This window comes from Nothobranchius furzeri, chromosome 3, assembly GCF_043380555.1.
Source record: "Nothobranchius furzeri strain GRZ-AD chromosome 3, NfurGRZ-RIMD1, whole genome shotgun sequence".
Lineage (NCBI taxonomy): Eukaryota > Metazoa > Chordata > Actinopteri > Cyprinodontiformes > Nothobranchiidae > Nothobranchius > Nothobranchius furzeri.
In genome coordinates this window covers 45554617-45697027 of record NC_091743.1, presented here as the reverse complement: position 1 = coordinate 45697027, position 142411 = coordinate 45554617, and the positions used below count along the sequence as shown (strand labels likewise).

At 43.3% G+C, this 142411-nt stretch overlaps 1 protein-coding gene across 1 annotated transcript; it reads left to right on the top strand.

Annotated features, from left to right (window-relative positions):
• The first annotated feature begins 34348 nt into the window (after nucleotides 1-34348).
• On the top strand, nucleotides 34349-116161 carry LOC107385789 (caM kinase-like vesicle-associated protein). Its single transcript, XM_054748879.2, has 11 exons — nucleotides 34349-34544; nucleotides 95711-95818; nucleotides 95900-96031; nucleotides 100655-100729; nucleotides 101385-101523; nucleotides 103705-103825; nucleotides 103904-103979; nucleotides 104100-104236; nucleotides 104386-104464; nucleotides 104977-105064; nucleotides 107910-116161. The coding sequence occupies exons 2-11, from the start codon at nucleotides 95724-95726 to the stop codon at nucleotides 108216-108218; spliced, it is 1251 nt and encodes a 416-aa protein (XP_054604854.1). The 5' UTR covers nucleotides 34349-34544; nucleotides 95711-95723; the 3' UTR covers nucleotides 108219-116161.
• The last annotated feature ends 26250 nt before the right edge of the window (nucleotides 116162-142411 follow it).

The following is a 142411-nucleotide window of genomic DNA, read 5'->3' as shown; positions in this document are numbered from 1 at the left end:
GAAGGCTGCGGGGCTGGGGGAGCCTGATGCTGGGTGTGATGGTGTTGAGTGAGGGTGGGAGAAGGCTTCGGGGATGGTGGAGCCTGATCCTGGGTGTGGTGGTGTTGAGTGTGGGTGGGAGAAGGCTGCGGGCATGGGGATGCCTGATGAGCCTGGATGTGATGCTGGTGAGAGAGGGGACAGGGCAGAGGCCGGCTGGACGTGCAGCGGGCAGGGGGAAGCTTGAGCCTGGGTGGGTGGAGGTGCATCCAGGGCGGGCAGGGAGAGGTGAGACGTGGGCCTGGGCTGGTCGTCAGCGGTTCACCACAGGCAGCTGGTGGCGGTGTGGAGGAGCAGAAGCCTCCAGCAGGTGATGGCGGGGTGGGGGAGCAGCAGCCAGCTTCAAGCAGCCAGCCTCCAGCTGCTGATGGTGGGGTGGAGGAACAGAAGCCTCCAGCTGGTGATGTCAGGGTGGAGGAGCAGCAGCCAGCCTCCAACGGCTGATGGTGGGGTGGAGGAGCTGCAGCCAGCCTCCAGCAGCTGATAGCGGGGTGGAGGAGCAGCAGGCAGCCTCAAGCTGGTGATGGCGGGGTGAATGACCTGCAGCCAGCCTCCAGCAGGTCATGGTGGGGTGGAGGAGCTGCAGCCAGCCTCCAGCAGCTGATGGCGGGGTGGAGGAGCAGCAGCAGCCAGCCTCCAGCAGCCAGCCAGCCTCCAGCAGCTGATGGCAGTGTGTGGGAGCAGCAGCCAGCCTCCAGCGGCCAGCCAGCCTCCAGCAGCTGATGGCGGGGTGCAGGAGCAGCAGGCAGCCTCCAGCAGCTGATGGCGGGGTGCAGGAGCTGAAACCAGCCTCCAGCTGGTGATGGCGGGGTGGAGGAGCTGCAGCCACTCTCCAGCAGCCAGCCTCCAGCTGGTGATGGCGGGGTGGAGGAGCAGGCAGCCTCCATCAGCTGATGGCGGGGTGTAGGAGCAGCAGCCAGCCTCCAGCTGGTGATGGCGGGGTGGAGGAGCAGAAGCCAGCCTCCAGCAGCTGATGGCGGGGTGCAGGAGCTGCAGGCAGCCTCCAGCAGCTGATGGCGGGGTGGAGGAGCAGCAGCCAGCCTCCAGCAGCCAGCCTCCAGCAGCTGATGGCGGGGTGCAGGAGCAGCAGCCTCCAGCAGCTGATGGCGGGGTGCAGGAGCAGCAGCCTCCAGCAGCTGATGGCGGGGTGCAGGAGCAGCAGCCTCCAGCAGCTGATGGCGGGGTGCAGGAGCAGCCTCCAGCCTCCAGCAGCCAGCCCCCAGCAGCTGGTGGCGGGGTGGAGGAGCAGCAGCCAGCCTCCAGCAGCCAGCCCCCAGCAGCTGAGGGAGGGGTGGAGGAGCAGAAGCCTCCAGCTGCTGATGGCGGGGTGGAGGAGCAGCAGCAGCCAGCCTCCAGGAGCCAGCCAGCCTCCAGCAGCTGGTGGCGGGGTGGAGGAGCAGCAGGCAGCCTACAGCTGGTGATGGTGGGGTGGAGGAGCTGCAGCCAGCCTCCAGCAGCTGATAGCGGGGTGGAGGAGCAGCAGGCAGCCTCCAGCTGGTGATGGCGGGGTGAATGACCTGCAGCCAGCCTCCAGCAGGTCATGGTGGGGTGGAGGAGCAGCAGCCAGCCTCCAGCAGCTGATGGTGGGGTGCAGGAGCAGCAGCCAGCCTCCAGCAGCTGATGGCGGGGTGCAGGAGCTGCAGGCAGCCTTCAGCAGCTGATGGCGGGGTGCAGGAGCTGCAGCCAGCCTCCAGCTGGTGATGGCGGGGTGGAGGAGCAGCAGCCAGCCTCCAGCAGCCAGCCTCCAGCTGCTGATGGCAGGGTGCAGGAGCAGCAGCCAGCCTCCAGCTGGTGATGGCGGGGTGTAGGAGCAGCAGCCAGCCTCCAGCAGCTGATGGCGGGGTGCAGGAGCAGCAGCCAGCCTCCAGTTAGTGATGGCGGTGTGTCTTTAATCCCCTGCGGGGTGCAGGAGCAGAAACCTGGGTCGGACCTGGTCTGCAGCAGGCCTCAGCAGCCTCCAGAAGCTGATGGCAGTGTGTCTTTAAGTCCCTGCGGGGTGGGATAGCTGAAACGTGGGTCGGACCTGGCCTGCAGCAGGGCTCAGCAGCCTCCAGAAGCTGGTGGCAGTGTGTGTTTGATCCCCTGCGGGGTGGGAGAGCTGAAACCTGGGTCGGACCTGGTCTGCAGCAGGGCCCATTACCACTCAGAAGCTGGTGGCAGTGTGTGTTTGAGTCCCTGCCTGGTGGGAGAGCTGAAACCTGGGTCGGACCTGGTCTGCAGCAGGGCCCATCACCATCCAGAAGCTGATGGCAGCGTGCCTCTAAGTCCCTGCGGGGTGCAGGAGCAGAAACCTGGGTCGGACCTGGTCTGCAGCAGGGCTCAGCAGCCAGAAGCTGATGGCAGTGTGTCTTTAATCCACTGCGGGGTGCAGGAGCAGGAACCTGGGTCGGACCTGGTCTATAGCGGAGCTCAGCAGCCTCCAGCAGCTGATGGCAGTGTGTGTGTTAAAGACCCTGCGGGGTGGGAGAGCTGAAACCTGGGTCGGACCTGGTCTGCAGCAGGGCTCAGCAGCCCCCAGAAGCTGATGGCTGTGTGTGTTTAAGTCCCTGCGGGGTGGGAGAGCTGAAACCTGGGTCGGACCTGGCCCGCAGCAGGGCCCATCACCCTCCAGAAGCTGATGGCAGTGTGTGTTTAGTTCCCTGCGGGGTGGAGGAGCAGAAACCTGGGTCGGACCTGGTCTAAAGCAGGGCCCATCACCACCCAGATGCTGATGGCAGTGTGTCTTTAATCCCCTGCGGGGTGGAGGAGCAGAAACCTGGGTCGGACCTGGTCTAAAGCAGGGCCCATCACCCTCCAGAAGCTGATGGCAGTGTGGGTTTAAGTCCCTGCGGGGTGGAGGAGCTGAAACCTGGGTCGGACCTGGTCCGCAGCACGGCCCATCACCCTCCAGAAGCTGATGGCAGTGTGTGTTTAGTTCCCTGCGGGGTGGAGGAGCTGAAAGCTGGGTCGGACCTGGCCTGCAGCAGGTCTCAGCAGCCTCCAGAAGCTGGTGGCAGTGTGTGTTTAAGTCCCAGCCTGGTGGGAGAGCTGAAACCTGGGTCGGACCTGGTCTATAGCAGAGCTCAGCAGCCTCAAGATGCTGATGGCGGTGTGTGTTTAAGTCCCTGCTGGGTGGGAGAGCTGTAACCTGGGTCGGACCTGGCCTGCAGCGGAGCTCAGCAGCCTCCAGAAGCTGATGGCAGTGTGTCTTTAATTCCCTGCGGGGTGGGAGAGCTGTAACCTGGGTCGGACCTGGTCTATAGCAGAGCTCAGCAGCCTCCAGAAGCTGATGGCAGTGTGTGTTTAAGTCCCTGCGGGGTGGAGGAGCAGAAATCTGGGTCGGACCTGGTCTAAAGCAGGGCCCATCACCACCCAGATGCTGATGGCAGTGTGTCTTTAATCCCCTGCGGGGTGGAGGAGCTGAAAGCTGGGTCGGACCTGCCCTGCAGCAGGTCTCAGCAGCCTCCAGAAGCTGGTGGCAGTGTGTGTTTAAGTCCCAGCCTGGTGGGAGAGCTGAAACCTGGGTCGGACCTGGTCTATAGCAGAGCTCAGCAGCCTCAAGATGCTGATGGCGGTGTGCATTTAAGTCCCTGCGGGGTGCAGGAGCTGAACCCTGGGTCGGACCTGGTCTGCAGCAGGGCTCAGCAGCCTCCAGAAGCTGATGGCAGTGTGTGTTTAAGTCTTTGCCTGGTGGGGGAGCTGAAACCTGGGTCGGACCTGGTCTGCAGCAGGGCCCATCACCCTCCAGAAGCTGATGGCAGTGTGAGTTTAAGGCCCTGCGGGGTGCAGGAGCCATAACCTGGGTCGGACCTGGTCTATAGCAGAGCTCAGCAGCCTCCAGAAGCTGATGGCAGTGTGTGTTCAAGTCCCTGCGGGGTGGGAGAGCCATAACCCGGGTCGGACCTTGTCCACAGCAGAGCTCAGCAGCCTCCAGAACCTGATGGCAGTGTGTGTTTAAGTCCCTGCCTGGTGGGAGAGCTGAAACTTGGGTCGGACCTGGTCTGCAGCAGGGCCCATCACCATCCAGAAGCTGATGGCAGCGTGCCTCTAAGTCCCTGCGGGGTGCAGGAGCAGAAACCTGGGTCGGACCTGGTCTGCAGCAGGGCTCAGCAGCCTCCAGAAGCTGATGGCAGTGTGTCTTTAATCCACTGCGGGGTGCAGGAGCAGGAACCTGGGTCGGACCTGGTCTATAGCGGAGCTCAGCAGCCTCCAGCAGCTGATGGCAGTGTGTGTTTAAGTCCCTGCGGGGTGGGAGAGCTGAAACCTGGGTCGGACCTGGTCTGCAGCAGGGCTCAGCAGCCCCCAGAAGCTGATGGCTGTGTGTGTTTAAGTCCCTGCGGGGTGGGAGAGCTGAAACCTGGGTCGGACCTGGCCCGCAGCAGGGCCCATCACCCTCCAGAAGCTGATGGCAGTGTGTGTTTATTTCCCTGCGGGGTGGAGGAGCAGAAACCTGGGTCGGACCTGGTCTATAGCAGAGCTCAGCAGCCTCCAGAAGCTGATGGCAGTGTGTGTTCAAGTCCCTGCCTGGTGGGAGAGCTGAAACCTGGGTCGGACCTGGTCTGCAGCAGGGCTCAGCAGCCTCCAGAAGCTGATGGCTGTGTGTGTTTAAGTCCCTGCGGGGTGGGAGAGCTGAAACCTGGGTCGGACCTGGTCTATAGAAGAGCTCAGCAGCCTCCAGCAGCTGATGGCAGTGTGTCTTTAATTCCCTGCGGGGTGGGAGAGCTATATCCCGGGTCGGACCTGGTCTAAAGCAGGGCCCATCACCATCCAGAAGCTGATGGCAGTGTGTGTTTAAGTCCCTGCGGGGTGGGAGAGCTGAAACCTGGGTCGGGCCTGTTCTGCAGCACCGCTCAGCAGCCTGCAGAAGCTGATGGCAGTGTGTCTTTAATCCTCTGCGGGGTGCAGGAGCAGGAACCTGGGTCGGACCTGGCCCGCAGCAGGGCCCATCACCATCCAGAAGCTGATGGCAGTGTGTGTGTTAAAGACCCTGCGGGGTGGGAGAGCTGAAACCTGGGTCGGACCTGGTCTGCAGCAGGGCTCAGCAGCCCCCAGAAGCTGATGGCTGTGTGTGTTTAAGTCCCTGCGGGGTGGGAGAGCTGAAACCTGGGTCGGACCTGGCCCGCAGCAGGGCCCATCACCCTCCAGAAGCTGATGGCGGTGTGGGTTTAGTTCCCTGCGGGGTGGGAGAGCTGATACCCGGGTCGGACCTGGTCCACAGCAGGGCCCATCACCCTCCAGAAGCTGGTGGCAGTGTGTGTGTTTAAAAAACAGCCAAAGACCCTTTTATTTAAAGCTGCTTTTAACCAAACTTTTTATTTTCTTAATTTTAACTCAAATTTTTAATATTTCATCCATTTATGAACATTTATAAATGTATGACTTTATTTTTTCTGACCTTAATCTGATTCTGTTTTGAGAGCATTTTGATTTTATGATGTTAATCTATTTATGATTTTATGACTTTCTTTTATTTTGTTTTGATCTATGTAAACAGGGTTGGTCCTAGACCATTTTGCACCCTAGGCAAGTTTTACTGCCCCCCCAACCACCCACCCTAAAAAAAAAAAAAAATGCCGCCACCACCACAGCATAGTGCTCTGTCCTCTGACTCAGAAAGACACTATAAAAGTGCAGGTCAATTACTTATCAAACCACATTAACAAAATACACACACCTCACATCTTTCATGTCCATAAAGCTGTACATTTATTTAAGTAATAAATCAACAAAATGTGAAAATTTCTTCAAAGCTAATTTAAAAGGCACTTATATTAAACAACAAGAGGAAGCTAAAATTACAAAAAATAACTGGAGGGGCAAGGAAATAATATAACAGAGGAAAAAAGCATGAAGATTATAGGAATTGAAAGTCTAGGAGAAAAAAAAGATAAACTAAGAAACGAAGAAAACTGAACACCAAGAACAAAATATATTTTTTCTCATTTTTTAACGGTAAAGAAGTGCAACATCTTCATTACAAACACAACAGTCGCCAGGATAAAAGTATACACTCAAGAATCTCAAAATATAATAAACAACTATCAGAAAGCTACAATATGTTGTGCAAATTATTATCACAAAGAATATTATCACTTGTAAAAAAAAAAAAAAAAGGAACAACAAAGAGAATAATGAACAAATTAAAAAGATGCAATTTGTAAATTAACCGGAATGAAAGATTTCTACTTTGTTTTACTTTGCAAAGTCACAGTCCTATTTTACAGTGAAAACCTTCTGGACTTTCTTGCTGCAAAGTCATCAATGACATCATCATGTGAAATCTGACCACCAACCTCATGGTTAATACTGATTATTGCCAGACCACTGAGGCGTTCTTGAGCCATTGTTGATCGAAGATATGTTTTCAGGAGTTTTAATTTAGAAAAACTCCTCTCAGCTGAAACTACGGTCACCGGTAGCGTTGAGCTTATACGCAGAGCAATACACAGGTTTGGATATCATCATCTACAGTTGGATCATGAGTAACGATTGTAGGAGATTCCTTTAAAGGAGCACAGGATGTGCTGAAGAGGTGTGAATGCAGCACAAATTGTAGCCTGATATATTTTTTAGAATACATCAGTCCATGAATAAAATAGGACAGGATATTTATGAAAAATATTTTATATGATCTTCACAATAATCAGAAAAAGACAACAGTGGAATAAATGTTGCTGTCAATATGAGCAGAATGCACTCACCTGAACAACCAGGTGCAGTAGTTAGTGGCAGGGAGGGTAGGGGGCTGGCAGGAGCAGCAGCATGTTCTTGTAATGTCTCCTCTGGTGGCTCTAGATTCATAAACATATTGAGAACAAAAGAGAAAAGAAATTTACTGGATACTTCATGACATAACACGATGTCATTCTCACACAAGTAAAACTATTTTAATCATTACAAGTATTTACTGACACAATAGACTCGCCTGAGGAAAGCAGAGAAGCTGAGGTGCTTTGCTGATGCTGGACAGACGATTCAGCTCCAGGTTCTCCCAGATACTTTAAAAGTGAACCTAAAATTATTTAACAAACAAGCACATTTTCAGCATTGTTTAAATTAAACTGATTTCTCAAATGTAATTATTATTACATTACAAAGAGTTTTGACACTCACTTTAAATGAAATGTAACCAACATTCTCTAGCCCATTTTAACAGGCTAGAATCACCTAATAACAAAAAAAAATCTTATTGTTTATCTGCAACAAAGAATAGAGTGGACTGTAGCCATCAACGGCATATCTAGTATAATTACATGCACAAAGCTTAAAGTGTACAAAGCTGTTATAGCTACTAAAATCCCTCTTTCTCCTTGTTTTTATTTAACAATAAAGACAGACACTTATGACTGGCTCTGTAAATGAACTTTTCACATTTGACCTGGTTTGCACTAAATTTTTAATTTCCTAGAATACAAGAAGAATAAATGATATGATGCAAAGTGCTGAATATAGCGTTAGCATGTAAGCTTTAGTAGAAGAAACCTCTCCACAGTCTCTTGCAGGCTAGTCTCATCATTTTATCTTCAAAAGAACGTCTATTATCCTGGCACAATGGAGAAATACACTTAAAACTGTTTCTGTGCACCCCTCACCACCCTGTGGAGACTCCTGGACTACCTTCCAAGCCTCTTTACCCGGAAACTTCCCGGACAGTCCTCGAAGTGGACGCTTCCGATTCGGGTGTGGGTGCCGTTCTCTCCCAAATCTCCCTCTCTGATAACCAACTCCATCCCTGTGCCTTTTTTTCTAGGAAACTGACCCTGGCAGAGCAAAACTATGATGTGGGGGACCGGGAACTGCTAGCGGTGAAGTTGGCCCTTGAGGAGTGGCGCCATTGGCTGGAGGGAGCTGAGCACCCCATAGTGATCTGGACTGACCATAAGAACCTTGCCTATCTCAAGGAGGCTAAAAGACTAAACCCAAGGCAATCCCGCTGGTCTCTGTTCTTCACCCGGTTCAATTTTGTCATCTCTTTTCGTCCAGGCACAAAGAACGTCAAACCCGACGCCCTGTCCCGAAAATATGCATCCGACAAGGATCAAGAACCTGCAACCATCCTTCCCTCATCCTGTGTGCTCGGGGCAGTCACCTGGGAGATCACACAGAAGGTCCTGGATGCCCAAGGAACGGACCCTGGCCCAGGTAAGGGACCGCCCCACAAGCTATATGTGCCCCAGCAGGTCCGAGGTGCTGTAATCCACTGGGCCCACACAGCTCGATTCTGTCCACCCGGGAGTGGCCCGCACCCTCGTCCTGATCCGCCGGTCCTTCTGGTGGCCATCCATGTTCTGGGACATCAAGGAGTACGTCAAGGCGTGTCAGGTCTGTGCCCGCAATAAATCAGAGAACCAGCCTCCCACCGGACTACTACATCCCCTTTCCATTCCCTCTCGTCCCTGGTCTCACATCGCCCTCGATTTTGTCACCGGTCTACCCCCCTCTAAAGGATTCTCAGTCATACTTACCATTATTGACAGATTCTCTAAGGCTTGTCATGTCATCCCACTAAAGTCTCTGCCTTCCTCCTCAGTAACCGCTGAACTTCTGGTCAAGCACGTCTTCCGACTTCACGGCATCCCGGACGAGATCTTGTCTGACCGTGGCCCCCAGTTCCTCTCGAGAGTCTGGAAGGAGTTTGCTGATTCCCTGGGAGCCACGGTTTCTCTGAGCTCCGGCTACCACCCCCAAACTAATGGCCAATGTGAGTGGCTCAACCAGGAGCTCGAAACCTGCTCCGTTGTGTGTGCTCCTCCAGTCCTTCCAGCTGGAGCATCCAACTCCCCTGGATAGACTACGCCCACAACACCCACATTTCCTCAGCTACAGGTCAGTCACCTTTCGAATCATCTCTGGGCTATCAACTAGGGATGGGTACCTTTGACGTTTGAATCGATCCGGTACTAATTCCCGGTACCTACGAATCGATACCGGTACTTGACGGTGCCAATTTTCGATACTTTTGAGTGTTTAATATTTTAATTCCCTTTTATAATTAGATATATATTTTTCTCAATTTATAACCATATTTGATAAATATCACGATAAATAACACAACTGTTTGTATTTTAACATCGTCCTTGTAGTTTTATAAGCTGATAATTAAACTGAAGCAAACATCTTTACTGTGAACTAAATTTACTGTGTATCTTCATTCCTTTTGCCGTCCTTTTTCATTTGATTTTTCCTACTGGGAAGTTAGAATTTCTGAGGAGAAAGTGAACGCACCATTAGCTGATAACAACGGTGGCAATGGCAGCTAACATATCAAGCTAACATTATCTTAAACAGTTTATTTAACTGCTGGAGCAGATTAAAACGATGATGCCTCACACTTAGATTGTTGTCGCTGGTTTCATCTTCACCCAATCACCCGTCGCATTTAGTAAAGTGAAGCCAAACTTTAGTGCGCGTTCATGTTCTTCTAGTCGGAATTTCGGAGTTCCGAGGAGAAAGCGAACGCACCATTAGTGAAACGGAAGCTAACATATCAAGCTAACGTTATCTTACATTTTATTTACCTACCGGAGCAGATTAAGATGAGGATGTCTCACTTAGATCTTTGTCGCTGGTTTCATCATCACCCAGTTACCCATCACATTTAGTGAAGTGGACCCAAGCTTTAGCGTGCGTTCTTTCTACCATGCTGCTCTGTTTACAACTGGCTCGCAGCAACCGATGACATAACGCTCTTGCGCATGCGCAGATGTCTAGGCAAGTTCTCGTTGTGAAGGACGGGTACCGAAACGAGGCACCGTTTCAAATGAAGTGAATCGATGCTCGGTCGGTACTGTGGAATTTGGTCGGTACCTTAAAAAGTACCGAATTCGGTACCCATCCCTACTATCAACCCCCACTTTTCCCTTCAGATCTTCCTCCCACCGTCACAGTATCCCAGTTTATTCGCAGAGCAAAAAGGACGTGGACCCAGACCCGTGCGGCCCTCCAGCGAACGGCTGATCGCAACCGACGGTTGGCAGACCGCCACCGTCGCCCCGCTCCTCCTTACACCTGTGGGCAACAGGTCTGGCTGTCCACCAGGGACATTAAGTTGAAGGACACTAGCTAGAAGCTCCCTCCCCAGTTTATTGGTCCCTACTCCATCAGCAAAGTCATCAACCCTTGGTCGGTCAGTCTCTCGCTGCCCTCCTCCCTGAAGGTCCACCCTGTTTTTCACGTCTCCCTCCTTAAGCCCGTCTCATCGAGTCCATTGTGTCCTTCTCCAGCCCCTGCTCCTCCTCCTGTTCGTCTGTCCGACGGCGATCTAGGTTATCGTGTCCAGCGCCTCCTTGAGGCCAGGCCCCGCGGTCGGGGCCGCCAGTTCTTGGTCGATTGGGTGGGCTACGGTCCGGAACATCGGCAATGGATCCCAGCGTCTTGGATCGACGACCCGTCCCTCATCCGGGACTTTGATGCAGCGCGGGCTTCCTCCTCCTCCTCCTCCTCTGCTTGGCCGCAGGGTGGCGGCCTTTGAGGGTGGGGGTACTGTCACATTGGGTGGAGCTAACCTCTCCATGAGTTTTCCTGTTTGCAGGTGGCTGCGCCCGGAGAGCAGCTGCTGCGAATTCTCTCATCAGCTCGCAGGGGATTTAAGGAGCGGTGTGACAACTCACCAGTGCTGGATGATTACTCACATTGGGTAGTATACACCAGCTCTAGACCTGCTTCTAGTTTTTTTTCTGCATCCTGTTCTGCCTGTTAAAACCTTGTCATCACCTGTCCCGTTCCTCCGTTCTCCCGCCCAGGTACTCTCATCATCTGCCTGTTACCATCTCGTCAACCTGCACTCTCACCTGCTACTACAAGGAGCCTCTGGATCTCCTGTCCACCCGCCATGCCGCTTCTCCCTTGGGCCGTCTGCTCTCCTGCGCTCACCTGCCTGCTCAGCTCCTGGAACTGGTGCTCAGCTCCCAGCCTCCTGTCAGAGCTCCACTACCTTACTGGAATCCGTAAGCCTCCATTCTAATCACACCTTCCCCGTCTGCTTTACAGTACTCATTCTTGTTCTGTCTCAGAACGCTGCCAGAACCGCCCTCCTCCAACATCTCCCCAGCCTCGTCATACTTAATAAATAATATATTATTTTCACTCACTTTTGTCTCTTCGTGATTCTGCAAGTCGTGGGTCAAAAGGCTTGATCCCAACATGACAATTACATTATTGAATCCACGTCCCTCTTCTGAGTTAGCACTATTTTTCCTTGTCTTAATGAGCTTTTAATGAATCATTAGGCTCACTTTGTTGCAACCTGCAGCAATTTGATGCCTTTTTGATTTTTTTATTTGTGTCATTTCGACTGCTTTCATCATAAATATTTGCTTAATTACTTTGGATAGTGCTTTTACTTGTTCTCTTTGACTGTTAGTTTTAGTATGCATTTTATGCTTGGTAAATGTATGCTAAGCCTTTTATGCTGTCTAGCTATTTTAGCAGTTTTCCGCTATGTTTCTGTTTGTATCTATTTTGTACAGCACTATTTTTTAGCTGTCATGCTATCTTTAAAACTGTGCTTTATAAATAAATTGGTATGGTATAGTTGTGGAGTCCCTCGGCTGCACGGGGATCCAAGCACCTCCCACTCACCACACACTTCATGTTGTCACAGGATGGTCTTCTAGCCTTTACATTTAACATAGTTGTTGGTAATAGTCTCTCTACTCTCCTTACTGAGCTTTCCATGGTTCAGTGCAGCACACACCCTGATAACAAACAACACTGTGACGACCTCTGACCCTCTCAACAGGAAGACTGACTGAAGACATTATATTTCAACATTAAATGACTATGGTCTGCTTACTTTTAGTCTTTTTTAGGAGTACCATCATCTTAGACCAGACCGATTTAATAGAATATTTGCTTTTTAAATATTTCTGTTGAATCATGCTTTAAAAGCATGTTTCCTTTTTTAATAGATTTATTAGCATATTTTTTATCATATCTTTTTCAGTTTCAACTTATTTTAGTCACTGCTGTGGGGTGCTAGTTGGTTTATCCACTTCTTTTATATGTTGTTTCTGGTATATTTTGATGTATAGGCAGCTCCTCATGTGATGCAGTGATTTGAAACCACATCTGAAATGGAGTTTATATATGAATGCCAAAGGCTGATTCTGCTGCAGGCCTCCTGTCTATAAAGATAATTCATACAGCTGGCACATGGTCTGATGTCAGCTGAACTGTCAGCTTTTGTTTGCATATATTTTTGCATGTTCACACTGCAATCATGTCAAAAGAAATATATTTATTCACCTTTGGGAGCAAGGCTAACTGCTTACATCATTGGTATGGTACATTATTGATTAGTTATATGGTGATCATGGCTTGGCGTGTTTCATCACTTTCACACATTTTCTTTGTTTTAGTACACAGATCCCTGGAGCTTCAGCACCGCTCTGACTACAGGTTCATTCATGGAATCTAAACTAAACCCTCAAAGCCTCTGACAAAAATGAGCTTACTGCAGTATTTCTGGGAAGCCCAAAATAGCTGAAATCCTTGGCAAGTATTGATATACAGCACCTGCATAATAAAAATAAAATTGCAGACAAGGAGCAGTTTGAGTGAAGAACAGCTCCTTGTCTTGGCTGCTGTCCTAGTGAGCTCTGGAACATAAACACTGACCTGCTGGAGCTTTATCAGCTTTAGAACAAATAAATGGTGATCAGTTTGTATCATGATCTACTTTGTATTGTTGCACAAAGAAGATTCATAATTTTGTCTCCATTTACTACAAAATCTATTTGCATTCATTTGGTGTGACTTGAGATTCTTTGTTGCTGTCGTCTACAGAAAAAGAGCCGGCTCTCTAGCATTTGTTGAGCATTCAGAAAAACTTGTGTGTGATTTAGCTGGTTTCTCTTTTTAACATTTAACAGGAAAAGCAGAAGACCCCCATCTGGCTTCTAAATCAAGTACAATAATATTTCATGGGATAGTGCAGTGTAGCCTCCGGAAATGGTCTGTTTTTCAATCTACAGGTCACCTCTTCAGTATCGGTCATTTGGAGACATAAGTCTCCAACTGGAGCTTTAATCTACAGAAGAGACTGTGGTTCAAGGTCCTTCTGGGCTCACTCTTATCTAAGACTGTTTTTTGTTCACAGCACAAGACAGAAGTGTCACGTTGAGGGGATGGTTAGGACCCAAAATGCAGATTACCCAGACGACAAGAGGCAGGAGTTGATGTAAAGTAAAAATCCTTTTATTGCAGGATGAACAAAAGTAAATCCAAAAGGCAGCGAGCCAAAAATCCAAAAGTCCTGAGATCCAGGACACCCAAAGCTCACATGGAGCACAAAAGCTGAAAACTAGAACTAAAGCTCACTTAGAGCACAAAAACCTGGGACAAGACACAAAGCTCACACAGAGCACCAAAAACACCGCAGACAAACAACAATGGACCGACAAGACACTTCTTCTTCTTCTTGTTTAATGACGGGTGGCATCTAACTTCTAGGTGCATTTTCGCCACCTACTGTGCTGGAGTGTGAGTCAGAGTAAGAGCGTATCCAAAAAAAAATAATTAAAAAAATACTCTATTCAACAAACCGCTGTGTCTTAGATACTCAATAACCAACCTATATTTCCTTTCTTCACCATTTAACAAATTCTTTACACTTATCACTCCACCTTCTATGTTTTTTGAATTTCTTCCTGAGTTGTCCTCTACTTTCCTCATATTTTATGCAGTTACATAAAACATGTTCCACCGTTTCTCCCCCCACCCCACAACCACACAAACCTGTGGGATGTTTCCCCATCAGATGCATTGTATTATTAAGCCCAGTATGTCCCATTCTTAATCTTGACGTTATTCTTTGATCTCTACTATTCATCCGTATATTTTTCCATTTTCCTACTTTCCCTTGTATCTGAAATAAATGTCTTCCTTTCTCTTCCCTTTCCTACATTCTTTGCCACTCTTCCATTATATGTGCTTTAATGATAGATTTAATTTCAGCGGCACTATACGCAATATTTATTATTTCTCTCTCTCTTATTTCCTTTTTTGCAAAATAATCGGCCATTTCATTTCCTTCTACTCCTCTATGTGCCGGTACCCATGAAAAGTTAACTTCTGTACCCAATTTCCTTAATCTAAATATGGTCTCATATATTTCATATAAAATATCTATTCGACTTTTGGTAGACATTAATTTAACTGACAGACGATGAATCAGTACATATAAGTCCTTTTTTAATTCCATTTTGTTCCATCCATTGAAGACTAAATAATATAGCTATCATCTCCTCTGTGTACACAGATAAATGATGTGGAGTTATTTTCCTAACTACTACCGACAAGACACTGAGACAAGACAGGGCTTAAATACACTGGGGCATAATGGGAGGCAGATGAGCTGCAGGTGTGTGGGGAGAGGACCAGGTGAAAGCAATACTTAATCAGGGAGGGAACTCACATGACCTAAGTGTAAAACCTAAAAACAAGAAAAGCAACCACATAACTAATATTCTAAAGGGAAGGAACACTACAAAGACCGGTGGGACAAAACATACTGAAGAGACTAATACAATGAAAAGCTGAAACTATAAACACTGCAGAGGGGTGACTGGAGAAGACTAAAGGAACCCAGGACCTGATATATATATCTGGAGGGCTGAAGACCAGAGGACACATGAGGAACACAAAGAGACACAGACACAGACCATGACAAGAAGAACTTTTACAACTCATAAGTTAAATAATCATGAAATAATAATTCGGATGATGATGAAATGTTATATGGATATTAAATGACATGTTTTGATTAATCTGTGAAATGAATATATTAATACATTGAAAGATTTATAAATAATGATCAGGAACGATGGATTTAACAAGTGAATCATTATCTAGACTGCATATCTCTTCATGACGCAAGGTTAATGTAATTGCAGACACATAGATATTTTCTTACCCACAAATCAGAGCATCCCGTATCTGAGAAGGTGTGATGTCTGAGGTTACAGCGGGGCAAAGGAGTATTTAGTCAGCCACCGATTGTGCAAGTTCTCCCACTTAAAATGATGACAGAGGTCAGTAATTTTCATCATAGGTACACTTCAACTATGAGAGACAGAATGTGAAAAAAAAATCCATGAATTCACATGGCAGATTTTTAAAGAATTTATTTGTAAATCAGGGTGGAAAATAAGTATTTGGTCACTTCAAACAAGGAAAATCTCTGGCTCTCACAGACCTGTAACGTCTTCTTTAAGAAGCTTTTCTGTCCTCCACTCGTTACCTGTATTAATGGCACCTGTTTGAACACATTATCTGTATAAAAGACACCTGTCTACAGCCTCAAACAGTCAGACTCCAAACTCCACTATGGCCAAGAGCAAAGAGCTTTCGAAGGATACCAGGAAAATAATTGTAGACCTGCACCAGACTGGGAAGAGTGAATCTACAATAGGCAAGCAGCTTGGTGTGAAAAAATCAACTGTGGGAGCAATTATCAGAAAATGGAAGACATACAAGACCACTGATAATCTCCCTCGATCTGGGGCTCCACGCAAGATCTCATCCCGTGTAGTCAAAATGATCATGAGAACGGTGAGCAAGAATCCCAGAACCACACGGGGGGACCTGGTGAATGACCTGCAGAGAGCTGGGACCACAGTAACAAAGGTCACCATCAGTAACACACTACAATGGCAGGGAATCAAATCCTGCAGTGCCAGACGTGTTCCGCTGCTGAAGCCAGTGCATGCCCAGGCCCATCTGAAGTTTGCCAGAGAGCACAAGGATGATACAGCAGAGGATTGGGAGATTGTCATGTGGTCAGATGAAAGCAAAGTAGAACTTTTTGGTATAAACTCAACTCGTCGTGTTTGGAGGAAGAAGAATACTGAGTTGCATCCCAAGAACACCATACCTATTGTGAAGCATGGGGGTGGGAACATCATGCTTTGGGGCTGTTTTTCTGCTAAGGGGACAGGACGACTGATTCGTGTTAAGGACAGAATGAATGGGGCCATGTATCGTGAGATTCTGAGCCAAAACCTCCTTCCGTCAGTGAGAGCTTTGAAGATGAAATGTGGCTGGGTCTTCCAACACGACAATGATCCCAAACACACCGCCCGGGCAACAAAGGAGTGGCTCCGTGAGAAGCATTTGAAAGTCCTGGAGTGGCCTAGCCGGTCTCCAGACCTCAACCCCATAGAAAATCTGTGGAGGGAGTTGAAAGTCCGTGTTGCTCAGCGACAGCCCCAAAACATCACTGCTCTCGAGAAGATCTGCATGGAGGAATGGGACACTGTCACTGTGTCAAAGGGCAGCTGTTAAGGGCAGAAAATAGCATATTCATAATGCAGTGGCGGGCGGTGCATTCCACCCCTGGGCCTTCAGTGATTTCCTATTCAGCCCAATCTAAATTAACACACCTTAAAATACCATCAATAGGACATCACAGCTGGAGAAACCTCTCTCTCTCACACACACACACACACACACACACACACACACACACACACACACACACACACACACACACACACACACACACACACACACACACACCAGTGGCTGGGCAAGACGTCATTTCCGGAGCCTTTAAAATCAAACTCGCATTCCCAGTTGAGAGTAGGAAACTAAGACCACGGATACTGTCAAATCTCAAAAATGAAAGACGGGTTTAAGAGATGAGACAATAAAATAAATAAGTAAAGCAAACACATTATTTGCATTTTTTTTGGAGAAAATTGCACCGCGAAACAATTGAACATGTTGGCGCAGCTGCACACACCACGTTATACACAATATAAATTGCATAGAAACAGAACACACAGAATAATTTCATTTAGACATTTTATTTCGTTACCATTTATCATTAACAAAATGAAATGACAAAACATTAAAAAATACTTTCTACTCACCAACATAAATGTCCAGCATGGATCTCCTCCTCTCCTGCTCATTTGAAAATAAAATCCATCCTTCTTTCTTTCCTCAGGAAAACCTCAATGGCTCTGTACAGTTTATCTGTGCGCTTCAGGTCCATGAGTGGATCCTTTTCTATGGACATGGAGGCTAATGCTGAAAGACGTGTCTGCCCGGTCGTGTTTCTGGCGTACGTTTTAACGCGCTTTAATGCTACCAAATCCATCTGATGCGAGCAACAGGCATTCCCAGCAGAATAACCTGCAGCGGTTCTCTGAAGCTGTTAGCCATGGGTACCGTTCATAGATGCTTGCCTGAAAATGATGAACAAATCCATTCCCCTGCTGGGACAAGCCAGCTAGCATTGGAGTCGGACGACCTGTTCTCACAATATCCATTTTTTCTTGAAAGGTCCGTCTTGAAAATGGTGTGGCAAGTAAATCTGCAACCAAGTCTGTCCCTTCTCCTCTTTCAGCCATCATGTGTTCAAAAATACACCGATAGCTGCCTATAGGTACAAATCTCTGTGTTTAGTTTTGATATTTTTCTTCATGCCGCTAGAAAAGTTCTAACTACTGCTTATCCAATCACAGGATGCGTTCATGTCAACTTTTGCGTGAGGCCAGCTAGCTGGCCTGCGTGAGCTGATTGGCTATCGCAACTGGCTCGTCTCTGTTCACTTACAGCGGACAGTGGGCTTCTCGATTGATTCTGAAGGCCTAGAGCAGACTTAATCCGCCTGAAAACACAAGCTAGCTTAAATCTGATTGGAAAACACCCAGCCTTGGTATTTTAACACTGGAAGCAGCGCAGCCCAGTGGGTATAATAGGATATAAAGAAAATAGACCAGTGAACATTTTTTTTTATTTAAAAATATTTACCAAAGGAAAAAAAAATACATTTACGTTTTTGAGTATGTTTAGGCCAGCAGAGAAGGCTTTGCTGGCCCTGACTGCCCACCACTGTCATAATGCTACATTACTGATGGTGACCTTTGTTACTGTGGTCCCAGCTCTCTGCAGGTCATTCACCAGGTCCCCCCGTGTGGTTCTGGGATTCTTGCTCACCGTTCTCATGATCATTTTGACCCCACGGGATGAGATCTTGCGTGGAGCCCCAGATTGAGGGAGATTATCAGTGGTCTTGTATGTCTTCCATTTTCTGATAATTGCTCCTATGGTTGATTTTTTCACACCAAGCTGCTTGCCTATTGTAGATTCACTCTTCCCAGTCTGGTGCAGGTCTACAATTCTTTTCCTGGTGTCCTTCGAAAGCTCTTTGGTCTTGGCCATAGTGGAGTTTGGAGTCTGACTGTTTGAGGCTGTGGACAGGTGTCTTTTATACAGATAATGTGTTCAAACAGGTGCCATTAATACAGGTAACGAGTGGAGGACAAACAACTTCTTAAAGAAGACGTTACAGGTCTGTGAGAGCCAGAGATTTTCCTTGTTTGAAGTGACCAAATACTTATTTTCCACCCTGATTTACAAATAAATTCTTTAAAAATCCTGCCATGTGAATTCATGGATTTTTTTTTCACATTCTGTCTGTCACAGTTGAAGTGTACCCATGATGAAAATTACTGACCTCTGTCATCATTTTAAGTGGGAGAACTTGCACAATCGGTGGCTGACTAAATACTTCTTTGCCCCACTGTAGTTTATTTTAATTAAAAATTTCACCGCTGCACTAGCCTGGTCTGCCAGACTAGTCCCGTCGATTCTACACAGAAGACGAGTCTGGATACTCAGAGGCAGTGAGCACTGTGAGGGGCAAGACTCGCCAGCTCAAAAACAACCAATCAGGAAAAAGGCGGCGTCGGTACAGGATCTGCTAGGGGGCAGGATCGGCTCGGGGTCCTTCGACTGCCGATGACGTCACATTACTGCAACTCTACTCGGCTTTCACACATACGTTTTGGAAAGACATCAGCAGTGGGGGGGGGGGGGGGGCATGATTTGATGATGCGACCACCACTCCTTCTCCTCCTCCTGAGGCGGGGCTTAGAATTCCAGCTTTTTTCGCACTGTCAGAATGTCTTTCCAGCAGCGGCTGGTACGAAAAAGTGAAGTGATACGATCCCCCACTTCATCTTTTTTCTCGCACCAGGCCTCAAAAGGTACGACCTGTAAAAGGCAGTAAATACCGCATTCAGCATGCACATTTTCCAGCACCAAAAAGAGCTCCAATCCTCTCTCATGGACCGAGGTCTTGAACATCCACTGCCCATCTGCATCCTCCAGCCCCTACCATGACGTGCTGAAAGCTATCACGGCATTCTGGATTTCATCCAGCGATGGAAGAGCTTGCGGCCTGTTGCGTTTTACAGCTGGACGAGGTCTCTCACAATCATCTTTGTACACCCTGCGTGGAACTGCAAGGTTAAACACTGCCCAGTCGTTATAGGAGAGAACCGCTGAATGTGATAAATATGGCTTGAGAGGTTCGTCCTCAGCCACATCATGGATTAGACACAGCTTCTTAGCTGAACCGGTACCCAAAACTACCGGCATAGCTGTAAGGTTCCAGCGGCCATATTTGCTCCAAGGACTCTTTACCACCAAAATGAGGAAGCTGCACTCCACACATGTAGAATGTAGATTTGCGGCGAGCACCACCCCCTGCAGGCAGCTGATGGATCGCTATGGATTTTTCACAGAGCAAGGTCTGTGATAGCGGCAATGGCGTGTCCATGCTCTCCTCTTTCACCTCCTTCTCCTCTTGGGTAGAAGTTGAAGCATCATTTGTAGACACTTCATCCATCTCCTCTTGGCTCTCCTCTTTCACCACCTTCACCTCTTGGGTAGAAGTTGCAGCATCGGCTGTAGACACTTGCTTCACCATTTTCTTAGAGGTATTTCTTCGGCCTTTCACCATTCTGATACGATCTAAGTCTGTCTGCTGAAATGGATCAGAGCTTTTAAAAAGGCAAGCAGGGTTGGAGGGAACGATGTGGGGTTTCACGTTTGAAAGGGAGGGGCTGTGGGAACTGTGGGGTTAACACAAAACAGTTATCAACCATAACTAAAATGGTTCAGATCAAAACAGATCATCTTGACAAAAGGGGACTTCATGCGTCATTACACAAAAGTCATCAGTTCATTTCTTGACATATAGGGTCATTAAAGATCATATCACAAAAGGGGACTACTAAGTTTGACGAAAGGTGGGCTGGGGGAAAGGGCATAAAGGTCAATGAGCAATACACCTGTCACGTTTGATTTATGGTGGTTGGGGGGGGGGGGGTCAAAAGGTTAAAGAACAATAGACCTGTCAAATACCTTGACGAAAGGTGGTTCCTTATACTCTCCTGTTAATCATCTTCTGATTGAAATCTGGTGTGTTGAAGCAGGGTTAAAATCAAAATGTGCTGGATACTGGCCCTTGAGGCCTGAAATTGAATATCCCTGGCCTACAACACCATCTTGATGTAGATGGAGTCACTGTGCATCGTTCAACTATTTGGCGCGCTTTACACAAAGAGAAGTTGTATGTAAGAGTGATGCAGAGGAAGCTGTTGGATAAATTATGGATACATTATTTATTATTTTATTAATTATTTTACTATTTTAAACGAAAGCTTCATCCAGCCCATTTTACCCTGGCAACAGACAGTTGTTTGACCTTGCCTCTTTCCAGTCCTGGCTTATCAGTAAGAACGCCCTGTGCCAGCACCTGTTTGTCTCCCTTTCGAGAGTCTAAAGCAATGTGTGTGAATGTGTGTGCGTTTTATCATTTTTGTGTGTCCTTAATAAATACTCTTGGAGGGCTTTGTCTGATGAGAGTGAACTGACAACCCTTGCGTGGTGTGCATTTATTTTTGCTCTCCCTTTGCAAAGTCAAAATTGTTTGGTTATTGGTAAAGATTGGTATGGGTTAATCGATCGGCTTAATACTGTCATGTTCTGCGTCTGTGTCTTCCCCATGTGTGTCCTTATGTCCTCCATCCCTCTTTAGATTCCCCTTTTGTGTCTCATAGCACCTTCACGTGTCCTTTGTCTGCATCTTTCCCCATGTGTCTCCTAATGTTTCTCCATCCCTCTCTGGATTCCCTTTTGTGTTCTCTTAGCGCCCTCATGTGTCCTTTGTCTGCATCTCTGTTGTGTGTCTTAAGTTGTAGCCACAGCCTCTTGTTCCCCAGTTCATTGTATGTGTGTATGAGTTTGTGTGTGTCACTATGTGTATGTGTTTGTGTGAGTTCTTCCCTTAGTCTTTAGGTTTAGTTTTGTGTTTTACATAGTGTTAGGTTTATCTGCCCTCCACTGGTTCTCTTCCCCATCTAGATAATTGTTGTCACCTGCCTTTCCTCCAGCCTCACTCCACACACCTGCTTCCTGTTTCCCTAATTGCTCCTCCCTGTCTATATAAGCCCTCCTTGTCTCATTGTTCTTGTCGGTCCATTGTTGTTTGTCAGCGTTATTTGTTCTGTTCAGGCTGCTCGTTCCTCTGGTGTTTTTTGACTCTGGATTTTTGGATTTTTTGGCTCCCTGCCATTTGGATTTATTTTTGTTCTTCCTCAAAATAAAGGATTTTTACTTTACATATCCACTCCTGCCTTGTGTCATCCTGGGTTCTGCATCTTGGGTCCTAACCTCCTGCTCCTAAACGTGACAAATACAACCCCTGCGTGTTGAGCTTTCCCTCAGGTAACCCTGGATGGGAAAATGAAAATACCTAACAGAAGCCTTTTCTCCACCCACGACAAAAACAGAGCCACTTGAGTTATGCTAAAGCACATTCGGACAAGCCAGCTTTGGAATAAGGTGCTGTGGACTGATTAAACTATAATCGGGTTATCTGGGCATAACAAGGGGCGTTATGCATGGAGGAACAAGAACACAGCATTCCAAAAAAAAAAACTGCTACCTACAGTAAAACATGGTGGTGGTTCCATTATGCTGTGGGCTGTGTGGCCAGTGTAGGGACTGGGAATCTTGTTAAAGTTGAGGGGCGCATGGATTCCACCCAATATCAGCAGATTCTGGAGAACAATGTCTGGGAATGATTGACAAAGTTGAAGCTGCACCGGGGCTGGGTCTTTTCAACAAGACAACGATTCTAAACACTGCTCAGAATCTGCTAAGGCGTTCATGCAGAGGAACAACGTTCTGGACAGTCCCCAGACCTGAATATTATTATATATCTGTGATGTGAGTTAAAGACATTTGTCCATGCTCAGAAGCCATCAAACCTGAGTGACCTAGAGATGTTTTGGTCCAAAATACCTTCAACCACAATCCAGTCTAGGGTTGTCACAGTGTGAAACTTTAACCTCGCAGTTATGTGACCAAAATTATCACGGTTTTCGGCATTGTTGTGGTGTATTTTTCAAACGTGTTACATTTTCAGACAACTAAGTAAGCCCTCTATATCAGGAGAATACTGTCCTCGGTTTGTGTCTAAAATTGGCCTAAAATTTGTAATTTTGTAATTATGTTGTTTATTTGTTTACAGTTTTCCCTTTTAGTCTTTAAAATACCTCGTTCTTGAGTAATTTCTTAGACAGCTACTTTTACTTGAGTTAAAGGTGTTGAAGTCATGCTGCTCTTACTCAGGTACAGTTGTTGGCTACTCTACCCAGCCCCGCCTATAGATCAGGGGTGCCCAAACTGTTTCCCCCAGTGGGACAAAATAAAAGTCTATATCTCCCACTCCAGTTTAATATTTCATGATAACTATGTGTTGTTGGTCGTCTCGAGGGTATTACACGTACTAATTATAGCACCAGAAACATGTTGTATTTACGGACAACTGAGTAAACCCTCTATATTAGGACAGTTGTCCTCAGTTTGTGTCCTTCCAGGGAGCTTTGCAGATTTGGAAAATTTCATTAGGCAGTAATTATTGTTAAATTCATAATAGTGCAGCGAGAGTCAATCTATTGCATTGGCGACTAGCTCTTATTGTATCTGCCCCCTGGGAGCCCTTTAATGCATAGTGTAATTTCAATATGGGGGTATCCACGGCGGTTTATATGCTGGTAGTATGCGCTGTGGCTGTACTATAGGGTGACTCGTTGCATTCTCCCTGAACCCAAAGTCCTCACATCATGCATTTCAGCTAACACATTAACTTACCTTGTATTGACTGTAGAGTTGTGGGTGATGGTCATGCAGATGTCATGAGATTCAAAGTGTGGTTGCCTTTCACAGACACTTTTTTCTGCACATGCTGCAAACAGGATAGCCGTCTTCTATCAGCTGTCCCTCGGCATTCTTCAAATATCCCAAATATTCCCATACTGCTGAATTTGTCTTCTCTGAGGGCTGATGAATGTCCGGAGTGCTACCGTCAACTTCTTCGGCCATTATTTCAGCTTCAGTTTCAGGAAAGTTTTGGTTGTAAACTGCAAAGTGTGCATGTGCGGCAACTTCGGCTAGTAAGGGTCACCACACCTATACTGAGGCCACGGTGATCCACCGAGATAACATTTTTTTTTAAAAACAAGACTGTAACGTTTTTACCAGGGTTTACTGCTACACCAGTAACCATGACATTCTTAATACAGACTCTCATTGGAAGCTATAGGAAGATTTTAGAGCAAGGCTATTCCCTTCCCGGCCTCAAGGGCCGGTATCTAGCACATTTTAGTGGTTTCTCTGGTCTAACACAATTCATTTAGTGGTTAAATCACCTGTGCAGCAGCTCATTGGGCTCTGCAGAAGCCTGTTAATCACCTACTAATTGAAATCAGGTGTGTTGACGCAGGGTTAAAACCAAAATATGCTGGATACCGGTGTTCCGACTATCCGTGCTACTCGTCGATTTGTGCAACTTGGGTAAATGCCGTGCGCAGACCAACTACTACATCACAGGCTGTTTACCTGAAGAGACGCGCTACCTCTGGAAGTTGTTGTATTACTGCTTGTTGAATGTTTACCTGATATTCAGCTTGTAAATGGCTTGTAGAACATCGTTATTAAACTGTAAACAAGAAATTTCTCCAATCGTTTACTGTTATTCACGGAATCATGACAAACATGGTCTTTTTCAAAAATTAATCACGACAAACACTGTATATTTTTGCTAATGATTATAATACAGTTCTGTATTTTTGAATAATACGATCTATTTAAAACAAACCATGCTTAAAAACCGTGTTACTATACTATAAACAAGAGCAAAACTGTCATAACACACTGCAGTAGGAATATTTGACGAGGAAGCACGGATGGTCCGAACGCTCGTGGCTGGGAATTGAATAGCCCTGGTTTAGAGGCTGTTATTTCTGCAAAAGGAGGATCTACTAAATATTGAGTTAATTTATTGTTTGTGGTGTCCAAATGTTTGCACCTTTTGTCAATTTTGTTTAAACAATTATTGCATACTTTCTTTAAATCCTATAAACTTCCTTTCACTTCTCAAATATCACTGTGTGGGTCTCCTATATGATACATTTAACTGATTTTTTTTTTATTGTCGCAACCAACGATTTATACAGGAGAATCATGAAGATTAATAAGGCTGCCCAAACTTTTGCATCCCTCGGTATAGCTAATTAAACAAACATGCAAAAAAAACCTTTAGTATTTGTGTGAAGCCACAAAAAAAGACCTATTCTCAAAAAACTTAGAATATGGGGTGGGTGGCCATTTAGTCCCTGCGCCAAAGGAATGTGAGTCTGGTCTGAATTAGCATAAGTAATTCTGACCTGTTCCTGGTGAGGTTTGGACTCGGTCAAGGCTGCCCTTTCATTGTAACCAGCCCTGTTCACAACAGACAGAATTTCTTGCTGTCAATCTTTAAAGTATCAGTTATATAGAAAAAGTTACTTTACTGAAATTGTTCCATTTTATGTTTTGTTTTCTTCCTTTTAACATGACACAGTGGCTCTGTATACCTTTGCTGTGGTTTAATTTAAAACAACTGAGTTCTACTAAAAAGCAGAACATTTATTAAATGCATTTTAAATTTTCTTTATTTAAAGATTTGCCCTGCTCCTTGCAGCATGGTCTGATGCATCACTTTTGATGTCTGCAGGTTTGACCTTTAAAAGTGAGAGTATCTTCCCTTGCTCTCGAGGTGGCAATAAATCCCACTGTGCCCTCCGTGGATTCACAGCTGCTCTTGAAAAGTGTGCTTTAGTCAAATCTGTGCTGCAGCATGCATCACTGCCAAAGAAACCATTCATTCATGGACATCTACCAAAATTGCACAGATATATTACGGGGATTACATCAGTGTCCTGGCATGTGTGCATGTTTAGTAAACGACAACTAATATTGCCTAACAAAGGCAAAAAGTAGCACAGTTGTGGCTGTATCTAGCTGATTATAAAACCCTCTTTTCCCCCATCATCTCCTCAATATGTTCACAAACACTGAAAAATAACCCCTCTGATCTCCCGTTGTCATAGCAACTCCAGCTTGAGCACTGTGATGCTACAAGGCCATGCATGCTGTTGTGATATGAGGCATTTGAAGTGAAACAGCACAGTCTGTCTGAGACAAAAGTACGCTATGGAAAAGAGCTTCAGAAGGATGGAGGGGAGCAGCAAAACCATACGAGAAACAACTTTTAAAGGTAAAAAGAAAGCAGCAAAATCTATTAATTATCTCCCCGCTGTACTCACAAGGCATTGAAGATCATCCCAGAATAACACATCACTGAGTCTGTGTTTGATCTTCTGGTTTCTGCTTTGAAATAAAAGCACACAGAGTCAAGCCTTGTGTTTTGATCCAACTCTGTTAGTGTTTTCTGTAAATAACACATTTCAATGTAGATAATGATGCGATGTGAAATATATGATGTAAAATGTTGTAGAATACATTGGCATGAACTGCTGTGAAAGTTTTGAGATGAGACTTGATTTAGGACAAAACTAACTCAGATTCATTCATCATATTTAATATCTATTTCACTGAAAGCAACACTAATATACGTTTTCTCACTTCTTCCCTCTAGTGGTTGAAAGTGTAATTACAACTGTTGTAAACAGCCCTGCCACAGCCTGGGGAAGCTAGTGTTAACAACAAGCTAAAGCTAACACTAGACAACTGATACTAAAATAAGCCACAAAGTAAATATTTTACTTTCAAGTCCAACAAAAACAGTAGTGGCATATGGGCAAAGTTGAGTTTTATTGTGTTTTCCCCTCCCAGTGAGGTGTAGTTTTAGTATGTATTATTTTAATTTATTTTTTATAGCATGTGTGCTTTTATTCTGAAAAACCCGGGAAGCTGGGAGGTGTAGTGTTATTCTGAAGAAATATACAATTTGCTGTTAAAAGAACTGTTTATTATCTGATCTTCATGCTAGCAACACGTCAGCCTTTTTTCTCTCTCTCCCGTCCCTTACAGTCTCTTCAAAATAAAAGCATTACTCATCTTTGGTATGTTCAATTAAATTCAGTTCAAAGATACTTTATTAATCCCAGAGGGAAATTAGAGTTTCAGTACACACAATTCTGAGATCAGACATACATGACAAGAATTGGTGATTGTGGTCATTCGCAACCCGAGTCGCGCTACCTCAATGGAGATCAGAGGGTTTACATATGAGGATTGAGTCAGGTGGAGGAAAAAAAGGCACTTCAGAGTTACCCTCCACTGGGAGGGCAGTTTTGCTATGCAAAAAACACCTCAGACAGAAATGCAACAGACTTCAGACATTACACAACATAACTGTTCACTAGGTGGGGAGGTAGGGTTGGGGACTCTCGACACATCAGTGCATGCAGCTGCGATAAGCAGCGCTCGTCACCTCTGTTTGGACAGGGGAGGGAGGTAGTTGGGATTAGAAAGCACAGTGACTCCTGGGAATGATTCAACGGCCTTCACCGGTCGCAGTCCCACCCAGGCTGGGATAGGGGAGACAGAGTTGCCATGGTGACAGCAGCATTCACATTTCTTCTGAGGGGGAGTAATCACTTCAGCCTCACAGGCTCAAGGGCACCAGGTTCAGATCATAACTTGTTTTGGGGCCAGACAAAACTGCATTTTTGGTTCTTTTTTAAAACACAGAAAAGGTGAAGGGAGAGCGCGCAGCAGAGGGCAACAACGTCCTCTGCTGCCCACGGATAAACGGAGAAGGAAGTGATGCCACCATCAGCGTCAGCTCTGAGGAAGTTTACAGCTGGTAAACGAAACTGTCAGCAAGGTAAATAAGAAACATTTTCTGTGTTTCAAAAAAGAACCAAAAATGCAGTTAAAAAGCATTACTGAAATAAATGATACTATGACATTACATCACCCTTTCTTTGAGTCTTGTAGAACACACTATATCAGTTAAAGCTTATGTCAACATGCACATACTATATAACTTGAAACTCTAAATCACCCAAGTGATACTTATGGCATAACTACTTAACCGTGTTTTAAACACTCAACATAAACTTTCCTTCTCGCAATCTATCATAATCATCAAATCTCCTGGGTAATTTAACAACTCTGCCTCTAGATGTCGTACGAGTCGGGGTCACCGACTGTCTCGGGTTAATCAAGTTCGGCGGACCGCCAACCAGTTCCTCTGATGGGGAAGAACATGGCTGGCTCTCTCTCTGAACTGGTGCCATGCCGTCCATTGATGAAGGAGTCAGAGTACCGGGGATAGGCCTCAGGTGACGGCGGTTTCCCCCTAAGCACTCCTGCTTCGGTCTGAACAAGGTATGACCGTGGTGTGTCACTCCTTTGTAGAATTGTAGATTGTTCTGTCCAGTCCTTTTGGCTGTCCAGTTTCACATCAGCCTCTTGTCCTGGTTGGAGTTCTGGTAGCATTTTAGTATGGTACCTGTTGTTACAGTTGCGTACATTGTTCTCCTTCATCCTTGCATCCTTGGATCTGACGAGTTCAAAATCCGGCCATGCAGGTTGCAGCTTTGATTCCAGTGTTGGTATCGAGGTTCTTATCTGCCGTCCGAGCATAAGCTGTGCTGGGCTGATGCCAGTCGCCTGCATGGCTGTTGGCCTGTATGTCATGAGATATAGGAATGGATCAGTCTGTCTCAAGATCCTTTTAGCTGTCTGTACAGCCCTTTCAGCTTTGCCATTTGCCTGTGGATAGTGGGGACTGGTTGTAATGTGTCTGATGTAATCCTTCACAAACTGTTGAAAAAGTCTCCCTAAGAACTGCGGACCATTATTCATAACCAGTTCATTTGGGCATCCCCACCTTGCACAAATATTTTTCAGGCTCGCAACAGTGGTTTCACTTGACATATCTTTGAGATGAATCAGCTCTGTATAGCGAGAGGAGTAGTCTATTACCACCAAGTAGTTCTGCTTCTTTAGCTCACAAATATCTGCGGCTATTCTGTCCCATTGTCGACCAGGCAGGGTAGTAGCAATCAACGGTTCCCTCCATTGAGTAGGTTTTGACTCTTGGCAGTGTTTATAAGTGGAGAGCATCTGTCTTATCTCACTGCTTAATCCTGGCCACCATACACTACCTTTAGCTCTCTCTCTGCATTTGATTATGCCCTGATGTCCATCTTGAATGTGTATTAGAATCTCTGACCTCATCTTATGTGGTACAATGATCCTGTCATTGTGCAGTACTAGGTCGTGAGATACTGAAAGCGAATGTCTAAGAGTGGTATGGCCTCACCTTGTCTGGCACCTTAGTTACTCGCTTTGGCCATTGTCTTCAGCATCTGGAGTTCATCATCCTGTTTCGTCTGTAGTTTAATCAGGTCCAACTTGTTTGGGGAAATAGGCCATGAGTGTTGTACTACATCCTAATATGCATCTATTTCCTCCAGTAATTCAGCAATCTCTTGGGTTGTACCCGTCTGAGGGTGGTGTGAAAGGGCATCTGGGACCACGAGTTCCTTCCCAGGCACATAGACAGCTGACTTTGTTTTGTTTTCTTGATTTTATTTGAATAATTTCCTGCTCTTTCTCTCTCTAACCTTCCTGCATGCTGCATGTTTTCTCCGTCTTCCAGAAAAACAGTTTCCTAGATTTCCTACTTTCTAACTAATCAGCCAAAGGGATCTACCGAACACAAAAAATAAAAAATAAAAAAGCTTTGCGCTGCGCTCCAGCAGCAATGAGTTGAAATCACTGGTGCACAGATTATGAACTCAGCTGAAAAGATACGTGAAATACCAGAGAATATGGGCTGATATAAACGATCGCAAACAAATTACTTTGTTTTGGTGGAGCGATTTTGTGAAAATAACAGCGGCCACGCGCAGGACGCAGTTGGAGGATTTGAACCATCGCCGCTGTGTCCTCTCTGCTCATAGAATGCCCGCAAAGCTGAGTCCATAAATGACGTCATATATGTAGATACTGGATCTTTTTTAGGCTTCCCGCAACTTGAATTGTTAGGAAACCCACATCTTGATTCTGGGTTTAAAAATGCATTGTAATTACTGCGTTACTGACAATTGTACCGAGTAAATATTACCATTTTCTTTCCCTGCAATGCCTTACATTACCACATTACAGCAAAAAGCAATGCATTACAGTAATTAATTACTTTTGAACCGCGTTACTCCCAACACTGGTTGTATCTGTAACATCACCAAATGGACTGATTTTGAGATCCCACGGTTCATATGCACGGCCAGAGCAAATAGCCCTGGCTACACACGTATTTTACCCTGACAGGAGATGGAATGTCTGCACGCAGGCTCTTTAATCAGATGACTTCATCAGCTGAACTGAAGCTTCATCAGATAATAAAGATGAACAGTAGCATTCCTTTCCCCAAGGTTCCTCACAAGAGAACTCCTAAAATAAACTTTTATTCCCAGAAGAAAAGAATATTTCATAATATAAGTAATCATTTTAAATTTCAGAATAATCCTTGAAGAAAAGAAGATCTTACAATTAATAATCACTAAATATTGCCATGTATAATTATAAATGATGAAATGTTTCACAAATCTGTTCAATGATGCTAAGTATGTTTACTGGATTAGATCGCTCACATCAGACAAGAAGTAAGGCTACATTAAGAAGCATTACACATAAACTAACCTTGTTTCACAGACTCAGCAGCTCTGCATCACAGAGTGTGCGTTCTGAGAATTCTTGATAACTCTGATAATAAACAGGGGGCTATACAAACCAGCCGCTCTGCTTCTCCTCTGTTCAGTCCGAACATCTGACAGAACGAGAGTTCGGAGAGCAAGTGGAGGCCGGCCACCTCTCAGCAGATCTCTAACTCAAAGGAAGGAGTTTGACACGCTGTCAAAACCCTTAAACCTTTGCACCTGCAAAGCCAAGAACAACGAGAGATTTTTCCTGCAGAACAAAGCTGATTTTGCAACACTCTTTCAGAGTTGTTTTGAGACACTTGGTTTCACCCAGTCCACCTGTGTTACCTGGAGCGATCCTGGACCGACCTGGTCGTACCAGGAGTTAGTCTACGGACTTCTGTACCCGGGGTCTCCAACCCTCTGACATTTCGGATCCGCAAGGGCGTCCACCTGGGTTTGTAGAACACAGTGAGATTGTATCTGTATGCAGTTTGATAAGAACAGCTTACAGCTCAGATGCAAACAAAATTCTTTCATTATCCAGAACTCACCTCTCTCTGAGATGCGGAGATTTTGACTCTGAAATACAATATTCACACCTAGTTCCAGACACCCATCTCTTAGTTCGCATCCACTCACAGTAAATAATAGTCAAACCATTTGTCAAGGCTTAAAATTGTTTATAAAATAAATTATTTGTTTGCAAACACTGACTGGTTCTTGGATCAAAGCAAAGTGTGACGATCCCTTAATAATTAAAAGAATCCTAGAACCTTCTAATTAATCATCCTAAGACCAAGCAAGGTGATATTCTATAATAATAATTACAGCTATTGGTCACAAAGTAATGAGAATAGAAATAAATAGCAAGTCACCCCCTACAAGAAACTTACTTCACTCCCTCTTCCTGTTTGAAAAATGCAACAAATGCTGTTGCCTAGCAGAACAAGAGGGCGGAGCCGCTAACAAATACACACACAGGCTCACAACGGCATTGTGACATCATAATGTACCAGTTTACATCATTGCATACCTCTTAGCCAATAGCGGTGGCAGATTTAAATTTCAATGCAGTGCAAAGTTTTTACCTGACGACGGTGCAACACTGATAGTTTTAGGCAGAATATTTGAATTTTAACTAAAATGCACTGAAGTACCAAATTATTGACCACACATGTCTGCAGCACAATTAGACACACATTTATATAGTTTATCAGCAAAAATAAGTTGATTTGGGGGTGACTCGCTCTTTAAGAATTTTTTTAAAATCCAATTTACCCTCTATTGACTTCATTACATATCACCCCGTTGTTTACCATTCGATCCAACTCTTCTTTTACTTTGGGCACCATAGGTACTGAAGCCCTCCTTGCAGTCGTCACACTGTAGCGGACTGCTCCTTCTCTGAGAACGATCTTAATGGGTTTAATCTTCAACTTCTCTATGTCATTAGGGCAAGAGTCACTGACTTGTGTTGATGCCCTTATTTCTTCCATGCATTTTAGCAAACCCACAGCAACTGCAACATTTCGACTCAAGAGGTGGCTTCAAAGGGGGCCTTTAATTACATTGACCTTGAATCTGAATCTTTTCCCATTCCTCACTGTAGCAGCTATAAAATAACCAGAACAGTCTAGTTTTCCCCCCCCGGGCTGTCTAATTTGCCTGTTGGTTTCCTCAAACTTGGTTTATAGGCAAGCTTGTCAAATGTTTCTACTGGAATAACACTAGTATTGGCTCCTGAGTCAAACTTAGAAACTATTTGGTAACCACAGATAGGCAGTTTCACAGTCTATGCCTTTGTAGTATCTTCTACATCTATGATTCCTCCTAAATAGTTGGACACGTCCTCGTCTCCCCTGCGTTCTGGTGCAGTAACTTCGTCGACCACACACCATACAACTGCAAAATGTCCCATTTTCTTTTACAATTCCTGCACTCTGCATTTCTGGCTGGACATTTATCATACTTTGAGTAAACTCGACCACATCTTGTGCATTTATGACATTTACTTGCATTATAGTGCAGCTTCCCTTTTACTCCTGCAGTCCGTGTTTTATTTACCCCTCCCACTGTCTTTATGGGCGACCTCACGAGGAAAGTTGACCATTGAGCAGGATTGATGGTTTATCCCTTGAGGTCCACGTGGCAGGAGTGAGGTGGTGCTCACTCCTCACCCCTGCCACATGGACCCAAGGGATAAACCAGCAACCCTGCTCAATGGTCAACTTTCCTTGTGGGGTCACACCCATTAGGACAGTGGGAGGGGTAAATGGCTCTCATTGTATCTCCTTTTATCTCTGTTTGGCTGTTGCTTGCAAGCCATTTCACCCAGGTTAACAGAAGCATTAGCTCATTGCTCGTTCATGTGCTGTTTTACTTGCTCTGACTGTCTCACTAGCTCCACTGCTTTATTGAGGGTGAAGTCAGGCATCATTTGCAGCTTCTCTGACATTTCCTCGTCACGTATCCCTATGACCAATCTGTCACGGATATTCTCTTCCTTAACAGAGCCAAAATCACACGTGTCTGCTGGCTCGTGGAGTGTTAGGATGTATTCCTCAGCTGTTTCACCCACCTGTTGAATTCGCTGATGGAAACATGCTCTTTCATGAATAGTGTTCACTTTGGGGACAAAATAGTTGTCCAGTTTCTCTAAAAGAGTCTCATAATCATCTTCATCCTCCCCCTCAGTAAACGTGAACATCTTAAACACTTGCTCTGCTTCTTTCACAAGCGAATACAACAATGTACAGACCTGAATCTCTCCGTCCTCCGTGCTCAGCTTCGTGGCTCTGCGATAACGCTGAAACCTCTGGCGCCACTCCGGCCATTGCTCCGGCCGCGAGAAGTCAAAAGCGTCGGGAGAAGCAGTCTGGAACGAAGTGTGACCTGTGGTATGTGATTGTGCAGTGACTGCCGTCTAAACCCACTGACAGGCGGGGCCCGCGACTGAGGAGGACGACAGCACGGCGCAGTGGTGCGGCCGAGTGAGCGATTGACCTGCACGAGGCAAGCGATCAAGGAGAATGACGGCGCGGCGTGGCAGACCACCGACCTAAAGGAGGCAGTGTGATCAAGGAGGACGGTTCTGCGGAAGTGGAGGGTTCCCTACAGTGCCCAGATCAGGCTGCAGAATCTCTCTGGCCCTAGCTCCGGCAACTATTTTATTTTGACTGGCTTAAAGCTAGTGACATTTTTAGTTAGTTATTTTTTGAATAAACTCCGGTGCTGTGGTTAAACATCCCCTTAACCCTCATTTAACCGATGCAGCACCAAACCAGCTCATTTAACCGCACCTAAACCTTAACGTTTCACTATTTATAACCTTCCCCCTCCCTCATCCTAACCTTAACCCTCTTGCTACCTAAAACGTTACTCTCACTGTGATCAAGCGTCTGTTTCCCATGCATTCTGACTGTGAATTTTCGTATTTGCCGCCCAAGGGGAAAGTTAGGGGGAGGTTACACATACCCTCTACTTTTAACCTCCACCGTGATAGTTGAAACCTCCCCCTCGCGTTGGCTCGGTCCAAACTCGACCAATGACGAGGCGGCTCCCACCGTTCACTTCATACAGCCGGCTTTTAGAGCGATCGACACATCACTAACGTGTTCGCTAACAAGATGGTTAAGGTTAGGATAGGGGTGAGGGGAAGGTTAAATAAGTGGATAAGGTTAAGGTGAGGTACAATGAGCTTGTTTGGTGCCCTGGCTACGGACATCCCATCGCGTCAGTGTAACGCTGCATTGGAATCTGCAGTCAAATAAGGGGAAAACCCCTTTTCGCACATAAGTAACGAAAAAGGGCACTTTTGGCGTCAGTGGTCTGACGTGGAGGGTGGCTGACCAAGCGTTTGTTTTTGACGCGCTGGGAGTAAGAATGTGTTGGTTTGTGACACAAGGAAAACAGATTTTTTTTCCTGGCAGAAAAGGACATTTGCTGTTGTTAAATGTATCAACATTTTTATTTGTCCCAAAGTCAATTATATAAACTTAAAGCCCACTGACGTAAACCGTGACACAACGTTTCTCCAGATTTACAGCTCATTTAGACTTTTAGTGCATACATGTGCATTGGCTTATTGTGAATTTGATGCCAATTGTGCAAAATGAGATTTAATTTATGTCTGAGTAGTCTTCCTCTCGTGCCAATCCTCTGAGTAAAAAGGTCTATTTAATGTTCAAATGTGTTCCTTGTGAATCGAGTTTTAAAGGTATTTGCATTCAATTGAAGATGTAAAAACTACAATTCAAAAGAAGAGAAATGAGAGCTTGTATATTTAATATTTTCAACATTTTGCCTTAATATGATGAGCAGATTAGTCCATTTTCCATTACCTGCACGTTTTACTGTTTGGACCTGCTGAAGTTTCTTTGCTTAACAGAACAACAATTAAAAACCATTATTATGGGCTGCTTATGTTTATTACATGTAGTTGTTTTATTTCTGAGCCATTTACATATGCGCTCTGGACCCCTCACAGCCTCCCCTCCCCCTCCCTGCTCTCCTCACGCGGCGCGCAGAGCTCGACGCGCACTGGCACAACAGATGGTACAGTACTACAAGCTGCAGGAGCGGAAGAATTTGGCGTTCAACTACTTTCATTCCTCCAAACTTCCCAGGAACGTTTAGTCTGAGAGGAGTCGGGGGGATTCTTCGAGGGCAAACTCGACTTTTTGACACTGACTGGATTTACAGGCGGACTTTGCTGCGAAGGTAAGTTGTTTTATCTTTTGTGAACGACGGTAAACAGGTTCCGTCGGTGTGTGCAGAGACAGCGTCGGGTGACGGGGTGTTTCTCCTTTCTGGTGCATCAAAATCTAACATTTATCCTGATTTTAATTAGGAAAAAAGTGATGATTGCCGAAACAGCTCCGTTCAGCACCGTTATTAGATAAAATGCTAAAATGTCCATAGTCTAATAAATAAAAGCAAGTTATCTAACCAAATGGAACAAAAATCTTAAATTGCATTCACACCCACCGGTACATCATTTAAAAAACCAACCACTTGATAAAGTTTTTATCGGAAGGATTAAGAGTCAGGATGAAGGAAGTCAGTAGCGTTCCCGTTTGTTTCTAAAGCTGCAAGTTCTCAGGCTGTTTTTCTCTGGAGTTTATTGCAGCACTGTAGCCCCCCCAATGGCTCGTCAGGCACACACATCCGTGTGTGGTGCTGATGCTGCGCAACATCCAATCAGATAAGGGTTCATTTTAGTGGTCTGTTTGGAAACCAACGTTTGTATCTGTAAAAAAAAAAACGCGACAAAAATGTTGCTTATGTTCTTTGTTGGGATTGTTTTATTATTTTCAAGAGGCTGCAGAGGTTACATCCACGCACAAACACACCGGCCACTTTATTAGGTACAGCTGTTCCATCAGGTTTTAACACAAGTATCTGATTGGCCAGTTACATGGCTGCAACTTAATACGTTATTCATCTAGACACGGTGAAGACACTTCGCTGAAGTTCAAGCTGAGCATGAAACAGAGAAGAAAGGCCATTTGGGAGTCTTTGAAAAGGGCATGGTTGCTGCTACCAGAACCTTCTGATCTGCTGGGATTTTCGCCTACCTCTGTAACGTTTACAGAGAACGATCTAAAGAAAAGTCGGATAAACTACCTGACTTTTGTTGCTGACCATTTCCATCCCACATGAACCCATCTTCTGATGGCTACTTCCAGTGCCAACACCAGCCAACCAGCACTCACACTCAGGGGCTATACACAGTTAGATCTCTAGGGAAAATGGCCAATCCTCGCTTTCATTTTTCATTTTTCACAACACAGTCCTGAAAAAAGAGGACTGTTTATAAAAGTAGAAATCATTAAAGAATCTGGTGATTTAATCTGGGGAATATTTTAATTAATGCAAACAAATATCTTGGAGGTGAGCGGAGTCTGTTGTACAAACAGCTGCAGGATCAGCTTGTGCCGAGCTGCTCGTTCAGGTGTTTCACTGCATCCATTCAATGATGCTTTCGCTCTTCATCAGTTTTCTGCTCTTCTCCTGAAGAACATACAGAACTCTCAGTAATGTGTTTTATTTGAGCTCATGAGAATTTTCATCGGACTGCAGAGAGCATCATGAAGAACCAACTTTACCTTGTGTTCTCCTAAATAACCTGTGTGTGTGTGTGTGTGTGTGTGTGTGTGTGTGTGTGTGTGTGTGTGTGTGTGTACACTACACACTGAGCAACAATATTAGGGCATAAATTTTCACTCACTGCAGTGGAGAAATCTCACAGAGGGCCAGAGAGATTATCCAATATATAATATCTTCTCCCGGCTTCATTTATCAAAGTGTTTTTTTTTCTAACACAAGGTTCCCAACTGCTGGGGCAAGGACCAGTACTGGTGCATGGATTGGTGCTGGGCCAAACAGAATTAAAAATTCAAATCAAGTCTATATTTTAATGATTTTAATAAACATTGGTCTTCAGTATATTATGTTTTAATTTACAACTCTTGCATGATAATGTGGGGAAAACAGAAATATTTTGCACAGTCATGTTGTTTATATTATGTATTTTATGCCATGCACTTCATGCTCACAATCACCAACACCCCCACTTTGTTTGCACATTAGACATCACAAATACATCGCAGGGATCTACAAGTAGATGCACGCACGCAGTGATACATTTTCATGAAGTTGATTATTTATTAAATAGGGCATTTGCACACTTTTTAAAAAATGAAGTGAAAAAATACATCTTTTTTTCTCTTTGTTAAAACAATATCAACACTGGAAATGTAGGAAACAGCAACTCTTAACTTTGTGTTTCTATCAATTTCAGCCATCAGGGTTAGAAAATAAACAGAGTGGGCTCTGGAGTGATGTGAGGGATCCGTGCTACACAAGAGGATGTCGTTTAATGGCTTCAGGCAGAGGAAAGCATCCACCATGTGTGGAAAGGTTACATCTAGTAATAAGCCTTGGTTCTTTTTATGGGGGATTGCACATGCAAGTCTCTCACTTTGAAGAGCGGAATCAAAAGATATTCATGCGCTGCAGAGGTCGATGTTTATTTTTACTTCACATAACCTGCATGTAAACCTCATCTGATAATTAGATTATTAAATCTGCACACTTCCTTTTCATTTTTGTATCACACTTTTGAATATTTGCTCATTAGACGATTTTAAACAGCCTGCAGATGTATTCTGTTTTATGAATGTGATGCTCAAGCTTTAATATCTGAACAATTATGCTGCTTTCCTCTTGCTAACATCACATCTAATTCACTCAGCAGTGTTTCAGCCAACAGGCTCTGCTGAGATGCTTTTTCAGTTTGATGCAGCTGCCGAGGTCCACCCGTTAAATTGAGCAGAAACGAGTCAAAATAACCACACAGCAATGCACGTGACTCGTTTAAAATAATCCACATCCTACTGTGAGATGCGAGTAAAAATAAAATGAAGGCATAGGAGGATCGTACGGTGGAAAAGCCTGCAGTGACACCTGTGGCAGCCGTTAAACAACATCTGACTCTAAGCTGCTAATCTCAACATGAAAAGGAGGTTGCTGACAGATGTGGTGAAAATGAAGGAAAATGCTTTGAAAAGGAACTCGCATAACATACAACATCAGCATCCTTATAGAAGCTTCTGGAACCAAAACTGATGTCCCAGTTTCATCATGTAGAATCCACATCACCTTTCTCTCTCTTTACAAGAAATGTAAAAACCGAAAGAGAAGAATCTCAACGCCATCGGGGAGCTGACCACATTGATTTGAGGTGTGCGAGAAATGAGATGAAGGGCTGGACATAGAAGGGTGGATGCTGACCACGACTTTCCCTCTTAACGTTATAGACCCGGTTTCACTGCGACCTCAGCGGAGCGGCCCGTCCTACTGGGAGCGTCTCAGACACGCGGTGTGTTTCACGCAGCTGGTGCTGCGAGATCACAAGAGAGTTCATAACTAGTAATGGGCAAAATAAATGGCAAATGTAGAAATTTTATAAATGTATTCAAGGATAGAGATTTTGTATCTAGCGGCCTACTGCGATTGTGCATGCCCAATGTCAAGCTGCACGACTGCAGCAGCTGATGCTGCAAGCTTGGTGCAGGTGAAGGAGGAAGTGGTTCGGGGCAACACTGGTTACATGGATCTGGTTTAGGTGAAGGAGTTGGATGTTAAGCAAAAAAAAAAAACTTCCTTTGCAAAATATATTGTGCGACTGTAAAGTGAGTGTATTTGCATTTTTAGAGTATTAATGAAACTTTCCCTTAATATTGTTTAGTGCACAATTAAAGCACTGTGATCCAGGGTTTGTGGGCTTTGCCTGTGATGTGGTTTCAATGATCGTATTACTGCTGTCCACAAAACATGCAGCAGAGCATCATTTTACATGCAGTTATTCACTACTGAACCAACACTTCATAAACTTCACAACATAAAAAATGAGGCAATAATTATAAAAGCAGATAAAAAATACTTTACGTATTTTCTTAATACGTTTTTTCTCATTGACTGTTCATTTATGGCACATACCAGATGTATTGCAGCAGAAAAAAAAAGGAAATGGCAATATTAAGACGAATATCAGTACAGTACTGTACATGATTAGAATTAGAACACATCCTAGATTTAAGGCCATATCAGCCACCCTGGTGATAACAAATGAGGAGAAAGATGGCATCACTGTATCCAAATGGGCTGTGGTTTTTTTACACTGTTCTTCTTACCTCGAACATGGACTTGTCACAGATAATGGCAGTTTTGTCTTAGTTAAGCAGTAAGATATCTGCAGGTGCTTTTCATTTAGAAAGTTGCCATATGCTATACACTGCTTTATGATTTGAATTGCTGAGCTTGAAGAGTTCTGGTAGCGTAGCACATAAAAATAGGCCCACAGTGTAAATGTAAATTAATCTGGGACATGTCCAACATGCATTACCGTAGCCTAAAAATCTAGACAAATGGTAGCGAAACATTGCTCTGCAGGCTGGTCTAGCCACGCTTGTAGCCTCAGCAGGTCCAACACTGGCTCAGATTAGTGTAGGTTGGGTCAATAAGGGGGCGACGGTGGCACAGGAGTCAAGTGCTCGCCCCATAATTGGAAGGTTGCAGGCCCGAGCCTCGCTCAGTCACTGTCGTTGTGTCCTTGGGCAAGACACTTAACCCCCCTTGCCTGCTGGTGGTGGTCGGAGGGACCGGTGGCGCCAGTGCTCGGCAGCCTCGCCCCTGTCAGTGCGCCCCAGGGCAGCTGTGGCTACATTGTAGCTCATCCCCACCAGTGTGTGAATGTGTGTATGAATGGTTGAATGACTGATTGTGTTGTAAAGCGTCTTGGGGGGTTCCAGACTCTAGAAGGCGCTATATCAAATACAGGCCATTTACCAATAACAGCAAGCTTTGTTTGTAGAGGGGTGCCGGGCTGGCTTTTCACAATTATGACAAAGCTTTTTCTTTTTTATGATTATGGCAGCAGAGCAAACCTGCAACGATGCTGGCTGCTTAGGAACGGCGCTCGTTGGAAACAGCTCTGGCATAAACTTTTGATGAGGGAGCCCGACTCGGGTTGCGAATGACCACAGTCACCAATTCTTAGAATTGTGTGCACTGAAACTCTAATTTCCCTCTGGGATTAATAAAGTGTCTTTGAATTGAATTGAACGATTTAGATTTGAGCTTTTCTTTGAGACATGGGCAGATAGAGGCACTCAGGTCCGTTATTTTGAAAGATTAATGTTTATGTTTATGTTTATTTATTTGGCAGATGCTTTTATCCAAAGCATTTCATCCATGTTGTGATCTGTGGGGGAAACCGGAGTACCCGGAGGAAACCCACGCATGCATGGGGAGAACACGCAACTCCACGCAGAAAGGCCGCAGCCGAGTTCCGAACCTGCAACCTTCGTGCTGCGAGGCAACAGTGCTAACCACTGCGCCACCATTCAGCCCAATGATTAACCTATGCTATACATAAATAACGAACAGACAGTTACTATTAAAGCAGACTAGAGCTGCAGCAGGAGCCCACGTATTCAAGTAGGGAGTCACCGTGTTTCTGTGGGAGCAGTGCTGGGAAATCAGTCATGAGAACAATTGTTGGACACTGTGCCATGGAGTATCTGTCCATTGGTGTGGAGGTCATCACTAAAAATAATGAAGGTGCCATACACCAGCAGTGTGTTTTGCCCTTAGGAAAAGGAGTTTTTCCCTCATTACTTTCCCATAATGTGTGATCTGGTTCTTGATAAAGGTAAACTTTTGTTTCATGACAAATATTGGTCTGAATGGCATGTTTACTCTACTGATAATAATAGGAAAAAAGCTAACAATGTTTGTAAATGGCACCTTTATCAATTCAATTGAAAATAGGGAGTATGAAGGTAGCTCTATGCAGTGCTCACAGGGCTGTTCTACGAAGTAAGCTAATCTCAAAAGCCAGGCTCAGTTGGAAAACCCCGCCTTTAATTTCTCCAATTTCGGCTCCACGGGGGCGCGTGGCGCAACGACCATTTTGCCATTGTAAGCTTTTCGTGAGAGGGGTTGATTCATCAGCGTGAGATATTGGAGGTGTGGCCTGAGAGTGTGTGAAGAGGGTCAAATGCGTGTCTCACACTCAGTGAGATTTGGCAGCTCCATAAGTGATTTTGTCCATGGTGTGTAATAAGAATGCTAAATGTATATTTGTGACCAGTGGGTTACAGCAATAGACTTTGGGGTCACGTGTCTTTCACAAACTTACCAGTCACACAGGAAATCACACACGGTATCTGTGTAAAACATCCGGTAAGTTTCAACATAAAAGACTACTGTTGAATTACAATTAATTAACTCATTCACTGCCAGACATTTCCTGATCGGTAAAGTCCTTCGCTGCCAGTGTTTCTCACCGTTTTTACAGTTTTTTTAAGAGTCACAGAACATTGCGCGCTAGGATGATGTCCACGCCAAAATAACCAAAACAAAGCTGAGACTCACCTCTTACATCAGGAAGAATCAGCGCATTTCGAGCGTTATCCGTTCTTTCATAATCCGTTGTTGAATTGTGATCGGCAGAAGCTTTTCCAGTTCGCACCTCACTTTTTATACAGCAGCGGCCCAAAAAGATCTCCTAACACATGGATTTTCTGCTTCCTGATCACGTGACATGTGACGTACGTGGATGAAGATCGGCTTCAGAGCTGAGATGTTTGTTCTCACGGTGCGGGGGCTCGTTCCGACATCCACACATCGGCATTGAACGGTTGGATTTAAAATGATGACTTTTGTCGTCAATGACGGCGAATGAGTTAAAGATTCCATGCCATGACATTTTAAACCTCTGAGAGTAAAGGTAAGCACATTTTATGATAGAATATTATCTATTGAGATGCAATTTATGTTATTTACAAGTTATTTTTGTCAGCCTACATTTCTACTCAGAAATGAAACGGTCTGTTTCAGCTAAGCTCCGCCCACGTACACTCCAACAAAACGCACCTACAGTAGTGTCTCAGGCAAGCCTGCTGCTGTATTGGTTTGACTTCTGGTGTCAGCAGTAAGTCGTTTAGCCAGCTGAAGCTGATTTTGTTTATTTATATTTTAGTTTTCTTGATTTATTCTCTGCAAAATATTTTGTGTCTCTAAAGATCTTTGAATTTAGTCATTTCCCAGCAGCATTTTAGTACTCTGCTCATCTCACATGGACTCACACTGGATAAATAAACCAAGAAAGTCAAATAACTAATTAGTCCTTATGTTTAAACAGCTTACCAACAAAGGTTGAAAACATAATACAGGCAAGTGGAGCTGAAAAATAAGAAACACTTATTTACTGCTGCGACCGAGAGGCAAACCAGCGCAAAACTACAAGTCAGTGTGGCACTTGAACCACTGGACTACCAAGTCTGTTACAAAGCAACAATCACCTAACACACATATTCTGTGCAGGCCTTTACGTACATCTTTGTAGACAGCATGTATGGTTTTTACATCTAATGCCTGATTTATACTTCTCCCTGAGCTCTGCAATGGAGAGATGTACACGGAATGTCGGAAAGGTTTTCACATTCGAACTTCTGTTCAGGCAGCGCAGGGTTGCGAAGCAATTCCCCGCCAGGACAACAGAGGGCGTAGCGCTGTTCTGTGGTATCCTGCCACCATAACACTCATGTATCTGGTCCCCCAATAGTGTGTAGAAAATCATCAACGTTGGTAGTGGCTGGTGAGTTTAAAATACTTACATTTAAAAATGTAGTTATTTTAAAGCATTTAATGTCAATTCTCCCATGATTTTGTGATTTTGCAAGTCTAACTACATGTTTAATGTCACTGCCGATCTCTGTCGAATATGTTCGTGGTGTGAATTGATGCACTGCGGAGATCACAATTAAACCGCGCTGCTGCCAAAGCGCGCTGCAGGCACACTCGATGTGTATTGGGGTGAGCCTGACTTCAACTAGTTATGAAAGTCGTTCTTTCCTGCACCCTAGCAAAGTCCTATTATCCTAATTTGAGACCGAGGATAGATCAGGACATCTCTAATAAAAACCACCCTGTTAAGGTAAAGGTAAAAAATGCTGTAACATCAGCAAACATCTTATCCCTCAGGTGTTTTTCAGTCACTACAAACTGCAGTATGGTAGAGGAAAGTTTACTTCTGTTCACATTTTCCCTTCAGCAGACTGCACAGCTCCTCGTATAGACCTCTGTTCATTCTCTCCTTTAATTTTTAAAGTTGTTTTGTGTTTTTGTTGGTGAGGCAGGCATGAATCCACCATTTGCTCCGCTGATCAATCTCTCACCTTAGCTGCTCGTCTTGCACTGCGCGGTTTGGTGACAAAAGTTTCCCTGAATCAGAGTCTGTTGTGGTTTAAGGGGGAGAATAGAACAGCAGTTATGTATTAATGACACGTAACACTCCAGCTCCGTTTCTGAAGAGGAAGCTATTAGTGTTGGGTTAAAGCTGAGTAAATGGAGGTCTACTTGGTCCACCACCACTGAGAACTACATCTCCCAGAATGCACCATCAAAAAGGTCACTGATTGCTGATAAAAAACACCTATGCAGGATGGTGGCTCTCAGTCCTCAGTCAAACAGGAACAGCACAGCAAGCTCTACTTACTCTAAAGACGCCATTGGTTGGTAAATATTATGGTTTATGTTAGTGAAGTGCTTAAGTTGTACCTGGAGAGAATTCTGTTTAAGTGTCAAGAGTAAGTTGAAGCACTGCATTATCATAGTGATTGGATTGAAGTGAGTGATTGTTGGATAGTTAATTTATGTGTTTGGCAAGGTAAACAGTTAAAAGCATACATTAACAAGCTTGAAGGCAGTTGATTTATTTAGTTACTTGATGAAATACTCAGTTAAGGTATTCCCTTTACTGATTGATTCCTTGATTTAACTGAATTCATTAAGGGAGTTTTATTAATTCATTTGAAGCACTTCACAGTTCTTTCATTTAATCTAAAATGGTTAATTCATTTGTTCATTCATTTGTATTTAAAAAAGATTTATTTACAAAATATTGTTGCTAAACTTTGTTTCTGTGCTTTGAAGGTTATCAACCTGATGAAATCATGCATTGATCAACTTGAAACCAACAAATCTCAGAGTTGAAAAATAAAAGTTGATGAAATGCAAAATCAAGAGTTGCCCCTGAGTGTCCCTTTGGAGTAGAACTAGTGTGGAGCTTAACAATTAGAGCCGTTTACAACAGGGAAGGGGCGGGGCTTGAATTCATGGCCACGGTGAAGTGGGGCTGTAGATATCCAACAGAAGGCCTCGTCTTTCTAGGTAAGGGTTACTCTGCATCAAAGAACCACCCAGCCCAGCATCCTCGAATATAAAATGTGAAGGGGAATTTTAAATGGAAATAGATTAATATTTTACCTCAGCATTATTCATGCTGCCACTATAGACATTTTCATCTCCGAGCAAGTTGCTCATGCACAAGCATGCCGTGGCGTTAGCCCAGTCTTGCGTTCATACTCTTTTTCCACCAGATATCAGAACTAATGGGTTTCCGGTGTGGAGAACTGCTGTTATCTGAACTTAATTTGTCAGCCAGCTGCCTGTTGTGACATTTTTTTAATAACATTAGTAGAAGAGACAAGGGTTGATAACATTTTTATGGGTTTATTATTGATCTATGAAGTTTGCTGGCTGCTGCCCGAAGAAATGACGACTAAATTACGGCTGACGAAGAGTCATCCTTGACATTTCAGACAAAACACATTTATAAAATATGAATGTAAAAATAAAGAGAAAAAAAATCATGTTGGGACATTTACTTTGTTTTGCTGTTAGTTGTGCTTTTTCAGTCAGTCTGTTAAAGGCCACAGATCTGCTTAAGGATGGTGTTTTTAGTCCTTTAGACTGGATTAACTTGCAATTTAAAGATGAACTGATTAAAGCAGCATGACGTTTATCTTGAATTTAGGTCTATGATGATTTTAAGGTTTGTATTAATTACGAATATTTCATTTTATGTCTATAGTTCTGCCTCCACAGGTAGTTGTTAACGGCCAGTGTGACAGGTGATGTGTTGCAGCTGGTACTGTGTGAGTTCAGGCAGCAGTAGCTCAACAGGTTGAGCGGGTTGCCCAGTAATCGGAAGGTTGCAGGTTCGATCCAGACAGAGAATTCTGCTGTTGTGTCCTTGGGCAAGACACTCAACCCACCTGGTCAGAGGGACCGGTGGCGCCTGTGCTCGGCAGCCTCGCCTCTGTCAGTGCGCCCCAGGGCAGCATTCATACCATCAGTGTGTGAATGGATGAATGATACACTGTAGTGTGAAGCGCTTTGGAGTCCTTACTCTGAGAGGCGCTATACAAGTGTGGGTCATTTATCATTTATGGAAGTTTTCACACTGGAAACCAGCTGCCTGTTGGAGACCATAACTGTGTGTCCAGGAGAAGGCAAATAATGAGCTGACAATGTTATATAAACCTCTGATAAATCAACGTGGGCTGCTGATGTTTCCTAGGTTTACAGACCTGTAGATCTAAATGGCACCTTGTTCAAAGGAGCTTTTGCATCATGCAGATGGCTCTCAAGTGTTTTTTTTTTTCACGTATTTAGCTCTTCAATCATTAGATATGTCTGACATGTCTAGCCAAGAGAAATTGAGAGAAGACTCCTACATTAATATGTGTAGAACAGACCGGTTCTTCGAACCAGATCAGATGATGTTCTTCTTTCTGGAAATATGAGTGTGCCACATAAATGAGCAAAATGCTGCTTTAGTTAGATGCAAAAATGTCAAATCAGAAAAAAGCTGCAGCTTGTAGAGTAAGGCTGAGCTCAGAGTGCAGGTGGTAGACATGAATGAGCAGTTTTAATAATAAATAAAAATGATTCAGAATAACTGTTTCTGCTCAAATTGCTGAAAAGACACACTGGCTCCTATTTGTATGATAATGTGACTCAGAATAGTGACAACCCCTTCCCATATCCCAAAGATCAAAACCAGAACACTGTTCTTCACGATCTAGCCATATGCAGAAAACAATGTGAACCCTCCACTACAATTGTTGCATTGAGCAGAAACCATACTATACTGACACACTGGCCTTGTAACCTAGGCAACTAACAACAGGAGTTAAAGTGAATGGTCAGATTAGCTGGTGAAGTGTGAAGAGGAAGCACATTATCCATAAAGACAAGCAGCTAGACTGTTTTACATAGAGTCTGTCACAAACTTAAAATAAGCGTTTCCCCTCTGTACGGACCCAGGCTCTGTTGCTGTTTTAACAGATCCCAGCCGTCTTTTCCTTACATCCAGAGAGGTTCTACAAATTCCTGGTCTGAGCTGATGTGCTTTAAGTTTTTGGTTCCACACCCGTTAGTAAATAATTCCACGGGGAAACCACCCACAGGGCCGAGCGATTTTAGGAGAAATTTGAATTGTGATATTTCTAGGAAAAAATTTTCAATTCACGATTTTCTTTCTTTCTCAAACCATGATTCAACATATTAATCACAATATACATAATACGATATTATATATTATTTGCCAGGATCTGCTCCGGCAGCCTCTTGTGCCTCATAAGTATTGATTGGACTCACCTGTGTCCCTGATTATCCTCATGTATTTAAACTCTCTGTGCTTGTCTGTGTCAGATTTCGTCTTGTCATCCTACCCAACCATTATTCAGATAAATCAGTTCTTTTGTCCTGCCAGTCTGCATCCTGTCTGATCTCTTTGGGTCCCATCCAAACAACACCACTCCATGACACAATCATACAATAAAAACATTAAAGCTATTCACTTTTTTCTTCTAAAAATATATTTTTTAATATGCTTGTGAAGCGACTTGTGATTCTAGAGAGGTGCTTTAAAAATATTTTCTCGTTTAAAATTGCAATTTCAGTCCAAAAGCTATAGATTGGTCAGCCCTAACACACACACACACACACACACACACACACACACACACACACACACGTGCACACATGTGTTCAGAAACACACACTTAAGTGGACTGTTACTGCCACTTACAATATTATAATATTATTTAAGAGCATCATTATACCGTAAATCCTCTAATATTAGCCTGTATTCAATTAACGGCCGGGTATCATATTTTGGCCGGTGTCGGTGTCGGCGGAGGTGAATAATGGCCGTTTTTTTATTGTGGCCGGGTGGAATGTGGTAACAAGCAAGTACGGGGGGCGGTTGTGTCATCCGTCTCACTTTTGATTTGCCAGTGATAGACCGCGAGGGTAACTTTAACCGTGGCAGGTGCAGAGACGAAGAGGAGGTGAAAATTTTATATCAAGTTCAAAGAGAACGTGCTGATTATGCTGCAGAACACTGGGGAGCAGTAGGGGTTGTATGAACTAGTCGACTTCACTATAGTGACTTTTTATGCCTGTCATCGACTAGTTGCTGTCACATTATAATGACCGGCAAGATGCAGCCCTCGGAAAAGACAGCAGCCTGCTGTCAGCAGGTGACAAGCTCCTGTGCGTCGGGAGGCAACACGCTGTGCCAGAGCATCGGTACTGATACCCGCCGTAAAACGGACATTTAACTAAATTGTGACGTTTACCCTCTTGCAATTTAACCTTCCCCTCACCCCCATCCTAACCTTAACCAGCTTGTGCATGCAAAGCTCTGATTGTTGACGCGCTCCAGACATCTGCGTCCTGAGCACGGCCACAGTAACGTTATCAAATCAGGTGTCGCCACCTCAAAAACTAATTTAACACGCGATCGTTCATGTCGGCTCATTTCCTTTTATGTTTTCTGTCTTTTATTCTTTTATTTGTGCCTGATGCGTTTCGCTGCTGTGGAGCGGGGCACATCACCTTGTCATCCGGTGACGCACCTAACTGATGTGGCCGGCAAGCAGCGAGCACTCCGCTGTTTTTGCGGTCGGTAAATCTTTTAGAACTGCAGTTCAAAGGTAACTCATGAGGTGAATATATGTGAACCCAGGTAGCAGTTTCTCTTTAGGATTGAGAGGAGATGCAGGAAGATAATAAACAGGCAGGACAGAAAAATAGTCAAATAAAAACAAGTTAGTTTTTGTACCTGGTGGTTGCAACAAACAGACACCATTGAAGGTAATCAGAAGTGAGGAACAGGAAATGAAATAATTATTTTAATGTTTAGAGCAGCAGGAACTCTGAGAGGCTGCAGGCGCATCAGTGAGTTTGCGGCCGTTGCCCAGGGGGAGGGGGGAGAGGGCTGAAGCAGAAAATACCGTTGTTAAAAGAAATGTGTTTAACTTTGAAAATGTGGGCGCAATTTTAATTGTCAAAAACTCCAGCGAACCATTAGTTCATTTTGCTCAAATAGAAATTGAGGCCTGCCTCTAATTCTGGCCCTCTTTCCAATAAAGGCCTGGAGCTTGATGCGCTTGAGTCAAATACAGGCCCGGGCCTGTATTAGAGGATTTACGGTAACTAAACATGCATATGTTGGCCGATGCTTTGGTATGAGTTCTTTAATTTCTCCCTCATCTTTTCTTTGTTTCTTACCTGGAGCCCCATGATCCATGTCAGTTGTAATGAAATTCAATAAAACTCTTAAAAAAATTTTTATAAGACCGTTTTTAGTTAAGCATCAACATCGGTGGGGCTGTTTATAACTAGAATACTCAGCTGACTTTAGATGGGAATCAACTTATAGAAACTCAGGGTTTGTTGGAACAGCAGATGTGAAAATCTTACTAATAAATGTAGCCAAAATACAAATAAAAAATAAACATTCGAATGCTACTCATATAGGCTGAGATGACTTTGTTGTTATGGCATGCCTCAAGATGAGCGTTCAGTGGTGATAGATCCCTCCATCCTTGAAAAGGATCACACCAACTCCCACCAGTCACCTGTTGTGAGTCATCTGGCCCCTCGCCACTCCTCTCTGCTTGTCTCATCATCTCACATCATGAATAAACACAAGTCTGATTAACTGTATCAGTGTGTAGATGAGGCGAAGCAAGAATCTGAAGTATATTTAGACACAGACTGCTACTATTGACTTGAGGAAGGCCTCAGAGAAACTCATTTGTGTGGGAGGAAAAAAGTATGAGTCCAGCTTTGTGTTGGATGTTAGTTCTGTAGTCAGTCTGCCTTTCTAGCTGCATTAACTTATACAGGAAAGGTTAAGCATGCAGTGGGAAGCACTACAGGCTGGGGCTTAATTGAATTCTAATTTAATGCAGAATCACAACAGGAGAATATGTTTGCTACCATTCAGTCTGTTTTGGTTTTGCATGGTGCATGGCCATTTCTTCTCAGATGAGTGCTTTGAACATGCAGCTGCTGGTGTCAAATTATGTAGCATTGTACACTTGAGGGAGTATTTTGTTAGAAACTTTGATGTGACCATTGAGACCTCTTTAAATTTGATCAATAGGTCATTTTATTTGTCCACAAAACCTTTTTTGGGTTATGACTCCTTGCCAAGGTAAAACGTATTCCATGCTTTTATCACAGTATATGATATTTTTGTCATTTAACAGCATGCTAGAAATGTGAGAATAAAGTGTCACTCAAGTTAACCTAAAATAAATATCCATCCATTCATTTTCAGCTTCTTATTTGGGGTTGGGTCGTGGGGGCAGCAGCCTAAGCAGGGAGGCCTAGGCTTCCCTGTCCCCAGCCAGTTGGGCCAGCTCATCTGGGGGAATCCTAAGTCCTGGTCAGCTGTGAGACATAGCCCCTCCAGCGTGTCCTGGGTCTTCCTTTAAGCCTTTTACCTATGAGACGTGCCTGGAAAACCTCACAAAGGAAGCAACCTTCCTCCCAACCATACCTTTCGAGGCCTCATTGTCATTGCCTACTTGAGCGTTAAAGTCCCCTAACAGAACAAGGGAGTCACCGGAAGGAACGCTCTCCAGCACCCCCTCCAAGGACTCCAAAAAGGTTGGGTAGTCTGAACTGTAGTTTGGTGCATAAGCACAGACAACAGTCAGGACCCGTCCCCCCCACACACAAGCGGAAGGAGACTATCCTCTCGTTCACCGGGATAAACCCCAACATACAGGCACCCTGATGGGAGTACCTAGAATGCCCACCTCTGCATGGCTCATCTTAGTAGGGGCAACTCCGGAGTGGTAGTGTCCACCCCCTCTTACTAATCCTTTAATTCTGTCATCCTCATTTATTTTCCTCTCTATTCATTTTAGTCTCCTGTGTCATGTTCTGTGCTCTTGGTTTTTATTTATTTATTAGTTCAGACTATTAACTTCTACTTCTGTTTTCTGTTCAGTCATTTCCAGTGTTTTATTTTCTGTCGACAAAAGTTATGTTCATTTTAGTTCGCTGTTTTATTTCTCCCTCTGTGCCCCACCAATTTATCCCACCTGTAACTAATCATTATTTGTCACACCTGTTCCCTATTCCATCACCTGCTAGTCTATATATGCAAGTATGTATATGTTCAGCTCATTCCTTCACTCATTGTTGGATCCTTGTGCTGTCTCTCTGTCTTTGCTCCAGTCCCTGCGTTTTTATGACTTTTGGGCACCATGCCCGGCTGCCTCCTGGATCTAGTACTTGCATACTATTTAATTTTCCTCATTTCAGTCCACAAAACAACCAATACAATCAATTTTGTTGATTTTTTGTTCAAGATAACAATTTATCTTCTTTCATTGCTTATATTCTTCGTCTTCGTCGTCGTCTTCGTCTTCCTCCGCTTATCCGGGTCCGGGTCACGGGGGCAGCATCCCAATTAGGGAGCTCCAGGCCGTCCTCTCCACAGCCACCTCCACCAGCTCCTCCGGCAGGACCCCAAGGCGTTCCCGGACCAGATTGGAGATGTAACCTCTCCAACGTGTCCTGGGTCGACCCGGGGGCCTTCTGCCGGCAGGACATGCCCGAAACACCTCCCCGGGGAGGCGTCCAGGAGGCATCCTGACCAGATGCCCAAACCACCTCAACTGGCTCCTTTCGATCCGGAGGAGCAGCGGTTCTACTCCGAGTCCCTCCTGAATGTCCGAGCTCCTCACCCTATCTCTAAGGCTGAGCCCAGCCACCCTACGGAGGAAACTCATTTCGGCCGCTTGTATCCGCGATCTCGTTCTTTCGGTCATTACCCAAAGCTCATGACCATAGGTGAGGATTGGGACGTAGATCGACCGGTAAATCGAGAGCCTGGCTTTCTGGCTCAGCTCCCTCTTCCCCACGACAGATCGGCTCAGCGTCCGCATCACTGCAGACGCCGAACCAATCCGCCTGTCGATCTCCCGATCCCTCCTACCCTCACTCGTGAACAAGACCCAGAGATACTTAAACTCCTCCACTTGAGGTAGGACCTCTCCCCCGACCCGGAGGTGGCAAGCCACCCTTTTCCGGTCGAGAACCATGGTCTCAGATTTGGAGGTGCTGATCCTCATCCCAGCCGCTTTACATTCGGCTGCGAACCTACCCAGCAAGAGCTGAAGGTCAGAGCTGGATTAAGCTAGGAGGACCACATCATCCGCAAAAAGCAGAGACGAGATTCTCCTGCCACCAAACTCGACACACTCCACACCACGGCTGCGTCTAGAAATTCTGTCCATAAAAGTGATGAACAGAACCGGTGACAAAGGGCAGCCCTGGCGGAGTCCAACCCTCACTGGGAACAGGTCCGACTTACTACCGGCTATGCGGACCAAACTCACGCTCCTCTGGTAAAGGGACTGAATGGCCCTTAACAGAAAGCCACCCACCCCATACTCCTGGAGCGTCCCCCACAGGGTGCCCCTGGGGACACGGTCATAAGCCTTCTCCAAATCCACAAAGCACATGTGGATTGGTTGGGCAAACTCCCATGCCCCCTCCATCACCCTTGCAAGGGTATAGAGCTGGTCCACAGTTCCACGGCCAGGACGAAAACCACATTGCTCCTCCTCTATCTGAGATTCAACTATCGATCGGACCCTCCTCTCCAGTACCTTGGCGTAGACCTTTCCAGGGAGGCTGAGGAGTGTGATCCCCCTATAGTTGGAACACACCCTCAGGTCACCCTTCTTAAAGATGGGGACCACCACCCCGGTCTGCCACTCCCTAGGAACTGCCCCCGATGACCACGCAATGTTGTAGAGACGTGTCAACCATGACAGCCCTACCACATCCATAGCCTTGAGATACCCAGGACGAACCTCATCCGCCCCCGGGGCTCCGCCGCTGTGTAGTTGTTTGACTACCTCAGCAACTTCTGCCCCCGAGATCGGACAGTCCATCCCCAGGCCTCCCAGCTCTGGTTCCTCCTCGGAATGCGCATTGGTGGGATTGAGGAGCTCCTCAAAGTATTCCTTCCACCGTCCGACTATAGCCTCAGTTGACGTCAGCAGCTCCCCATCCCCACTGTAAACAGTGTGAGCGAGTTGCTTATATTCATTTTTTAAAATGGTGCGAGAATTACATTAAAACAAACCAATCCGCTTTCAGTCCATTGCCAGTTGCTGATCAGCACCAGGAGATTCTAGATAGGCTAGTCATTTTTACGGCCCCCAGCTCGTCTAGGAGATGATGGTGTTTGAGGGCGTAAAGAAAAATGTGTGTAAACAGGACAACCAAAGATTACTCTCTTGAAGGAGGTTTATTAACTAAAAGTGCTGCTGAAATGAGCAGGAAACAAATACTAAGACACCAAACACAAAGATCTTCCAAATACTGGGTAATTAACAATAAATACTAATAAACAAACGATCATCCACTCTGGGTATATTTTACTAAACACAAAACGCCGGGACCAAACCGGGAAAAGGGAAAGACTAGGATGAACGCAAGAGGCTCCACCAAAGGGGTGAGCTGAACTCTTTAACGAGTAAACTAAATAGAAACGTAAACGAGCTCTAATCGAGGAAGAATAACTAGACCACACAGGTTACACAACAAGACTTAATAAGTCAGCTCCTAGGAGGGAAAAGAGGATCACCAGCTTTAACGCTCAGGCCTCTGCTAAGCTTCCCTCCTCGAATGACAGAGGGAGCTGCCTTTTAAAGGAAGCTCCCTGATTGAGGGATTAGCAACACCTGGCTCAGCTGGAGCCAGGAGAACAGGAGGAGCACCAAGGCCATCTTGTGGCCACAAAACAGACAGCGTCTGTAACACCCTCCCCCTCAAAACAACAACTTAAAACTTTTTTTTTTTGTTGTTGCCACTGAAACTAGAGCGCTCCCACTTACTAACTAGACAAAACAGCTAACTAACTAACTAAAATCCCTGGATCTCGGAAGGCGGGCTGATTAAACACATAAAATCGTGCTGCGCTGATCCTCAGCGCTGCGGAGTGTTCCCGAGATGGTAGCTTTCGCTACCAACACTAGCCTTAAAGGGAGATCCTTACAGCTAAACCAAAAACAAAATCTATTAGGGAGCCTCAATCCGCGTGGCATCGGGATAGCGCGTCGGCCATCATGTTGTCTGCTCCTTTCTTGTGGCGGACCTCAATGTTGAACTCCTGGAGGAGGAGAGCCCATCTCATTAGGCGTTGATTTGCGTTGATTTGCGTTGAACATGCGGTGGAGGAAGGTCAGCGGGTTGTGATCTGAGAAAACAACAGTGGTGAAATGGCTGCAGACATACACATGAAAATGTTGTAGGGACCAAATTAAAACCAGGGTTTCCTTTTGCGTTGCGTTGGGGCTGAATTTCCTGGAGAAACAGCCGACGGGGTGATCAAGTCCGTTAGCATCCTCTTGTGGAAAAACAGCTCCTGGTCTGGCGTCAGAGGTGTCAACCTTGATTTTAAATGGCCGGGACAGATCAGGAACAGCCAGGATCGGTGCACAGCACAAGATTCCTAAGAAAAAGTAAAACCTGGGGACAGACTGGGGTTCAAACACCATCATCTCCTAGACGAGCTGGGGTTATCTAGAGTTATCAGCAGCAAGTGCAAAACAAGGAGTTTGTCCATTCTCTGAGCTGTTACTAAAACATCATGACTTATAGGGAAGTTCACAGCAACCTGGGGCTTTATAACAGCAGTAGTATCTGCAACGGAGGTGTCGTCTGACAGAAAAGGATGCAACACAGAATCACGGAGGGTTATGTCCGGATCCTTTTTAGTTTGCGCTCTAGTCAGCACACAAGCAGGCAGAGGGCCTGCACTATCATGAACTTCGGGTTCTAAAATGAGTTCAGGCAGAGGTACGACCAAACCTCCAGCAGCATCATTTCCTAAAATCAAATCAACTCCCTTTGTAGGGAGTTCGTCCAACACCCCAACCAGAAAATCACCCGAGACTAAGGGACAGGTCAGTTTAATGTGGTGCATTTCGGCCGAGACAGCTCCCATCTCGATACCTTGTAGCATCACCGAGTAGCCGGCTTGGCTATTTTCAGAAAACGGCAGCAAGCTTCTTTTTATTAAAGTCAGGGAAGCTCCTGTATCTCTCAAAATAACAACTTTTGAGTCGGATTCAGAACCCGGAAGAGAGACAAAACCCTCTGAAAGGAATGGCTTAAAACAGGGACTGGGCTTTTCAGCGTTAGTTTTGTCACAGCAAGCTATTTCAGTTCGGTCCTTATTTGGGGAACTTCCGGTTCTATGGTTCTTCAGTTTCAAGGAATAACAATCACGGATGACGTGGCCACGTTTATGGCAGTAAAAACACTCTGGTTTTTCAGAATTTGAGGGCGGAGTTACTCTTACATTAGGTCTGAATGCACGGTTCGCGTCAGTACGAATCTCTCTGACCCGGTGAGTGAGGGAGAACTCATCGGCGAGGAGAGCAGCGTCAGAGAAAGAATTCACTTTCTGTTCGTTCAAATAAAGAACCAGTTTTTCAGGCAGATGTCGTTTGAACTCTTCTATTAAAATGAGCTCCTTTAGATCAGACAATGAGGAAATATGCGAAGCAGAACACCATTTCTCAAACAACACAGACTTTAAATGGGCATACTCAACATACGACTGATTTACCTGTGGTTTTTCGAATCTGAAGCGTTGTCTGTAGGCTTCAGGAACTAGTTCATAAGCCGTGAGCACTGTTGACTTCACCTTGTCGTAATCTGTTCCGTCAGTTGGAGACAGAGCTGACACCACCTGAAGGGCCTTACCTGTTAACCTGCAAGTCAAGAGGAGAGGCAAGACCTCGCGAGGCCCTGCAGCGTCGCAGCGATCCGCTCAAAGGCAAGGAAGTAGCCGTCCACTTCTATCTCCCGGAACTGGGGCAGCAGCGTGATGCATTTACTGACATCAAAAGGTGTCGTTCGTAACGGCGAACTGGCGGGTGTCACTGGATCTGGGCGAAACCCCGTATGGGAGGCAGACGAGTCATCAGGTTCCTGGGATGAAGTCGAAGCCGCGTCAGGAACGGGCTTTTTGTTGCGTAGCTCGATCTCGAGGATCTTAAGCTGAGTTTCAGCGTCCAGTCTTTTTAAATCCAGTTCGTGGCGTAACCGCCGTTCGAGAGCGCGTTCATCAGCCTCAAAGCGCAGGCGAGCGAGCCGGAGCTTCAGGCGAGCTCCACTGAGTGGAGAAGTCGAAGGACTCCGATCTGGCGACGGTGAGCCGGAAGAGGATTCTTCTGGCTTGACCTCTTTTTCTGGAGCCAAAGGAGGTGATGAAGGGCGTGAGCCGGTCTCAGAAGGAGGCGGAAGGATCTCTTGAGCCTCCAAATAGTCCACAACGAACTTCCGTAGAGCGTCTTTCGGGAGCGATTTCGGGACAACCAGATCGAAGTGGGCAGCTACTTCCTGCAGGTCGGCTTTTCTGCAACGCTCCAGCAGCCGGCGCGAGGGAGCCTCCACAAAAGCCCGCAAGTCAAAGGTTGCCATGGTGACGTCCGCTCCACCTCCAAGAGAGGAAACAAGGTTAGTCCAGAAACACAAAATAGATGGTAAACCGGGAATAAATGTACAAAATATGACAAAAAATCCCGGACGAGCCCCCACTCTTTTACGGCCCCCAGCTCGTCTAGGAGATGATGGTGTTTGAGGGCGTAAAGAAAAATGTGTGTAAACAGGACAACCAAAGATTACTCTCTTGAAGGAGGTTTATTAACTAAAAGTGCTGCTGAAATGAGCAGGAAGCAAATACTAAGACACCAAACACAAAGATCTTCCAAATACTGGGTAATTAACAATAAATACTAATAAACAAACGATCATCCACTCTGGGTATATTTTACTAAACACAAAACGCCGGGACCAAACCGGGAAAAGGGAAAGACTAGGATGAACGCAAGAGGCTCCACCAAAGGGGTGAGCTGAACTCTTTAACGAGTAAACTAAATAGAAACGTAAACGAGCTCTAATCGAGGAAGAATAACTAGACCACACATGTTACACAACAAGACTTAATAAGTCAGCTCCTAGGAGGGAAAAGAGGATCACCAGCTTTAACGCTCAGGCCTCTGCTAAGCTTCCCTCCTCGAATGACAGAGGGAGCTGCCTTTTAAAGGAAGCTCCCTGATTGAGGGATTAGCAACACCTGGCTCAGCTGGAGCCAGGAGAACAGGAGGAGCACCAAGGCCATCTTGTGGCTACAAAACAGACAGCGTCTGTAACAGTCATACACAGTAAGTTGTTAAGTGGATGAATACATTTCACGGTAATGCGTTTTTTGTAATGTATAAAGTAGCTTTATAGAAACAATTTTTTAAAATTCTCTGTTAACACTTAGCTCACTGTGGGCCTCTAAACTTCTTTACCCAATTTAAGCATAAAAAAATATGCAATGGCTTCTTAGGGGTGCAAAAAATAACTTCTGAGCTATTCCTTTTACTGGATTATGTTCTTTCCACGAAACTACCGGCTTTATGCCAGCCGGTGTTGAATTACACATGTTGCTGCTGCACCAGCATATACATGGCAACCCAGCAGGCTCAAATAAACAGGAAATGTAGAGGCAGGAAACATTGTAAACAATGACTATGTCTCTCTTCACACTTTTTTAAAAGGAGAAAAACTGGCAACCCCTCAATTTATTTTAATAGCCTGTATTTGTAAAGCACCTTCATAGGGTTCTACAACTCCCCACAGCCTTTCACAACACAATCAGTCATCCATCCATTCACAGACTGGTGTGGATGAGCTACCATGTTGCCACAGCTGCCCTGGGGCGCATTGACATAGGCGAGGTTTGCAAGGCAAGTTAAGTGTCTGGTCCAAGGAGACAACAGCATCATTCTCTGCATACCGTCCAAATACTGGAAAACCTGCTCTACTTCCTGAGCTACTGTTGTCCCTGGATGTACCTGGATGTAACCTTCCTTCCAAAATGACTGAGAAATTAAGACATTTTTTGATAATTTCACTGTGAAATTCTTGCTTATTGCACCTTTAAATGATCATAAGAAACAACAGTTCTCTTTGGGCGCTAACTCTGCTATGGTCAATAAATGAGTTGTCAAGTTTTTCTGTCACAACATATTCAAATTTCACAGTTGTCCCACAGCTCTCACAGATGGATATTAAAAGCTTTAAAGCATGACTAATTATTCTTCCAAGTCCAAAGACTTCACCAGATCTGAACACAAATCTCAAAAGGATATCTGAAAGAACACTTTCAAAGAATTAACAGTAAGGCTTATTACTGTCCCTGATATGACTCTTTTATAATTGAACTAGTATCATGTCATGAATGAAGATGTTTGGCATCAAACAGCCAGTTATTCTGACAGTTCCTTTTGAGCTGTAGTTTAATCAGATTAGTTTAGAGCTAGCATCTTCCTCCCCATCCTTTTGCTTTTATCTCTGTAATAAAAGGACTGTCATTCAAATCTCATTTGGTCTTTAAACCGATGAAGAGCCTAAATCCAAAATACACCATTGAAAGTTTGGATTGTGTTTTCCCATAGTGAAAAAGTAGTTGGGTGGCTGGGTTACCTTCAGTATTAAATTTGAGGCACAAATGTTTCCCATTTTAACAAAAATGTGTGATTTAATCAGTACTTCTGGGATAGACAGCAATGGCTGCGTTACTGATTGGAATAAAATAGAAATAGTAGAGAATCAATGTCAGAACAACTAGGTAAAATTATTTTATTTTCTGTGTCAGAAATGCTAATTTGATAGTCTGGCAAGCCATTCGATATATGTGAATATATAGTCTGGCCACGGCCTATAGACAGATCTCAGTCGTGGGGCGGAGTCTACAGCTGTCTTTCAAACTTTTTCCTTTTGCTATTGGACAATGAACAATGTGACATACTCACCACTATGGATGTCAGTCAATGGGGCAGTTGGCCATATACTGTTGGAGAAGATGCAAATACATATTTCTTCTAAATAAAGACTTTAGTACTTCTATCTGCTCTTGAGTCAAAGAAAAGCCCAAGGCTAATAGTCCAAAGTTGATGTCAAAGCCATTTCTAAAAAGCTGTCACCATCTTTGTTTTTTAGCTTAAACACGTTAACACCCCACCCACCAAACTGATATAGTGCTGTGATTGGCCCATCAAACCAATTGAGCACTGTGATTGGTAAGGCACAAGACTGTGTGTGTCCTGTCACACTACTGAAACGGCACTGTTAAAGGGTTTTAAGCACATCTTTCTGCCTACGGATTCTGGTGAAACTGTATTTTTATTGCTGATGGACCTGACTGCCGCTTTTGATACGGTTAACCACTCTATTTTACTAGCAAGGTTGGAAGATTACGCTGGGGACACACCGGCCGTGGAAGCGCCGCGAAGCGGCGAGAAGCGAATCGCTCACGAAATTCGGCCGCTGCTCGCCGCTCCTCAGTTCAGATCAGACGCGCCCCAGTCGATGCGCGCCTCGGCTCAGCTGTAGTTTTTCTTTTAAACACTTGGTGTCCTCCATTTCCTCTCTGCCTTTTCTCAGCTCTTTTCCTCCACGTTTGAGTGTTTGTACGCGTGTGCGCGTGTGTGTGTGTGTGTGCGCGTGTGTGTGTGTGTGTGTGTGTGTGTGTGTGTGTGTGTGTGTGTGTGTGTGTGTGTGTGTGTGTGACCAATGGTATGAACCAGTTGTTTCTGCCAGTTGAATCTCTTGGAACCCGCTCCAATTCTGCAGCTGTATCCTAGCAGTTTCCTCTGAAATGGGTACGTAAATAACCGTGTTTTTCGGGGGTCGTACAGCTCCTTGTGTTTCTCAACTTCCATAATTCATTTAAAGTCATCCATCCTAACTGCTTGCCTCAGACTTTCTGCCTCTCTGTCCTGTTTGCTCCGGTGAAGACACCCAAAACCACTCCCCCCTTCACGTGGTCACACAGGCACACAAGTTCGATGTGTGTGTATGTGTGTGCGTGTTCGTGTGGTTTTTCTGCAGTGTCTGATTACGAACACATTTGACTATTCCGGAATTTTATTTTGAAATGCTTTATTTTGTTAACTTTAGCGGCCTGCCTCTTATGTCTACGTTTGACTTCCTGCCAGAATTGACGCGATTCACCCGCGGCTCGCGAAAAAAATAGAGCCAACGCCGAAAAGATCGCTGCACGGCGCGGGCTGGAGCGCCGGCGCGAGGCGATTTGCGGCACTTCGGCGGCCCATGTGGTCTATAGAATAGCTTAACAAGGGCGCCGAATGAAGGCGGTCACATTTTCGCGGCGCTTCCGCGGCCGGTGTGTCCCCGGCGTTATGTTGGCCTAAGTCGCCCTGAGTTGGTTCAGATCATAATTGTTTGATAGGTTCGTGTCTGTTAGTGTTGGTGACGTCTGCTGCAAGGAGGCTCCCTTCAAATGTGGTGAGCCCCAGGGCTCAGTTCTTGGTCCACTACTTTTTTCCTTATATTTGATTTGTCTAGGTGCTATTTTTTAGAAAATATGGTCTGTCTTTTCATTGTAACTTGGATGATTGTCAAATTTATGCTGCAATCAAAAGGGTGGCAGGCATTCTACAGTGTCTCAAGGGGGTCAAAGTGTGGATGGCTGCCAATTTTCTGAGCATAAATGAGAGTAAAACTGAAATGAACTATTATAAATCTAGTGGGGCATCGGCTGTTTCCACTTCTCCCTTGGACTTGTGGCACCTGTTCTTAAGGATGTCATCTCAAATTTGGGGTGAGGGTAGACTCATAATTGAAATGCACCAAGCAGAATAACATTATATTTATTTATTTATTTATTTATTTATTTATTTATTATTATTATTATTATTATTATTATTATTATTTACAAGGCATCATTACTTTTATTGCAACAGTACAGCAACTCTTGAAATAAATGGTTTTATTACTTTTCTGTTGGATGTTTTCTGGCCCTGACACAGTTTGAAGACTCAGGAGTGTTTTGGTGTCAAAAGGTCTCGAGGGTACAGATTAGCCACCAAACAGACATCATAGCTGTCCTGCATGGCTGCTCATCTCTGTACCGCCGCCCTCACGTTATCTGCTAGGTCCAGTTCCAGAATTTGTTTGGTGATGATCCTAACCCTGCTCTCTTACTCTTCATCGATACGAACCAACAACTGGAGGGGAGTTTTTGAATGACATGCGCCGGCCCGTGCATTGCCAGTGAATTCCTAATCCAAACTGTTTTGGTCAAGGTACTGATTCAGGGGGATGTCACTGAGATACATCTACTCAATCTGCTCAACATAACCACAGAGCTCAAACAGCGACATGACCATTCACAATCCTCCCCGTCACATCCAATACCACCTGGAGTACTCCAGCAGAATGACATTTTGAGAGGCACTTAGAAACAACGCTGTGGCTAGTTTGCTAATGGGCACCCAAGTGCTGACTTTGCTTCACTGGATTCCAGTTGTTTTTAGAATTTGTTTTAAGATCCTGGTGCTGGTGTCAACATTTTTGAATGGGTTGACACTAGGGCAGAACGATTTTAGAAAATAATCAAATTGCGATTTTTTTTTCTTCAAAATTGCAATTGCGATTTAATTCATGATAATTTTCTCAAGGGGCTTTTCAAATTTTTTTTTACTAATGGAAGCAAAAAAAAATCTATGTAACTTGTACTGAATATAAACAAGTTTATGTTTCTACATATTTATCTACATAATCATATAAAAAAGTTTATTTGTCTACATAAACACTCACAAGTAAAGACAACATTTTGTATTTGAAGGCACAGTGCTTTGCAACCAGGAGCACAACCCTTGAAGGAGCATAGGTATTTGCATCAACTGTGAAAATTGATTTGCAGAAAAAAAGTGTGTCCCATTTATTGAAGTCTTTTGTGTTTAAAGTTTTTGACGTCTTGTCCATGCAGAGCTTCCATAGTTACGTCCATAGCTGCTAGCCAAAACTCAGTGGAGTTGAAGTCTCTCACTGTTTTCTAGCTTTACTAAAATATCTGTCTGTACTTATTTGATTAATGGCAGTTTTAACTTTTCATTAGACTTAAATGTAATAATTTGGCATGTTCCTAATTTGTAATTTGTAAGAATGCAATCGGCGATATTTGCATTAGCATCCCTATGGGTTTTTCAATGTATATTAGCATTGTGCTAACCACTCGCTGCCAGTTAAATCAGAGCCTTTGCGATTAGAAAATCTCCTTCTGTCACATCGCAATTAAATTGCATATGCAATTAATCGTTCCGCCCTAGTTGACACCTTCTTATCTATTGGACATGCTTTTGCTATAAGAGCCAACACATCGGCTGACCAGCAGTAGTTGATGGTTCCAAGGGGAAGGTTGAAGTTTAGGGGTGACAGGCCCTTTTCTATGGCTGCGACTAGGCTACATAATCAGCTGTCTGTCAGTATTAGGCAGGCCTCCTTATTTGTGGTTTTGAAATTTTTCTCAAACACATTTTTATTTGCTGGCATTTATCCATTCCTTTTAGTTTAGAACTGTATTTTATTTATTTATTTATTTGTATGTTTTTAGTGTTTTATTTATGCTTTGAATGTTTCTTTTTGCTGGTTTGTTTGTTTTTACCTTGGAACACATTTTTTGGCTGTGGAACACTTGAACAGCTTTATGTTCTTAGGGGAGTCCTGGAGGATGGGTGGGAGTTCGCCATACCAATCAACATGTGCTCTATGTATTTGGAGAAGGCATTTGACCATGTCCCTCGTGGGCCTATAGGGGATACTCTGGGAGTATGGGGTACTAGGCCCCTTGATATGGGTTGTTAGGTCTCTATATGACTGGTCTCAGAGCTTGGTCTACATTGCCGGCAGTAAGTTGGGCTCGTTTTCGGTCAGAGTTGAACTCTGCCAAGGCTGCTCTTGGTGGCCTAATGATTAGGTCTCAGATTTTTGCAGATGATATGGTCCTGTTGGCTTCATCAGACAGTGATCTCCAGCTTTCACTGGAATGGTGAAAGCGCTCTATAAATAAAGTTGATTTGATTTGATTTGATTTGGTTCACAGCTGACTGTGAGGCAGCTGGGATGAGAATCAGCTCCTCTAAATCCGAGTTCATGGTCTTAAATCAGAAAAGAGTAGAATGCCTTCTTCGGGTCAGGGATGAGATCCTGCCTCAAGTGGAGGAGTTTAAGGTCTATCTACCCTCATCTATGGTCTTGAGCTTTGGGTAGCGACCAAAAGGATGAGATCACAGATACAAATGGCTGAAATTGATTTTCTCCTTAGGGTGTATGGGCTCTCCCTTAGAGAAGGGGTGAGAAGCTCGGTCATCTGGGAGGGGCTCAGAGTAGATTCACTGCTTCTCCACATTGAGAGGAGCTAGTTGATGTGGCTCGAGCATCTAGTTAGGATGCCTCCTGGACGCCTCCCTGTTCAGGTTTTCTGGGCACATCCAACTGGGAGGAGACCCAAGGGAAGACCCAGGACACGCTGGAGGAACTATGTTTCTCGGCTTGCCAGGGAATACCTTGGGCTTCCCACTAAGGAGCTGGCCCAAGTGGCTGGGGAGAGGAATGTCTGGGCCTCCCTGTTTAGGCTACTACCCCGCGACTTGAAAAACAGAAATGATTATTTGCTTCTCCCTGATGGGTTCTTCTCTCTCTGTTGCAAATGGTGGGCACCTTCAACAAAGTGTTGCCAATTAGCAACATTGGTGCTATTTTTAATGACTTTTCATACCCTTTGATAACTTTCTCCCCCCAAAAGTTGCCTCATAACAAACCTGGCAACATTCCTGGGGAGGCTTAGTTTCATTCTGTAGAAAATTGTTACAGATATTGCCTGAAGATTAGTAAAAAATATCTGCCTGCGCTCTGGACCATCCTTTCTCGGTGTATTTATCCCACTCACAAAATCAGTTGTTTTGCAAGCAAAATAAATTTAAGATACAGCATATCCAAAGTAGATATATATTTTATCAGAGCTCCTGACTTTAATTCAATGAGCATGAGACTTGCGTTTGACTGTCTTCGCATGCTCTCACACCACACCTTCAATAATTTAGGAAAAATATCTGACAAATCTAGAAAACCAGCAAAGACACAAATCATTGGAAAAGGGAGAAACGCTCCAAGGTTTGGGATCAAGAGTTAAAATATGGGCAGAATGGCTAACGCTAAGCTTGCGCATAGCACGCTCACGATCAAGTGGAGTTCAGAAAAAAACATGATAGTAGTGAGTGATTAACGCTACATGCAGAAGAAAAATCCCCACATTTCGTTTATTTGTGGATGGCTGCAGTGGTATGGAGCAGAACAGAAGCAGCAGCTACCTGGAGACTGCTGTTGCTGCTGCTGCTCCACACACCAAGCCTTGGCAAGCCATTGTAGCATGTGATTCACACACACTTCTATATTTGAATACAATTTAGACTGGATTATTGTCATGTTTTGTGTCCCTTTGTTCCCCAGCCCCTCCAGTTCCCACTCCAGGTTCTCCTTTTGTGTTCTCATGGCGCCCTCATGTGTCCTTTGTCTGCATCTTTCCCCATGTGTCTCCTAATGTTTCTCCATCCCTCTCTGGATTACCTTTTGTGTTCTCTTAGCACCCTCATGTGTCCTTTGTCTGCATCTCTGTTGTGTGTCAAGTTGTAGCCACAGCCTTTTGTTCCCCAGTTCATTGTATGTGTGTATGTGTTTGTATGAGTTCTTCCCTTAGTCTTTAGGTTTAGTTTTGTGTTTTACATAGTGTTAGGTTTATCTGCCCTCCACTGGTCCTCTTCCCCATCCAGATAATTGCTGTCACCTGCCTTCCCTCCAGCCTCACTCCACACACCTGCTTCCGGTTTCCCTAATTGCTCCTCCCTGTCTATATAAGCCCTCCTTGTCTCATTGTTCTTGTCGGTCTATTGTTGTTGTCAGCGTGATTTATTTTCAGTCTGCTGTTTTTGGATTTCCTGATTTTTGACTTTGCCTTCCTGCCCTTTTGGATTTTATGTTAGTTTTGGGGTTCTTCCTAAAATAAAAGGGTTTGTCTTTATACATCTATTCCTGCCTCGTGTCATCCTGGGTAGCTGCATTTTGGGTCCAAACCATCCTCTCATCGTGACAATTATGTTGCCAACCCATACATAATAACACTGATAGGCTACCATTACATTGTTACTGGTAGAAATTAAATATTATTAGCATTTCCAGTAACTTACTACTGAACTTATTGTTGAAATTATTCAATACTACTGACCATATGTGGATATATTTAGATATGCTTAGACTAGGATGAGTGGTATAAATACAAACCTAAAATGCTAATGAAATATAAGTCATATTTCATTCCATAAAATATTTATTAACTATCAATATCAGCTGGGAGAGAGGTAACTAGACAATACCAATTGAATACATATTGTTGATCATTTTATGATTTTGTTGTTTTATTTTCATATTTTTAGCAGCAGACCACTGTCTTGTTTCACTTGAAATGTCATCAAATACAGTATTCGATTGGAGGATTCAATAGAATATTTGAATACTAAAATATTCGACAGCTGCAGCCCTAATTATAAGTACATGTCAATGTATATTTTGTTTTGGGCCTTGATCTTGAAGTGTTTAGAAACCTATAATTTGCTTTTCATAAATGTACTCATCACAGTTCAGTTTGACTTGTGGACTTCAGATAAAACCCTTGAGATGTGTCTTGTATTAAATATCAGACTGTGGGAGCAGCAGCATCCATCTCTCTCTAAGGCTTTTTCCAGCTCTGAACTTCCTATTTTCAGTTCAGTGAAATGAAGATCTAAAAGGAGCCTCCACTCCCAGATGGAGAATAGGGCTGTTCAAACTGAATGAGAAGAGAAAAGATCGAGCTTGCACACGATGCTGCACAGAGAAGCAGGAACTAATGAGAGCATTAGACACAAACACTTGATTATATTTGAAGGAGACAAACACATATGAGGACAAGGAGAGAATATTATGTTGTGTTGAAGTTATAAAGAAATTAGCATTCATGTCTTCAGAAAAATACCTACAGTATATCTATCTTTTGTTGATGTGAAAGTTTGCTTAGAGGCAACAATCTGAGCATCGGATTAAGCTGTTTAGAAAGGAGTGCTTATCGACCTTAACTGGCTGGATGAACTCATCCAGACATTGTTAATGTGTTAAAATACTTATCTCCCTTTTCAGTTTTGTTTGGCGAGTGAGCCCAAGCCTTGAGCATTTCATGTTTCTATCTGGTTCGTTAGGGAAGACCTGCCCTATAGAACCCTGAAAACATCGAGCAAAATCTTAAATCTGGTCCAATTAAACACCCCGGGAGCCAGTGTTCTTGTACCTTCTACCTTATTCTGGACTAGCTGGAGCTGTGAAGTTGCTGCCTGACTCAGCCCAGTACGCAAAGCATCAAGAGTCAAGGCGGGACATGATAAAAGCATGGGCCAGTTTCCAGATGGACTCTTGACAAGAGAGGAATCATCTTGGAAAGCTGTCTAAGATTAAAAAGCATGCCCCGACCACCATCTTCATTTCTGCGTCAAATTGATTCACCTGTGCAGCAGCTCTTCAGCCTCTGCAGAAGCCTGTTAATCACCTGCTGATTGAAATCAGATGTGTCAACGTAGGGAAAACAGTAAAAGATGCTGGATACCGGCCCTCTGGGAAGGAATACGGGGATAGTTGTAGACTATAATGGATTCTGTATAAAGAAGTGACGTTCCGCTGCAGTTTCGTGCTGCTGATGCCTCCAGTGTGGATTTGGGGTGAGTCAGAGTTTTGTTTTTTTATTTCGACTGTGTCAGATGGCATTACCTCACCAACTCACTTGGAGTGTGGGCCAGAATGAGGATCATAACAAACAAGTAAAAAATAAATAAATCAATGTTTCGAAGGAGATTTATTCAGGCCAACCATACCAGGGTTCACTTGAAAGCAAGTGGATCCACACATTTAAAGATCCCAGGATTATTAGGGTTAAAATCATATTGTTTTCACTTATTTTCTGCTACATTGTTACTGATCATAGCTTTCTTTTAAATGACACCCTGCAATAGAGTCCAAGTGACCTCCCTTTCTGGTCGGCTCACGAGTCCCCTGATAGAAAAAAAAAGCCTTATACCATGAGTCACACGTGTTGTACTTTACTTAAAATGAAAATAATTTTGTGTGTTTTGACATTGTCAAGTAATTTGAGATTGATTTGCTTGTAAAACTTGGCAATTAAAAAGACTGCAAATTAGAATTTGCATACATGATGTCACTGCAAAATCTCGTCTCCCTCAGCTGTGCCTGCCACTTTTCAGATGGCCAGATTTATAGTGTTTTTTCCTTATCCTTAATGCCAATCCTTTTGTCTTGGAAGAAGGATGTGAATGCTGCTAAACTCAAAGCTGTACTACTGGAAAAACACAGATTGATTGCAGGGTTTACCCCAGCACAGAATCCCTGTTTCTGTCAACTTTGAACTCAGCGGCTGCAGCTGGATCACGTGGATGAATATGTACTTGTGAAGAAGACGGGGTAACGTCGGCTTAACAGACCTGGTTAGGGTTTTAGGAGTGTGATGTTGAGCAGAAAAACTTCACTAAAATTATTCTGGGAGATTGACGAGTTATGACAACAAATGTCACTGGAAACAGTGTTCCCTTGCCGGACGCGGGTCATTGGGGTCCCCTTCTGGAGCCAGGCCTGGAGGTGGGGCACATCGGTGAGTGCATGGTGGCCAGGCACAGCCCGAAGAGGAAACGTGAGTCCCCCTTCCCATGGGCAATGTGTGATGGGTGGTACCCGAAAGCAGGGCCCTTTGCGATCTGATCCTCAGTCACAGAAGCTAACTCACGGTACATGGAATAGGGAGTATAAGGAGCCTGAGTTGGTGTGTGAGGTTGAAAGATTCTGACTATATATAGTCGGACTCACCTTGACGCATGGCTCTGGAGCCAGTTTCCTTGAGAGGGGGTTAACACTCTACCACTCTGGAGTGGCGTCGAGCAATGGTGAGCATACTAGTTGCCCCAATCTTGGTGCCTGTACGTTGGGGTTTACCACGGTGAACGAGAGGGTAGCTTCCCTCCGCCTACATGTGGGGCTCCTACATGTGACTGTTGTCTGTGCTTAAAGTGGTGTGAAAAACTATTTGCCCCCTTCCTGATTTCCTATTCTTTTGCATGTTTGTCACACAAAATGTTTCTGATCATCAAACACATTTAACCATTAGTCAAAGATAACACAAGTAAACACAAAATGCAGTTTTGAAATGATGGTTTTTATTATTTAGGGAGAGAACAAAATCCAAACCTACATTGCCCTGTGTGAAAAAGTAATTGCCCCCTTGTTAAAAAAAATCACCTAACGGTGGTGTTTCACACCCAAGTTCAATTTCTGAAGCCACCCCCAAGCCTGATTACTGCCACACCTGTTTCAATCAAGAAATCACTTAAATATGAGCTGCCTGACACAGAGAAGTAGACCAAAAGCACCTCAAAAGCTAGACGTCATGCCAAGATCCAAATAAATTCAAGAACAAATCAGAACAAAAGTAACTGCGATCTATCAGTCTGGTAATGGTTATAAAGCCATTTCTAAAGCTTTGAGACTCCAGCGAACCACAGTGAGAGCATTATCCACAAATGGCAACAACATGGAACAGTGGTGAACCTTCCCAGGAGTGGGTGGCCGACCAAAATTACCCCAAGAGCGCAGAGACAACTCATCCGAGAGGTCACAAAAGACCCCAGGACAACTTCTAAAGAACTGCAGGCCTCACTTGTCTCAATTAAGGTCAGTGTTCACGACTCCACCATAAGAAAGAGACTAAGCAAAAATGGCCTGCATGGCAGATTTCCAAGACGCAAACCACTGTTAAGCAAAAAGAACATTAGGGCTCATCCCAATTTTGCTAAGAAACATCTCAATGATTGCCAAGACTTTTGGGAAAATACCTTGTGGACTGATGAGACAAAAGTTGAACTTTTTGGAAGGCAAATGTCTCGTTACATCTGGCATAGAAGTAACACAGCATTTCAGACAAAGAACATCATACCAACAGTAAAATATGGTGGTGGTAGTGTGATGGTCTGGGGTTGTTTGCTGCTTCAGGAACTGGAAGGCTTGCTGTGATAAATGGAACATGAATTCTACTGTCTACCAAAACATCCTGAAGGAGAATGTCCGGCCATCTGTTCGTCAACTAAAGCTGAAGCGATCTTAGGTGCTGCAGCAGGACAATGACCCAAAACACACCAGCAAATCCACCGCTGAATGGCTGAAGAACAACAAAATGAAGACTTTGGAGTGGCCTAGTCAAAGTCCTGACCTGAATCCTGTTGAGATGCTTTGGCATGACCTTAAAAAGGCGGTTCATGCTAGAAAACCCTCAAATAAAGCTGAATTACAACAATTCTGAAAAGATGAGTGGGCCTAAATTCCTCCAGAGTGCTGTAAAAGACTCGTAGCAAGTTATCGCAAATGCTTGTTTGCAGTTATTGCTGCTAAGGGAGGCCCAACCAGTTATTAGGTTCAGGGGGCGATTACTTTTTCACACAGGGCAATGAGGTTTGGATTTTGTTCTCTCCCTAAATAATAAAAACCATCATTTCAAAACTGCATTTTGTTTACTTGTGTTATCTTTGACTAATGATTAAATGTGTTTGATGATCAGAAACATTTTGTGTGACAAACATGCAGAAGAATAAGAAATCAGGAAGGGGGCAAATAGTTTTTCACACTACTGTAAACCCTAAACAGCAACCCAATGTAATGTTGGATTATCATTTACTGAAATTAATGAAACAAATAGATGTAAGCTTTATGAAGATCTTCAGTCTCAGATTATCTAACCAGAATTTTTCTAATTCAGCTAGTCTGGCACCAGTGATGCTAATAATTCGCCACAACCAGTTATTGCCATAAATGTGGTGTAAATCATGAACTTACATATGAATAATGTTAATGGAACACAAGATAATCATCACATAAATGCGTCTTTTCTAACTTTCTTTAATCAGCACAAGTTAAAGTCAGGCAGGAAGTGATCAGGCTTAGATTGTGTCACATCTAAAATCAAGAATCAGTTCTTAAACTTGCTAAGGCTCTAAGCTGACCTATAGAACATTTGCTGCAGACAACAATGTTATAATCTCTGTTTTGGCAGGTTCTAGTTCAGTGGTGTCCAGCACTAGCCTTCTTGTGCCACTTCCCTGCTTATTGTAGTTTTTGTCCCTCTCTAACACACCTAATTCAATGGAACAATTTACTTGCTCAACACATCCAGTCCAACAAAAGCATGTTAACCACCCATTTGGTGACCTCGTGGGAAGCGGGACCCATGTTTCATCACCCATTGTTAGTAAAGCTACGGTCACACTGCAGGTCTTAATGCTCAATTGAGATTATTTTTATTAAATCGATTTTTTTTGGTGCATGGTTGTTCACTAACTTAAATTTGACAGAAACCCCAAATTCCTCCTAATGTGACCTCATGTGCAGATGAAGACAAGAAATAACATACCCTGCAGTGTGGAGTCGGAACCAGGAGTGGTGGAGTTTTGATATGAAGGGATTGAATGACACAGCATTCATCCACAATTTCAGGATGCCCAGAAAGACCTCTGAAGAATCAGAGCCTTCTGTCTATAATCTAAAAGTAGATGCAACAGGTTCTGCCTAGCAGGCTGTTGAATTTACAAAGAAGAAAACCGTTAACAGTTGATACTTTAAAAAGTTGGAAATGTTGAGTGTGGTCCAGCATTTCTGCTTTGATCAGAATACCTCTGGGAGGAGGTCTCTCAGGAGACCATCCACCACCTCCTCAGGAGCGTGCCCAGGTGTTGTAGGGAGGTCATACAGGCAGGTAGAGGCCACAGACTCTACTGAACCTCATTTTGACTTGTTTAAGGACATTACATTAAAGTTGGATCAACCTGTAGTGTGTTTATCCACTTTAATTTTGAGTGTGATTCCAAATCCAGACTTCCATTGGTTGATAAATTTGATTTCCATTTCTTAAATCTTATGTCATTTTGTTGTCAGCACATTCAAATGATCTAGGACAGACATGTCCAAAGTCCGACCCCCAGGCCAATTGCGGCCCGTGGTCAAATTTTTACCGGCCTGCGGCCTCTATCATAAAATCAATAATATGCGGCCCGCCACACTGTTGACCACAGTATAAAATACATGTGTACAAAAAAGCTATTTTACTTTTCACAGGAAGATGGCAGTAGCCCTGTGGCCGCACGCTGGCTGCCGTGACCCTTGGCCTTGCGTGATCGTTTCAGCTCCGTCCATTTCTAACATGGCGACTTCAAACAAAAAACGGAAAGTTGACTGTGAGGGCCGCCGCTTCCATGTAATGTTTCACATGAACTTAGATATCCTTGATAGTTTTCTTCATTTTTTGTGGTTTGTGATTTCGGTAAAAACTTAATGGAAAAAAAAAGTTAAAGTAAAAGTATGCCATTTGCAATTAAAAAAAAAATCCAAAAAAAGTTTATTTGTATTAAATGTTAATGGTTCAAAGAGTGTCAGGCTGAATAGTCGGCCCCCACACATTTTCTCCTTACCAAATCTGGCCCTCTTTGCAAAAAGTTTGGATACCCCTGATCTAGGACGTCTTACTTTTCTGTTCTTTTTGTGTGTGTTTGTGTGTGTAGTGTATGTAGAAAGGGTCTGATCAGTCATTTGCTACCGCTGTGTGTCTCTCACTTCGATTGTGCCTTGTCATCCACTGCCGCCTCATCCCCTGTATCCCTCTTCCCCACACCCGTGTGCTCACCGCCACAGTCAACGACTTTCACCTTTCAGTCCAGCGATCACGGGGTTCGAGCAGGGCAAGCAACCCAAACCATCAAGGCTGTCACAGAGAGAACCAGCGCAATGCCCCACAAAATGTTTAGGGAGGGCAAAAGAGTCTTGGTGTAAAAGTGCAAATGCAAAATGAAGATTATATTTTGCATGTCTCTAAACAGCTACGGCATTTCAAGATAGGTCATGACTATTGAGCGTTGGCCACAGTTTTCATATTGAATAATGTCAAATTTCAAGTTAATAGGAATATTTAGAGAGCACGTTGGTGGGAAATAATAATGAAAAAGGATACGTGTGCAAACTGATACACAGAATTTGATAGTAAACAAGTAAACATATTACACACTGTGCCCTTAATGACACTGAATTCATCAGCTTGTTTAGTACGAATGGTTGGGTGTACATTTTCAGCAGGTAATTTTGAAAAGCATCAGCTGCGATACTGCAGTTGGAGTTTTAGTAAATCCTGAAAGTGGCGACTTGGCGGATGTCCCTCCACCCAGAGCCTGCTGACAACAGATTTAGAAAGCGGATTAGATTAGATTTCACAAGTGACATCTAGATGGAACACAAGAATGAATGTCAGTGTGTGAATTTACAGACATTTGTAGAGGAAAAGAACTTCTAGACGTTCAGCTTATATGCTTCACTGTACATCTGTCATCAAGGAGAGAAGTGTGAGGGAAGTGTTTCTTAAATTGTCCAACGTTACGTAAGACCAGTTGTAATATAGAAATGTCATGAAAGTGGACCAGTGTGTACATACTGGAAGTTAAACAGAAGCCAGAGGTGGTGTTCTGCTGCAGTTTAACACAGTTTGCTAATATTTCATCCTACAATTGCTGAGGTGCATTCTAGTAAGCAAAAGTTCCCAATAAATGTAAACAATTTTCAGGTCTGTTCATGTCATTTTTATAAATAATATTTCATGAATTTACTACCTATAATTTGCATATTCTTTTCTCTGTCATCCCATCAGTCAGCGTTATGAAGGGACTTTCAATTAATGCTAGCTTGACATAAAAATGGTGTCCATTTTATTTATCCCTGCTTGTAGGTGATCATTTTTCATTTATTGTCAATTTCATGCATGGCAATTAAAATTTCTGTCTACTGAAGCAGCATGCAGGAACTGAGAGCTAATGAGATTGGCTTGTGTTCTGCAGTGGAGCACTATCTCCCCTCGTATGAGTCATTTTCAGTTCAGGCTTTGTGTAAAATCTCGATAAAAGTAAAAAGCGATGAATCACATCTTGTTTCATGTAACTCAAAATCTCATTTACTGCAGATATAGTGATGGTAATATATTTAGAAAAAGTTCCCAAAGATTTAATGTGAACTTGATCCAAGTACAGAGATTGCTATATAGAATCATGGAAAAAGCGTTTGACTCAGTATTTTATATTACTGCAGCTGAGAACTAAAATCACTTTTAAATTCTTATTATATTGGAACATTTGTTTTCTAACATTCATTTTATGTGTTTATTTTTTGCTGATGAGAGTTCCTCCACAAGTGATGAATGCTTATACGATTAAATAGGCCGCCTAAACCATGCCCATCTACTTCAGGACCACGGGTCCCTGGAAGAACGAAAATATGAATGCAAGTCAATGGGGCTAAAAACGCTATTTTCTATTCCCGCTTGTTATGTGCCATGGATTTCACATATGATGTCAGTGAATTTTAAAGACGCATTTTGATACCAAGAACATATTCATTTTTGAACAGGGGAAACGCTATTTTAGGTATTGTGGGAAAATAAGTCCAGGAGTACAAATGCGCTTCACGAAAGTGACGTAATCGAACCAGACACGGAGAAAAACAGAGGGAAAATGGCTGTAAGTTCAGCAAACTCCAAATCCTTCCATCAGGAGGAAAGAACCACCATAAATCTGGCCATTTGGTAAGTAGCAGCTGCTAGCGGAGAGGAAATTATGTAGTGATGTCACATATGCAGCGTACCGACGTCTGATTGGTCATGCTAATTACAAGCTTTTACAAGCTGATGGATCGTAAAGAACATGACTGGTGTGGTCGAAATACACTTTATTACTTTTCATTTAAATAGAAGTATAATATATGTGCGATCCAGGGTGTATGAAGCTTACGTGTGACCCACGGCTTATTTCTTCTCAGCCTCAAATACTAGCAAATCAGTCTGATCAAAGTTTAGTCCTGAAATAAAAATGATAACTTGTAGGCACAGTACCTGAATTACCACCCCACAAGACTCCCCAAAAGACATGGTCGAATGCCTTCTCAGGAACGTTTTGTTGGTGTAATCCCTCAAACACCTTAATGCTTCATGGAGGCTTTGGGTTCCCATTTTTAAGAGTCTTTGTTACGAACCAATCGTGGATTTGAACCCACGACCTCCCAGTCTCGGGGAAGACACTAATAAAACACTGCTGGTAATATATTTAACAAGTTTATGTATGGTGAAGGTACTACTACTAATACTCCATCTGGATGTTTTATGATGAGAACTGATTTGATGCATATTTGCAACAATAATGTTCTGCTGAGCTGTGGTGGCCTCATGGGGGAGGCCATCGTCTAGCACACTGCTGCTAACCACTTAAACATTCTCTCTCTCCTGATAATAACTTTTAGCTTTCCTTGACGTTGGATGTGCTACTACTAGTTTACCCGTTTAATTATAGATCCACTAGGATAAATACAATAAAGTTTATCTCTCGCCAAATAGAATATTTACTAAGAAATCACAATGTAACTATAGACACATTGCTTGGTGTGTGTGTGTGTGTGTGTGTGTGTGTGTGTGTGTGTGTGTGTGTGTGTGTGTGTGTGTGTGTGTGTGTGTGTGTGTGTGTGTGTGTGTGTGTGTGTGTGTGTGTGTGTGTGTGTGTGTGTGTGTGTGTGTGTGTGCTCTGTCTTCTCGAACCCCAGTGAGTTGTGGAGGATGGCTGCTTGTACTGAGCCAGGATCCTCTGGAGGTTTCTTCCTGTTAAAAGCGACTTTTCCTCTCCACTGTCGCTTTATGCTTGCTTAGTATGATGATTGCTGTAAAGTCACTGACACTAGTCAGTGACTTGATGCAATTTGATGGGTTCCTTATCAGAATCAGAATCAGAAAAGGTTTATTGCCATTGTTGGTGAACAAACGATTCACAAACTAGGAACTTGCTTCGGTACTAACGTGCTACATATAACATGAATAATATAATTAAAAAATAGAATAAAGTAGAATAAAGTAGAATAAAATATAATAAACTAGATATAATATAATAGATATAACTAGATATAAGATAAAATATAATAAACTATATAGGAAACATTACTTCTGATTGGCTTAATGAACTGACCTGAATTGGAATGTTTATTATGTGAAGTGCCTTGAGACGACTCTTGTCGTGATTTGGCGCTATATACATAAAATTGAATTTAATTGCATTGTTTAAATAGAAAAGAGAAGGCACAATTTATTAGTTACGTGTGGTAAAGAAAAGGAGAAAAAATACACTTTAGTAACGACTTTTGTCTTTCTTACTTTTTAAAGATGTTTGTAAAGTGAATTGACTTAGAAATGAACAGCGATCGTGAGACAAATAATTTATATCCTAAAAAGATAATCCCCATACAGCAGCCTTGAGATGCCCTCTGGCAAACCAAGTACACCCTACTATTACTATTCAAGCTCTATGGCAGAGTCAGCTTATCTGCTAGTTTGAATCACCTTAATAATTAATGTGATCCAACCACAGATTCACTGCATGACTTACAGGCAACACATACAAAATGCAGCAGAAAAACTCTTTGAGTAAGCACAGAACTTATCCAGGAGTTTTAATGTAGTGAAGCTCATGACTACATTTTTCAGTGCTACTGGCTGCGTGATCTGGAAAAAAAGAACGAAAATATCACCTTAAACAAAAACAGTTTTTCTAGCTTCTTAAAGAGAATAAATGCAAGGAAACTTGCAGCACAATCAGTGCTTTTGTTTCTGACCGCAACTTCTATGCCTCCTACTCCCAACCCAGCTTTCAGAACTGAAGAAAGCTCTTGGGTGAGGGACAAAATGTTCAAGATAATCAGAAAAGTTATGTTGTTTTCAACCAAAACTCTCAAGATTTTCCTGTCCTGCAGGACTGAGAATCTACACCAGTGTGTTGCAGCAACTTTTCATTCAAAAGGAAAACTGGAACATGCAATTTTAGCTAAAGCAGTCTTTAACACAGGAATGCTAAATGTCAAGCACTGTGAGACACACACGTCTGACTGCTTTCCAAGGGAGCACCTTCCAATTCCAGAACTGCTCCCAACACAGAAATGTCAAATGTTGCGTTTCCATCCTCGTACACTAGGGGCTGGCACCAGAATTGAGCAAATCCTCATTGACTTCAATGTAAAAAATGCCATTTTCACAGCAGGAATAAAACTTGTTTACAACCTGGTTAATAAAAAAAAATAACATTAGAGGTTTAATAGATCTAGTTTACAAGCAGTGTTGGGAACGTTACTTTAAAAAAATAATTAGTTATAGTTACTGATTACTTTGGCAAAAAAGTAACTACGAGATTATAAAAGTAACTATTTACCAAGAAAAATAACTACTTAGTCACTTTTTTCATTAAAGAATCCTAGAAAAAATGGGTTACCCCTTAATTGAACTTACTTAATTTACTATAAATGACTACAATAGTGAAATATACATGACTAATGACTGGAACATAATAAAATGTATGTCCAAATGTTTTTATAAACCTGCATAATTTAAATAAATAAGCACTTAACAGGATGAACTACTATCAGGAGCATTACACTTATCTAGACTATTAAAAGGTCACTGTGATATTTAACAAGACCCCAATCAGGTAAAATTTAACACTGCAAATAGAAACACCTGTAAAGGTTCCTGAGCCTTTAAATGGTCTCTCAGTTTAGTTAAATTACAGAAATGAATGTAATTTTGCACATCATTTTAATTTTTCCAGCTTCACATAATTGTGTGTTTTTAGCAGCATTTCTGTTGCTGCTAATCTAATAATGGTTAAACAAATAAATAAATACAAATCCTTTAAAATGACACTAGAAGAGGCACAAGCCTGATGGAGGACTTACATTTACTAACTTGGGTCAGACCCAACCACAGAAGAGCTGAAGCTGGGTGGGAAACACACACAGGTAGTTCTGATAACACCTGAGCTCCATGACGTCTGAGACTGATGCATCAGCGTTACAGCGGGACTAAAGACATGATCAGAAACGGGTTACAGCTGGATGATCTAGGAAGGTAGAAGATCAGGACGTCTGAGCGGTGAACAGGTGAGCGGACCTTCGGGACGTCCCGCTGTCACGCTAAGAAGGGCACGGCTGCAGATTCCCACCTGCAGCAGCGAATCTGCAGGTCTGCAGCCGTAGACTATCCATCACATCGTCCTCGTTCTTCACGGGCAGAGATGCACTTGGATGAAAACATCTGCCTCTTTAGCTCCTGATCAGCGGATGACAGCTTCAACACACCACGCTGCTTAACGCACGCATTTCCTTATCAGTAACATAAACGACGTTTTGATAAAAGACATAATTAATTAGTTTGCTCGTTACTGAAAGAAATTTTTTTTATTAACACGGTTATTTTAAACGGCGTTATTCCCATCACTGCTCTGTTGTGTCTACAGCATGCTGTGACAGTGAGAACACTGAGGGTCTCCGCCCACCCGGCCAATCATCATCGTGTTTGTGAGTGTGTTACCGACACCTCTCTCTCCCTGGCCGCAGCTGAAGTGTGGCGGTCAGAAAGCCTCACACTGTTGCTCAACGTTCGACAAGCACATAGTAACGCACAACCTTCCGTCCCCAGTAACGTAACAACATTGCAACAGTGGGAAAAGTAATTAATTAGATTATTCCGTTACCTAAAAAAGAATGCTGTTAGTAACGCCTTTATTTTAAACGGCGTTACTCCCAATACTGTTTACAAGTCATGACAACTCTGAGGGGGGTGTTATTTTAATTTTTTTGGTAACTTGTCTATTTAGGTGTATTTAATTTCTTGACATCATGAATAGTAAGATTTAATTGACAGGAAACATGAGCATCAGAGCTAGCACTAGCAGCTAGCTCCGGGAAAGGTCTCAGCCTTGCGTTAATAGATGTTCGGCCAATTTGACCCTCTGAACTTAGTTGTGTCCGCTGTGTGTTTATGCTTGGATGTTAATCATGGAATTATTTGGACAAAGAGGGCAAGCTGTGGTATTGATTGCACTAACTGATCATCCAAGAAGTCTGCTTAATTTCTATCAGTACGTAAAATTATATTTTTGTACTTTATTTTGCTGTTTGAATTGGAGAAAATGCTGTTCATAACATTGCTTGGTGGGTTGAAAATACTGTGTTGGTGGGGCTGGTTGGCTGACTGGATACCAAAACTCGAGCAAGGTGAGCTGACCGAGGATACCTAAAAGAGGCTTCAAGGCTTCGCTGGTCCACCGCAGTCAAAGATGCACGAGGTCATCTCTGCAGAATGGAGGTTTGCCGAGATTTGGTAACGTGCCTCTCCCTTAGCAACGGCCCTGTGATCAGAGAAAGCTGGGAATACCTCTCAGGACATGGATGGATGGATGGAATACAAGCCAAGATTGTTCAGACAAATAGTATGGATGAAAAACAGCTAAGAAAACCATCCAAGTCCCACCAAACTGAACTCTGAGGTCAAGACAGATTTTATGATTGCGCAATCAATCACTTAATAACTTATAATGAGCTGCATGGAAGAAAACACAGGAGGGCTCCACTACTGACAGAAAAAAAAATAAAGGTTAGACTAGAAATCACCTAAAGGCATTTTGACAATCCTAGAAGTTTATGTAAGTAAAGTCTTTATACTGATGAGATAAAAGTGATCAAATCAGCTCAATGTTTACAGAAAATTTCTAAGAAAACAAAACCATACCCGTAAAACGTGGAGGGGGCTTGCTGCTTATGACATGGGGAAACTCAAATCTGTTCAGGGTCCAGTGAAGTCTCAAGGTTACCAGGGTTTTTTGGACAACAACATACAGGTTACTGGCCATCCAACTGGTCAGTAGGTTATTGGTCCTCCAACAGTAGGATTGACACAGAGTGACTGCTGCAAAATGTGCTGCCATCATGTTCATTTTAACTATTTGGCAAAATCCATCCTTCCATTTGTGAAAAAGCTTCATGGTCACTAAGGTTGCTGGGATTTGGGGTCTACATCTGTAGTCAATAGACGAGAGGTGGGGGACAGCCTGAATTGTTACTAGTTCATCACAGTGCCCACATATAGATAAACAACAAGTCACACACTCACTCACCCCCAGGGACAATTTAGAATCTTCCGTGGTGGACTTTACAGTTCACATCATTCTAGAAAATTAAAAAAGCATGCAAGGAGTGCAGTGAGAGACGACGCATGCTTTAACTCACAAATAGGTAAAGTGAACAACTCACTCAATTAAATGACTGTTATTTCCATTTTTAGCTACGGTAATCTTATCACAAATGTTCCATTTAGTTATTTTGCTCTTTACCTGACGGAGAGTAGCCAAACCTTTCATGTCTTTAGTATGATTTATTTAGGAAATTAGAAAAATTGTTGTAAATGAGAAACTGCTATGTGTGGGTGAGACCATGGCCACACGACGTGCAGCAGCAAAAGGTATGGAGCTGTGCAGCAGGAACATTTTATTAGGGAAAATACCAACATGTTGCACCAAAAATCAAAATTTTCAGCACCATTAGCTACCAGATATGTTTGATCTGTTCTAAAGAGTTACAAAGTGTCAGCGGCTGTCGTGTCCTGTGTCCTTGTTTCCCTAATCCCTTCCGTGTTGCCTTCTCAGGTGGGTTAGGGTTAGAGTTAGAGATCCTGCTCTTTGAAAAGAAAAGACCATTTACTTTTACCTTACCTGGCTCCCTCCCAGATCTCTACTTTTCACTACTTTTGGTTCCTCATGAGTGCTAATCATGACTGTAGCCAGTCTTACATACAGCCAATTTAGCTGAATCAATTATCAAAAGCTAAATTTGTGTTTTAGTACATTCTGAATGAACAATGTTTTTACCAACATCTTCAACCTCTCCCTGAGGCAGTCGGTGGTCCCCACGGCTCTCAAAGCATCCACCATCATTTCCTGTTCCCAAAACATCAGTGGTCTCCTGTCTGAATGACTACAGTCCTGTGGCGCTGACATCCGTCATCATGAAGTGCCTGGAGCGGCTGGTCAAATGTCACATCTGCTCCTCTCTCCCTGACACACTGGACCCTCTTCAGTTTGCCTATAGGACAAACAGAGCCACAGAGGATGCCATCGCCCTAGCAACACATACCACCCTCACTCACCTGGAGAAAGGGAATACATATGCAAGAATGCTCTTCATGGACTACAGCTCGGCATTTAACACCATTATACCCTCAAAACTTGCCACGAAACTTGTCGACCTTGGCCTGGGAACACCGATCTGCAGATGGATTCTAAACTTCCTTACAAACAGGCCCCAGGTGGTGAGAGTGGGTAAATACACTTCCTCATCACTCATCCTAAGCACAGGTACGCCCCAGGGTTGTGTGCTTAGCCCCCTCCTATATTCCCTGTTCACACACGACTGTGTTGCAAAACATGAGTCCAACATCATCATCAAGTTTGCAGATGATACGACCATCATAGGCCTCATCACAGGGAATGATGAGGCGGCCTATAGAGAGGAGGTGACGGCATTGCACGAGTGGTGCCTGGATAATAACCTGTCTCTCAACATCAGCAAAACCAAAGAAATGATAGTGGACTACCGGAAACGACCAGTCAGGGAACACCGACCCATCCACATCAACGGTGTCATGGTCGAAAGGGTCAGCAGCTTCAAGTTCCTTGGAGTCAACATCACTGAGGACTTCTCCTGGACCCTCCACACAGACGCTGTTATCAAGAAAGCTCGCCAGCGGCTTTACTTCCTCAGGAGGCTAAGGAAGTTTGGCATGAACACGAGTATCATATCAAAGTTCTACAGGTGTGCTATTGAGAGCTTGCTGTCGAGCTGCATCACAGTTTGGTATGGAAGCTGCTCTGCCAGCAGCCGTAAATCACTACAGAGGGTGGTGAAAGCAGCAGAGCACATCACTGGCACAAGGCTTCCTGCCATTCAGGACATTTATCTCCAGCGATGCCTCCGGAAAGCACACAGCATCATCAAGGACCACAGCCACCCAGCGCATCAGCTGTTCTCCTCGTTACCATCTGGCAGGCGTTACAGGAGTCTGCCTGCTCGGACTACGAGACTTAAAAACAGTTTCTACCACCAAGCCATACGACACCTCAACCATTACACATAAACACACACAACACAGGATACAGATGTTACCCTGCAGCTCCACAAGTAAAATTTAACCTGCACTGGTTACTTCATTTTAATGTTACCACTCACTTTTTTTTAGATATATTTATATTTAGTCATCTATACTTACTTATCTATTTAGTAAGCTTTTACTTTTAGCATGACTCTCTAATATTTAGCTTTTACTGTATTATACCTTGTTCTTTTTTTCTATTGTATTATGCTGCTGAGAGACCGCTGCTCGTCAAACACATTTCATTGCAATGTTGACCCTGTGCTAACTTGCATATGACAAATAAACTAAACTACTACAAACTACAATAAAGGACATTAAGGGACTCTGTTGTGGGTTGTTTTGTTTATTGTGGAAGGTTCTCAACAAATCTGTAAAAAAGGTTCTTTAATGATGTATAAAACTGTAAAGACAAGTGTTCATTCTGCTGCCAAAAAGCCACTAGTGTTTTTCTTCTTTAAAGGCAAAGAATAATGTTTCAGATGGAGAGCAGTGTTTTGAATCCGTGATGATGCAAAAAGTGTGCATGCTCCTGAAATGGGTGAGTTAATGAGTAATGCTTATGGTTTTAAATAACCCCCCTTTTTTGTTATGGCTGGCATACAAATGAGAGATGTAGTAAATTCTTGAGAGGTTTGGTTTCTGTGAGGCCTAAGCTGACAAGCCTTGGAGCTCACTGAACTGGGATTAGATGAGGGCTGAGGAGAGGAGGCTGGTAATTATTACAGCTGCCACGTTTCTGCTCCAAGCGCACAGTTAAAGCAAGTACCTCGGGACCCAGCGATTCTTCGACACAAGGAAGACATGAATCGCCGTCCCAGTGAGACACTGGGTGTAAAAGACTTTCAGACATGAAAAATTTACTTGGTTATGTGTGCGCTCACTGTTTAAACCCTTTGCCACCATCTTTATTCTGATCCCACTCCCCACTCCATATGATCGCTGACACTTCTGCCTCTCCGTGTTTTTTTCTGTCTCATGTTGCTTTTGAGTTTGGCTTAAATGTAGTTTAGAAGTCATTTTCCCGTAAAGTCAAAGCGAAGGCATCAAATATTTTTGAGATGTTATGTATCCAAGGGGTCAATCTTCACCATCTAATTGACCACAGTATAACCTTTCATTTGCAGAAATAAACCCACTATCTCTCTGGCCTCCAAATCCAGAAGGCTCTGCTCAGTGCGTGTTACAAGAAGACATAACAGAAATGTCAAGGTCTCCTGCAAAGGTCCTGCAGTCTCTGTGTAAAAGGCAGACTGCTGATTCCTCACCCTAAAGAAAAATCTAACCTACTTGAAGCTCCTATAGGACTTTACAACTCATGAGCTTAAATAATCAAATGTGGTGAATGAACAAGATGTTTAAATCAAATGTTTGAATAACCTGTGCTTAAATCAATTAATTTAAAATGAATATTGCTCTTACAATTGTAGCGTGATGAAGGTTCTCTGATTTGTGGCAAAGGTCACATTTGCCCAGCTGGGTCAAGCTGGGTCAAACAGTACTTTTTGAATCCACAGATTAACCCAAGGAGCCACGATGTCTGCTCAAGATCATAACATCATATCTGCTGTTCCGTCCCAAGAAGGACACTTCAAGCCACAATATTAATATTTAGATAATAATTAATAAACTCATTGATTTTATCACTGTTTAATATAATCATCATAACATGCTCACTTTGTTCAATAAAAAGGTGTTTTAATTACATGAAATGGATTATTATGCTTTGGGTATAATAATAATAATAATTATTATACTGATAAGACAGAGTTCAGATAAACAATAACTGCATCGCATGTTTTTGACGCATGGGCAAGCTTTCTTCCGGAGAGAGCGTGGGAGTGGTCCTGAGAGCTTTTGGTAAAACTGTAACCATCACAGATTCACGCTCAGATCTTGAACCCAACACCACGAGGAAAGCGGAACGGCCGTCTCCTAACCTCCACCTGCTGTTCTAGTCACGCCGACAAGAATAGCCAAAGAATAAACGGAACTGTAAACCAGCTACGAAGACTCTACCAGTCACTGATTTCTGAAGTTAAGTTAAAGACAAGAACGTTCATCTGCCAAACGCTTCATACACCGTGTACCCAGGACAACTCTGGACTAGAGGATCGGACACTTGCATCTCCTCTACCAGCCGAAGTGTCACCTTGGATGAAACACCATCCTCCTGATCTCCGGATCCACAAGAGGGTCCTGTTGGGGTGAGGTAGAACACGAGGATGCGTTTGATGCTGTTTCTCTCAAAGTAACTCAGTTATCCGCAAAACATCATTTTCACCCAGAACGCTTTCATTCTTTCTGAAAGAAACTTCCGGAGAACTTCATTCACGCATCCAAAACTCATCATTCTCATTTTAGCTCCATTCAGTCACAGGTTTGCTTTTAAACAAGTTTAATATCAAAACTGTTAAAGATTGTCATTAAAATTGCCATCCATGAATTGTCATTTTATAATTGTCGTTTCAAATCTTTCGTTTAAAATTGTTAGCAACAAATTTCTTCATTTTTAAACTTGCCTCATTATTGAAACGAAACACAGCAAAGGGTTGCATTTCCATTTATCGAATGAAAAGAATCTTACTGAATCTTCTGTTTAATTAATAAACTTTTGCTATTAATTTTAGTATCTTAAATTAAGTATTAATCCATAGATTAATCGTAGACAAAGCTCGTTGGTGTATGATCTTCTATTGCTTATATTAATATTTTATATTGATATATGATAGAAGCTTCTTATATTAACTAGTTTGTGTCATCCTAGGTCTAACATTGAATAGCACAGTGTTAGAGCTGTGTGTGCGAGGTTTTCACCCCACTACACAACGATCCATCTATTTCGCAAGTCAGTATGTGTTGATTTAACAAGTTAATAAATCTTTACACTCATACACATTACAATAAAATACTCATTAAGGTAATAATCACCTCACATAAGAGTTGAAACATTCTCATTCACAAAGTGTTAAAACTCTTTGTTTCTGAAGAAGGCATGGTTTTCTGAGGGATGTTAGTAAAGACTGAAAAACGTGTCAAAATCTGATTTGCGAAACTGGCCCAAAACTCAAAACATTGTGATTTATTAAAACAAGAATTACGTCCCAATTAATTCAGTTTCTAGCCGACTCTCGAACCGGCCAATTCGGGAACACGCATTTTGAGACCATCTCTTTTGACATCCAGTCAAAAGCCTCTTTGCACGCTGCAAGCTGACACAGACAACTCTTTTAAGAGCCAAACATTCACCTTGGATGCTAACAAGCTAATTCCAGCTTACTGTTGTGACTTGGAGATATCTCAAGACTGGACGGGTCATATTGGAGCTAGTCTATGGGCTTCGGATACCTTGAGGTCGACGTCCACCCGACTTCTGACAGTCTGGATCTGCTGGGGGTCTCGTCTCGATTGCGTCTGATAAATTTTATCAAGAAACAACTCTCTAGTTTATAGACAACCAACAAATTCTTTTACAACCCAGACCACAAATTTTCAGATGCAAAGAATGGTTTTGTTAAAACATCTAGCTTCCATTACAAGATTTCACACATCACATTAAATCACTTCATATCCATTACACCACATCTCATTATTCACATCGTGTTGTGTATGATTATTTGTTTAGGAAAAGGAATCAAATTCATTTTATAAACTATTTACCTGATTCTGTCTGAATTAATGTGAAGTGTGTTTATGGTCCCTAAAGAAGAAAAGAACCCTAGAATCTTCTGATTAAAGATTCAAAGATAAATCAGGTTGATATTTCACATTTGTATAGAATCATCACATCTTATTGGTCATAATTAATATGTAGTGTCAATCATATTATAAATCTTCATCTCACTACAGAGTCAAATGGTAAAGCCACTGAATGCTAATTCTCTTTATGGGCACATGTTTGATAAAAAAAAAGTTCCTCAAATTCACTGAACCAACTTTACAATCTGTTTTGTTTCCCATATTTTTTAATGAGGGGAAAATGGAGCAAGAAATAATTGGCTGAAGAGAGAGCTAAGCTGAAAGGCAAACTTGTTCCTAGCTACATTAAATGTTAATGTTGAAATGATTCTTTTAATTCAGGGTAAATTCTGGGGTGGGGGGGTGGGGGGGTGGGGGGGGGAGCTGACTGGGAGATTAGATGGCTCGGTCCTCTCAGCTGTTGTGTCTCCATGCAAGTTTAGGACTTTGCACAGACGTCTGCATATTGTGACTGCTTTGGCAGTGTGTGGTGTCACTAATCAAAACCTGAGTTACAACCAATCAGCATGGCCATTTAGAGTATTTCCCTCTGATCAGGTACTCCAATAGTTTCTGAAAATGGCCAGTTCGGCCGATCCGATGAAGTGGAGACACTTGCATAAAGGGAAGTTCTGGTGAAATCACCCTGAACTCTGACTATTGAAACCCATCTAGTGAAAATTAATTTAATCCTTAAAACCCCATTTCCAGCCCAAAGATGGATTTCATTCCAGTCCATGTCGCTTTCTTCAGTGATTTGTGTTCTTGCAACAAGGCAGACAGAACACGGCCAACAGTCGGCTCTCAGCATAGCACATGTATAGCTGTAAAGTAACGATGGTCCGGGTGTTTGTATTTTAAGTAATTAGAGATAGCAGAGAGCTCTGGCTGGCAACTATATTGAAAATGAAAGTAAATGCGAGCAGTAAGTTTTGCTTTTGTAAACATATTATGGATTTTATCAATATGTTTATCAATAAACCCATTTCCTGTAGTGAAGAGAGAAGGAGACAATGAGCAGACTAGTCAACCAGTTATAACTGTGGCACATGCACAAGGCAAAATGCCCCGAACATCTGATCACAGAGTTCATTTAAACAAATGGATAAGAATGGGAGTGAGGTCATTGTGTGAGAGAATGTGTGTGTGCGTGTGTGTGTGTGTGTAAGGGAAGAACAGTGTGTGGGTGTGTCTAAGTGTGAGAATGCTTCAGGACATTTGTTAACAGGATTAAAGCAATGAAATCTAAAATTTCCAAAACATAATCCCTCCTGTTTATCCGAATAGGATAACCAACGAAAGAAAGCAACAAAACAATAACAAATAAGGAAAATAATAATTAAGTAAAATAATAAGGAATTTTATCCACTTCCATAACTTGTCACCATTATCTATGAAAGCTACATCAATCACGACTTAAGGAATAGGGAAGGGGTAAAACCAGGAAAGGTGATCATCTCGGTAGTCATAAGGACCAATAGGGTACAAATCAAGCAACTCAAGACAAAGCATCAAAACAAGAAAAATAATAAGTAAAGTAATAAACACTACGATCAGATATGAAAGGTTCAGAATCAACATGATGAAGTGAGAACACAGCATGAGAAGCTGCATTCGTTTGCCGTTTACAGATCATAAACTCAATCCTGATAACTTTGTCTGAAGAATCATACCATACACGTGCAACACAAAAATCAGTAAAATAATAAAGAACAAATAAAATAATAAAACACGATTAGGCAAACATGACTGACAATAACAACAAACAGCAGTTTACAGAGATATGACACGAATATAAACTTAAGAAGAGCTATTTCAATCATACTGAAGTGAGTTTACTGTGAGACAACATTTTACAATCTATAGCAGTTCCCGTAAAAAAGATTGGGTAGGGTTAGCGAAACCATATAATATACAGAAAGGTGATCAGTAGAGTTTATTGAAACATCAGATGAATTTAATTTAATTTAAAGTTTCAACTTGCAGACGAGTCTTTCTGTGAATGAAGAAAAAATTGACGTGCAATATTAAAGGCCCAATGTGTGATATTTCATCTTATAAGTTATCAAATTTCTTGTATCACATTCTCAAATTTGTTTTTTTTTAATGATAATTCAAACAAGCATTTATTCTAAGCATTATTATTAGCTTTATATTTTAATATTTTAGACAAAAGAAGCAGACCGGTGCTCCATATGGCATGCGCCATCTTAAAATACAGTGACCTTTTAGGGACATACAACATATTAAGCTTCGCATTTGATGTTTGCGTTTTTAAAGATGTAACCTCAAAGAAACAGCAGGGGGCAGAAGTGCGCCTTGTAAGCATGCAGTCTGACAAAGTAACTAAGAAGAAGAAGAAACTAGCCACACCGTACTTCTAGCGATGGAGGATCACACATATTCTACAAGCAAACTTGAGAAACGGGATAGTTTGAAAGCGCCGATCTTCTAGACTTTATTGCAGCTCTGCCTCTTCCTCTTGTGCGTGGAACGTTGCGGCTGGTTTGAGCAAATTCGGCTCCTTCATCTTGGGATGCTTGCCCTGCTTCTGTCGCATGTCTAACACCTCTGCCTTTCTGTGCGCTGGCACACGTCTGTCCTCTCCCTCTTCCTCTCCCTCTTCCTCGCCCTCTTCCTCTCCCTCGTCCTCTGTCTGTCTTCACTGATGAACCATCGGATGATATCTGACTCTGTTTACGGAGAGAAAACAATTACAGACTACACTACCTTGTATATTTCCAAAATGGCAAATAGAAATATAACATTTCTCAAATAAAATGAACAAAATATTGTCATTTTTTGTAGTCAGAAGTCATCACTAACTAGCTGCCGTTTGCTATTAGCAAACATAACTGACATTAAAAAGTTTTTCTTATTCAAAACCTATTTAGATTAAATTAATAAAATAAGTTAGATGAAAACAACTAACCTGTTCGCTGACTTGAAAGCTGGAATTAGATGATGACATGCTGCCGTTTACAGCAACACGATTTTGTATTGTATTTGTTATATTTGTTAATAAAGTTTTAAATAATGATTAAAAAAACCCTTTTTGATCCTCGGGGGCTCCAATAGCTGCAATACCGACTCTAAACTGCGTGGTGCTAAAGAGTCGGATCTTTTTACTATGATTTCTGTGAATTTCACACACGGGGCCTTTAATTTAATGCAGCTCTAACTATGGCAGAGCTGAGGCAAACCAGGCGTTCTTCATCAAGTGCTTGTCTGTGGGCTGAGAGTCTCGGTTGAAGAATAGTTTGGAGGGTCAGAGTCCTCTTCAGTTGATCAGGATGGTTTCAGTCTCACGCTGAGTTCCTTGAAGTCCAGGTCCGGAGGGCAATAATGGAGTTCGTGGTGTATGAGCGTACAGTTCAACTTCTCAATAGAAAGACGCCAGGGTCTTTCCGATGCGTTTTGAGGTGGTTGTCCAATTGTCAGGGAGCTGATCTTATCCCCAAAAGGTCCTTCTTATCCTTTGGCCATGAAAACAGTTTGGGGATTGGTTGCAGGTGATTGGAGCAGTTAAATTTTAGTTAAGTTTAAATTTGACGTATTAAATGAAGATGTCTTGATTCCTCCTTGCATAACCTCCGCTTTACAGTAATCACAAATGGCAATTTTACTGTCCAGAGACACTTTGAAATAATTCCAAATCAAAGACATGCTGGCGAGTCCTCCTTTTACATGCTACATGCTACATGTTATGCTGCAAGTAAGTGTGGTTTGAGGATGTAATCAAGTTTGCGCTGAGAGATGGTGAGTTCAGGGTTGGCTGGCAAATGCTGGAGCCACAGCATTTTAATGCACTTTGTGCCAGATAAATTAAAATCATAAAAACTATACATCAGATTTAAAATATTTAGACATTTTTAGAGACAGGAGAAATAGCCGAAGAGTTTGACATATAATATGCGTGGTTTGCATGCATGGTATGTAATTGTGTTTGTGTCATTCAAAAACCGATACCGATATTTTCAGATATTACATTTTTATACAAACATCAGCCGATAATATCGGTAGACCGATAATGTTGGACATCCCTAGCGATTTCCTGTCTAGCCTTGTGTTAACTGCAGAAATTTACGCATCTCAGAAACTGCTCGCTGCAAAAATAGAACCCGATCCTATCTTTAGTGGCGTGGCGCTTTTGGGACACGCCTGAAAATGTCCACGCCACGACTGTTTTTAAACACTCCCATAGACTTTAATGGATTCAAATTTGAAGCTGTGATGTTCTGCTGACGTTCTGCGCTGCTGATGTTTTCAGTATGAAGTAAGTTTAAGAGTAACATCAGAACATGGGGACCAGCATCACTCCTTACCAGACTGTTGTTTAGCACCCAAACATGAGCAGATTCTGTGCTATGATGTGGCCTCAAACCAGATTGGAAATAGTCAAGGAGGCAGTAATCCTCTAGATGAAGTGACAGTTGAGTGTGAATAACTTTCTCAAAAACTTTGGATAAAAAGGGAATTTTGGAGATTTAGCGGTAACAGAGTCAGTGTGATCCAGGACGGGTTTCGTCAATGTTTGTTGAACGACCACATTCTTAAGTCAAATTTCCACTGGTACGGTGCGGAGCTGAGCGTGTTGTTGTTGATGGGCGTGTTCTGGTATGGGTCTGCAATGTGTTAGGCGAGCGTTTCTATCGCAGTTTGAGCCCTCATGGCAGCAGATGGGGTTAAATGAACCGTCATGTGCAATCTTATAAATAAATTGTGCAACTATTCAGTATTTTTGTGCTGCAGTAAACGGTCTGCAGAGATAAAGACAAAAAGGAAATGCTTACCACAGACTCGACATGTGATTCCAGAGTGTGGTCGCGGAGTCCAGAGGCCTTCCTCAGTCTGTGGCTGTAAATAGCATCCAGCGCGTTGTAGCATCTCTGTGTATTTCTTAGATTTTTTATCCAGAAAAATATATAAATAAATAATCCACTTTGGCAGTTTCTGTCCTTAACGTTTCTTTGTGATTATTCTTTCTGTGATAAACGCTATATAAATAAACTTTATTTACTAACAAACATGTTCTGAAAACATGGACACATTGATCAGTCTCTAAGGAACTTGTCACATTTAAGCAGACAGACTCTATGTTCCAGGTAGAGTAATCCTCATTGCTGATCTAGGAAAATAAATAAAAAAAATACTTGACACTGCATATTTAGCATTGCATTTGGCTAATCCTAGACATTGCTAAGCAAGGCAAGATTTTCTTACTGATGTCAGCATATACACCAACATTTGTTGTAATTGTATTTTCTGCTCCTTTGCAATGAGCTAAAGAATAGAAGGAGTCATAGTATTTGCGTATCCTCCCGGACATTCCTACCATATTTCCTGTCCCTTAAATCCATAGCGCTCTAGTAGAGATGAGGGGATACAGCTGGGAAGAGGAACCTCGCCTCACTGGAGGACCAGGTCACACACTAAGCCATAAAGCATCATGAGCCATTGACTGGTGTTCCCAGGAGGCCGATAACAGTCAGAACATGGGGTGATAATGCTCGAATGTTGCTGATGGTGCTCACTTTAAATGGACCCATTATGCTGCCTTCATTATGTGATACGGTCAACATCCTGCTGTAAGTGATCAAAAGGCTTCAGAAATTCTTCTTTCAGGATTGTAGTTATATCACACTATTTCTAGACTGACTTTGTGTGGCATCCTTTATTTAAAAAAGCTGCAAAGATATGTGTTCTGCAATAGTTCTTCAATAATTCAATATTTTTGCTGATTGGGAAAAGAAACATTTTACAATTACATAAACGTTCCATAGATGGCAGATGGCTTCATTAGAAATAGCTTAAAGAGACAATGTGTAGTTTTTATCATTATTCTCTGAAAATGAATTAAATGATGCCCAGTTGTTGAAAAATATTGGCAGCTTTGTAACATGCAACCATATAAATCGGGTCTAAAATACAAGGATCTAAGTATCTGCACGACACCAATTTAGACGTCACGTTTCTGTCTACAGGAGCACGTGAGGACAAAATGCATTTACTGGTTTGTAACAAACAGTTACAAAACCCTTACCATTGATAAACGTTGTTTTAAACATTTACCTCTTTGTTGGTTACCAGTGGTCAAAGGGAGTCGGATGTGCTTTTTCGTTTAGCTGGAAGTTGCACATAGTAGGATTTTTGACCCTAATGGCACATCAGTTGATAAGGTTTTACTTGAACACAAAAATACTGCTTGCTTGCAATGATTTAACTATGTACATCCCCCATCTCAAGGAAAAAGACACATCATCACTTTAAATATATAGACTACAAATAAATCACATAGGGAAGCCTTTGCTGGCTGATCCCACTGATTCAAAAAAAGTCTATTTTGGGTCATTTTGCCCGTTCCAACCTGAATAAAGATGGACGACTGGAATTGTGACATTAAAAAACAATTGACAAAAGGAAGTTATTTGTCTTTCTAAACATATTTAGTGTTTTCATTCACCCTTTGTCCTTCCCACAAATTATGTTTATCTCTTACAATGCACATTTCATTTGCGTATTACATGCTGGTGGTGGTCGGAGAGACCATTGGCACCTGTGTACAGCAACCCCGCCTCTTAAGTCCTCCAACTCAAAAAGCACCACACAAGTGCAGGTCACTTATCATTTTATCAAATTCATTGCCAACTACTTAGATCAGAGGAGATTTAACCCGATCAGTAGCTACTTTCCTTGCAGAGGAGTTGGCCCTGCATCTTTTTGCCTTTGTTTGCTATAATGTAGTGGTAGGATGGAGAGCTAGCAACATGTCGCTGTTCTTATCAGCTTTAGCTTCAGATGAATTATTTGACTAACAACATAAAAGGACAAAAAGTGGGTAGATTCCACATTGCTGTAATTGTGCATCTTCATCTCCATAACATTGTGTCTAGTAAAATCCTACATGAAAAACTGGACTGGCCTTGCATGTCAGCAAAAGCATCTCATATGTTGCCTTTACACATTGCACATTGTAAATCACCCAAATGGAAAAAAAGACCCACTGTAAGATATCTCCTAAACAATATGTTGAATTTTCATGAAACAAAGAAACCTATTATTGCATGTCCACATGCACATCATAAAACAATTGATTAACTTAAAGATATAGTTCACTTGTTTATTCAATACTTTTGCATTGTTCTCCAATGTTAATCAATGTCTTATGAGTCATTAAAAAAGCTATGATTTTCCTGTTCTGAGATGCAGAAGTTTGCTGGTGTAGAGGTGGGCTGATAACAGCAAGATTGCTCATTATTATAAATGATTTGCACAAACGTTACTTCTGATTGGCTAACAGAACACGTTCAGCCATGTTGCAAAGTCACTATCACCAACACACGTTCCGCTTTCTCTCTCCTCGATGCCAGTTCTTTTTGCAAAGACTTCCTGTGGGCAGACATGAGCCAAGATAGGTGCGGCTAAAAAAGATGTGGGTTCAACTTTCATTTTGGAACAATTTTTCAATCAAGGGAAGAGAATGATCTGAGCATGCAGGAGGACTGACCCATCTTAAACCTTTGTCGACTGTGCTGAAGAGAAAGGTACAGAACCAAATTATTTAATTAATTAGCTGCGCGTTCTCCTGTCCTGTGTCCTCCGTGCCACACACACACACACACACACACACACACACACACACACACACACACACACACACACACACACACACACACACACACACACACACACACACACACGGGACTGTCTCAGCTGTTATTTTCGTTAAGGAGTGTGCACGTACAGCATGCGCGCCTCGTGCACGAGCCTACTATTGAAACTGCCATTACGCTTTTGGCCTGAGGGGGCAATCGCGAGCATAAAAATTCAAAACTCCATGAAGTCCCTTTAAGGAATTACCTTGACTAAAGATGGTTCACACAGTATGTGAGCATTCACTATTGCAGCTGTTGTTCCATATGCATTCTTTAAAGCAATACAAGGCATGTTTTCACACACTTTGCTCTGCTCTGCAGGTGCAGCAAAGAGACCAGTGCATGTCACACTGTACATCTCACACTGGCTGTACATATTTACAAGATATAAAACGCCCTGAGTGTCACAGTGTTAGTTTCTGTGAGGCTGGGATATATATAATATTCAGCTAAAGATGTATGTTGGTAAATTTTACTGTTGTTTTTTTTAGCACTACCCTGCTTTACATTCAGAATATCTGCACCAGTTTGAGACTTGTCAGCACTGTGTCACACCCTGTCTTGTCTCCCTGTTCTGTTTAGTCATGTGTCTCTGTTAATTGCTCCCACCTGCCTCTCATTTTCCAATCACCCAAGCTCCCAGCCCTCATGTATTTAAACCCCTTCAGTCCTGTGTCTCAGGTTGGTTCATTGTTTCAGTAGTCCAGCGTGTTCTGTTATTAAAACCCTTTTGTTAAACTGTTCCTGCCTGCCTGTCTGCCTGCCTTTGCACCTGCATGTGGATCCTGCCTCCGCTTCACTCACAGGCACGCTTGTGACACACTGTCAGCCCCTCAGCAGCTCCACTGGATTAATAAGCAACACTTTGTGTTATTCAAGGACATATAAATGATGGCTGTTGAGGGAATTTTTCTCCCACCACATTTCTTTAATCTGTCATGGGATTTGAACTTGGAAATTAGTAACTTTCTGGTTGTAACTGGTCCCAGTATCTTTGAGGTTTAGCAATTTGTTTCATTTATTTCTCTTCTAACATTTTTTTTATTTCTGTAATAATAAACAACATTTTCAGAGCTTTATGAAACTATAACCCCCAATTTGAAGCATAAAGGACTTAGCCACGCCTTTTATTGTACATGAGCCAAGAATATCTCTAATTACAAGCCTTTGTTAGTGATCTCAATTACTTCATTGCATTCGTAGATTTAGTGATTTAATGTATTAGGTAATTAACTAATTAGAAATAAACCGCCTCTCTCATTTGATGTGGCAGTCGTGGTTGAGTTCATACCCACAGCTCATTACACCCATATGTTGTTGGTATACCATTACATAAACATGATTTTTACCATGCATGTTGCTTAATCAGTCAACAGTGAACACACACTGAGTGAATACATACCACTCTAGTGGCCAGCTGAAGGTAGCAGAGACTTTTTGAGTTTGAGCTGCTCATTTGGACAACATTTAATCATGTGTATGCAGCTGAACACATGTACATGCAAGCAGTGATGTGCAAGTTAACACTTTAAAGAAACTGTAGTGAGCCTTTTTTTTACAACATAACCAAACAAGGGTGTCAGGGATTGATAGCTGAAAATGTTATCAAGCAATCATATTGACAAATTGACAAAGCTCAGCTGAGAAGCAAAATGTCTCCAAGAAATCGAAGTCCAGTTGCCTTCATTTGAACCCTTTTCGATTACCATGACCTGGACGACTGAGATCCTTCACCAGCTTGTTGCAAAAAAGCATTCACGTAAGGTGGACCCTGGTCATGCAACGTTTTAAATGTCAGAAAAAGGGGTGACGGGTGGAATGATCTTGCCTTCTAGTTGATGTTAAAAGCCTGGCAGCAGCATTCTGCACCATCTTCAGGCGTGATAGAGCTGATTGGGTAACACCAGCATGCAGAGTGTTGCAGTAGTCTAACGCCGGGGACACACCGGCCGCGGAAGCGCCGCGGAAGCGTCGCGAAGCGCCGAGAAGCGAATCGCTCACGAAATTCGGCCGCTGCTCGCCGCTCCTCAGTTCAGATCAGACGCGCCCCAGTCGAAGTGCGCCTCGGCTCAGCTGTAGTTTTTCTTTTAAACACTTGGTGTCCTCCATTTCCTCTCTGCCTTTTTTCAGCTCTTTTCCTCTACGTGTGTGTGTGTGTGTGTGTGTGTGTGTGTGTGTGTGTGTGTGGTATGAGTTGTTTCTGCCAGTTGAATCTCTTGGAACCCGCTCCAATTCTGCAGCTGTATCCTAGCAGTTTCTTCCGAAATGGGTACGTAACGTAAATAATCATGTTTTTCGGGGGTCGTACAGCTCCTTGTGTTTCTCATCTTCCATAATTAATTTAAAGTCATCCATCTTAACCGCTTGCCTCAGACTTTCTGCCTCTCTGTCCTGTTTGCTCCGGTGAAGACACCCAAAACCACTCCCCCCCTTCACGTGGTCACACACGCACACAAGTTCGATGTGTGTGTGTGTTCGTGTGGTTTTTCTGCGGTGTCTGTTTACGAACACATTTGACTATTGCGTGATTTTATTTTGAAATGCTTTATTTTGTTAACTTTACCGGCCTGCCTCTTATGTCTAGGTTTGACTTCCTGCCAGAATTGACGCGATTCACCCGCGGCTCGCGAAAAAAATAGAGCCAACGCCGAAAAGATCGCTGCACGGCGCGGGCTGGAGCGCCGGCGCGAGGCGATTCGCGGCCCATGTGGTCTATAGAATAGCTTAACAAGTGCGCCGAATGAAAGCGGTCCCATTTTCGCGGCGCTTCCGCGGCCAGTGTGTCCCCGGCGTAACTCAGTGGTTCCCAATCTTTTTTTCAAATGACCCACATTTGGAAAAAGACGAAAGAGCGTGACCCCATTAAAAAAAATTTTACTCATAGTAAATGCAACTGTTCTTTGAACAAAATCCTATGCATTTTACTATCCTTTGCATTTCTTCTTTTTTTAACTTAAAAATGTCTCAAATTTGAACATAAAAATGAAAAACTGTATTTGAAACAGTATGTACATTTTTAATGTGTTTAGAAACGATCTGAAAAACAAAACATTTTCAGAATAAGGATAATGTTTTTATCTTTGGACATTAAACGGAGTATTGCACAAAACTTTTAGATAAAACATTCAGAATACGCAAATATCCAAAAATAGTTTTAAGCATAGAAAATATTTTTCACATATGCTTAGTGATGAAAGTCATAAATATGGCTTTTACCAAAATGTTTTTTTTTTTATTATTTTTTGCCTTGCTAATGTGATGGATGGGCTTGCTTGTTTTTCAGTATTGGATTCGAGTCTGGTTTACAAGAGGATAATGCAACTCTCATATCTGGTGCAGCATTCAGTCTACTTCTGAATTTTGTCTTTATTTTTGTTAGAACTGAGAACCCTACTTCACATTTGTATGTTGTTGTGAAGGGAATGAGAAGCTGAAAGCTGGCCTTACTTAAGGCAGGATATTCAGATGAGATGCTTATCCAAAATGAGGACAACTGCAGGCATTCATGTCTTTTCATTAGCAAAGGATCACTGCTCAGTTGTAACATCTCTGTTTCTTCTCCGGGAGTCAATCCTAACTCAAGCAGAGATTCTGGACTTTCATAAGCGAAGGGATTTTGAATCCACCTTTTGCCATTCAACTCATCAAACCTCTCTTTTGGAAAATAGCGGTCAAAACTATTATTAAGAGATACAATGTGTGTTACAATGAGTTCAGTAAGATGCTTTACTTGTGTGTCAGTGACATCATTTTCTTCTATGTGTTTTAACACATTTGGAAACATGTAATGACATGGATTTGGTCCTTTGAGGCGTGCAAGCCACAATTTTAGAGACCTCTGAAAAGTGAGAACACGTTTATAGTTGTGGAAAACGTCATCATGCTCTCCCTGCAGTTTCAAATTCAGCTCATTCAGCAATGAAATTATATCTGCCAGATATGACAATGTAAAAACCCACTTATCAGTAAATAGATCAGCAAGAGGGGACTTCTTCTCCAGGAGGAACGCATGGATTTCATTTCTCAGTTCATATACTCTGGTCAGCATGGATGTAATTTTGGGGGGGGGGACAGGGGGGACATGTCCCCCCCACTTTTTCCAAAATCAAGTTTTGACCCCTGCACTTTTTACCATCCAAAAACAATATTACGCTATATTAAATTGACAGTGGTTGAGCTCTAGGAACAAGCAGAAAACAACCATTTGTGTTGAAGCCTGTTTCCCATTAGAACATACTGTAAAGACTCCCCCCCCCCCCCCCCCCCCCCGTGTCCCCCCCACTTCTAAAGTGAAAATTACGTCCATGCTGGTCAGAAGTTGGAAAATCATGCAGATTTTATCCAGTCAATGAATCCTGGTTTGTTGCATCATGAATTATGAATTCACATTAGGAAATTATGTATTTGTGCTGCTGGATTGTTTGTTTTTATTATCAGGTGTCTCTCAGCATTTTGGAGCTCCAGTTTATTTTCTTTTATTCTGTTGTCAAAGTATCCCACCCAGATTTTACTTGAAAAGACAATAAGACAAAGCTGGGATTGTGCTTCTGTGTCCTTTATACAGAGCTCTACAAAGCCATTGTAAAGAACATTAAATTAAATTTGCTGCATTAATTCTGCCTTTGAGGCTATTTCTCCTTTTTGTAGAAATGCTTACTCAGCATTACCGGAAATGTTCTTTATGATCCAATGTTGCAAAGTCATAATTTTGCATTAGATTACAGAAAATAGTTTCTCATCTCTGTTTTACCTTCTTGTTTGTGTTCCTCCAGGTCAAGAGTGGCCATGCCATTTGGCTGTTTGACAGTTGGGGAGAAGAAGGATTACCACAATCCTTCGGATGTGACAGATAAATATGATCTGGGTCCAATAGTTAAATCGTAAGTATCTCAACGGCTTCTATACTGCAAGAAAGCCCCTTCACTTGGGTAAAACTGAAGTTATTTAATTTTTCTCTTCAGGGAGGAGTTCTGTGAAATATTCAGGGCCAAGGACAAGACTGCAATGAAAATGTATACATGTAAAAAGTTCCTGAAAAGGGACGGGAGAAAAGTCCGCAAGGCCGCTAAAAATGAGATCCTCATCCTGAAGATGTGAGTATTTAATGTTTTTTATAAGAAACTGCCAAAAGGTTGATGGCACAATAAAGTGTCTGAGTCCTGCTATTCTACACCTTCCAGAGCAACATTAGGCACAATATGTGGCTCGTGTCACAAGCATTATTTAAAGTGCAGACCAGATAAGAAAGAATTCACCTTTTCGCAACTTTGGAGATTACCTACCTGCTAGCAACTCTGAGAGACTGGAGGTTAATGTTTACAGTCCAGGGGAGGAGGGTCATGTTGTGGGCAAGGTGCTTAACCCAGGACATGAAAAACCACACGTGAAAACCAGGCAAGTAAAAAGAGTAATATATTAAATGAAGCTAAGGAAAAACTAAGGGCGCTGCTCCAGAAAAGCAGGGACAGGAACGGACCGGAAATCTAAAACAAAAGAAATAAAACAATTGTGAATATGAGGCGGGACCAGAGAACCAAGAGAAGAATAAGTTTGGTATTTGAATTGTTCTTACGGTCTTAAACCAGTTCTTAGCGGAGGTGGACTGGGTGAAGTTCAGTGGAGGAGAGGCGGCAGGTCCGATGGTTGTAGAGGAGGTGGACAGGAGAAGGTTGTGTGAGTCCAGGGTGTAGGTTGGCAGGCAGACCGATGGAGTGGAGGCCAGAGGATCATGAGTGACGGGACGAGGAAAACAACTCCAGGCGTGGTTAGAGGATGCGAGGCGTGATGCTAGAAATAAGAGCATACAGGATCTCATAGAACAAGTTCGTTGGAAGATCAGGTAATGTACTGGGCTAGAAGCTACCCTGGTGAGAGTATCACCCGGCGCTGGAGTTCTTCTTCTAATAAATTTCCGGCAGGCTATACGCTGGAATGCACAATGCTGCGCTCCACAGTTATTTTCGGCGCTGGAGTTGTGTCACACCGCTCCTTAAATCCCCTGGCCCTCTGATTAGTGGAATCGGGATCAGCTGGAGCTTATGCCACGCCCACCTGCAACACAAACAGCTGACTGCCAGGTTACCGCACCTGCTGATAGAGGCAGACCGTAACAAGGAGGGATCTGGATTCAAGGTACAAGGATGGGGCATGGTGAGGCAACCACACCCCATCCAGGCATTTGCAATAGTTTAGTAGAGTTTAGCAGAGCTAAAACAAAGAGGTAGCTAAGACAGGAAATGCCTAACGCCAAAAACTGCTTTGGAAAGGGTTTCATAAGGAAATAACACTATAACGTGGTCAAATGCTCCAAAAGTTGATTTTGCATGGCATAAGACCTTCAAAGGAATACTTTTCTACTTTCTCATATTTTAAATCATTTTCTTGAACCAGTATGTGCTAAAATTATGCTTTACAGGGTTAAAGAAAGTCCACCCATCCCCCATCACCCCGTGTGGCCAAAACATCGCACTTGTAACATCCCAGTTTCCATCCGGTCTGTTGGGACTTGATCTGACCTTACCTGCAGCTGCTGTCTAGCTTCAGCATGTTGCATGTTTTAGATCATGAGCACAGCTGATTTGTTTAATTCAGTGATGAATCACTCCTCTAAACACTTGCTGGGAGACATTTCAGCTGTTAGATTAAGGTGTCAAAAAGATGAACGCACAGCAAGGAGATGGGTTTTGGTTTTGCTTCTACAAACGGAACCTAGGGGGTGCTAAAAGCAGGCAAAAACGGCCTAGTCTCCCTTTATAGGTGCATTAAGTAGAAATGAAGTAAAATGACATCCTGTGATAAAATTTGGTTACTGCAGCCACTTTAAACAAATTAATCAAACTTGAATCAAATTACAATTGTCGGCGCTGCAGTATTAGCTCACAGGAGACACGGCACTCCCACACTCACCGATGGTAAACAATAGTTACGTCACTCCTTCCTTTGTTTTGACAGGAGAAAAATTGACAATCCACACAGCTGGATATGAAATATGTTTCAGTATAACCTTCCTTCCAAAATCAGAATTACATTAGACTCTTTTGGTTTTTTTTCACTTAAACATTCTCACTATATTCTTACACACTGCACCTTTAAGCATCTCCATTTTAAAAATGCTCAAAGGTGTGGAACACTGAAGAAAACCTTTTAAAATGATTATTTCTGATCATAATCAGTCACTCTGAGTTTTTCTTGCAGGCTGAACATGAAAATAGTCTCCTACACCCATCTCCTGCATTAGCTTTGAAAAGAAAATAGACGGTGAAACTCTAGGATCGGAAAATCCTGACAGATCTACGTAACACTGTCACTTAACATTCATGGACTCACCCATCTTGACAAAGCTGTTGTTGGTTTATTATCCAGGGAACATCAGAGAATGTTTCAACTAGCAGAAGCTAACCATTAGCATTAGCAACTCCCGCACACAGCAGAACTCCTCCAGGCTTGGGTTATTTGTGGAGATGAAACAACGTCGCAAAGCAAGCAGAGTTAGTGTTAAGAGTCATGTTGCTGTTAGCAAATTAGAGGTGAGACGTCCAAATATCAGGAAATAAGACCCCAGATCCTGTCGTCTGAAGCAACTTTCTCCAGCAGCGGACGTCTCTGTGCTGATACAGGCGCTTCTGGGCTTTTTTTGGGTACAAAGCATTCATTCGTAGAGACCACTGCAGATGTATTGATTAAACAAGCGTACACCATTAAAGGATGGTATGTTGACACGGTCTTGCCGAGGGCTCTTATTGTGAAAGCTTTAAAATGAAAGTTATGTGTTGATGAAGTGGATGGCTGTGGGGATAATAAAGATAGTAGATGGGCTTGTTTATCTAAATAGCCTCACACAGTGAAATATAAACTTCTGGTTACAACAGCAAAATGAATTGGATATTGGACTCTGGGACTGGAATCAGTTCAACAGTTTATATATTTTTAGCTGCATGGGCACCGAATACAGTTTTAGTTGTAATCCCGTTTTAAAACACTGATCCAAACCATAAGACATTTGACCTAACCAAGAGAAACAGTAAAAATGTCATCCCTAGTTCATTTGCCTGGCTGATTCTATTGAACATCAGACTCATACAACATAATCAGACAATATTATTATATGTCAGCTGGGTAGGATTTTTTTTTTTCAGGAAAATAAAATCAATCTTCTCTCGGCTCAGCAGCCTGGTTCATCTGAAATATTTTCCATTCCACTTCTCTGACGATGTGAGAAGCACGCATTAAGATAAGCTTATCCAAAAGTTCTTAGCTGACAGCAAACAACAGAGTTGGAGGAAGAGTGAGATGTCATCTGTTCCTCAGGCTTCTGGGACGTTGACCCACATTCTTCTGAAAACTCCATAACTTCATAAAGTTGGTCAACAGCAGGAAACATGAAGTGCTCTAAAACCTCCTGGTAGACGGCTGCGTTGACTTTGGACCTCAGATTAATTGATTGATTGAAGCAACCTGGATTATGTGCCTCTCTTCTCTCCCTCCAGACTCTGGGACCTTGATTTCCAAAGGAAATAAGAAATTCACTTTAATCAGAGAACACAACTTTTGACCACTCAGCAGTAGTCCAGTCCATTTTGACTTTAGCCCAGGTGAAACGCTTCTGACGCTGTCTCTTGTTTGAGTGGCTTGACACAAGGAATGGGACAGGTGAAACCATGCCATCTGTGCATGATGGTTCTTGAAGCACTGACTCCAGCTGCAGTCCACTCTTTGTGAATCTCCCCCACAGTTTTGAATGATGTTTTAGCAATGGCCCTTCGTGTCTTGCCCTCCTTGTGAAAGGTGTCGATGGTCGACTTCAGGACAACTGTCAACTCAGCACTCTTCCCTATGATTGTGTATCCTACAGAACTAGACTGAGAGACCATTTAAAGGCTTTTGCAGGTGTTTTGAGGTAATTAGCCGATTAGTGTGGCACCAGGGGGTCTTCAATTTTCATCCATTTAACAATATTCTAATATTAGGAGATGCTGAATTTGGGATTTTCATTGTCAGTTATAATCATCAAAATTAAAAGAAGTAAACATTTGAAATATATCAGTCTGTGTGTAATGGATGAATCTAAAATAAGTTTAATTTTTGAATGAAATTACTGAAAAAAAAATCAACTTTGTAAATTAAAAAAAAATAACAAAAACAAATATTTTTGGCCATTGAGTGTGTCACCGACAACTTGATAATTTTGGTCATAAACATTTGGCCACCACTGATCAGTCTAACCATTCATTTATTTCCCATTAGCAAACACAAAATGGCCCAAACTCTGATTATATACCCCATTGGGCTAAACTCTGGTGCTCCAGAAAAAGTTCTAACACATAGTTTAGTTACGGTTATGAAACACCATCCCTGTCACGGGTGACACACCGCACTGCACAGCATAAACGCCACATACTGTAGATGTGCCAAATCACTATTTGTCATACACTGAATAACTCAGTGGGATTTGAGTGTGTGTGCGTGTGTGTGAAGGCTTTATCGGATATGTGAGACTGAGGCTGCATCAAGCTTCCAAATCCATTTAACAGATTTTACCTTTGTAGGAAAAGTAAAATCATTTGATTGAGTTTCTGTCGCATTGACCATTGTGCTGTTTTTCACTACTGTGTTTTTACCACCCCTCCCAACGAGTGGAGGATTTGGATGTCATCTCCTGTGTGACTCATGCCATCAATTCTCTTTCTGTCTTGTTTATCTGGTCTCATCTTCCCCAGGGTGAAGCATCCCAATATCCTCCAACTGGTTGACGTATTTGAGACCAAGAAGGAGTACTTCCTCTTCCTTGAACTGTGAGTTTTTGACGCCTGGTGAGCCGGAGGAGAGCAAACCCTGTGCTTGTCTTTGCTGTAGCACGGCCCTGAACTGGTTCTGTTGATCACACACTCATGGGGAATGAGTTGCTGTTGCTAAAGGCTCTCCAGATACACAAACCGCTCTAAGCTCGACATCATTTGCTATTCAGATGTGATCATTTTCTAGCTGCTCTGTTCTCGTCAGCAAGCGTTCTTTGGGAATTTGATGCATTTCTCTGGAATTTCTAAAAGTGGAATGGAGCAGTTTTCCCCTTCCTCGGAGAGCACTTGCTTTGTGGGTTCAGGGATTCAGTTCACAGAGAGCCATCTGTGGGGGAATCATAATTACCATTTTCTTCATGTCTTTTCTGCGATTCCAGGAAAGATTCAAGGATCACATTTTAATATAAAAAGAATGTTGCTTAATTTCAAGAGGGTTTCTTTTCCCCAGTATTTACCTTGTTCTATGAAAACTTAATGTCTTAGTGTGAAGTAACTCTCAGAAGAAGAGATGGCACACATGTTGTGCATAAAACTTAAGCTGCTAACAAAACCGTGTTTTCTCTGACTGTATTCTCATCTTTCTATTTCAAGATTTTAACAATAGTGTATTTTGTATGAAGTCACATTTGTGGTTTTTATTTTCCCAAAGTGCAACTGGGAGAGAGGTGTTTGACTGGATCCTGGATCAAGGCTATTATTCAGAGAGAGATACCAGCAATGTGGTCCGCCAAGTACTCGAGGCCGTTGCATATCTACACTCACTGCACATTGTCCACAGAAACCTGAAGGTAACCCGCTGTGGTAACACACGGCAGTAGATCCAAATGATTGAAGTGAATTTATGCTGTTGGCACCACACTGGTTGCATTTACAGTTGAGTGTCACTGGTAAAAAGCATACTATCTGACTATCTGATTTAGGAGGAAGTATGCAAATTTATATTCAAAGTTGCCCAAAAACTGTTTTATTTAAAGGAGTCATCACCTGAATTTTTCACTTTTGCACTTGGAAAAGTTTATATAATGGCGTCCTAATGATTTTTCACTGGCCGGAAAGTCGATATTCAACATTGGTCCGATTTTTTTTACTCTTTGCTTCTTCAACCAGCCCTCGTGCACTCCACGAGCACGCGTCATGCAATCCAAAAAGAGCTCTTGAGTTCTGGCCTCACTGTCGTCACAAAGGCAGGATGTACAGTACACTATACACAGTACAACGCCGCTATAACCCGCACTGCTCTGCTTCCAGAAACGATGGCCAGAAAAGACGCTGTTTCAACCTTCATTTTGGAATTAGTTGTCTTTGAAAATACAGTAATAACGGTTTGTTGTTTTAAAATATCTAACTTCATCAGACTAACGTTGTTTCAGCTGTCATCAAGCATCCACATTTTTGCTGGGTTTTAACACCGTTTTCAGTGATAGAAATATTTTCAGTGCAACTGTGTCAAAGGGATAGCTCAACTAGTAAGACATCTGACTTACATGCAAAGGACCCAGGTTCGAATCTAAGCTGAGTTATCAGATTGTTATTTGGAGGTTTTTTACCATGCTAATTTTTTACGGTATTAAGACACCCAAATTTTTATTTTTAAATGTCCAAATGAGATGCGCTGAAAGACATTGAATTCACGGCCAGAAAAGACATTGGTTCAACTTTCATTTTGGAACTATTTTCCAACCATGACGTGATGCGTCATTTGGAATCAAAGTATGTCCCAGGAAGGTCCCGTCTTTCTCGCTGCGCTGAGTTCACAGTTTCTTTACAAAACTCCCCAAAACAGCTTTCTGTTGGTGGCAGTGGCAGGGGAACAGTCTGCACTTAGCAAGGGAAGATGCCGGTGTGCTGCTAAATCAAACCGTCAGTCGTAGTAGAGCCCTTCTAGCCAATCAGAGGCAAAAAAGACGGGATCTTCCTTGGACATCCTACGATTCCAAATTAGGCATTCAGCACAGCTGAAATATCGCGTGTGCTCTCGCGAGAAAATAATATCCTTTACAAAAAAGGGTCAGAAAAGCACTTTTTTATTTATTTTTATGGCCTAAAATTAATATAATATGATGCAGATATCCATGTTGGTAACTGGTGATGACTCCTTTAAAATATATATATGCAAATATTTTCCAAAGAAAATCAGTATCTGGGACACATAAAAATCTTGATAGAACATCCACAGTTTAAACTCAGAGACTCAGTTAACCACATTCTTTTAGGGCTTCCACACTAGCACCGGCTCCACTCTGGTTAGATACCGTACGAAGTGTTCACATCCGCATAGTCTGGATATTTTCCACTCTCAACCGGTCATTTTTTCAGCCCTCTTCTCAAGGCGGTTCGCTTCAGGCTGAATTAGTCCAACACACCTACTACCGAGTGATTAGCCGGCTCAAATTCATGCCTACAATTAGGGGGAGCAGCGGGGCTTCCCACATGCCTGATTCATTATAAACCACGCCTCTGACTAAAACCGTGTCTTTTTCTCTGTCTCTGTCTGAGGAACAGCCCCCCCCCCCCCACCAACACACACACACACACACATACAACACTACCAGGCTTGACCTGCACCAGGACAGACACAGCAGAGCAGGATGCAATATCAGAGTCATAGTCTCCTTAAGCAACACATGACAGCGTTTGTTTAATGTAAGGGAGATACCGCTGACTTTTTGCGTGCGTCTTTTCCCACTTGCTTAGAGATGTGCTCATGACATCACTGATATCTTCACAGCAATTTTGGAGACTACCCATATGCTGAGTCACATCTACATTCCTAAGGATGTGCGTAATCACCACAGTCACACTGGAACGGACTGGAGTGGACTGCGTGGAGTGGAGCTGGCCCTAGTGTTGAAGGCCTATTAGATTATTTTTCATATGAGGACGTGAAGATTTAGCTGCATGTTTATTGTAAAACAAACACTATGCACGTGTTAGACAAGTCGTGGCCATTGTTCTGTCCTTGTACTCAGTTAGAGAACTTGGTGTACTACAACCGCCTGAAGCACTCCAAAATCGTCATCAGTGACTTTCATCTGGCCAAGCTGGAGAACGGACTGATCAAAGACCCCTGTGGGACCCCAGAGTATTTGGGTGAGATTCCAGTAAATTCAAGGTTCTTTGTGGCTATGTGTTTTAGCTTGTTAATGACGTTTCCTTGATCTTGTTTAGCTCCAGAGGTGGTTGGCAGACAGCGATACGGCCGACCCGTGGACTGCTGGGCAACAGGGGTCATCATGTACATACTGTAAGTATGGAGCTCAGCTTTTATAACTATCTTCCAGTAACATTTGGATTTGGTCAGAAATGTGATGTATCATTGACAGACTTTGTTTCAGCTCATGCACTTTTGTTCAATGTCTTCCAGTCTGTCAGGCAACCCTCCTTTCTATGATGAAACCGATGATGATGATTATGAAAACCATGACAAGAATCTGTTCCGAAAGATCCTTGCGGGAGATTATGAGTTTGATTCCCCATACTGGGATGAGATCTCTGATTCAGGTAGCATCTAAGTTAACCCAGAGAAAATAAAAAACACTGTAAACACTTCAAATGGGGAAGAACTTTGCCTTTTTCAAACTATAGCAACATTTATGCCGTCATCCATCAAGGGGGTAAACGTTTCCTTCCTGTGTCTGATTCTTTGACAGCGAAGAATCTGGTTGCTCGTTTGATGGAGGTGGATCAAGACCAGAGACTGACAGCTCAAGAAGCCATAAACCATGAGTGGTAAGCAGCTGAGCTTTGATTTTTGCAGACTGAATCTAAATTAGAGCGCTGTGTTCAAACTCTCCCAACACAATCACAAAAGTTGCATAAGAGCAAGAAAACCCAAACTTCTGTTATAGAGGAATATCTGTTTTCAGTGTTTTGAATATGAATTGACCAAGCAATAATTGTGTCTCAAAGTAGAAACAAATAATAAACACCAGCAATTTCCTGTCCTCTGATCCCTGCAGAAATGTCCTGAAAAATATAGACTGATATCAAGTTGTCTTGTTGCAATCAAGAAGCAGTTACACCCAAATTAGAGGTTCTGCTTAGTCAGCAGAACCAGCTTCAGTAAACTAATCTGTTTTTCTTTGCTACATGTTAGACAAAATTAGCAAATGTAGAAAAACCTCTAAACACAAATCTATTCTCTCAAGATTCAGTCATAACACCAAATATTCTGTGCAGCAGCCTGTGGGAAGAAATGTAAGGCTCTGCTGTTTCGTTGAACTTTATGTTCTGCACTACAGGATCTCCGGTGGGGCAGCTTCAGATAAGAACATCAAGGAAAATGTGTGTGCACAAATAGAGAAGAACTTTGCCAGAGCCAAATGGAAGGTATAGTTTTTTATTCATTATTTTGTCCCAAATTCCTATTTTTTTTCCTAAAGAGTTGCTTTAGTGACATACTGTTTTTCACTGAGTTAAACTTAGTTGAATGCTAAAGAAACGAAGCCCCATGTGCTGCAGTTTTTGGTGATAATTGTTTCTAAAATGTAGCAAAACGCTCACATTGGTTCTTAATTAGGGCTGCTCAATTAATCGAATTTTAATCCCAATTACGATCTGAGTTTTGAACGATTATTATAACAAAACTAGCCGATTATTTGCTCCTCCCACTTGTGCTGCCCTGAGTTGCAAATGAAGCGCTCCTCCCACAGTGTTGCCAACTTATCGACTTTGACGCTATTTCTAACAGCTTTTCAGACCCCCTTCTTGACTTTTTAAATCTCAAAAGTACCTAACGAACACCTGAGAAACATCTCTGGTAACCCTTAGCTACTTTCTGGATAACTGTCGTTGACGTTTCCTGCAGGTTAGCTAAACACTCCGCCTGCGCTCCGGACCGTTCTTCAGGACATTAGGAAAGGGAATGATGCAGTGATGTGTCAGTCGCTAAAGACAGCTCTCAGAGCCAGCTTCCTGTTGGATTAACCAGAGTGAGTGACACATCGTACCTGCGGGCTCCTGAGCCACTAAAACGGCTAAATGTGCGTGTGCAGCACGCTAAACACTCGTGCAGCTAGCCCCTGATTGCTGTGAGACCGGGTTGGGGGGTGGGGGGTGCAGCTGTGGTTGGGACAATTATTACATTAACTGATGGACCTGTAAATAAATAGTTTATAAATAAGGTAGAAATAAGTTCCTCACGCTGATAAATAATAACTAATCTCTCTGAGGACACGGTGCTAGTGCACTCTCCTACAGCACCTTGACACGACTAAATATGTATTATGCAACATTTTGTGAACATCAATTTATCTGCATTTATTTGTTAAAAATGCCACTGTATAATTATTGCTGTCAGTATTTGCAAGATATTGGTATTTGGGTCTGTACTGGTTAGACTTAAATGAGTTAAACCAAGGTCTGTAGCCCTTGGGTCATAAACTATGAGCTGTAAGTATATTGGTCTTTTTATACTGGGAATCAGGAGTTCTTTTAGTGATCATCTTGTTTCTTATTTATTTTTGTCCTGATTGTTGAGCAATTTTATGACTGAATAAAAACAAATAAAATTAACATAAATTGAAAAATTTTCTTAAATGATCGAGATCTCAATTTCAGTCACAATAATCGTGATTATTATTTTTGCCATAATCGAGCAGCCCTATTCTTAATTTCTTTGTTTTAAGTCTCAGACCTTCACTCTTGTGTTGTTTGGTTTCTATTTGTCTTTTAATGGTTTAATCAAATTCCAAATATGAAGCAGATGTTTGTTGTGTGATCACTTTAAAGGTGTGGTTGACTGAACAACCATTTTTAATAATTATTTCTGATTACTATGAGTTTTTCATGTAGGCTGAACATGAAAATAGTCTCCTACACCTATCTCCTGCGTTAGCTTCTAACAGAAAATAGACAGTGAAACTCAAGGATTTGAAAAGTCTCACATATCTACGTCACGCTGTGAATTGGACTTACCCAAATTGATTTACAACAGAAGGCTGTTATTATTTTATCATTCAGAATCAGCAAAGAATGCCTCTTTCAACAGAAGCTAACTGATAGCATTAGCAACTCAAACACATGGCTGAAGCTCCTCCAGGCTTGTTATTTGTGGAAATAAAAGCATATGGAACTAGGATTGGGGCACTATTACACTTAACTTGTACCAAGTTTTGCAACTTGTAATATGTTTTGTAACTGTGACTTTTGTAACATGTAATTCATGTTTTATAACACGTAACTTTTGCTTTGTAACATATAACTTTCATTTAGTAGCATGTAATTCTCATTTTGTAACATGTAACTTTGGTACGTAACATGAAACTTTATTTTGTAACTTGCAGAAAAAATCAATGTACAAGTTTCAAATCAAAACTTTGAAAACACAAATCTCATTCTACAGTTACAAAACAAGTCCACAAATACGAAACATTTTGTCCCTATTCTAGCTTCTTTCCAACAGGAATTGTCTTCAAAAAGGAATGCAAGCCTGTCATTGGTTCTTTGGGAAGGAAGCTAGAATCAGGACAAAATGTTTTGTAGCTGTAGACAGAGATGTGTGTTTTGAGAGTTGTGATTTGGAACGTGTACATCGATTGTTTTCTGCAACTTACAAAATGAAAGTTTCGTCTTTGGTGTGTTCTTACTGTGTCTAGTTTCTAATTCCATTTTTGGTTATTTTTTATAACACAGGAAAGGTTTCTCTTTACCTTGCTAACGTTTCGTTTGCCGACTGCAAAACATCCTCAGAAAGTTTCATGCTACGTACCAAATGTTACATGTTGCAAAATGAAAGTTACGTGTTACAAAACAAGAATTACATGCCACAAACTAAATTTACAGTTGCTAAACATGTTAAAGGTTACAAAGCTGTGTCCCAATCCTACTTCCATAAAGGCACAGAGTTAGTTGTATGGTTGTGTTTCTTTTACCCAATCCGAGACAAGATGTCTAAATATCAGGAAATAACACTCCAATTCCTCCCGTTTGAAGCACAGATCTGATGTCGCAGACGTGTCCTGCTGGACCATGGGTTCCTGGGCTTTTTTGTGTCCTGAATTATGCCTGCAAGGCATTCCTTCCTACTAGTAACTACTGCAAATGCGTTGATCAAACGAGTAATCCATACCTTAACAATAGAAGTACTCCATCATAACTAACTGAACGGAAATTAAGATTGCTTCCAGTTGTAGCCCAGTATGACTCTGGCTTTGTGCTAAAATTTGTTTTTCAGAAAGCTGTTCGAGTCACCACCATAATGAAGAGGCTAAGAGCACCTGAGCAGAGCGAGTCCAGGCCCGCTGGCCCTGCAGCGGACTCCCCAGCAGATGCTGTGGCGGACCCGGCTGCACCTTCATCAGCGGCTGCTGGAGGAGAGGTGAGTCTCCATGTTCCTGAGGCCGGCTCAACGGTGGCAGCCTCAACCCAGGAGCAACAGCAGCCAAATCCAGATGCCCATGGAGCCGAGCCTGCATCCCGCTGCAACGGTGAAGCATCTGCTGCTCTTCACTCTGCTGCAGAGGCAACTAATGAGCAAGGCTAAACCTTCTTGCTCACTCTCACCACCTGTGTGTGACCTCTGCAGTCCCTGCTGACTCCTGCACACTGTACATTAGTTGCTGGCATGGTGACACTGACTCTGCTTCTTTCTCACTAGCAGCATTAGCATCATCTCATGAAGGCTGTGTGCTGCTTTTCCTGAGCACTGCATTGCATCTGCTTTTTTAAAGATACGTGTTGTGTTTTCACTGATCCTGTGTGTTAAAGTATAAATAGAAGCTTAAAACTGGAGCTTTAGCGGCAAATTAAATTTGTTACGAAGCTTTTGCCTTACAGCTAAAGCTGTCTGTGTCTTCTTATTGTGATAAAAGGGTAAGGAAGGGCATAATTGTGTTGAAAACAGCTTTGATTAGATCTTAATAAACCAGCTTTGCGGTTACACCATGTGTTCCTGGAACTGTTAGGGAAGTTTCCCTCTGCTTATCGTTACTGTGTTGGCATATAAGAGCTGGCTCAAACACAAAGAGGAGAGTATTTATATTCCTTTCACATGGGAATTACTCATAACCGTACTATCTGTTACTGTCTGAACTAACAGTTGTTGTGCACTAACCAATTCTGAGGCAACTAGGGATATTTTTTAGCCCAGTTCTATATTTCTGAATGAGGCAGCTTCACATATAAGCACACACACAAACATTGTAATCCTGCTCAGGAAAGAGTCCTGGCTGTAAGTGTAAAGATTCTGTGTATAGAGACTTTGTAGAAGTAGCTGAAACAGCATGCTTTCTCACTTTTTGCTGTTCATTTAACGCCCGAGGACAAAGACGCGTCTCTGCCAGCATCCTCTTCTCATCGTCCATGGTGATAAGAGGATCACCATCACGACCTCAGACTTTCGTCTGACGTGCAGGCTTCGTCGATTTCTATCTTTCCTAGAGCGTACAATATTACAAATGTTGCTTTACTGTTCTTGAAAAAAAAGTTCTTTGTTGTTCTGCTATTTTTTTCACCTTTTAGTTTCAAAGCATTAGTTCAGTTCTTCTGAATTTGGATTCAGTGGAAATGTTAAAACTAGGGATTCCCCAATCAAACTTTTTGTTGCCAAACACCAATACTATCCATCCATCCGACCATTTCCTCGGCTTTTCTGGGGTCAGGCTGTGGGGGGCAGCAGCCTAAGCAGAGAGACCCAAACTCCCCTCGCCCCAGCCACTTGGGCCAGCTCCTCCTCCTACAATGTTGTGTGTTGTGAGATTTGAATAAAGGGTCTTATTATTATTTATTTGTTTATTTGTTTCACATAGTGGGGATCCTAGCAATAAAGTGGTGGGCTGAGCCTGGTGTCTGGTCATCGAGCATGGTGAATAAATATATTGTCACGTTATTTGCTCAGCCTTCTGCTTGTCACACACATACAGACGAGTGTTGGTGAGTGTAGCTGCGTCTGGCTGTCACTGCTCCAGGTGTACTTTTATTTCTGTATTGAACATTGAAAATTCCCTTTACTCCACCTAAAGTTTGTTCTTCATTTTTTGTATTTGCAGATTTGTTTTTATAAGCTTTACATCTTGAAATGTCGGATTAATGATTTTGTGTTGACACGTTTTAACGAGGTTCCCCTGCGCTGTTTTTTCATTGCTGGATGCAAAGTTTGCATCAGTCTCACACATGATGTAAAATTTCAGCAGACACGTTTTTCCACCGTGGTTGCGCAGTGCGAAGGAAGAGGGGAGGAATATGCTAGGGTCTCTGTTGGCTGCAAGTTATGGTATGATCAGCACTGAAAAGCATTGACTGGAATTTGCTGATCACGTTTTTCAGACAGGCTGATAATGATCCGAACATCCTTGTTCAAAGCAACTAATGCCGTATCTGTTCGAGATAGCTCTTCAGCCAGCCTTGGTTTTGAGAAAAAGAGGTAATCTTTGTTACAAACAAATTAATGTCAATCTAATGAATAGACTCCATTCATTCATTCACAAAAAGACTAGACAATTCGGATGTATTAAAGGTGTGGGACACTCATTTGCACTGATCTCCAGGGATGAATGCCTTGCAAGTCATACTGTGGGGTGTATGTGTGCTTGATTCAGGAACTAGCAGAATACCACATCAGGGAAGAGCTCAACACGGCAGAATTTAGTCTTATTTCCTGATATTTGGACATCTCGCCTCTGATTGGATGAAGAAGAAATTATCTTTTATAAAGTGCCTCTCAAGAGGTACCAGGATCAGAACCAGGATCTTGAAATGAGCCCCGAAGTTGACTGGCAACCAGTGAGGTACATCGCAAGGTGCTTCGCAAGAGCCAAAAAATAAAAGAAAATTTTTTTTGAAAATATAAATACAATTTCAAAAGTAGATATGGAGGAAAAAAAAGTCAAGATCTGAGGCCTTCCGAAAAATAATTTATTATAAGCTGACGTGTTTCGGTCGCGTTTCTTCAGGGCATTCATGCACAAAACGGGTTGGCTTATATTTAATTAAATAATTTTTGGGAGTGCCTCAGATCATTAATTTTTTCTTCCATATCTACTTTTGAAGTTTTTATGATCTTGAAGTGCTCCCGAGATACTACAGAAATTATAGATATATCTAGTCCCACTGATGCACTTACTCCCACCTGTTTGAATATAGATAAAATTTATTTTAAAATATCATAAAAAGGGGGAAATTTGAAAATGTAAACTGAAAAATGAGAAGGAGGACAAAAATGAACAAGAAAAAGATAATACAGGAGCCAGAGAAATAGAGAACGGGTAGAAAGAGCAGAACAAGGAGAGGGCAGTGAAGGTTACACCAAAGCCTGAACTGGTGAGTTTTTAGCTACTTTTTAAAGGAGACCACTGAGTCCACTGATCTCAGGCTCAGGGGAAGAGAGTTCCAGAGTCTGGGGGCCACAGCAGCAGATGATCTGTCACATTTGGTCTTTAGCCTGGTGCTGCACAGCCAGTAGGCTTTGGTCACTGGACCTCAGGAACCTGCTGGGGATGTAGGGACTGAGAAGATCACCAATGTATGATGGTGCTTGTCCATGTAAGTCCCTATAGACCAGAACCAGGATCTTGAAATGAGCCCTGAAGTTGACTGGCAACCAGTGAAGCTGGAGGAGAAGCGGGGTGATGTGGGTGTGTTTGGAGGACTTGGTCAGAAGCCGAGCACAGGCATTCTGAACCACCTAGACGGTTCAGGGAGGTTCTGCTCAGACACGTGAAAAGAGAGTTACAGTAGTCTAAACATGAGGAGATGAAGGTGTGGAGAACAGTCTCAAGTTCAGAGCGGGACAGAATGGGACTCAGCAATGTTCCTGACATGGAAGAAGGAAGTGCGGACAAGAAAACTGACATGAGAATCCAGGGTGAGAACTGGGTCAAAGCTCACACCAAGATTCCTGACCTCACCAAGAGAGTCTCTAACTTTGGGAACCAGCCTGTCTGGGGCACAGATGAGGATCTCAGTCTTATCTTCTTTCAGCTGTAGAAAGCTCCCAGCCATCCAGGTTTTAATAGAGTCTAAGCAGGTGTGTAACAGCTGCAGCTTAGACATCTCATGGGGCTTAAAGGAGACGGAGAGTTGGATGTCATCCGCAGAAAGATGGTAGGAGATTCCTTTAAAATAGCTCAGGATATGCTGAAGAGGAAACAGATAAAGGAGGAAGAGTAGAGGCCCCTGCACAGAGCCTTGTGGGACACCAGAGGCAAGGGAGGTGGAGGAGAACCAAAACTTGGAAAAGGCCACAGAGAAGGAGTGCTCAGAAAGATAAGAGGAGAACCACTCCAGAGCAGTTCCTGATAGGCCTACCCAGTCTCTCAGCCTCTCCAGTAGCAGGTGGTGGTGAACGGTGTCAAAGGCGGTAGTCAGGTCCAGCAGGACCAGAACAGAACAGTACCCTGCATCACTGTGGGTCAGAAGGTCATTGGATACCCTAAGATTACAGCAACACAACTCTACCAGACTCCATTTCCTCCGCAAAATGGATGTTTTCTCTCTACAAATAACACAAGCCTGGAGGAGTTCTGCTGTATGGGGTAGTTGCTAATGGTAATGGTTAGCTTCTGCTAGTTGAAACAGTCTTTGATGTTTCCTGGATAACAAACCAACAACAGCCTTGTCAAGACGGGTGACAGTGACAGTGTTACGTAGATCTGTCAGGATTTTCCAATCCAATCAATCAATCAATCAATCAATCAATCATTCAATCAATCAATCAATCAGATGTTATTTATAAAGCGCTTTTCAAACAAAGTGCTACTCAAAGTGCTTTACAAAATGACCCGAAATTCCCATAACAGTTTAAAAACATTAACAGACATACGCAAACATACACGCACACACTTACACACATCAGTAAAAATTTATATTTGGCTGAGTCCAGATGAGCCAAGTAAGGTAAGGCAAGGAAACGCCATCAGAGAAGCCATCTGCCCCAGCAGCATCAGGTCTTCCACACTAAGTCAGGGCGCTCAGAGGAGGGGGAGCATAGACCCCCACCTCCACTTAAACAGTACCTATAGAGTGCCCAGGAAGCAACAGTTATGGACCAATAAAAAAGAGGGGACAGTCTGCAGGTGGCCGCCTTCAACGGAATATCCTTAGACGATAATCAGACACTTTGACCTGGAGAATAGACCAGAGCCGGGCGCTGCCGACGATCAGCCAACAGCTGATTCTTCTGAACTGTAACGGTCCAGCGCCGTTCGGGTGGTGGACCAGGCGCGCCTGGCACCGCAGAGGAATTGTGGAGAAGGGAACCCATAAAAAAGCAAGGATTCTGTGTGGTTACCTGACACCTTTAGAAGGAGGGGAATGGTTTGGTGGGTAATGGTGGAGAGGTTCCAATTGTCCAGCTAGGAGACTGAGAGCTGTGGTCAACTGGGTGGTGGGTATCCTCCATTTTGCAACCAATTGAAGATTCAAAAGGGACTGCTCACAACCTGAGTACAGGAGGGCCTTGAGTTGGATCTGCTCAGAGTTAAAAATCAAAAAGCACGGGAGAGAACACAGAGAACTGACAGAGTCTGAGTTACTGCCCACCAGTAGTCTCAGTTTTACCGGTGGGCTCTGCCTTTTAACAGAGCCGGGCAGTTTCTAGCAAAATGCCCAGAGTTACCACAATGCATGCATTGATCTGACCTTAACCGATGCTCTCTCTCCTCCCACGAGAGTCGAGTCCTACCCATCTGTATGGGTTCTTCCGCTGTTGAGGAATCTGCTGTGGAGTGACCACTGGCTCCTTGGACCCGTTCCCGAGGAGGAGGCGAACTCGGCCCGGGGTCTTGTCATCTCAGCTCGAGGTCTCTCTTATCGATGGAGGTGGACACTCTGATGAGCTCCTCCATTGAGCAGGGTTCGGGGCACAGTGCCAGCTGGTTCCGGACCCAATCATTAAGGGCCTCGGTGAAGGCTGCGAGATGAGCATCCTCATTCCAGGACGTCCGGGCTGCCAGGATGCAAAAATCCAATGCCATGTTTGCCATCGACCTCCTGCCTTGAGAAAGTGTCCACAGCTTCTTCCTGATATCAGAGCTGGACTCAGTAATTCCAAAAGTCAGTTTAAAATCCGATAAAAATCACTATATGATCCGTTCAGAAAAGAGTCACAGTGGCTCTTAGCCTCGGCCCATCTCAGCGCCTTTCCTCGTAGAAGCCCCACTACGTAAGACATCTTAACTGAGTCTGAGGCAAAAACTCCCGGAGAATGTTCGAAGGCCAGTCTTCACTGGAGTAAAAAACTGTGGCAATCCTCAAACTCACCACTAAATGTCACTGCTGGTGGGGATGCCACTAAACGGAAGTGGGTGATTTCCGTAGGGACTGAGGCTTCCGGTCCGGGGGAAACATAGGTTGCTGGAGCGGCTGATGATGGTTCCACTGGTGGAGACGGCTGGTGAGGTTGAGACAAACCATCATGGATTTGTCGTACCAGAGTCTCCAGTTGTTGGTAGCATTGATTAGCTGCGGTGAGTTGCTCCATGAGTAATGTTAGGGTCTGTTCCTGCTGGGTTAACCTGTGGGTGAGATCTGTTATGGCTGCTTCTGCTGGGTTAGCGGTTTGGCTGGATGATTCTGTCATGGTATGGGGAAGGTGTCTAACCCAAGACATGCAGAATCAGACTGTACACAGATCAATGAGGGAATACAATTATTTTATTGTTGGATGAACGATAACTAAAGGCGCACTGGAAAATCCAGCGGATGAGGAACGGGAAGGCAGCATCTAGGGGGAGAGCAAACCAGAGGTGAGTCCTGGGAGAATGAGTCCAACAGGGAATGCTGAGTGGTGACTTATGGAGGGAGAAGGTTCTAGGAGAGTGAGGGGAGGTAGTTAGCCGGGGTGTAATCCAAGAGGGACGTTTGGAGCTGAGAGGGAGTGAGGAGTCAATGGAGAGCGGGTTGGTCAGGACGGGTGGATGGATGAACGTAGAAGGGGAGCCGGTGCGGAGTCCTATGGAGTCTGGTTGAAGGATCCTGAGGTGTAGGAAGACCTGAGGTAAGGTGAGCCAAAAAACATCAAAAAAATTACACGAAGACCAAATATTCACACTATAGCACTAGAAAAACCTGGAGACAAGTACAAGGGCTGGAAACTACCAGTCAGTAGCAATCATCCGGCGTTGAGTAGTGTTCACCATCGTCCTTATGAAGCTGACCCGCTGATTAGCTGACAAGATGCGGCTGCCACTCCCTCTCCTGCAAACAAAACACTCAGAGATGTTGAGAATGGGAAGAGTACTCACCCTGGCTCATGACAATCACAGGATAGATTTTTATTCTTTGCTGGATTTTAACCGACCCGACTCAGATGCCACTCGCGTCTTTAGCTAAACCCATTAAAATAACGCATGCATCAAAACCAATTATGAGGAAGGAAGGGCGCCAAGTTTGACATCCAAAGCTGTCAAACGTATTACAATAGAGCATTTATGCATGGCAGACATACATATAGTCTAACTTTGTCTTTTCATTTTAATACCGATTTGTTTTCGTTGATTTTCAGTGTATTTTTGATGAACAGTAGAAACAAGCCATCCTTTCCTTTTGTCACCGGACACATGGAGCATAAATAACAGGCTCCAGGCGGAAATCTCTGTAATAACCCGACTTAGAAATAGAGCAATATACGACTGGCTGCAGAAACTGTGAATCCTGCTGTCATTTCGATCCAGTCCTCGTAACCTTCATTAGAAATCTGTAGTCCTCGCTGACCCAAAAACACACACACACACAGCCACTAACATAATGTTGCTGTCAAATAAATGTGTGTCCATGTGTGTGTGTGTGTGTCCATGTGTGTGTGTGTGTGTGTGTAGGTGGCTGTGTGGGTGGCCTGTTCTGACACACACTCAAAAACATGAGCTTTCAGAACCTGGTCATATAAAGACCGCAGCCAGACTGTCAGAACAAATATCAGATTCCTTAATTCAACTGAAAAGGCCACAAAATTCCATGCAGCCTCTTCATCTGAAATAATCTGATCAGCCGTCAAAACAATCTTCTGGTTAAAAGAGTCAAAAATCCATCAGATTGATATTTCATGTTTCTATGGAATCTCACATTTTATGGTTCATAAATAAGATGTAAACGACTCATTCTTTATTATGTTAAAACTTGTGAATTTAAAGAAAAGGTATCTGCTTTTTCATTAGAAAGCCCCAAATGTAAGATTATTGTTTCATTTTTTATACTTAAATTTTTTATTTCATTAGATACGATTTTATTTTAATACAAAGTTTAATCAGAAGGATATCAGCTTTTTTTAAACTTATTGATTGTTTAATTGGTAAATAAATAAAGTTACATTTGAGACTGATGAGTATGTTTCTCCTTGTATTTATGACCACGTCTGTTCAGTTTATCACTGATGTATTAGTGATCTTTGCTGGGTCCGCCTGCGGCTCCGGCCCTGCACTTGTAAGCTCTGTAATGCTCCTCCTCGACCAAGTTGATGACTTTGATGGTAATAAAACTGAATTCATCTGTTTATTCCTGTGTCACCTGCTCTTATTTCCCTTTTCAAGCAGACGGTCAGCAATCAGAGGGCGGTGCTGTTCCTTTCAGATTATTTTCAGGGGATGTGGGAAACGGCCTGCGTCATCACACTTGACTTCTTCTCCTCCTCTCAACCCGGAGGAGAGCATCTGTGTTACACTCGCTCAATTAGCACAAGCTTAGCAGCCCTCCTTGTGGGGTGCGAGCTTGTGTTTCGAAAAGTCCCAGTAGTGTCATTTGGTGACACTCTCCAGGATGCTTAAATTGCATCACATTGGAATAATCATGCAGAGAGCTCACTTCCGACACCCTCTAGGGTTGAAAGAGGCCTCCTCCTCCTGGGAGCCCTTTTCTCAGTTTCATGGCCATTTAGTAATTGCATGCAACCATCCATGCAGCAACACTGACTCAAGGGGATCCCGAGTCTGTCCCTGTGCCACTGGATGGCTTCATTAGGAGTGTTTGGATGAGAGAAGGGTCAGTAAGTTTTTTGTTTTTCTCAACCAGAAGCAGAGATGAAAGACCCCTGATGATGCTGTCCTTGCCAAGAGGGACAGCGAGCTGTACAGGAAAAACATTTCACTCTGTGGGCTCAGCAGATATTAATTAGAGCATTTCTGAACAACGTTAAGGGCTTTTAACACAGCTCTAGTGAACTGTGCACTAAGAAAATGGTGATGTGCCTCAGCATCATGTTTGTTTTATTACAGTTATCCTGCTGCTGTGAGACAGCAGCTGAAATAAACAAGACAAAGTACGCTTACCCTGGTTTCACACTGGAAGCATCGGCGGTGTGGAACGGCAGCCAAATTTCACTGCTTCAAATAGAATCCAGTATAGTCTATGGGGTGATTCAAACCAGCCGTGACGCGGCAATTTTTAGGCGCATCCCAGGAGCGGCACACCACACCGTTAAAAATAGGATTGTCTTCTACTTTAGCCTCGAGCCGCTTCTGGGATGCGTCAACTTCCGCAGTTACCATAGGGCTAGGCAGGAAATCACACACGGTTTCAGTGTACAACCCCTAGTAATTTTCAAAATAAAAGACCACTTCAGCAACACGTTCTCACTCCCAGCACGTCCGGAACAAATGCTTGGTCAGTGACCCTCCGCATCAGACCCCGACACCTGTGAAGAAAAAGGGCGCTTTCTGTGTCAGGGTCACTAACCAAGTGTTTGTTTCCGACGTGTTGGGAGTGAAAATGTGTTGACTGCAGCGATGCGATCTAATATCTGTGTATGTTACATCAATACAAGTGACCTAACAGCTTATTTACTCTCATTATCGTTCCAGAGGTGCAGCGCTGTGTTTGTCATGGCTTTGATCCTGGCAGTGGAGAGGAGCAACATCATATGACATCAAACAGTGATAACAAACGTGATTTCCTTCTTTTGGGTTTAATGGGGATGGCACAAACTCTAGGGATTTTGTGATCTCACCAGTCGAGCAAGCAAAATGGCGGAGAAGTCGCTTCACAGCTGAGACTCTCCCGGTGTGCATCAGAGTGCAAAAAATAAACCTTTCTGCTGCCGTTCGGAGCCGCTGATGCTTCCAGTGTGCAGTAGGGGTCAGTTTTTAAAGGGGACATCATTTTCAAAACTCACCTTTTGCATCCTTTTGTGCTGCCGTGTGGGTTTGTGCTGCCTCTATAAACACTCCTCACAAGAAAACACTCCATCCATCCATTTTCTGTTAATGATTGTTTTTTAGGAATCATGCGTCGGAAACAAGTGATTTCAAACAATCCCCGTTTGTGATGTCACAAATAGGGAAAATAGAATAGAACAATCTATCATATGCAAGAGAGCTGCTACTGGAGGAGCAGCTCCTCTATTCTGAGCCCCTCCCAGATGTCAAAACTCAGCTTACAGCAGTCTTAGCGGGGTATGAGTGGGCCAACTCCAGCTTGTTTTCTTAAAGTGACGTCACCCTGAAATGGCTCATTGTGGAAGCTACTGAAAATGTCAAGAATAAAATAGCTAAAATTGCTTCATGTGAGAGGGATTTAGTAACTTTAAAAAAAGTCATAATATGTTTCATTTAGGAAAATAATTTTCTCTGACTTTAATAATTCTCTGCTGCTCACACATGCGTGTTTCTGTGTTTGTGTAGCAGATACAGCAAGTTAACTGAACTATAGAAAATGGACGTGCATTGTCTGCACTGTGGGGGATTTTAACAGAAATCACCAGGGGCGGCGTTAGGCCCGGCTACTTGGGCTGAAGCCCCGGATCTTTCATGGAAAGCCCCGGATCTAAATCGCGGAAGTAACATGCAGTACCAAAGTCCAACAGAGAGGGAGCAGCTGGCAGTAGTTTGTATACAGCCTGCCTGAGCCTCCACCACTGAAGAAGAAGCCCTTCAGCAGCTGCAGGCTGTGTCCGAATCCACGGGTAGGATGCTTGTGAGTACGGGTCCTCGCCGGTCTAGCAAGGCCTGGTCCTTGCAAGACCGCTAAAACCGGAAGTCAGCGGCTCTGAATTCGGACAGTACTAGCCTCGTTGTTATTCCCGCCCCCAGTTCAAGTTGCCTAGCTACCGTGACGGCGTCAAACAGGCTAACAAGCTAACAAGCTAGTAGCTACGTTGAAAATGGATCCACAGCAATATTTCATTTTATTTGTGGTTTTTGAGGAGCTGCGACGGCTCAATAAACGCCTTTGTATTTAAAGTTTAAAAATCATTTAGTCCTGTTATCTGCTAGAGTTACAAGTAGTATACTCATGATCTCCTTTTTTGCATATATCTGAATGTTAGTGATGTGACAGCCGTCGATTGAGCCAGCCCAGCAAACCCTTTTGATGGACGATGAGGTGGTCAGTGAGATGAGGCATCCAGAAGCACCCTCTGCAGACCACTCTGTCTGATGTTCCACTTGCCAACCAGAAACGTTCAGCCACGGATCTCGGTTCCTGCACTCCATCCACCTCGATGATCCATGTTTAGTAGATTTATCAACACCACCAAAGACTCCCTGCTTTCCAAGTTTACTGTATATATTTTACTTTTATCTTTACTTTTCTTCCTTACAGTGTTCCCTTACAATTTATTTACTATGTTGTTACTTGTTAAAAACTGAATAATAAAACTGTTAATGATCAAAAAAGAGTTATCAATTAATAGAAATTTTATTACATTCAAACAAATAACAAAAACATTCAAACACATATATAGAACCTGAACCAGAAGAAACTAAAAGAAAAAAACCCATTTCTCTGCCATCCTTTCCATCAATGCTAAAAATCTGTCCATCCTTCTTTCTCTCCTCTCCTCCGCTTCCCTCTGTTGTCTCATGTCCTCCCTGATCAGGTCAAGGAGCTCATCAGCCCTTCTCCTTTTTCTCCCTGATGAGGAGTCCGGCTTCCTTCCACCACTCTCCCTGTCCTCTGTCTCACCCACTGCTGCACTTGTCCCTGGAGTGTCCTCGGGAATGGAAGCAATAAGGACAGGAGGCATAGTGGAAGGCCTCTGTCCCAACACCTCGTCCATGGGGACAAACCAGGGCCAGGTTTCAGCAGTGGGCTTTCCGCTGACTCCCTCTCCTGACCCTGGATACTTGCAGTCCTACAGACAAAGGGAATTAGAATTACAAGGCTTTATTGTCATTTAACAACAGAGAACACTGTGGGCATAATGAAGTTACAGATGCTCCTTAAAGGTACTGGTTCTGGATGAGAATAGAGAGGAATAGAAGAACAAAGTCAGATTATAAATCATAGTTGATAAAACATGCAATAAACAATATTTTAATTTATCAACATGGGAGATGAAAATTGTGTTTTGTGTTTTTTTCCGCCTAAAATTAAATTAAAAACATTAAATCAGTAATGTGGTTTCTTAAAAATTAACTTAAACATTAAACTTAGTTTTCGTTATTTTTGGCGTTCGTTACATGATTACATAAGATGCCAGCTCTTTTACGGTGAGTTTTTTCTTATTAGACTTTCAAGCAAGTTTACGGTGGGGTGTTAACCTTAAAACAAATGATGAGAAGCTTCATTCGCTAAATAAACACACACACACACGGGAATTATGACGGGACCACCATACAAGCTCGTTCTCGCTGATTTCTGCTTAAAATGTACTTATACAAACGAAGAATGTCTATAAACAGAACCGCTTTCAGCTTAGTTTTCTACCGCTATTTTCGTTTAAAAAGCCTGCTGGGATCAAGCTAGTTTACGGTGGGTTTTTTCCTATTAAACATTCAAGCTGGTTTTCGGTGGGGCATGTTTTAGCCTTAAATTACATGAAAAAAAAACTATTTGCGGTATTAGATCTTATATAAAACACAAACCAAAAGTGCCCAAACACGTATTTTTTTTTTTGACCGCTATTTTCTTAACTAACTTACATTTTAAGCTGTACTGCTGTCCCGCTCCGTCCGCCGTTGTTGCGAGTGTCGAGTCCAGCGGCCGGCGTGCAAAGCATGCTGGGATACCCTTGCTCCTGTGAGGATCCATCAGACCCATCCTCGAAATGTGGGTGGAGCGAGGACGCGTTTGAGGACGCGAGAATGAGGATTCTTGGAATTCGGACAGTACTCGTCGCTGCGCTTTGACGTCATCGACCTCAAAATGCGCACTCACAAGCATCCTACCCGTGGATTCGGACACAGCCGCAGTCTCTGCCTGAAACGCATGAGTGAAGATGGACATAAGGACGTTGTTTAGACCAAAAGTAGCGCGACAGAACCCCAGCTTTGATGAGACTGGTGTTTACTCAGGTTTGTGAGTCTTATTTGAAAATATTTGTTGTGCTGCTGGTTTGCCTAAAGTTAGCTTACTATCAGGTAAAGTTGTTGGAGAAAGAAAGGGAATATTCACTATCATCTCACACTAAACACTAACAGGAACAATACTCTGCCATGAAAATGCTTAAAATGTAGTTTCAGATTAAAAATTATGTGGTACAAGACATATATGATGTTGACTAGTGTGTGTCACGTGTGTGATCGCGCGCGTGCGTGTGTGTGCGTGTGTTAAGCCCCGGATGTTCTTCAGTTCTTAATCCGCCCCTGAAAATCACTACTGATATAGCTCTAGTATTCACATACTAATGAAAAAAAAAACTGTTGGTCAAAATTTATCCATTTTCATGCAGAATATGTAATTGTTTTAAAACATTTTTTTGCACAATATTTGAAATTTCAACCATTTAAACTTCATTAGAACATTATGTGAAAAAAGTCTCCACTGAACTTGAACGGCAGATGGGTAAAGACTGATGGCCATATTAAATTACCATTTCAGTCATGTAAAGTCTATAACCCGTTCAAACTTTAAATGAAACTTCTAGAGTTAAAGTCCCATTAGTCATCACACACTGGTGAAATTACATCTCTGTAGGGATCCGACCCATCCCTTTGGAGGGAGCAGTGAGCTGCAGCAGTGGCTGGGTTTAGGAACTATTTGGTGGTTTAACTCCCTAATCCAGCCCTTTAAAGCTGAGTGTCAAGCAGGGAGGCATTGGATCCCATTGTTGAAGTCTTTGGTATGACCCGACCGGGATTTGAACCCCGATCTCCCAGTCCCAGGGCAGACTTTCTACCACTAGGCCACTGAGCTGGTGCTAGTTCTCCGTTTAAAGTCTACCTGAGGTTTGCGCTCTGGAGTGAGTGTTTTTCATTAGTTTTTACCTAAATCCTATTGTAGTGTTTGGGCCAATTGTTTGCTGTTTTCTTAGATTTTGCCTGTGATGTACAATGTAGCACCACTGAAAATAAAAGTGCACCCGTTCTCTAATACATTTATTTATTTCTCAAAACACCAGAGCATGAAAATGTCTAGAAATAATGAACGGAAATTTTTTTGTTGTAATCCTAAACATTGACTTGCAAAATAATGGAAAACACAGGTGTATTAAATGATGACTGCATTCCACTTCTGCAGCTTTGCATTCTGTGAAACTGTTAATGAGAATAACAGTTAAATGGATTGCAGCCAATGTTGTTTTATGCATCCTCTCCTTCATGTCCAAATGTGTGCTGTGAAATAGGCCTTTAGTAAAGAAAAGGGGCTGTTTGATGTTTATGTACTTATCAGCTAACAGATGTAAAACCCAAAATATTAGAGGGAACAATGCAGCATCTATTATTTCTGAATTGCTTGAGTTTTCTTTGATTTAACCAACATTTTTGATCCTTTCCCATTAGATTCTGAGCCAAGATGTTACACCAAGCAAATATTTTTGAAAAGGAATCAAGGTTGTTTAATGGTCTGTTTGCATGCTGAGGCTAATGTTGATATCATTCTGTCACATCGTGACCACGGGTGCTTTCAGTGGATCTGACTGACCATTTGTACAGTAGAACATAGTAGGGGCTGTTGGGAGGCTGAAAGATTCCCCGTCTTGAAGGAACAGCTTTGAGTATAAATCTGATTTGTTTCACTTTTTTGTAAAGCTTAAACCTGTGGAGAGAAAAAGGTGTGTTACAATGAATAAGGTCAGTTTAGTTGGTGTGTGTGTGTGTGTGTGAGAGAATACTGGGAGCTGTCACCAAACTTTTGTTTCTCGAGTCTCAAGCTCATTTGTTGTAAATGCCCCCCCTCCCCTCCCCTTTTGTCCTCCCCCCATGAGCATAATTTGAGGATGTGAGCTGTGTAGGGTTTGGTAAATTGAGTGCTTTAAGAGCTCAATATATATATTACCTCTACTTATGACCAATAAGCTGTGATACTCTATCTAAAGGACAATAAACACTGCCCAGAGGATTATTGGCTGCACCCTGCCATCCCTGGAGGCCATCTCCAGAACCCGCTGCTATCCTCCGTGGCCCCACCCACCCTGCCCACTGCCTGTTTGAACTGTTGCCCTCAGGGCGCCGCTTAAGGTCAGTTAAATCACATACCACCAGCCTTTCCAACAGCTTCTTCCCTTGGGCCATCAGAACATTCAACACAACAGCACCATTCAACCCCCCACAGCACCATCAGTAATGTGGACTAATCTGTTTTAAATCATTTTAAATTATTTCTTTAGCAGATCCGAATCACTGGTTGTACTTTCTTGTTGCTAAATGTTTTTAAATTGTTTTCAGTCCTTTATGGTTTTCACATTTATTGTCATTTATTGTCTTGTGCACTGTTGATGGCGGACCATCTGTAATTTAATTGCCATGAGCAATTACAATAAAGTCTATTCTATTCTATTCTATTCTAAATATAGAATATCAACCCAACCCTGCTTGGTCTTTGTGTGTTTATCAGAAGATTCTAGGATTCTTTATTTGTTAGGGGATTGTACACACTTCGTTTCGATTCAGAAAACAGTCAGGTTTATAAAAGTAAGAATTTATTTGACCAACTATTAAAACATGACAAGTTAACTAAGCATTTACTGTGATGGATGGAACTAAAGATGATGGATGAACCTACAGGTGCTGGCCAGTAAATTAGAATATCATCAAAAGGTTGAAAATATTTCAGTAATTCCATTCAAAACGTGAAACTTGTACATTATATTCATGCAATGCACACAGACCAATGTATTTCCGATGTTTATTACGTTTAATTTTGATATTTATAGGTGACAACCAATGAAAACATCAAATCTGGTATCTCAGAAAATTAGAATATTCTAAAGGCCAATGAAAAAATGTTTGTTTCTCTAATGTTGGCCAACTGAAAAGAATGAACATGAAAAGAATGTGCATGTATAGCACTCAATACTTAGTCGGGGCTCCTTTTTCCTCAATAACTGCAGTAATGCGGCGTGGCATGGACTCGATCAGTCTGTGGCACTGCTCAGGTGTTATGAGAGCCCAGGTTGCTCTGATAGTCATCTTCAGCTCCTCTGCATTGTTGGGTCTAGCGTATTGCATCCTCCGCTTCACAATACCCCATAGATTTTCTATGGGGTTAAGGTCAGGCGAGTTTGCTGGCCAATCAAGGACAGGGATACCATGGTCCTTGAACCAGGTGCTGGTGGTTTTGGCACTGTGTGCAGGTGCCAAGTCCTGTTGAAAGGTGAAGTCTGCATCCCCATAAAGTTGGTCAGCAGCAGGAAGCATGAAGTGCTCTAAAACTTCCTGGTAGACGGCTGCATTGACCCTGGACCTCAGGAAACAGAGTGGGCCAACACCGGCAGATGACATGGCACCCCACACCATCACTGACGGTGGAAACTTTACACTGGACCTCATGCAACGTGGATTCTGTGCTTCTCCGCTCTTCCTCCAGACTCTGGGTCCTTGATTTCCAAAGGAAATGCAGAACTTGCTTTCATCAGAAAACATAACTTTGGACCACTCAGCATCAGTCCAGTCCTTTTTGTCCTTGGCCCAGGCGAGACGCTTCTTGCGCTGTTTCATGTTCAAGAGTGGCTTGACACACGGAATGCGACACCTGAATCCCATGTCTTTCATGAGTCTCCTCGTGGTGGTTCTTGAAGCGCTGACTCCAGCTGCAGTCCACTCTTTGTGGATCTCCCCCACATTTTTGAATGGGTTTGTCGTCACAATTCTCTGCAGGGTGCGGTTATCCCTAGAGCTTGTACACTTTTTTCTACCACATTTTTTCCGTCCCTTCGCCTGTCTGTTAATGTGCTTGGACACAGAGCTCTGCGAACAGCCAGCTTCTTTAGCAATCACCTTTTGTGTCTTGCCCTCCTTGTGCAAGGTGTCAATGATTGTCTTTTGGACAGCTGTTAAGTCAGAAGTCTTCCCCATGATTGTGGTGCCTTCAAAACAAGACTGAGGGACCTTTTAAAGGCCTTTGCAGGTGTTTTGAGTAAATCAGCTGATTAGAGTGGCAGCAGGTGTCTTCTATATTCAGCCTTTTCAGAATATTCTAATTTTTTGAGATACCAAATTTGGAGTTTTCATTAGTTGTCACTTATGAATATCAAATTTAAATGTAATGAACATTGGAAATACATTGGTCTGTGTGCATTGCATGAATATAATGTACAAGTTTCACGTTTTGAATGGAATTACTGAAATATTTTCAACCTTTTGATGATATTCTAATTTACTGGCCAGCACCTGTATGTGTGAATGTGATGTTAGTCACAACTTCCGTATCTACTAGAGCTGAGTTCTGGATGCAAAATAATTTGGTTTGCATTAAGCTATGAAGTTGATTATTATCAAAAGCACATCAGACGTTATCTGTGTGTCTACTTCACCCGTTTTCGGAGACCCTCTTGGTGGATCCGACGGTCAGAGAGGTCGGCTGGCCTCTAGCACCAAAGGGCTGTAGAATACCGTGGCACCGACTCTTCAGTCCAGAGATGTCTCGGGTCACGACAAATGGATGGAACCGCGCGTCTGGGACTCTTTAAGGAGTCTGAACAAGATCAGCTTGTTCTGCAGGAACTGTTTGCTGTGTCAGCTTTGCAGGTGCAAAAAGGTTTTGACGACGTGTCAAAAGCTTTGATGGATTAAAGAGGGTTTTGCTTCAGATGGCCGGTCTGAAGCTTTCTCTATGTTGCGTCCCCTCTGGTGTCTAGGAGCGGTGAGGGGAGAACACAGAGTAAAATAAAATAAAGAAAAATAAAAAGGGAATGAATCCTAGGGATGGTGTCAGTTGGGATGTTAAATGAGTGAATGGAAGGAGGGGAGAGAATGGTAGGTTTAAAAAGGTTTATTAACAAAAGTGGGATAAAAGGTGTTCAATAGTTTAACTAAAATAAACTCCGTCTGCTAAAAATAGGGAGCAGCCAAACAACAACTTAAAGCACTCTCTGGTTTGAAACCAGAGAGAGGAAACCAAATGGTTAACAAACTCCTAATTTAACTAAATAACCACAAAATGGCATTTCTAAGAATAAACCAAAACAATTTCAATATAAACAAAACAAAAGACCCACAACTATCAAACTAGAAATCTCCTTTAACTAAAAATCCTCAAAGGCAAACAACTAAAGCCAAACTAAACTGAGGATTTGGAGATTCTAACAAAACACAAAACGGGTGGCACAAGGGCACAAAGTATCATCAGCAACTGGGGCACTAAACAAAAACCAAAATCCCCAGGAATGGAGAGCACAGTTTGGGCAAGGTACAAAACAGAGAAGCTAATGGGCCGGGTCAACGCGGGCCGGGTAGCGTAGGTTGTTTACATATCTGGGTGGCCTGGTATTTTTCCGGGCCAACCAAGGCTCATTCTCGGCCCTCTTCTTGAGGGGGTCTGCTTCAGGCCGACCAGGGCCAACACACCCACTGCTGACAGCAAATCCACACCTTCCATTAGAGCAAGCCTCTGATTGGTGGGTAGAATCAGCCCACATGGGCTTAAGGCAAGGATGTGTGGAATCAACCAGGCCAGGCTGGGGCCAACTGGGGCTACTCGGCCCGGGCCGACCCGGTACAGATGGGAATGGCCCATAAGAGACAGTTTTAACACCAAGTCTCCTCTGTCACTGTGTCTCCCTGACTGAAGACCAAGGGACGCTTAAAAAGACTTCAGGGGCAGCTGATTGATAATTAGTGGCAGCTCCTCCTCATCACTCTGCTGGTCTCTGGTGGTGAACGGTAGCACTGCGGGTCTTGAGGCCTGCAGCAGGGTGTCACCAGGTGTACAGCAGAGCAGAAACCTCTGGGTTCATCACACTCTAGAACTGAGGAATCACCAGAGTAATCTGGTTTTAATGTCCTCATGTTATGATTTGTGTAGCCAACCAGAGGTTAAGTTTGAGGAATGTTACCAAGAATCTCAGAAACACGCCTTCCTTGAAACCGGATGCTCTGATCTGGGGTAGAGGATTATTTATGTCATGAGTTTAATTTAACCTTACTTTGTTCTTGTGTGGGTGCAAGTGGTTATGACGTGTCATGTAAACATGCTGAAACATATTTCAATCACTGTAATCATAACATAACATTCATTTGAAATTTCAACCACTGAGCACAGATCAGTGAAACATTTCATTATATTATAATTATTATAAGTAGAAATAAACAAACATTTATTTAATGATTATCTAGGTTATAAGTTGTAGAAGTTCATATCTGATATAGGAAATCATTCTTTGATTTAGCAACTAATCCGGGCTGCGAGTGTTCCTTTAATGGAGGTATGAAGAATCCTGAAAGATTGGACCTTGAGGAGAGAACATTATTGTTGACATTTTGTTATCCGTGTTCAGAGCTGCAGGCTCTGAGCTCCAGCTGGTGGGATGAAGGCAGGCTGATTTATGTTTATGTTTATGTATTTAGCAGACACTTTTGTCCAAAGCGACTTACAAGTGATAATCAGCAGGTTGCCCTTGATTGATGTCTGAATGCTGGTAACAAGCCTTACAGATTTACTCTCAGGTGGAGCATCAAAGCGTTTGCTTTTAATGTCACGCCTGATACTTAAAACTTTATTGTTGTTGTTTTTGAATGCTTTGTAATTCCGACCAGACACAGAGGTGAAAGAGAAAGGAAAAGACAAAAGGTGGGGAGAGAGGTGGGAAGCGGGTGGGGGGGTGGGGGGGGGGGGGGTTCCACAAAAATAAACAATAATGAACAAGAGTCTGCTTCTAGACCTGCAGAAAGAGACAAGAAAAAAAGCAAAAAAAAGAGGGGGACAACAACAATACAAGATCAAGCTATCACTGCGTCAACTTGATGAAGAAATATAAAATCAACATTGTTTAACTGAACAATCACACGATAATAAATCATAGTGCATTTAGTGGCAACGACAGCCTTAAGACCTGTGTTGAACGTGCCCAAGCCCATACTTTTGAGAGCACCATGTGAGCACCTGTGTGTGTACACGCGCTTGTTTATGTAAGGTTTATCTATAGGAGTGTCCAATAGAGAGTGTGAGGGACCACAGAGCTGCCCCCCAAAGATGCGCAGGAGACGGGGGGAGCTCCAAGTCCCAGAGATCCAGGTGCTGCCCCAGAACACAGGAACCCCAAGGAGACTGCAACCAGAAAAGCCCCCTCCCCCCTCGAGAGGCACAGAGGATCGCCCCGGGGGGCCACAACCAGCAGCCGGCAGAGTCCCGGGAGATATCAGCGGCAAGCCCACAGGCCCGCCCGCAGCCTCCCACCCCCTAGCCGGCCGAGCCCGGGACCCAGCGACCCGGGACCCAGGGGCGACCACCCCCGCCGGGGACCCAGCAGAGCCCAGGGACCCAGACCCCACCAGGCAGCCACCGGGATTGGTCAGGCAGACACCAAAAATCTTAAACCCCCTGACCCGGGAGCCACGACCCAGGCAGACCAAGGCACCACACCCCACACCAGGTGTGGCAGGGGGAGGGGAGACGAAGATCTATATCATCAAAAGAAGTCCCAGGAGAGGGGAGGAGTCAAAGGTCCCACCTGACATATACAGTCATACACAGACACAGGCACACACTCCCTCCCTCATGCTCACACATGCACATACAACCCAAGACTTATAAAAATTAACGCCGGACACCCACTCATGCTCCCCATGCACACCCTATTCACTCTGGTCCCGGTACTGCTGCACATTGGGTACAACCATCACCGGTTACCAGAGTTTGACCCTTTCTGCTGGGGTGCAGATGAGCAGGCTCCCCCGCCCAACGCCGAGCACAGCAACCCACCACCCCAGACCCCAACCAGACGGCCAGATCTCCCTCCTAGCCTCCAGTTCCTGCGCTTTTCACTCAAGAGAGTTCAATACCAGTTCATTTGTCTCCCTTTTGGCTACTCATTTGTCCCACGCACCTTCTCCAAATGTCTGGAGACAGCTCTCAAGCCATTATGCATGGCTTGAATGAGGGTTCCTTTTAACCTGGACGATCTGCTGCTATTCGCCCGGTCCAAGGACGAGGCGTCAGAGAAAACCAGGAAGTTAATAGAGCACCTGTCGGCCCTGGGGTTTTCCATAAACTGGGAGAAAAGCTCCATCTTTCCATCCCAGTCGATTGTGTTTCTCGGGGTGGAGCTGAACGCCTCCCTAATGACAGCACGTCTATTCCAGGCGAGAGTGGCAGATCTCACCACTGCAATCTCCCGCTTGCAACCCCGCAAAGTCGTGAGAGCCCTATTAGTTATGAAACTTCTGGGCATGATGGCTGCAGCCCACGCTGTGGTGCCGTTGGGATTACTACACACGAAACACCTGTAGCATTGGTGCATCCGCCTCCGGGTGCACCCGGTACGTCAGAAGAGACGTATGTTGAGGATTCCCCCTTCAGTGGGCAGGGATCTCTCACACTGGGGGAATCCCTGCATGCTCTCACATGGGGTCCCCATCGGATGTCCTATGTCACACATCTCTGTATTTACGGATGTGTCACTGTCTGGATGGGGAGGCACATGCTTATCCCATATGGTGGCAGATCGCTGGCCCTCCCACGAGCACGTGAATGTGCTGAAGCTTATGACAGTAAGGAATGTGATCAGACACTTCGCTGCCCTTCTCGAAGGCCGTCATGTTGAAGTTCACACAGACAATTAGGTGGCGGCAGCCTACATAAATCGCCATGGGGGAGTTTGATCCTCCCAAAGTCCAAAAACGGGACTGTTGGGTTAGCTGGTCTGTCTAAATTGTCCTCGGCTGTGAGTGTGTGTGTGTGTGTGTGTGTGTGTGTGTGTGTGTGTGTGTGTGTGTGTGTGTGTGTGTGTGTGTGTGTGTGTGTGTGTGTGTGCATAATTGTTTGTCCTGTGTGTCTCTGTGTTGCCCTGCGATGGACTGGCTCTCTGTCTTGGGTGTACCCCGCCTGATTGCCCATTGACCGCTGGAGATAGCCCCACCCCCCACCCCCGCAACCCTACGTGGACAAGCGGGTTCAGAAAACTGATGGATGGATGGAGTTCGATCCCTCACACTATTGCGCGTAACCACAGATTTACTGTGTTGGGGACATGTCCACCTGCTGTCCATCAAAGCCACCTACATTCCAGGTGTCCTGAACGTGGCAGCAGACATCCTGTCAAGAGGGGGACCCTGCGACTCCAACTGGTGCCTGCATCCCACAGTATCACAGATCTGGATCAGATTCAGGGAACCATCTGTGGATCTGTTCCCGGGTCGCGGAAACGTGTCGCCTATGGTTTTCCCTGAGACCATGGGACCACCCCCTGCTCGGAGCGGATGCCTTCTCATACCAGCCCTGGCCTCAGACACTCCTGTATGCGTTTCCGCCAGGCCAACTGATTCCCCGACTCCTGGACCGAGTTCGGTCGGAACAGCTCTTGGTGATTCTGGTAGCTCCCAGATGCTTATCCTTGTCATGGTTTCCAGACCTACATGCACTGGTGTCCGGCTCCCCGTGGATGCTCCCGTAGAGGGAGGACGCCCTACTCCAGGTGAGAGGAATAATCAAACATCCTCCAGAAATAGGCCGACGGCTGTGGGTCTGGCCACTGAGCAGTCACGTTTAGAAGCTTCTGGGCCGCCGCGTGATGTGGTCAACACAATTCAGAGTGCGTGCGTGTCCTCTAAGTTGCATCTTATGCTGCTAAATGGGCAGCTTTCCAAAAATGGTGCACAGAGCGGAATGTTCAAGCGCTCTCCTGCCAGCTGGCGGATGTCCTATCATTTCTTTAGATGCTGATGGACAGAGGCCTCGCATTCAGCACAATTAAAACATATGCTGCAGCTATCTCATCCTGTAATCAAGGTTTTGGAGATAGATCTGTTTTCAATCATTCCCTCACAAAACATTTTTTAAAAGGTGTGGGAAGGAACAGACCTGTGTCCCACCCGCTATTTCCCCAGTAGGACCTAACGGTGGTTCTGCACGGCTTATCTGAAGCCCTATTTGAACCCTTGGACCAGGTCTCACTCAAGTTCCTGTCACTCAAAACTGCTTTGCTGCTGGCACTGGCATCAGTCAAGTGAGTGAGCAACCTAACCGCCCTCTCAGTGGCTCCTGCTTGCCTCAGGAAAGATGGCGGTTCTGCTGTTTTATGCCCCAAACCAGCCTTTGTGCCTAAAAAACATCAATACTTCCTTCAAATCCAGATTAATTTCATTGGCTGGACTTTTTCCTCCTCCCCATAATTCAGATGAGGAGGCAGTTTCCCAACTTCTCTGCCCGGTGCGCGTGCTCGCACGATACGCGTCTCACACTACAGGGATTTGCCGCTCACAGAGCCTGTTTGTACACTACAGAGACTCTTCCCCTGGGCAAGTGCTGTCGACCCCGCGTCTTTCACACTGGCTATGCAACACTATTTCACTCGCTTACACATCATCAGGGCAGGGTCCTCCTGAGACACTCAGGGCTCACTGAGCCAGAGGTATTTCCTCTTCTATGGTGCTCCACAGTGGTGTGTCAATGGAAGACTTTTGCCTAGCTGCTTCATGGGCTTCCCCATGGTCCTTTACTCGTTATTACTTACGAGATGTTTCTTCAGGATCCATCACTCATTCAGTTCTTGGACCCCAACAGGCTAAGTAAAAAGACCACAGCCTCACATCGGCCCTACTACAATTATACATATCCAGATGGATATGTTCACAATCACTACCTATGTTCCCCTCATGACGGGTCCCATTCAATCCATTGCCCTCTTGTCACCCTGGGCTCCTTATTATCTTATCAGCCCTCATATAGGAGCCGGTGATTACATCAATGGATCATTAAATTCATCCTCTTGTGGATGATCATTTTAGTGGGAACCCCACTCTTCTTTCTGGCTGCCTCAGCCTTCTAAGCCCTTAGGCTTAGGTTGAGCGACCCTCTCTAAGAAGAGAAATGTTGGATGTGCCCATTTGGTTTGAGCTAGCCAGTGTGGCGTAAACTCATCCATCTGCGCATTATTCCAATAGCAGCTAGCTTAAGGGCTAAGAGTAGGCGAAATAGAACGTTGGTCACGTATTGTAACCCCAGATTCTGTTAGTCTAGTCGCAGCAATTAAGCCAATGGCCCCACTGGTTCTGATAGGACCAAAAGCCATCGGAGGCGAACAGTGGAGTTGCTCAACTTATATACCCATGGGGGTGCCCAGCATTGGTGGGCGTACATTTAAGCTCTTCATGATTGGCTGATGCTGAGATCACCCTTCCAATAGCAGCTAGCTTAAGGGCTGTGACTAGACTCTAGAATCTGGGGTTACAATGTGTAACCAACATTCTCTGTGCAGAATTAAACAGAGGATGAGTCTGGCAGGCCAGGCTAATTCTCGTGGCTCTCCGTGGCTGTTGCTGGAAGTCTCGTAGCTCCCGTGGATGGCTGCTGGAAATCTCGTGGCTGCTGCGACTGGCTGCTGGAAATCCCGTGGCAGTTTTTTTTTAAATTGAAGGTATTCCACAAACATACAAGGCATAGAACATATAACATATTCTTATATATTACCGCAACGAAGCCAGCAGACACCCTGACCCCCACACCATATTCAGACCCTTTGTGACACTCATGTTTTAACTCGGGTGCTTTACATTTCTTCTGATCATCCTTGAGATGGGCCTTCTTTTTTATTGGTTTTCAGCTGTGATTGATTATACTGATTGGACTTGATTAGGATAGCCACCCACCTGTCTATATAAGACCTTACATCTCACAATGCAAGTCAGCGTTTGTGGAGGAACTACCGGCGATTATTAATTTGGTGTGGGAGTCTGGACGGCTTCCAGCAGAGTGGAAACATTCTGTGGTACCAAAACCAGAGATCATTAAGATCATAACTCAGTCAGCTATGTTGACATGAAAGAGGGAATACCCTCACTACAAGATCCTTCTGCTGCAGCTGACTTTTAACCTTTTATGTCAAAAACTCATCAAACTCAGGGTTAACCTTAAAATAGTTAAACTCATCAAATCGAAGGGGTTTAAAACAAAACAAGGCCTTGAGGACAGCAGAGGCCCTGCACTACTGCCTCCCAGACTGCTGATGGCACAGCCTTTTAATCCCAGGTGTTGGTAGCCCAGGTGGTTGTCAGATGGATTCAGGTCAGCTGTGCTCATCAGCAGCCTGGATGAGAGGAGGAGGAGGGGTGGTGTCTACTTGATCACCAGGGCTGGGTGATCCTGGCTCCTGGATCAGAAGAGGCCAGGCTGGTGGCCATAACACCCCCACACATAAAAAAAGAAAATGATTAAAGTTGGCTAAAACAAGTAACAACAATACAAACTTTTAAAACTTTTCTGTAACCAAGGATCCCGTCTTTAAAACCACAGAAAGCTTCCACTAAAACAAAAACAGGCTCTTTTCCCTGGGCTTGATGCAGAATGTTGGCGGGGGGCATGTTAAGCATGAAACCAGAGGAAAGCGGAGGAGGGCCCTTGACATGCTCAGCCTCCGACTTACCCTGGGGTGCTCCCGAGATGGTGTCACAGGGACACCAACACTACCCACCTCACCGCAACACCAGAAACAAAACCAACAGGTTCCTCCCTAAAGAGGGAGAGCCTATAAGCCTGCCTGGGTAGCATCGGATTGATTTTGAATCCTCCTCTCATCCGGTTTGGTGACGCGGACTCATGTGGACTCTGAGAGTCCCTCCACCAGCGTGGATGGATGGATGAAAGGATGAATGGGTGGGCAGATGGATGGATGGATGAATGGATGGATGGATGGGTGGATGGATGGATGGATGAATGGATGGATGGGTGGATGGGTGGACAGATGGATGGATGGGTGGATGGATGAATGAATGAATGAATGAATGGATGGATGGATGGATGGATGGATGGATGGGTGGATGATGAATGGATGGATGGATGGATGGATGGATGGGTGGATAGATGGATGTGTAACGTGAAGAAGGAGCCATTTCTACCCTCTAACAGCTGTTTCCTTTTGACACAGTGTCAGTGTGCATGAAACAGCCTCAAGGTCATGCATTCACTTCTAAACTGTTTACATTCCAGCAATGAAGACAGAAGAACGAAGAATGAACTATTTTCTTTTAATTAATCAAATAACCCTATTTTAATAAAGCTAATCCATCAAAGTGTTAGTCAATAATAACCATGTGACCGATCTGTGAAATCACAATGTTATGATTAATGTTTTAATAAGTAAATGACTTATTCTAGCCACTAGGCACGCTGATACACTAAAGATAAATAATCATGACACATTGCTGCCGCAAATCCAATCAGAACCTTCACGTCTGAAGCGTGGCAGAGTCTCTGTGGTGTTTATTTAATCTGTCAGCTGTGATTCGTCCAGAATTATAAACATCAAGATTAATAAAACAGCGCAACGCCATTTTAAGTTCGGTATTCAGCCAGATCTCAAGATTCCCTGAAGTTCATCACATGCTAAGTGAAGTACGGACCGGCCATCTGTACTTTTCTTTTAAGCTAGAACTGCCAAGCTGGGAAATCCTGTCGTTGTTAACAAAACAATGTTTCCTCCAGAATAAAAGCTGAACTCGCTGACCCAAACGGGGGTCCCTTTGACGCTGTGAAACACCTGTCGCTCTTTACCTGGAGACTATCCAAAGACTGGTTTGTCGTGCTGTCGAAGCTGTTTCATCGGCTCCAGTATCAGTGGAAGGTCGTGAACCTGGCATCCTGATCAGTACGGGAGTCTCACTGAAGGGTAATGTAGAGCGACACAGATGGCGTCTCATGTTGTTTATGACCACGGTTCAAACGTTGATCAGTTAGGAGCAAAACATCATCTCCCACTCAGACTCGCTTCTCCAGAACGGAGGTTCTGAACTGACATCACACCAACACACTCCACCTCACATTCCATTCCATGAGCATCCATCACTAGAGAGTTAGTTCTGTTAAACTGTTTAAAATCTTTTAGATAATAAATTTGCTTAAATGTTTGGAAGTCTCTCTTCTCTTGTCTCTCAGTTCATGCAAAGTTATTTAATTTAATTTCCCTGTAATAAAAAGAACCAGTCTTCTGATTTAAATAGCCCAGCGTCCAGTAGATGGGGTCCATACTAGATATGGATCTTTAGTGTCACTTGTCATTAACTAAAAAGTAACTCTTTACAGATGGATGGATGGATGGATGGATGGAGGGAGGGAGGGAGGGAGGGAGGGAGGGAGGGATGGATGGATGGATTTATGGGCAGAAGGATGGATGGCTGGATGGATTGATGGATGATGGATGGGTGGATGGATGATGGATGGATGAATGGATGATGAATGGATTGAATGAATGGATGGGTGGATGGATGGATGCACGGATGGATGATGGATGGGCGGATGGATGGATGGGTGGATGAATGGATGGATGATGAATGGATGGGTGGATGGATGAATGGACGGACGGATGGATGGATGGATGATGGATGGATGAATGGATAAATGGATGAATAGATGACTGGAAGATGGATGGATGAATGGATGACAGATGGATGGATGGGCGGATGGATGTATGAATGGATGACGGATGGATGGATGGATGGATGAATGAATGGATAAATGGATGAATAGATGACTGGAAGATGGATGGATGAATGGATGACAGATGGATGGATGGGCAGATGGATGTATGAATGGATGACAGATGGATGGATGGATGGGCGGATGGATGTATGGACGGATGGATGGGCAGATGGATGTATGAATGGATGACAGATGGATGGATGGATGGGCGGATGGATGGATGGATGGATGATGAACAGATGGATGGGTGGATGGATGATGGATGAATGAATGGATACATGGATGAATGGATGACTAGAAGATGGATGGATGAATGGATGACAGATAGATGGATGGGCGGATGGATGTATGGACGGATGGATTGGCAGATGGATGGATGAATGGATGACAGATGGACGGATGGATGGATGATGGATTTTTTTGTTCATCTATGATTGTTGAACCAGTCCCTCATTAGTGTATGTCGTGTTGGAACTTGTAATTTTCATCAAGTCTATGTAGACCTCCTTCATGATGTATTAAAATAAAATGAAAAAGAATACAAAAAAGTCTGCTGTTGATCTCTTGCAATATTAATCAAATGTAACACAACATTGCCAGTGTGCACCAGCTAACTGCACATATTTGGGATTAGGTGTGTCATCTGGGTCTATTTTAGAAACATGACACACATCCTTCTGGCCAACTGTAGCACAGATCTACTGGTTCGCTCCACCTGGAGTCTTGTTATGATCACACAGAAACAGCAGAGGACAGTGTTGCTCCCTCCATTCTCTGCTTCAGTGAGGAGTGCTGGTGGGAGATAGTTGTTCCACACAGTTTCCCCTGAGCCTCGTCAGTTTGCGGTTCCTCTCTGAGAAAGTCTGACAAAATAAAGACTCAAAGCATTAAATGGAGTGTGATTCAGAAAATAAGATCCAGTTATTTACTGAGCCAAACTCTTTGACCTGGTTTGTCACTAATCCCAGGTTGACTCATTGTATTAGCGTCAGGTCTTCTCAGTTTCTGAGCTCACTGTATAACTCTAGTCAAGTCTGTGGGTCCTCAGAAGAATGTCCCTGAACAAAGAACCAGCTTGATGTCAAACTCTCCACTCCAACAGAGCTTTCGCTGTCTGAGTCCCCTCTCTGTGAGAGACATAACAGATATCAGCACAATGCCTCTGATCTGTCACCAGATGAGACTCTGAGATAAAAGTCATCTAAGTGATGTTGGAATGCCGTGCTGTAATGTGACATGCCACAGTGGAGATAAGTCCCACCACTTCTACGTTTCCTTTGTTTTGGAAAGAATGGTGCTCAGAAATCCCTGATCTGATTTGGGTGGGCCGATCTTTACTGCGAGTGGTTTTGAATTTCCAAAGTGTGCATCAGCTTCTTGGTCTCTAGCCAGGAGTCTAAAGTGACGTGCACTGAGATGACAGATATCATTTAAGAACCTCTGCAGAGGACGCTGAACATTGTTGGTCAGTTTCTCACCCTGATGTTACAAGACTCAGGAACAACAGATCTGTCTATAGGGACGCATAAAACACCAGTCTTCTAAAGCTCTCCTGGCATCGGAAGCTCTGAGGTCCTTCACATGTTGTCTCAGATGTCTGTGGATAAATTCATACAGACGTGTTCTCATTCTGAGACTGTACAATATGTAACTGGAGCTATTTATCAGATTCAGCTCCTTTCAGAGAATGTTTAGACTCCTCTGGGACCAACAACTAAAGTAGAACTGAAATAAAGATGTTCTGTTTACTATGAAACAGGTGTAAGACAACAGGTGTATTCACTGCTCTGTCTCCTATACCCCAGTCTTATTACCATGGAAAACATACACGTTTAATGGTTTTATAACACACTAATGATCACAGAGAGCCATAAAACGATCCCAACCGGTGAGGCCCATACCACACACACCGAGCCAGAACCATGCAAAGACGAAGGACGTTCCGGAAGGCTGATGTCATTTTACAGCAAACGTGTCTAAAACCACAAATGGAGCAAAAGTTCCGACCCAAAACAACAAACCTGCACAGAATAACGTCTGCAAAGAGATCAAAGCTCATATTACAGAAGGTGAAGTTGCGGGGCCGCAGCATCAGATGGACACAGGGCATGCTGTTGGGAGTTTAGGACTTAATTATCATCATCAGACCCATCAACCAGCTCGACCAGGCCTTCAGCCTCATCAGGCAGGCTTTTACTCTGAGCTCACAGGTTCTGTGAAAATAATCAAGGTAATGCCGATTGTTGCCCAATCAGTAACTGGCCCCTGAGGATGCGGAGTGGACTAAAAGCTTAATGCTTGTAAAAACAAGCTAGTTTACTAAAGAAGGGATGCTTAATAGCTTGGTACACCTCATTTCCACTTAGAGCTAATAAACTTCCTTGGATATCCAAATGTCAGAGAATAATGGACCCAGATGTTTATATTTTACCGGCTAGAATTGAGACTTGGACATAACTTAGTAGAAAACATTGAAGCAAAAGTATACTCAGATGATTCCTTTGCTCAGTTTTCATCTTAAGCCGGGCGGACACTGTGCGACTTTTTCACTCGTAGCACTCAGCTTCAGCTCAAACTGTACGACTTCCTCGCAGGGCAGATCTCACGAGTCATGTGCTCACAGTGCACGACCCAGTTCTCGGATGCGACCCGACTGCTCACACTCTATGTCTGGTAGCAACACGTCGGACCTAAAAATATGCTAAAGATAGCAGTTTTTACTCAACACGTCAGACTTTTTTGTCTTGCCTGTTGTCCTTTGGGAGTGCTGCAGGAGGACACACAGGCATTTATGGGGGTTGGATGAGGAAAACAAAATAAAGAAAGTAAATCTGTGTTTTGTGATCAGTTTAATTTGACATGAACACGACAAACACGCTTTCTTGACAATCTTTGTGAGTAAAAAAAACGTGTAGAAACAAAAACGAACAACGTGTGTTATTAGGGAAATAGCGAGCGGCGTTGATGCAGGATTGCGCATGCGCCGTGAGCGGTTCTGATACATTTTGGGTCGCAGCTGCTCGCAGCGCCGCTTCAACAGTGCGATACCCTCACGAGGGACGAGCAAAATATTAAACACGCCAGAAGTCCGTGCGACCTCACGACTGTTGATCGGCAGCTGGTCACGTGGTGTTAATCGCCTCTCGTAACCCCCTGTACACTACACGACCGCTCGGCGCAAAACTCTCCCCGATGTCGTGGATTCTTGTACGACTGGAAAATCGGCTCAAAAAAGTGAAAAAGTTGCACAGTGTACGCCTGGCTTTTTAGAAAACTGACAACCTAGGCTATCTTTCCCAAATCCCTTTATTTCCAAGTGAATCTATTAACAACTCCTGATGTTTTAGATATTTATCACCAGACGTGATTTTCTGCAGGAACATGATTGTAACTATTATTTCTTACATTATAAGTTTCGTCCACAGTAACAATGTTATTGTTTCATTCTCTGTGTTGCATTACATCCCTTTTCCCCTGCAGCTCCTCCCTGGCGGCCTTCCCCTCTCCCTGCTCTTGTCTTTTTCTTGCTGTCACTTTCACTCCCAATCTAAATGGTGGGAGAATGTGACTCACCCCTGAGCAGATCAATGATCAGCCCAATCATTAAGGTTTTATGAGGTGCAAAGACTCAAATGGGTTCAAGTGACACCTCTCTGACCCAACAACGGCCTCTCTCCCCGAGGGCCGTGAGCCGGGCTGTGGTGTCATAAACCTCCATCGCCCTCTGCTTCTGGCTCATGACATGGTGGAAAGAAAAGTGCTGAGTAATTGGTACTAGAGGACTATTGTACCGCCAGCAGACATTTAACAACACAGGCTGCTCGAAGTGTTGGCAGAAAACGTTCTAACAGTTCTGTTAAACTCTCAGTGACTCAAGTCTGACACAATAAAAGGAGCAGTGATATTGTGTGTTAGACAAGAAAGCCACAAATGTTCTTTTCATTGTCTTTCAGTAGAGCCTTGTAGCATCAAGCTAACAATATCTCCACCGGGGAACAAAGATACAGAGACTCACCAGCCACTTTATTTGGTACACCTATTCAACCGTGTTGAACAAAATGCCACTCAGCCGGTCAAACTCAGCCACAAACTCCGTGGACACTTAGACATGGGGAAGATGCCTTGCTGAAGTTAAAACTGAGCATCAGACTGAAGAAACAAGGAGGTTTAGGGACTTTGAAGATGGCATAGTGGTTGGTACTAGAAGGGCTGATGAGTTTAGATCTTCACTCACAACCATCCCAACTGTCTAACGAGATCCGTGTGAAAAAGAGAAAGTAGCCATTAAGCAGCAGTTGTGTGGATGAAAATATCTTGTTGAAGTCAGGTGAGACTTAGCAGATTGGTTTTAGTTGATGGAAAGACAAAATCACTGGGTCCAAGCAGCAGAAGGCCACACCAGGTGCCTCTCCCGTCAGCTATAACAGGAAACTGAGGCTACGATTCACACAGGATCAACAGAACTGGACCAGAAGAGACTGGAAAACCTTTCCTGGTCTGATGAGGCTGGAGTTCAGCTGCTACATTCAGATGGAAGGGGCAGAATCTGGGGTCACCAACATGAAAACATGGATCCGTAGCTTGGCAAGCCATCCTATATATGTGAATATAAAGTCTAGCCACAACCCATGAAGAGTCCAGTCACGGGCCAGGATCTACTGATGTCTTTCAAACTGTCTCTGCATGCTATTGGACAACAAACAATGTGACTCACTCACCACTGCGGATGTCAGTCATCGAGGCGGTCTGCCTTACATTGTCAAAGAAGACACAAACACATTCTTTTTAAACAGCACTTCTGTCTGCTCTTGACTCCAAGTCTAAATAGTCCAAAGTTGATGCCAAAGCTGTTTCAACCGAGCTGTCGCCATCTTTGTTGTTCTGCTCAGTAACAGTAACATCCCACCAATTTGATAGAGCACTGTGATTGGCCCATTAAACTGAAAGAGCACTGTGATTGGCCCATTAAGCTGATAGATCACTGTGATTGGCCCACCAAACTGATAGAGCACTGCGACTGACCCACCAAACTGATAGAGCACTGTGATTGGCCCATTAAACTGAAAGAGCACTGTGATTGGCCCACCAAACTGATAGTGCTGTGATTGGCCCACCAAACTGATAGTGCTGTGATTGGCCCACCAAACTGACAGAGCACTGTGATTGGCCCACCAAACTGATAGAGCGCTGTGATTGGCCCACCAAACGGATAGTGCTGTGATTGGCACACCAAACTGATGGAGCTGTGATTAGCAAGACACAAGACAGTCTGGGGCTGCTGAGGCTCTAAAGGGGTGTGGCTAGATGACCTGCTGAGAAAAATCCTTCTGCTTGTGCTACAGTCTGTCTAAATGTCTTGGCCAATTGATCCTGCCTTGTTGTACTTCAGCATGATGGTGGGGGTGTAACTGTGGTGGTGGGTGTTCCTGTCCCACTCTGGACCCCGTAGCACCGCCTGAGCCTGTTTGAAACACCAGAGTCTACCTGAGTATTGTTGCTGGCCAGGTCCATCCCTTTACTACCACAGAGGACAAAACTGCAGCAACTGCATGTATCCATTAAAGGCACACTCGGGAGGTTCAGCTTGCTTTTAGCCACCCCCAGTGTCTGATTAGGAGAACTAAAGCAAAACTTACCTACTTGCTGTGCGTTCATCTTTTTAACACCTTCATCTAACAGCTAACATGTCTCCACGGCCTTCATTGGTGTCTGCAGGAGCGGTTCATCACTGTGTTCATGATCTAAAAAGGGAAATGTGCTGGAAGCAGACTGACTTGTCAGGTATGTCCTTTTTTTTCTGACCCACCAGTCTGAAGTAAGTGCATATTCTGGCCACAGAAGGTGGTGGAGGTCTGAGTGATATTTCATTAACCCTGTAAACCTGAAAAGGGTCATTTTAGCACATCCTGGTTCATAAAATCATATAAAAATGTGAAAAAGCAGCAAAGTATGCTTTTAAATGAAATCAGACACAAATCTGTGAGGAATATTTCCTAAACAAGAACTTTGTGATCTTTCCACACCCATTACAATACTTTTATTGTAAACTGCAAATGCAGCATGTTTATTTTACACAAATGTGCATACATATCTTTTTAACAAGTACAGGTTTAGTCCAAGAATGGAGAGGGTTCTGGGCAGAACATGGAAAACATTCAGCATCGAGCAATTCACAATGAAGGTGGGAAACATTCCACTCTTATAAAATATAGAGCTTTCATTTATTAGTCAGCAACAGTGATGGAGAGCAGATAAGAGAAATTTACACAAGGACATCACTTCTGTCTCTTTTTTTCTTTTCTTTTCTTGAAAAATCTGTAAAACAAACATTTACACACAAAACACGTAAAAAGTAAAGATGCTGTCGAGAAAACACCACATTTTACAGCCTTTCTCATCTTCTGATGAAACACATTTTATTTGGACATCACACAGAAGGTTTATGTCAGAAATGCACAAGTGACTATTAAGTTAGATGTCTTGAAGGAAAAAAGATGGATCTTCAGCAGTGCTGACTGTGATTCAGCCTGAGAACAAACCTGGAGAGATGCATTTAAAGCCTCTTTGTGTCAAAACGAGACGACAAAAACGGAGTTCACTGATCTCCACTTGTTTTTATTTATATTTATTTTGGACATTTAAACTCCAACACATTTACTTCCTGTGGAACTGCTGTAAAAATGTTCAAATAAAACATTTTACAAAAGAAAAAATCCCCAAAAAGACTCTTTTGCCCTTTTATTATTTTATTATTAGAGGTTTTTTATCTCAGTCCTTTCACTTGAAAAGGTGTTTCTGTCACTGCAAAGACATGATGTAAGAGAAGATAATCTAAAACTGTTGGTTTGTTTTCCTTATTTAGTGTAATGATCAAAGTTGACACCCACAGAGATGAATAAAAACCAAACTAAAGCTCTAGCTCATCAGAATTACAGTACAAATACAGGTTCATGCACATCCAGATCCCAAATATTTAATATTTTGGTTAGTTTCACAATGTTGTTACAATGCTCTGTAGTTTAA

Excerpts from the sequence above, each read along its gene's own strand:
- LOC107385789 (XM_054748879.2), top strand. The coding sequence starts at position 95,724 with ATGCCATTTGGCTGTTTGACAGTTGGGGAGAAGAAGGATTACCACAAT. Across the intron at positions 95,819-95,899 it reads CTGGGTCCAATAGTTAAATC|GGAGGAGTTCTGTGAAATAT; the intron begins GTAAGTATCTCA and ends TTTTCTCTTCAG. Across the intron at positions 100,730-101,384 it reads TACTTCCTCTTCCTTGAACT|TGCAACTGGGAGAGAGGTGT; the intron begins GTGAGTTTTTGA and ends ATTTTCCCAAAG.